The following is a 120,848-nucleotide window of genomic DNA, read 5'->3' as shown; positions in this document are numbered from 1 at the left end:
TTGGGCAGCCTCTGGCCTCAAAGATCGGGCGTTCCAAACCCATGCTAAAGTCCATGCCCCGCTTCCACACCCCCACCAACGGAGCCTTGGGGGCTTTCCAGGCTTGGGCTATATCTCGTTTGGCTATTGTAAGACCCAGAAGGAGCAAGTGTCGTTTATACAGATTACCCCCCACTTTTTCCATAACGTGGAGCAGGCCAAGTTGCGGCGTGCGAGGGAGCTCCCATGCCAACACTTCCTCCAAGCATTCCCATACACCGGTCCAAAACCTCTGCAGCCGTGCACATCCCCATACTGTATGTAAGAAGGAGCCTACCTCACTGCCACACCTCAAACAATCCGGGGAGGCTATCAGCCCCGCCTTCCACAATCGTTCCCTCGTGTAGTATGCCCTGTGCAGGTATTTAAATTGAATAAAGCGCAGGCGCACCGCTATCGCAGCTCCCCTAGGGGCCTCCAGGGCTTCTCTCCAGTCCTCCTCCTCCAAGTCTCCCAGATCGCCCTCCCAGACCGCCCGCAATTTATCAAGAGAGGGGGAACAATGCGTAACTAACGTTTGATAGATGGTTGAGATTTTTTTTGATTCCAATTCCCCCATAAAGACTTTTGCTTCCAGGGGACTAAACTCCGGCAAGGACGATAAGTCCGCTAGTGCGGGGGTCAGGGCGTGGCGGAGCTGTAGGTACCTGAAGAACTGGGACCGGTGCATATCGAATTCATCTTGCAACATCTGGAACGATTTGAGGACTGTGCCCTTCAGGATGTGGCCCAGCGCCGAGATGCCTATGGCATCCCAGCCCTCAAAGCCCCGGAGCGCAGCCAGGCTGGGCAGTCTCCCATTGTGCCATAGAGGGGTTTCGCCCGTGAGCGTGTTCCACCATCCCATGCGGCGGAGCGCATCGCGCCACACTTTGAAGATTACTTGCGTGGCCCTCGGAAGTCTCTTCCGGATAGTCGCCGAGTATAAGATAGTATGGAGCGTGTGTGGGTCCATCATATACCTCTCTAGGGCATAGGTCGGGTCAGTGCGATCCCCGTACCACCATTCGTTAAGAACAAGTAGGTGCGATGCCTGATAGTAGGACTGGACATCAGATGCGGCCAGTCCCCCACAGTAGGTCGACAGGAAGCAGGTGCGGAGCGCCACTCTTATCGCTCCACCGGCCCATAGGAACCGACCCAGAGCCGAGTTCACCTGACGAAACCATTGCTGCGGAATTGGGTACGGGTAGTTCTGCAATTGGTACAAGATTCGGGGTAGGGCCACCATCTTAAAAATGGCCGAACGGCCATAGACATTTAGAGGCATCCTGGACCACATCTGCATGTCTGAGCGGATCCTGTCCCAAACAGGCACTACATTACGGGACCATGACACTCCCTGCACATCGGTTAGAAAGACACCAAGATATTTAAGGCCTCCCGCCGCCTCCTGAAGGGCCGAGGCCCAGGGACCCAAAGTCTCCCTGTCGCCCAGGACCCACAGCTTCGACTTCTGCGGATTGAGCTGGAGGCCCGACACCTCACCGAAAATGCGCATTATTTCAAGGACCCTCGGCCCCGATTTATTGAGGTCTGTAAGGAAGAACAGGACGTCGTCCGCATATAGCGCAATCCTGTCAGACGGGCCCCCAACCCACTCCACACCACGCAATTGGGCATCCATCCTCACCCAGGCCGCAAGCGGTTCCATAGCCAGGGCGAACAGGTAAGGTGAGAGAGGGCATCCCTGTCGGGTGCCACGACCGATGAGGAATGTGTCAGAGGTGGCTCCCGCTATTCTGACCGTCGCCGTCAGGTCCGTATAGAGCAGATGAATGTACGACAGGAAACGTGGGCCCAGATTGAGCCGGAGGAGGAGGGCTCGGAGGTATGACCAACTCAGGGAATCGAAGGCCCGGTCTATGTCCGCCAGCAGGAGGGCCGCGGGGATGCCCGCTGCTCGTGCCGCCTCCACCACCAGGTGAGCGCGACGTATGTTGTGTCTTGTAGCCCTGTGAGGCATGAAGCCTGCCTGGTCGGCATGGATCAAGTCCGTGATGTAAGGGAGAAGACGGTTCACCAACGCCTTAGCCAATATTTTCGCTTCAAAGTTCAGCAAAGAGATCGGCCGATAAGAGTCCGGGCTGTCTTGGGGCCTTCCCGGTTTGCAGAAAACTACGATCTCAGCGTGTCGCCAGTCCGCTGGCAATCTGCCAAGCTCCCGAGCCGCCTCCAGTGCCTTCCTATAGCGCATCCCCAATTGGAGATGAAACAACTTCATAAATTCGCAGGGGAACCCATTGGGCCCAGGGGCCTTGCCCGTGTTCAGGCCACCCAGTGCTTCCCCAAGCTCCTCCGCCGACAGTGGGAGGTCTAGGCGGGCCCTCGCCTCATCCGAGAGCGCCCGGGGAGGAAGGTCTGCGAGAAATTTGTCAATCTCCTCCGCTGGGAGAGATTCTCGGGGGGCATACTGGGTCTCGTAGTATTGAGCAAACATCTGGGCCAGGACCTCAGGGGCCGAGACAGGGCCACCCGCGGCATCTCGGAGACCCGGCAAGGGCTGGGCTTGATAAGTGCTTTGACATAGCCTATATAGCATTGTGCCAGACTTGTCCCCCCATTGATAGATTCTGCTCTGCGTAGCGAGCCAGGCCTGTCGGGCTTCGTCTAACAATAGCGAGGTGTATGACTGCTGGAGGTGCAGGAGCCGGTCCACGGCCACTCCATCCTCCCCCGTGAGACATCTGGTCTCCTGGTTCCGCACCCGGTCGGCCGCCTCCTCCACCTCCCGCCTGCGGGCCCTACGATTCGCAGCGCACCACGCAATGTCCACGCCCCGAAGGACTGGCTTGAGGGCCTCCCACAGGGTCATGGCATCTATACTCGGGTCCTCATTCTCTGACCAGTAGTGCGAGATAGCCTCCCTCATGTGCGATTGATAGTCGCGGCGCTGCAAGTGCCACACAGAGAGGCGCCAGCGAAACGGTTGTCGCCGCACACCGAGGCTCAACGTCAGGGCGACCGGGGAGTGATCCGACAGGCCCCTCGGAAGTATGGAGGTGGAGTCAATTCTGCCCAACCAGGGTTGCGGGACGAATAGGTAGTCCAAGCGCGAAAAGGATTTGTGGACCGCAGAGACAAATGTATATTCACGATCACATGCATGCTGGTGGCGCCAAGCGTCAATCCATCCCATCCCCTGCGCCATCCTACTTAGCCTCGTAGAGGCATCTGACAATTGACCACCCCCAGGCCTACAGCGGTCCAGTCTCCCATCCATCACATCATTCCAATCACCACCCACTACTGTCAACACATGCGGAAGAGTCGTCCATACCTCGAACAGTCGTTCAATCAGGGCATCTTGGAGTGGGGGTGGAGCATACACACTCCCGAAAACCACCGGCTCACTCCCCAGACTCCCCTTAACAAAGACATACCGACCATGCACGTCCAGCCATTGTGTTTCATGGGTGTAGGAGACCCTACGGTGTATGAGAATTGCAACTCCTCTGGACCCTCGTGTAAACCCAGCATGGAACACCTGATCATACCCGTATCTGCGTAGGCTCAGAACCTTGGTGCCCAAGAGGTGAGTCTCCTGAAGGAGCAACACATCCGCTCTTTCAGTCTTCCCCAGACGTAGGACTGCACTCCGTTTAATTTTGTCGAGCATCCCTCGCACATTCCAGCTCAAAATTCGCATGGAGGCCAGCGGGGGGCTCGCCCCCAGTACATCAGCCGCCATCAATCATCCAGATTCCGAAATCGTCAGGCCACTGAGGCCACACACACATGCTCAGTCGTCTCCAGGTTCCCATGTACACCGTGCTAAGGCCCTTCCCAACTTCCCTCCCCACCATCCCCGGAACCCCCAAACTCCCGTCCCTCCCCCTGCAAACTTCCCCCGGAACCCAACCACCCCAACAACCTCCCCTCCAACCCCCCACCCCATACCTCAGCAACATTGAAGTACCTGTCGCGATGCAGGCAATCTCAGCCCTCCAACGGGAGGCCCAAGACCCACTGCACCAATGGATCCCACCCAACTACCCACAAAGTGCCCAACTACTTCCCACTCAACACCTGGGAACGAACTCCGGGAGTAGGCCCGCCCTTGGAGAGGCGTCACCCGACCCACTGTCCACCCATGAGTACGAAATTGTGTAGTCCATCAATGAGTGGCATGTCCGAGAGCAGCGCCTGGCCTATACTATACTGCCAAGCACTTCAATAGTCCTGTAGATCCATCGCCGGAGTCAGTGTGAAGAGAAGGGCGTCAGGATTTCGATGGGGAAGAGTCCGTCTCCTCCGGAGCCTCGGCCGACTCGTCGCGGGGAGGAGGGCGTTTCTGGGAGCGCGCCCTCCAGTTGCTTCTGCTGCGTGACCTTCTGGGTGGTTTCGGAGGTCTCCCGGTGGTCGACGAGTCCGAGTTCCGCCTGGGAGGGGTATGCACCTTGACACGCACAGTCTCGTCCGTCCATTCAAATACTTCCTCCGGAGAGTTGAAGAACTGGGTGCGGGACTGGAAGACCACTCGGAGGCGGGCCGGGAAGAGTAGAGCGTAGGGAATTTTGAGCTCCCGCAAACGTGCTTTTGCCGCGGTGAACGACTGCCTCTGCTGTTGGACCAGCTTTGTGTAGTCCGGGAACACAAGGATTTTGTGGTTCTCAAACATGAGAGGGTCCAGGGCGCGGGCCTGTCGCAGGATAACATCCCTGTCGTGATAGTTGAGCAACTTGGCAATCACCGAGCGGGGGCGAGCTCCAGGAGGTGGTTTTGGAAGGAGTGCTCGGTGCGCCCGCTCTACCACAAAGCAGCGCGATAGGGTGTCTGGGGGGAGCCATCCCTCAAGCCATTGGGTCAGGAAGGCCACCATATTTCCTTTCTCACAGTCCTCCGGGAAGCCAACGAAGCGCAGGTTGTTCCTTCTGGCCCTCCCTTCCGCATCTTCCACCCGCAGCGCAAGTCCCTTCTGAATCCCCTCCATGGCGGCAACCTTCTTCTTGAGGACGGCCACATCATCCTCGACCTCCGTGATCCTGGATTCCGTTTCGGTGATGCGGGCCACCGCATTGCGTAGGTCCTGTCGGAGCAAGGTCACGTCGGCACCGACCGCCCCGATCTTCGCATCCAACATGTCCCTCGACTGCGTGATCGCCGCCATCAGCGCCGCGTTGTCGGGTCCCGCGCCCTGGGGACCCCCAGATGCTCCGGCCGTCCCACTGGGTCCTGCAAACTTGTCCATTGGGCCCTGCTTCGAAGCATTGCTGCTGTTGCTCCCTCTCGTCATGGCGCGGATAGAGTGATGGTTCCGACCACGAGGGACCAGCAGTCCAATGTGCTCCGCACGTCGTGCACGGCCTCTGATTATGGACGTCTCCCTGACCGCCGTGAGCCTGCGGAGATGGAGCGCACCCCCGTGAAGCCCCCGCAAGGTGCTATACGTGCGGTGGCAGGGGATGGTGTCACGCGGTATCGAAACCGTTCACTACGCTGCGGGCCCGCAGCTATCAGCTCAACATCCGTGCCCCACCTCCCAGTTGTAGTAGCAAAACAATTTGGGGGGCCTCTTGTATGCCCAGGATCGTGCCAGTAGACTGCGGGGGTCTGTCCAAGGCACCCTCCCCCCACCGTGGCCCGAGGCGGCCACCGAGCAGGAGTGTAGCAGTATTCCAGCCCCAGGAAGAGCCCGGCAGGGTCGCAGTCCGAATATGGAGGGGGGAGGGGGGGGGGGGGACGAGTAGGGGGTCGGCGGGGCCGCTACCCCCCTAGTGTGCCAGTGTCTCAGAGCCCCGCGGCTCGATCCCGCCGCCGAGTGGGGCCAGGCACAGTCTCAGGGCGTCCCCTCCCCCACTAGGCCTTACACCCAGTCACCTCTCCTTACCCCACCTCCGCTGGAGAACGGGCGTCGATTTCGTCCTCCCCAGCCGGTGCAGCCGCCACCGCAGCAAGTGTCCAGGCGTCAGCGGGGCTCGATCAGTCCCGGTCGCCTCTCCGCCACTGGACTTCCACTGAGGCGGCACCTTCCGGCCGGCGCGCCCCGGCTGCCATACACTTCCGGGCGGATCAGCCCAAAATCAAGGTCCCGGCCGTGCTGTAGAGGCAGGCCCCTTCGCCGTCAGAATTCTCGGCGGCTGTATCTCCCCAGCCGCAGACCGCCGGGACACCGGAGTCACTGCCGAGGCGTCGCCGTCGGATCCGCCGCTTGCCACCAGGTTTTTGGGCGCAGTGCGGTCGGGGCGACGTAGGATGCAGGCAGGATGTGTGGCTGGCGGGACGGAGCTCGGTTAGGCTGCGTCCGCCATGTTCGCCGTCTTGGCCACGCCCCCCGAACTGATCTATTTCTGCTTGACTAACAACATTTTTACCTTCGCAGGACAACTCTATGTACAATAGCAAGGTACCACCATGGGCATGTGCTTCGCCCTCAGCTACGCGAACCTTTTCGTGGGCTGGTGCGAGAAGCACGTGGCCTAGAGGGGTGCCAATGAGAAATGAGTGGAGGGCGTGGCGTTATGGACGTGCTACATCGATGATTTATTCATCATTTGGCGGGGTCCCCAAGAGGAGGCAGAGAACTACATTAGATCACTCAATGAGAATGAGCACAACTTGCGCTTCACTAGCTGCATCAGTGACAAGGAGGTTGTTTATCTTGACCTAAGAGTTTATGTAGAGGAAGACACCATACAAACTGCGTTGTACCGTAAACCCACCGCAGGAAACTCAATCCTACACGCAGGCAGCTATCATCCCAGAAGTGTGATTGATAATATCCCCTTTGGGGAATTTCTGAGGATGAAGCGCAACTGTTCCACCAATTCACAATATGAAGTAGCGAAAGGTAAAGCTAAGCAGAGATTCCTTACGAGAGGATACCGTAGGGGGATCTTAGAGTAGGCAAAGGCTAGAAGTGATGAGATCCAACGCCATCACCTTCTAATGAACAAAGAGGGGATGAACAAGTCAGGGGATAGTGGAACACAGGATGAGAATAAACTGCGACTCATCACTGACTATACGGAGAAATCTCCACAACTCTTCCAAATCCTTAACCACTTGGATGCTATGGCATTTCCACTAATTGACTGTAATTTCCATTGAAATGAATGGCAACTCCATGACGAGCTGACCTTGTCATTAGCATGGAAGTGGTTGGAGAATTGGCCAATACTGAAATCAGATAATATAATGGGCATATTAATCTCAGATGCACCCTCAGTGACATTATAATATTACAGAGTAAGGCTCTGAGAGGCCTGAATAATAAGGAGGAAATGTGGATTCACATTGGCTGGGGGTGTTGCACATACCTTTGTTATTTTTCTGATGAATGACCAGTATAGTTGAATTTTCATAGAGAAATACTACCCCCCTCCTCCACAACCCCCTCCCTTTTTTACTGTAACTTTATCAATAAAAATAATATTGCTAGAACGAATATATTGCTTATGCATGGCATGATAGATTCCTATTGGAGATCTTGAATTGACATCTTGTTATGTATATACTTTGATTTTTTGCAATTTACGTGATAATTTTGAAGTGGAAGCCATGTGCTTCTCTCTAATTATGGAATTATATATGCACGGAATACTATTTGCATAACATTAATTGCACGATCTCTAAGGATGATACAAAACGGATTCATGCACATATTTCAGTTAAGGGTTTTCTGAAACTTAGTGTAAACCAGTGATTATGTATTTGTTCACTTTTGCAAATGGATTGAACATATACATCTACTATTATTTTTTGGTCCGCGCTTCTTGGCCCATTCAGGGCAAGATGGTAATTTATTGTGTGGCATTCTATGGCATATTTATTTACAGAGAATGAGTTGACATTAGGTACGATTGTTGAATAACTCAGTTTCGTGCATGGAATCCCAGCATATAGGCGAATATGAAATTTGTTGAAATTATGTAAATTCCATGGCACATGATGCATGATGAATTGTAGACATCATTTTTCAAATAATACGTACCAGTGATGCGTTATAAGTAACGCATCACTGCGTTAGTTAGTTATTAACTGAAAATCTTTTGGACATGTAGCAATGCAAAGACGGCTATTCCAAAATGTCTGCCACGGTTGTTAATGTTTGTATTTGTTTTGCAATAGGACAGTTTCTATGTCACTGACTTTTTGAGTACGTATAACTTTATTTGAATGCACTCCACTTTTGAACTAATCAACACTGACGAAGGCAAATACGCCGAAACGCGTTTGTCTGATATTCCGCTGTTGAGGAATAAGGAACTTTAATTTATTATGGCTCCAGAATGTGCTTGTTACTTAAAAGCAACTCCGAGGATGGGAGAGTTGCGGTTTGGCAATATATATATATATATAATTACTTAATGGCAGTTGTCAGTAGATATTTTTAGTAAGGACCATGTCTCCTTAGGAAAATGACTTTTTGTCTTGCTTATATCGTTGGCGCCGTTTGTGGACTCTTCATAAAATGTTCCCAAAAATGTATGCCAGTTATTCTTGTTGCGCATGGAAAGTTTCAGGGCGATCCGTCAAGCAGGGTTTGAGAAAAAGGGGGGGGTAAAAAAAAGTGTGTTTTCCATGTTAATTCCTATAAGAGTTTTGAACACGACTATAGCCCGAACCACTGGACGGAATTACATCAAATTTGGCAAAAAGGTAGAATTGGTTACGCAGATCACGCTTTGTTATTTGGTGTAAGTCTGTTCAGTAGCTGTCGAGAAATTAATGGAAATTCAAATGTATCTACACTCGTGAAGCCTTCTCGAATACTGACAAGCTTGTGCAGAGATCTGCAGAGCTCTGATTGGCTGCCAACATTTCAACAGGAAGTGTTGGCAGCCATCTTAGGAGTCGGCTTCAGTCAAGTCCTCCCAAAACAAAATCTGAAAAGGGGCCGGGTAGGAATACCCTGACCCCCAAACCTTGATCTTGGGGTCCCAGAGGGTGCCCAGGAGGGCAAAAAAATTGTTTTTTTTTAATTCATAAATTTGTAGCAAAATCTTTTTTTTAAAACACGCGCAGGCCCCCACGCTTGTTTTGAAAAGGGCCCCCAGGTGAGCCTGGTCCCGGGGGCATTTTATAATAAAAAGGAGGGAGGCGCATGGGGCCCTATCCTGAGGTTCTTTGAGCCCTGGGGACCACCACTTCCCTGAGTTTTATATTAAAGAATGGAGGGGGTCACGCGGATCCTCCTCCTGTGCTTCTAGAAACCCTGGAGCCACCAACTCCTGGGACTTTGTTTTCAATAAAGAAATGGGCCATCTGGACTCCCCCTCTTGGGCTTGTAGAAGCCTAGTGGACCACCTCTCAGGGCAATAATAATTTGCGGGGGCAGCAGAGCCCCCTCGGACCACCACCTCTCCGAGGCCTAAATAAATAATACTGGGTGGGAGGCCATGCTGCCCCCCTCCTGAAGCCAATTATGGCCCTGGGGACCGCCACCCCCCATTGCTGGCTCCTGCTATGTCCCGGGTGCTTTCCTTTACCTTCCCTTCCCAAACCAGGCCTTGGTAAATCTACTCACCCACTCACAACTGGCAGTAAAATGTTATCAGGTGGAGCTATTTTTAGGACCTACTAGTCTCCTCTGGTGAGTAAACTCAGGCTGGAAAGGAGCAGGTGTTTGTTAGTTCAGTAAGTGAATGAGCAATAAAGACGACATTAAATCTTGTTTTTATCTTGACACATTTGCTGTCTGTTCAAGGAAAGAGGTCAAATGTCAGTTTGTCTTTTAACTAATTGCTGCTGGGAAATTAGGTTTATTTTTCTCTCTTTTACTAGAGTTAGAGGTTTTTGTCAAGTGAGCTGTCTGAAGAGCTCGGTTATTTTTCTCTAACACATAACATTTAAATGAATAACCTATAAATTAATATTACAAATATTTCTAAATATATCAGTAATTACAAAAGCACATTTTGTTTGTAATTAAGAAGTGTGATGCAAACAGAGTTAAATAGGAGGAAAACAACCAGAACACTTTGCTTGGTGATGTGCAAGTGACACATATTAGCAGAAACTCTACTTCCAAACATTGTTTGTACACTATATAGTTTTATCAGTGAAGCTGTAGGTCAGTGGGAAAGTTTGAAGGCAATTTCAATGTAAAATCTACTGATTCAAATGACAATGTGCTACTGCTTTATGCTCGAGTTATGTATTTATTAAAAGGGATCGTTTTTAAAAATTATTTAAGAAGCATTCCTGCTCCCACCCTGATTGAACTGCTGCTAATGAACTAAGAGGCAAGTCAGGGGTCATGTGTAACCTATATGTGGCTAGATTTGTATTATATATGGAAAGAAAGTTTAGTCTATTAAATCAAACAAAAGGGGTTTTTGTGCAGCAGACATGCTGAACTCACACATTGAAGGCTCTCATATGTGATAATTAAGAAAATGTCGGCTCAATGAATTAAATTATTTGCCCAAGATCACATAATTTAAAACCAGTTTATAGGTCAAGAGCATTAAAAATAGGTTGCGCAGATTATTAAACTAACTACACCTGCAGGTCTATTAACATTTTCATAATTTTTCGAGGCCTGCAAAACCCTTTATGTCATAAATTTACCTTATGGTTTAGAAAAGGCTAACATTAGAAGGTAGTAAAGATTTATTGAAGTAAAGGAAAGATAGTGTTATAGTGCTGAAAGGGGTAACATGTATTGGAGTGTAGATAAGGGTTTTGACACATAGCCTGCCTAGGGGTCTGCCCATTTGAACCACTCTATTCACATATGGTCGAAGCCCATGAGTTGGGGGAATTAAAACACAAAAATGATAGGGTGTAAAACTGGGTTGGAGGGCAGGTCCTGCAGGCAATCACAGCTGCAAACAGTCGAAAATCTGTGTGGGTTAGTTGTACATGGAGGGTCAGGCATGTATTCAACTTAGAATATGATCAAAAAACTCAGAAATTCTCTAAAAACAAACACGGTGAAATTATAGTTGGGTTTAGAAATAAGATCTTAACATATGTTAATAGCAATTAACTTTACAAACAAAAAGTTGAAGTGATGGTGTTAGGTGTTGAAATGAGAACAAAAAATTCCAGTTATAGTTCAGTGAACTACCTATAACTTGTGTCCCCGTCGTACACTCTTTTAAAATGTATTTTTTTTATTTTAATATACAAAGAACAAGGGCATGCATGCTACCGACCAGGCATGACTTAGCAATGTTCATATCCGTCAGCAGTCCATGTTCCATAAACAATATGATAATAAATCAAGGTATAAATGCAAAGTAGAACAATAACCGAGGGGTTCTTGGACTGAAGAAATAGGACATGATACACAAAACACAAACACACAGCAAGGTGCCTACAAGCTGTATAGTCCGTCTACGATGTAGCCATGATCAGGGGAGGCCTGTAAGCTCATGGAAGCGTTTTGTCTTGCAGGTGATTATGTAACCCTTACTCCCATCTTGTTATACCTGTTATGTGTTCCTCCCTGATATTATAGTAACCATCTCTGTGGCAGGATCTGGTATAAGGACCAGGATCTTGGCCCGCTATCTCCTTTGACTCTCTGTCAGGTTCCCGTTGCCAAACCACTTATGCATAGGGTCCAGGGCGAGAGAAATCGGGCCCAGAGGCGCTCTGGGGAAATAATGGAGTATGGACCTCAATGTATGTAGTTCTATCACATCTCAGTCATGCTGAAAGGATTCCCATTTGGTCTGTCCATGCACTCAGGGTGGTCTGGCCTCGTTCTTGACCTCCACATCCGTCATGCACCGCTTATGATTTTACATAATACATCCACCACTCATAACATGTTGAACATACCACCCAATATTGGACCCGAGTCATTCCATTACCTTCAATGAAGCTATCAACATTCCCATGCTCTAATGAACTATAACATACTTTCTGGCAGATGCATCAACGTAGCCTTTTGCTATTCCTAAATAGTGATTTTAAAGGAATCGCTATTTAGGAATAGCAAAAGCCTATGCATGTAGGAATCGCTATTAAAATAGCGATTCCTAAACATTCCTTAATTGATAGTCGCAATTAAGGAATGCTGTACCATTCCTATTGGCCTAGAGGCCCATAGGAATGAATTGGAGATTGCATGAGCAATTTGCGAGTATCAGTAGGTGCTCACGCAATTTCAAGGGTGCAAGGGTGTCAAAATGACACCCTGTTGCACCCCTGAAATTGATCTTTGCACATATGTTGCACACACATGCACTAAGGGCATGTGTGTGCGCAACATGAAACTTTGAAAAATTCACAAAAGTGCTTTTTTCAAAGTTTTAGCAAATTACTATGAAGTTCAACTTCATGGTAATTTGCTACTCCTATTAGCGAATTCGCTATTTTTTTTACTTTCATGCATTGCATTTAAGGAATCTCAATTTGGAATTCCTTAAATGCAATCGCAATTTAAATAATTTCAATTTAGAGATTCCTTAAATTGCGATTTTGCATTTGGGATGATGCATTCCAAATGCAAAAATACCGTTCGCAAAGGCAGCAGATTCTGAGAATCTGCCCATTTGCGACCGGTATTTACTTTGATGCATATGCCTGTACTTTGTTACAGAACCTGTGAGACCAGATTATGTCAGAGTGGGTGTAAATTGTGCACTGCTAATTTGAGTTAGCACCTCTGTGTCAAATAGAGGGTGTACAATTTGCACCCAATTCTCATAATAGTGCATGTTATGTCTCTTTGCCTCTGGGCTATTTACTCCTACGATTCCCAGCAAGTTTTATCTGTAGCATTTCTTTGGAATCAATTTGCCCCTGACGAGTAATGTTGCTTTAGGCGAAAATGGGATTTACATCCCCAGTATAACTATGCCTCTTTTCTCACTTTAGCTACATTCTTTTTTTATTAATTTAATGTTAGTCCTTTATATTAACATTACTAGCTATTCTAACTGTACTGTCAAATGTGAAAGTAATGTTTTTCAGCACATCAGTCAGTGAAAATAAATGTGGACCAAAAAAAAATTATTTCCGAAACAAGTGTAATACTAAAGATGAATGCATGCATCCAAACTGGGATGATGTGGTGAGCAAAAGAATGATGGAGTAAACCCAGATCGTTGTGACTGGGGGGTGAATGTTTGCATTGTCCAGCATTCCATCCATCAATTGTTTCTTTTGCATATGTCACCCTAAGTGGGAAGGGTATGCCTAGAAGTCGGTCCTGTGCTCACTGGATTCAAGCTAGCCTGGCTGATGAATGGCGATGCCCTGAAACCGGACCCAGGATGCTTGTTTCCGGTCCAGGGAGGACCTGGCTTGGCAGTTCGGCTGGACTGTTCCCACCAGGAACAGGGTTAAGACTGATTTGCCTTTGGCTGGGTCCAAAGTGGGGTGGTGTGGTGAGCAAAAGAATGATGGATTAAATCCAGATCCTTGTGCCTGGGGTGAATGTTTGCATTGTCTAGCATTCTGTCTATCAACTGTTTCTTTTGCATGTGCAGAGGACAAACAGCAAGTTATCACCTTGGTATAGGTGGGAGTGCCCTATTGCTCGTGGATCGCATGCAGGGTCAAGTTAGATTACAATTCATAAAAGAAGAGCAGTGGCACGTGACAAAACAGCACCATAAACAACATACATGCAGATTCTCGGATTATAATGTTTTTGCAGAGGATCACACAAAGTGATTACGTCGGGATTCACATGTAGGTCTCCTGAATCTGAGGCTACAATTTGCAAAAACAAATATATATATATATATATATATATATTATGTATCAGATAAATACACTGCAAGTACAGTAGGTGTGAAAACTTGGATATTTATTTACCTCCTGTTGTGTATATTATGTACCTTACATGTAATTTTAAAAGGAGAATATACACTGCAATAGAAAAAACAAAAAAGACCTCCTTGCATAGGTAAAACTGGGGTCAATATAGTCTGGCTTGACAGTGCAGCTGCCATCAGATAATTATGTGAGCATCACTTGATAGGGGCTTTGAGTTCGCCCACATGTTGGGAGACAGGAGTACATGTTTTGATTGGGCAGAAGTTGTAAGCTTCACAAAAAAAGTGCTTGCCCTAAACACAGCAGCTATCATTTTGTTTCTTTAAGCAGCTAGCTCAGCTTGACCTTTCAGGGGCACAAACATGACACGGTAAACCTGCAAGAGTGTCTTAGATAACTAGTTAATATATGGTGTTTTCTCGGGCAGCAGCACTGTTGGCAGGAGGGTAGTCATTAACCTGCATGGATGTTTAGGTCTGGCTTGACAGTGCAACCGTCACCTGACCTTTTAACTGACACCAATATTATTCTACAGTTATAGCTGCTACACAAATACATATTCATTAACATGCAATTTCTTGTAATGATTACCGTTCAACATTACGTTAAAGCCAGTCCTATTGGCAGTGCCAATTCTTGTTTTAAGTTGTCTGTATGCAAACGAACACAAGGACGTGCTCTCGTGCGATTACCAGCGAGGGTCCGTCTATGGCAGGGATGAGATGTAGGTTATGGACCAAGCCTCTCACGGGCAGCTCTTCCCGTGAATACGGTACGCAGGCACTGGTCTGCTCTTCGCGCTATTACGGTAGTTGCTGATGCCAACGATGAGTCAGAGTGTTTGGTGCTGATGTTGCTGCCATTTCATCAGCTCTGTGATCCCAGCATCCTTCTGCTCGGCATCTCCCTGCCGTGAAAGAAGAAGAACGAGAAAGGCGTTATATCCACTGACATAACACAAGCCAGAAAAGGAAACAGGAGGAGTGCTGTGCTGGGGGCAGCTGTCTTCGAGGCAGTGTGCCTGTCTGCAGGCTGCGAACCCCCTGACGCCCTTGGAAGAGCCTCACCTTGCAATGGAGCCCGGGTGGTGGAAGGGGCGCAGAACACCGACTCCGCTCTCAGAGAAAGGGACGCAAAACACCTCTTATTGCACCAAATGGTAATTTCCAGAAGGAACTGAGCAAAAAAGACGGTAACGTACCCCGCCTTCTTCAATACAAACGAACAGGAACGGGGCGCTGGCCCGGCACCGGGGGCTGACGGGTTGAAATCCGTGACATTTGTTCCATCGCAGATAAAAGCCGGATACGTGTGTCAGGAGAGACGCTGTCATGGGCTTTATAAAATGGAGGCGCCGTGCGTGTGACCTCTGAGCTGCGCAGTGTGGGGCAGGGACGGAAACGGAATATCTCTACAGGCAAGATCCGGTACCCCCAAAATCTCCCCCTCCCGCCCCCACACACAGAACCGGTCTCTAAATATCTCTGAGTTTCTCCTCCACACAGATTCAGTCAACATGGCATCTCTCTAACACCGATGCAAGAAGAGAAACATCTCTCTCCGAGCAGATGCAGGAAAACACATCTCAACGATAAACACTCTCCTGCATTGATTTTTGTAAGCTGGGCATCTCCCTTGCACCTACATTGGAACAGCTGAGAGGGGACTGGATGAATACAAGGATAAACACTCCCCTGCAGTGATTTGTGTCAGCTGGGCATCTCCCTACATTGGAACAGCTGAGAGCGGACTGAATGCATACAAGGATAAACACTCTCCTGCAGTGATTTGTGTAAACTGGGCATCTCCCTACATTGGACCAGCTGAGAGGGGGACTGAATGCACACAAGGATACACACTCCCAAGAGATCAGTGAGCTGGGGCTTGGTGTGCAGTGTGTATTTTATTCATGGCCATGGAGTGAGATGGGAGGTTACAGGCATATAGCTGCAGCTTAAGGTGTGAGGACTGAAGGCTGCCATTGCTGCCACCGTGGGGATACAGACACTTAGCTGCAGCTGCTCCACGGTCAAACCTTCTGTTTGCAGGTTTATTTTTTCACTGCTGGCATTAGCTGTCAGGGTGGGGATACAGGCAAACGGCTGCGGGGTCAGTGTGGTGATACACACGCACGGCCGGGCGCGTAGGCCCTTCCCCTGGTGCCTTCAGCCATAAGGAGGAGCGGGCGCCCCCTGCCGGCCGCGGACGGACACCGACCGACGCTCCAGGGCCGCAGCCGCCGCGGACAGGGACCGGAGAGCAGCCGGGCCCCGAGCCTCCCTCCCTCCCTCCCGCCCGGGATGCGGAGCTAGCCTCGGCGCGGAGGACCAGCGTGGATTCCATTTGATTTTTTGTTTGTGAATCAAAGATGGAGGCCATCTGGCTCTACCAGTTCCGGCTGATCGTGATCGGGGACTCGACGGTGGGGAAGTCGTGCCTGATCCGCCGCTTCACCGAGGGCCGCTTCGCGCAGGTGTCCGACCCCACGGTGGGCGTGGACTTCTTCTCCCGGCTGGTGGAGATCGAGCCGGGCAAGCGCATCAAGCTGCAGATCTGGGACACCGCCGGCCAGGAGCGCTTCAGGTGAGGCCGCGGGGGGGGGCGGGGCAGGGTCGTTGGGGGTTGGGGGCAGGGTCGTTGGGTGATGGAGGGCAGAGTAGGCCTGGATGAACGGCGAGCCCGGCTGCACCTTACCTCAGAACGCTCCTTCTCCACACGAGGCCAGGTGTCCAATTGTGAGGAGGCGGGAGACGTCAGTTTAGCAAACCAGTGCATTTTGGGAGTTGTAGTTTTCTTTCGCTCCACTTGTGCCAAGTGGGACAGGTTTGTAACAAAAAGATTTTTTTTAATTAATTCGGAAACCCTGACCACTGGGTAGGCAGATCTTAAGACTCCTTTAAATTCAGGGTTGAGGCAGTGGTATACAGGCATACAAGAAAAGAAATGGAGGGCCATGGGCATGGGTGGGACCGGACCGGACACAATTTGAGATTCTCTTCTGTGGAGCCTGGTGGAATGCATAGGAGTTAGGATTGAATATAAAGCGAGAATGTGTGTTGCGAGGGGCATGGACTTAAGAAGTACCAGGACAAGCGATGATGGACCTTAAGGGAAGTACAGTGCTTCACGGTGTGAGACAGATGACATATAGGCAGCCTTGGCAAGTTTCTCCTCTCTAAGCATTATGTGCTGCTCCAGCCAGTTTTCCCCCTGAATTAAGGGGCATCTAGCCTTGTTTATTCCATTGTAAAACAGGACTACAAGCCCCAGAATTCATAGGAAAAAAACTGGACTGATGTAGCACATCACGTATGGACCTAAGAAACCTGGCAGTAAAGTATAGTGTTGGTAGCTCCATAAATCTGGGCCACAGGGGTGCTAGGACATCAGATTAAGGAGGGATTCTGCATGCAGAAGTTGAGGATCACAGCAGCATTGGGGTTTTAAATCAAAGACTTTTGAGGAGGCGGGACCTGAGATCAGAGAGATCACATGCTATTAGCATCTACCAAAAAGAAAAAGAAAGGCAGACATTCAGATTTCTAGATGACTCCATTTCACAGAAGACAGTGCTTCTATTCCTGCTTTTTATTCAACAACCTAATGGATACTAGAAGTGGCAGTACTGACATAATTAACATGAACTACCACACTTAAGAGAAATTATTTGTAAAATAATAATAATAATAATAGGGTCAAGTATCAGCACAATGGCGTGGAGGTATCTGGTAACCTTTAGACAGGAGATGAAGAGAGGAGCAGGTACCAACAAGAGCTGGACAGAAAAGCAAGCAAGCTGGGAAGATCAGAAGTGAGGAATATGTAGCGGAAGAGGAGCCAGTCGCAAGAGAGGTCAGTCACGAGAAGCAGGCGGTGGAAGAGGAGCCAGAATGGAGATCAAAAGAACAAGGCAGGTCACAGATGAGCAGCATGTGCCAGGAGGAGGCCTGCACAGTTGATGGCAAAAGACCCTCTGGTAAGGCGCATCAGGCCAATGAAGGTAGCCAGGCGGAATAACAGCTTACCGGGTGGGAAGCATGAGAATAATGATGGAGTCAGGCCTGGCCAACAAGTGGGATTCCTAGATGCGGAGCAGGGGGACAAGGGAGGCAAAACTGGACATCAAGAAAGTCTGCAGGTTGCCGAGCATAGGCTGCAGGGGCCCCTAACCAAGCAAGAAGTGAGGCCCCAGGATGAGAACGAATTTATGTAGGGAAACATGGATCAGATATCAAGGGAGAAGCCTGGAGATAAAGGAAGAGACTAAAGAAACCTGAGGGGCCGGGACAGATAATACAAGGACACTCGAGGTGAAAACCGAGATAAGGAAGTTTGATACAACCTGAGTCTCGGGGTGCCCAGGTAGAGAAGTTGGGCTAAAGGTAAGCCAACAGTAGGAATGAGCGGGGTCCCTGAGCGTGAAGGACCAGAACCGGGTCAAGCAATATCCAGACATGGGTAGGTGAAACTTAGGGGAACCTATATGTGAAATCAAAGGACTGCAATGGTAGATAAATGAGCATAGGTGCCCGTGCCTAACCATCAAGGGAGGCCTTGGGGATGAGGAGCCGATTAGAGTACGGGAGATTGAGTGAGACCCTAGAGCAACATGAATGGATCACAGGAAGCCAGTGCAAGAGGTCAAAAGTTTGGTCTGAGATGAAGAGTATGGGCCATGGGGGAGTCAGGACCAGAAATGAAAGGAGAGAATGGGTGATGACCGTGGGCAAAGGAGTGTTGATTGAAGCCAAAGGGAGCCATGAGGTGATCAGCAGGGACTATAAGTGGTAAGGAGATGAGGTTAAGTGAGACACTGGATTATGGAACATAGTGGAGCAATGGCTTGAGATTAAGAAGGATCCTAGTATAAGAAATAGGTACAGTTTGGAACACAGTACAAGAGATCAGAAGAGACTGCATGGTGACGTATATTGACTAGGGGTAGGGGGGGCTGTCAGATGATCAGTGGAGTCTCCAGGAGATACAATTAATGATAGCAGAGGAGATAGGACAGGATATCGAGTGAGAATGTTAGGGATCAAATGAAGGGTATTGGGTGATGAGCAGGGGGCTGGCACGGTAGGCCCGGAGAAAAGATGATAATGTAGAGAGAAGAGATGGGACTATACGAATGCTAGACACTACAGGAGGAGAACATACAATAAGGCAGCCATGAAGATACTAAATTAAACAAGACACTGGGTGAGGAGTAGCGAAAACCGAGGAACCAGGACCTGGGGGGGTGGTGTGGGAGTGGAGGGGGGATGACAAGTGATAATTTTGAGCAAGAGGCAAGGGCCAGAGGGGAACCGATCACCAGAAGTGATCATTGAGGGAGGAGTATTTCACTGTAAGCAAGTCCAGACAGGTGAAACATTGGGTCTCTGGAAAGATGAGCATAAACAGTCGGAGAGATGAAGAGACACAGGGCGGCGAGCTTGGACCATGGGGTAACCAGGGTGAGGAGGTCAACCACAACCCTACGCAAAGAGGAGGGGCAGTAAAGTCTTCAGGGTGGGCGATGAAGGGAGACCCTGAGCAAGAATCGTAGACCATAGAAAAGGCAAGTCTGAGATCAAGCGAGATATTGAGAGTTTAGGAGCATGGATTATTGAGTTGTCAGACCATTCAAGCGTGATCCTGGAGTGAGAACCTTGGAGAATATGGGCATCAAGAGAAGAGATCATATGTCATTGGGTGACTAACATAGGCATAGAGAGCAGGGTTATAGGTCAAGTGGGACAATGTGGTGGGATATAGAATCGTAGAGGAGCCTCTACCAGAGAATCAGAAGGCAGGGAGATCCTGACAGTCCTTGGGTGAGGACTACTGGAGTCAGGCTGGAGTTGCCTAGGGTTCCTGATTTACCTGAGAGGCAGAATTGTGAGCATGGTATTTATCTGGCTGAGGAGCATGGGCTAGAGAATGGAGTAAGGCATAACAACAACAGTGAATATGGAGTAAAACATAGCCTCAACAGTGAAGCCAGGACGAAATATCAAATGTAAATCTGGTGGAACTTGAACATCTGGGAACCATGGCAAGAGAACAACTTGGGGTGAGACGCGTGGGCCCTAGAGAATTCATAACCAGAGATCAAAGAAGATTCTATTATGGGGAGCATGCACCACAATGTAAAACAGAATTAAAAAATAAAAGGTATATAGGGACCAGGGCTCTAAGTTGAGGATGAGCCACTCTTCAAAGCAGAGCCACGGCCAGGAAGCAGGTGAAACAATGTGGGGGGAAGCATCGCCCACAGGACAGTTCAACTCCGACGGAGAACTGAAAGAATAATGTGCAGTACATGGTTAGGTGCAGCGATCAGAGAAGTCCTAAGTCTAGGGAGACATTAACAGTGGGAAATAAGGAAACACAAATTCAAGTTAGACGAGGAGTCTGAATCGGGAATGGAGATAAAAGGAAAATCTCTGGTGAAGAGCAGTAAGCCTAAACAAGCCAGGAACGACCTCTGGAGAGATCAAGTGTTAAAGACTGTGGCCAAGGAGAGGATGCAACAGAGCATCTGCTTATGAACAGTGTCTGTTTAGTAGGAGTGAGGTTAGGACAAGAATGATGAGGTAGGGGTCTGACCATACATTGGATTACAAAGTGAGGGACAATAACCATAAATAACAAGTTGGTCACAATGACTGGGCATCAGGCCAGGTCTAAGAGATTAACATGGAGAACCAGAGTAGCAGATTTAGTGTTAGCCTGTGAGGTGCACAGCTGACCACAAAGAATCCCCTACAGGTGAACTGCATTGGCTCCTGGAAGGCTCCCTGATGCAACCATTTGAGTGCATGTGGGTGTATGATTCTATGTAGTCCTGAAGACTGGGGTGTGGGATGATTCATGGTCATGTACAAAGTGAGGGGGAGGAGAGCATCTTTGCTTACAACCCATGGATAGTAAGTTGGAAGATTCCTTACTGTTGCCTGATGAGATGAGACCCCCTCCAATCAGTGCCTTGAGACCCTCACAAGTGAGTAGTCATGCTTTATTAGATCACTGATTGACTGATTTCCCTCTAAAGAGATGCATTTTCAGTTCCTTGTAGAAATGGAGGCAAGATGACGCAATCTCATACACAATGGATTGTTGTTCAAGATTCAAAGTATAGACCTTGAGAAGACTGGCTCTTCTGACTTTTTCACCTATTGATTTACAGTCTGTCAATGTGTTGGCTGCCATTTTTATGTTGCACTGGCCTCCTGAAAGTAATTTTTTTTGATCCAACCAGGGTTGTGTGTTGATAGTTACAGCCTTGCAGACTGCACCGCATGTAATGTAGATGGTGTGAGCCTCTAGGAAGAGACAGTGTGTTACTGTATGCCAAAAGTAAGAATCTCCAAGAACACACTCTAGTCTTGTTTTGAAAGGAGTGATTGAATAATAACGATCAGAAATTAGTGCTTAGACAGGTTGCAGTGGGAGGAGTGGGGTTCTCTGAGGTTCATCACCAGATGTTAGGCAAATCACTTGCTGAGTTGGGTTTTAGAGGGTACATGCAAACAAAAGGGGCAGGCAAAGCAAATAGGGCTCATTTAAAGAGGGCATATTGTGTTTGTGCTGTTCATGATCTGAACTTGGGAGTTTTGAAAGCAGTTTTGAGACTTCTTAGACCCTTTTGACCACCAAAAGTATTGAGAACATCAGCAAGATATGGCGTAGCATTTTAATGATTGACCTTATTACAAAGTGGCATATTTTTTAATTTTGAGTGCAGCCGATATGGGGAACCAGTGCAGCTCGTGAAGTTAAAGGGCAATACGGTCAAATATACCTCCAGATAGTTTCTACCACTAGTATTAGTTGCTGCCACTTTCTACTACTTGCAAGTAATATACCTGTAAATGTCAATCCTTAGTACACAGGATACATCTACACAGGCAAGCTGAGTTCTGATGAATGCCCTTTCTCATGAAATTCTCTCTCAAAGGTTTATGATCAATTACTATTACAAATGTTGTTCCACAAATAAAATTCCACATTTTTTGATGGCTCTCCAGTGACTTAAAAGACTCCCTATCAATCGTCAAGTAACAGATTCCATTAACACCGAATACTCTCGAAGGAAAAGCTTAGGATAGCACCTAATTCCTAAATACTAACATCAGTAATAAAGCTACAATCAAACCGTGGATTAAAACCATGGGTCATACCCTTCAATCAAAGTACCTTTTCAGTGTTTTATTTTGTTCTAATAAATTCATTCTTCCATTCATAGGACTGTTAAAATTGCATTTGTTTCCAGCCTCATTTCCTCATACAAGCTGTCTTACTTGTGAAGTTTTAAAATATTCTGCCATTTTTAGAATGACATCTGTTCTCTGGAAGATGGTGAAGGAGCTTTTCTTGTAATGGACACCAAATCCTTTTTTGGACATGAGCTTGATCTATCAGACACTCCATTATGTCCTTCCCTAGTTTACATCTATAAGCTCTTCGTGTGAGAATTTGGCACATGCATAAATTGCACACTTTTAAAATCTTCTAAATAATCAGCACAGTATTTTGGGAAAAAAATCTACTCTCTAAAGATGGCCTGGCATTATTTTTTTATCACACATTGAGACACTGATAGCATCCTCAGGAATCCGAAATCTCTTCAGAATACAATAGACACTGTTGCCTTAATCCAGGTGCACAATGATGCCAGGTCCTAAATGTAGAACACTTAAGGCACCAATGTTATTTACATTGATGACTGCAAACCAGTTCACCGCTTACACGCCTATTACGATTACTAAGATCAATGCACAATCTATGTGTAATCTTTGTGATTTTACAATGGCCACAGTAGGTAACCATCCTTCCAGTTGTCTCTACTGGATCTATTAGACGGTCGCTACATTATATTTTAAGTTCTTCTAAAACCACAGTTCTCACTCCCAACTTACATTCCTTGCGTATCTGACACTGCTCTCCCCTGAATTCCAACTCTGTCTTGTACACTAGCCTTTTTCACATCCTACTGTTTATCAGTATGCAAATCCTCAAAACAGAGGAAACCAGCTGAATCTTTACAGATTTGAGCTTGAGGTATAGCATAGGGATCAAATTTAATTCTGAGATTTAGTTGTAGTCCACCTAAAATACTGTCACCAGTCACAGAAATATCAGTTTTAAATAGAATAAATCTATCTTGCTTTGTAGTAATTATTCATACTTTAAAAAATATCTTCATTGGTTTACCTAATCAATTGCTGGGCACAAGTCATGATTCCCAACATCATTTTGTTCAACATTTTATTGGAAATGATTGTAAGTTTTGACCCGAGTCCACCAATATTGTTATTGTAGACCATTATCTCTCATACTACCTTACTGACCCTTTACATGATTAATCTTTCACCTCCTGCACTATTTTACACACTTTCTCCATTTCACGTACATCTCTATCATCCCATTCATATTGAATTTTGAAGCACTTTTCAATATTCCCTTTCTTCTCATGATTTTACACCACACTTTCTATCCAGGGCACTGCTTGTTTTTTGTTATGTGGGACAGACTCCTACACGTAAAGCATAACTTGATTTGTAACTGTTTTGCCTCTTTTTAATTTTAGACATATTTTGGCTTTCCCCATTACACCTTGACCACTATAACTCTTACTTTTTTCTTTAGACATCATTCACTTTATACTTCAGTAAGCCAATGGTCATCTTTCAACCACAGTTCTTATCATGCCATCTTGTTGCTATATTGTTGCATACATTGGTTTCTAATTTCTTCTTTCACACTCTCACCATACTTGCAGGTAGATGCTAATCTGTGTAAATCTGACTGTTAATACTTTACACTTTCTACTGACCTCTACTGGTCGTGCCAAATTGGTGTCTAAAGTAACAACTCACTCATGGATTGTGAAGCAAGGCCAATTTCGTTAGGCAGACCAAAAAAGTATTTAAATCATCTGCATCCTAATTAGATACTTGGAACTAAACAGTGCATTATCAAAGCTGCTTTTTTCAAACAGTACATTACCAATGGTGTTTTTCGAGGATCCGGCGTATGCGATGGAGGGATGGCACATGGGTCGTATTAATCTCCCCCATCTGCTTTATGGGGGCAAAGCAGTGACACCTCGGTCCACTGTCACTAGTTGTTCTGTCAATTTGGGTAGATGCGACGAAGCCGATGGGTTGGCCGGGTAGACTCACCCTGGAGACTCCGTTGTGGCGTAGGCTAGAATCCCATAGGTTGTTGAACAATGTGGCTTCCAGGCTTGCTCTCCTATTGGCGTATCTTTGTTGGGTGACGTGTTACATAATGGTATTGTATATAAAGGGGGTAACCCATATATACTACCTGACCTGGGTCAATAAATACAGTATCAAACAGTGTGGTCACGGCAGTAAACCCCTCGGGTCAGGACAGGTTGTAGTGCTTGGGGTGGGGTCTTCATCAGGACTGGGGGAGCACTTGTGGTGAAAACAGGGGAAGGTATCCACCGTGTTCAAATGCGAACGATGGGCTGGTGTAAGCTCTCCTGGTGGCTGGTTGAAGTCTACAGCTGTTCAAGCTTGTAACCGGTCGGGAACAATCAAGCGTTTCCCAGTTGGACCCCACCCCAAGGACTACAACCTGTCCTGACCCGATGGGTCGAAACGTCAACTACATTGGAACACAAACTCTAGCGACACTGTATAAAATTAACTTCGGGTCCGTTTGCGTTATGTACAACGCTGGAAACATTTGATCATTCACGGAAACGTATACAACAAACTATGTTGATGTATATACGTCACAACTATCTTTCCTTGTCCCCTACCCACACATGAACACTCTACCCCATTCCTTCCTCCCTTCCCTACCGCACCTAGAGCACCGTAAAATATTGCACATTTGTCGTGATGAGTAATTTCCTTGCTCTTATCTGTTATTGCTTTGATTTCAATCGCATCAGATAATCTCTATCATTATAAAGCAATTGGAGTGGACATATGCCACATTGAATTTGTATTGTGTTTTTGCTACTTTAATTTAACACAAAAGATTGGTTTACTGCCGTGACCACACTGTTTGATACTGGTGTTACATAATGGGTCATTGAAATCCTTCCAAGACTTACAGACGGAGTATAATTTGCACCCCAAACAGTTCTTCTGCTATCTTCAGCTCCGGCATGCATCTCCATTCAGTGAGTAGAGGACATTCCTGAACAGCAGTGCTCCTCCACTGTTGTGGAGGAGCATTGCCTCCCTGCCAGCTGCCTCAAAACGGCAGGAAAGGGAAAAAAAAGGTAATAAACCTGTTTCAGCATAGTTTTATTTTTCCTTTCCTGCTGAGTCTTTGGGGGCGGGGCCAGGGAAATGACAGGCTGCAGGAGGAGTGGTAAGTACACTGTATTTAGTGTACATAACGGATTGGCCGGTCATCTCAGGGCAGCCAAACCATCATGCGCACCTAAGCTGTCTCCAATCGAGCTGCGTTGCCGGGCTGGAGACAGCAGTCACAGGCTCCCAGTCTCACTGGGAGTGCAAATAGAGGCTCAGGCCAATCCTGACACTGATTTCAGCAGTATGAGAGCAGTGTCAGGATTGGCTGCAGTGGAGTCTGGGGGCCTGTGCCTGCAGAGGAGAGGAGCAGAAGAGCATGACACGGCCGGCTGCAGGTAAGTTATTTAAAAAAAAAATGTTATTTGTCATCCATCTTCCCCCCCCGCCCGCCACTCTTCGACAACACCAGCCGCTACTGTTTCCAAATACTTGCCCCTGGAATTAAAGATCCTTCTCACTAACATCAATAACCTCAAATTGTCCGCCATATACTAAATGCTACTCTGCAACTTGCCAGATTCTATGACGAGGGTGCATGGCCTGGGACTGCTGGAGAACGAGGACTTGCACGAGGCTGCGGTTGCTCCCAGGGAGGCTGTGATAGCTTCCCAGTTTTACTTAATTCAGCTTAAGCTGCTATACCTCACTAGTTCCAGGCTGCTTAGGATGGGGTTGATAGCCACAGGAAGCTGCCTACATTGTGACGAATCAGACTGTGACCTGCTTCATACATTTTGGCACTGCTATGTCCTTTTACACTTTTGGAGCAGGGCCAAGGGACAATTAAAGAGCATACTGGGCTGAAGGATATCCAGGGAACCAAAACTCATTATCGCACATATCACAGAAGATATAGAGGGGATTAGTTATTGGAGGGCGCTGTTCTGTTTTGGCCTGATGTTTGCAAAGCGAAACATAGCACAAGCCTGGAAGGGTGTGGAGGCCCCTTGCGTTGCCAGGTCGGCCACGGATATGGACCATAGTATGGGCTTGAAACACCTGGTCTATGTGCTGAAGGGGTGCGTGAAGAAACACCACAAGATTTGGAAAGCCTGGACTGGCCATAGGGCAATAGTGCTGGAGCCCTACCTGGCCGCACCGTGGTCCACGAATGGGGAGGTGCGTTTGAGCGACGAGGTCTGCACTGTACATGCAACTCCACACCACCACATACATGTTAGCCCTGCAATGCAAAGCTCTATTTGTGTGAAACGTAGAGCCCTAGTAACAAGATATAAAACTGGTCTAAAAGACTCGGACCATTGGAGAACCAAATTAAAACTTCATGAACCAGGACACAAGTGACTCGAGGATGAAGGTTGGCTGAAAGCATCCAAAGTTCTCAGAACAATGCTGTGCTTGGCAAGAATGATGCAGGCCAGTAGGGCAAAATGGTTGAACGAGTTACCTTAGCCCTATTGTTTCCAGTTCTTTCAAATATACATAGAGTAGGTTTTGTATTTGATGTTCCACACATAGCATGTCAGTAATGCGTAGTTTATATAAGCTGAAGCGTAAAAGTAATGACCCCATGTTATACAGGTCCCAACTCTTTCCCATCCTCCTTCCAGAATCCTGCCTACTTCATCATGGAATTTCTAGCAAGGAGCATTCCACAATGAAACAAGCAGGAGCCAGTCCCAATATAGCACATCTCCTAAAACATATAGCAAAAGAGAAAAAGAGTCCCACAAGAAAATGCTGGCGCTCAACACAATGTAACATGTCACCGTCTCGAAATCTTTGGTCCCTCTTTGATGACAAAGCATTTATCAATACCTGCAAACCTTGGTCATCCAACACAGCTGCCCTCCATTCGTCTTCAGATATACCCCCACCACAGGACACCTCCAGTTCCGCTACCAACCAACCATTATCCTCATCACACTTGTCATTATCCAATGGTAACCATGAGAGACAGTCAGTATTGACATTCTTAACTTCCGGCACGTATTTAACAGAAAATGTAAAGACTTATATTTGGTACGACCACTTGGCAATGTGAGGTGCTGTCCTACCTGCCCCTTTTGTGATACAAAAGACCAATGAGTGGTTTGTGATCTGTGTGAATCTTAAATTGTGCTCCCCACACAGAATTTCTGAAATGTTAGATACTCGCCAACATTCCACTACCTCCTTTTTCGATCTTGGAGTATGTGCATTCAGCACCTTTCAACATGTGTGAAGAAAAGGCTAGCACCTTATTGCAACCCTCTTTTAATTGCATCAGTGCTGCGCCCAACCCATGATCATTGACATCAGTGCCAAATATAACTTTTGTCTTTTGGATCAAATAGCTTCAGTACAGCAGCATTACCAATGGACTTTTTCACTTCTTCAAATGCTCATTGACAGTCCTCAGTCCAACAATATACCACCTCTTTTTCATCAATGCACATAATACATGCACTTTTAATCAGCGAAACATTCCACAAATGTTGAATAATACTCTTCAAGTCCTAGAACGTTGTCTTTATTCACAGGAGAAGGTGCCCTCTCTATGGCTTCCACCAGTTGGAGTTTAGGTTAAACTCCCTCCCCCTTCCTCCTCCCCCCAAATGACAAAGTATGTCCCAAATACTCCACTTCTTGCATTTCTAATTTGAACTTTTCCACTTCAATGGTCAGACTGGCACCCACTAACCTGCCTAATTTTTTTTCCAACACAACATCATGTTCCTCCTTGTTGACACCCCATACCAACAAATTGTTTTGAAAGAAAAATACATCCAACAATCTACTTAAAACACCTTGCATGATCCTTTGGAAGACAGCTAACAAAAAGCTAAACCAAAAGGCATACAAATGAACTAATATAATACGCTTCATCCAGAGTTACAAATGATGTCAAATGCCTGGATTCAGGGTGTAAGTGAACCTAATGACAAATCTAGGGTACTAAAGAACCTGGTCCCCCTGACACTCGTAAGCATTTCATTAATGCGCAGAAGTGGATGTTTGTCCACCAATGTTGTCATTAAGATCCCTCAGATCCACACAAATGCGCAACTTGCCATTGGGTTTCCGGGCCAACACTATGAGACTAAGCCACTTATAAGATTCAATAGGCTCAATTACTTTCAGGTCACACAGTTGTTTCAGTTCATCCCTCAATTGCTCATGTAGCACTATAGGCATGTTGCGTACCTTGTGCACCGCACTCTTCTTTAGAACAATGAAAAGTGCAAATTTGCGCAAGCAACCCAGCTCAAAAATTAGTTTGGAAATTTGAACTTCACCCACCAATTACTTTTTCAGACATAAGAAACATTGGGTCAGGATGGTTGGGATCAAGAACTATCCCCAAACTTTCTGTTCTCTCCAGCACCGCAAAACTCGTCCTCTCTCAACTACATAGATCTTACCAACAGCTTTCGTATCAAGATATTCCACTCTACAGTAAATTATCCTTTGACAGGCAGTTTATCTCCACAATAACCCACAGGTTCCACATCAGTAGGAATCAACGTTCTACCATCCAAATGTTCCCATGTTGCAGGATCAATTGGAGTAAATGGTGAACTGGAATCAGCCCACATGCACACTTCTCCATTTATCTTTAACTTGCATTTGGGTGGGCGATAAACATTCTCACATATGATTTTGTCACACTCTTTCAAAGCCACTCCACACACCACTAACACTGCCTCATCGTTCTCATCACTATCTGGATCGTTTTGGTATATATTTTGTACTTCGGCTACATTTACACACTTTTTACCCCCTGTTGTATCCATCATTCTGCACACTCATGACCTTTTGTTTGCATTTAAGAGTGGGGCATGCACTAAATTCCGTTGTGTGTCTTATTCTTCCACACCTGTAACAATGTCTCTTCTTGTCTTCGACCTGCAATTCCAAAGTCAAATTTTTCTTGCCTGACGTATATTTGGTTTTCACTACACATGTCTCACAGTGCTCCTCTTTTGTTCCTTCTTTACTCTTTTTCAGTTCCTTACCATATCGAAATTTGTCCTCCATGTGTCATGCTATACATATGGATTTTTCTAATGAAGGATCTTTTAACCCAAGCAATTTTTCCTGTATTTTTACATCTGATTTCTGATGATTTCCCCCTGTATTTCTTTAAAGTCACAAGTGGCAGCCAATGTTCTTAACACCACCCCATATTGTTCAATGGTCTCACTAGTCTATTTGAGCATGAGAAAAAAGGTGTGTCTTCCACTACGACCCTTTTTACTTTTTTATGAAATTCTCTTCTAAAGCTTTCAAGGCATTCACATACTCGAACAGCACGCTTTCATCCCACATACACCCTTACAAAACGATACAAATGGCACTGACCTCGTTCCAGAGGACAATCCTCAAATTACACTCTAAGAGAACACGGTGTGGCGGTAGCCCATACAGTCTGATGTGCGGGACGTCACAATAGCGCAACGGCTGCTCATCAAAAACACCATGCAGGGGTCATCTCACTCAGCCTTCACCATTTTGCGAATCCCATCCTCCTCGCCACTTTTGTAATTGAAGTTCCACACATAGAAAGTTGATAAAGCCTAGTTTATGTGAGATGAAGTGTATGAGTAATGACCCCGGCCACACAGCTCCCAAATACTTCCAGAAGCCTGCCTACCTAATCTTGGAAATCCTAGCAAGGAATATTCCACGATCAGACAAGCAAGAACTAGTCACAATATAACAGTAGGAGTATTACCCTCTCACCTCATGCTATTGGTTGTTTGCTGCAACATTCCGTCTTCTAGGAAGTGCTTCCATTGGAATGAATGAGGGACTATTTTACATCTCAAAAGTATACACAATCATCACACTTTTTTCTCATTTGTTCTGTAGCGCATGTGTGCATTCTGTATAGGTTTGCCTTTAAAGCAGTACATTTCTCCACAAAGTGCATGCAAACCGCATTTGTGATTATCTCTGCTTGCATTAGCACATTAACGCGAGGCCTATTGTATTTGTAAGTGTTTGTTGAGTGATGCTATCAGTCTATGCACGTTTAAGCTCAGTCTTACCACTTTGTTTTTTTATGAGCATGAGAAACAGGGCGGTGCTTTCCCTGTGCCCGGGCCAGTACCTGGGAATCTTTGGGTGATGGTGTCCTACGGATTGTTTTGACTTGATGAGGAGACATGTCCTACAGTAATAACGATAGAGACGCTCTCACAATGGATGCTCTTGAACGTAGTTTATTGTAGCAGAGACAGCTAGCAACTGAACTGCATAATTCAAATCTTAGAACCTAGGTGTGTCACATATAATGTAAGTATGTCCTAAAGCAATCCACAACTGCACCCTGGCTGAAGCTGCCTAAGTATATGCTAGTAGTATCGGTCTGCTCCCATACACCAAAACATAAACTTAACACCCCCTGGTTAGTACACATAAGGTCTGCCACCTGCAATTGTAAAATTCGAGACAACACTGAGCCCCACTTATTAATCATAAGGCCACATATATGCCTTATGTTCTTGGCCCAGGATCAAACAACTTGTACCAGTGGGCAAGCCAAGAATGAATTCAGAAGTAAACAAATAAACAACAATGTCCACCTGCCCACCTTCTTTCCTTCCTTCATTCTTTCCTTCTTTTCCAGTCTTCACTCCCTGACTCTTCCTTCCCTCCCTCTCATTTTTCTTTCACAGCTGTAGCTCGTCTTTCATTTGCACTTCATCTTTTTCTTTTTTGCTTCCTCTGTCTTTCGCTAACTCTTGATTTTTTTCTCTCGGGTTCACCCCATAGCTGTTCCCCTCTTTTTCTCTCTGACTCTTTCCCTGTTTCTATCTCTTCATCCTCCCCTTTCTCACATTCTCTCATTTACTGTGTCCATTTTCTTTCCTGCACTGCCATGTTTTCTTTCCCTCTTGCCATCTTTTTCTCGCACATTCTCTTATTAACTATCTCCCTTCTGGTACTGTGTACCTTCACTTTGTTTTCCTTGTAGCTTTCTCTCTTACCATCACATTCTCACTGGTTCACTCTTTCTCTCCGAGTCACATTTTCATACCTTCACTCTTTTTTTCTTCCCCTTCTCAAGCTATCTATTCTTTCTCTGGCCTCACTTTCTCTTTCTTTTTTTTCGCTCTGTCTCATCCTCTCTCTTTTCCCTTCTCATTGTCTCCCTTCTCCCCTTTCTTTAATGTTCTCGCTGTCTTAACCATTTTCTTTCCCCGTGTTTTACTTTTCCCTCTCTCTCACCCTCTTTCCATCCCCTCTATTTGTTGTTCTGCTTTACATTCATTATAGGTTTCCTCTCCGCTACATACTGTCTCGAAGAGCTTCAGTTCTTCATGTCGTGTATTATTATTATTTCTGCTTGGTTGCCTGTTAACCTCAACAGCAGGAAAAGTCAGTGGGGAAAGAACAGCACTGCACACAAAGACCTTCATGGTAACCACCCTTGCGTCTGAGTGGGTCAAGGTCTCTTTCCACCTCAAACCTCCATCAAGGTAGATGGGTTGCATGGGTGGGAGCAGTTAAGAAGTGGTGCACAGCAGAGGAGGAAGTGCTCCGAACAGAGGAGGTTAAGGGAACCCGTAAGCATCCAATATCTATGCCATGGGCCATGCTACTCCATTCCTTTGTACAGGAAACACGGACGACGACGGGGCCTCAGACTACCAGTTCTCCAATGGCACACACGCCCATGCGGCAACTCAGGGTGACTCTTGGAGGAGCCAGGTGCCCGACGGGTCACTACTGACAGCCACGAGCGGGCCATAGATACATTACCGCACGCATGACCCCCCCCCACACACACTCTTTTTCCCCCCTTCACCTGCGCATGCCTAACTAGCATCCATGACATACTATAACACTCAGGCGGCTACCACCAAATGGAACAATATATGATACAGTGTATCCCAGTTCTACCTCCTGGGTTCGTTCAAGTTCTTATCATTACTGGCACAAAACTACCCTTACGAAAAACTGGTCGTAAGGCAGCATTGGAGTAAATTACGGTTGGAGGATCTGCACCGTGTCCTCGCTGCAGAGCCATTAGATCCGTTCGTAACTGTTGATTCAGGTTACGATGGGTTCTGCGCCTGGATCACCAAGGCGCTAGACGCGCTTATTCCTCTTACCGCCTGTAAGACCAGCTCTAGAGATTCTAGCCCGTGGTACGATGGCGCCCTACGTGCACTCAAGGGCAATTGTAGGCGTGCAGAGAGGGCTTGGCGGAAGGCGTACGACATGGGGAAAAAAGCTATTTATCTCGCCTCCGTCAAATCTTACCATCGGGCTGTGTGCCGTGCTCGGGCAACTTACTACACTGCCGAAGTTGGCAACAGCTCTAATCCCTCGAAAACTATTTTTAAACTGATGAAGGATCTTCTAGCTAAACGCCCCGGTGCCCCGACGATTGGCTCTACCGCGCATTGTGAGGCCCTCGCGGTGTTCTTTCAGGATAAGGTCCAAAACATCTACAAGGCCTTTCCGTCTACAGGGCCCCCAGTGGAGTCTCCGACTAACATCTATGGAGATACTGCCTTGCACGCGCTGCCCCTGTTGACATCTGAAGGGTTCGACATCTTGGCAAAGCAGGTGAAATCTGGGTCCCCCGCTGACCCCCTTAGTTCGGCTCTTTTCAGGGATCAGTCGTTCCTGGGTCGAACCGCGGTACACTCCTTGATCAACATCTCGTTGGAGTCTGGCACGGTTCCCCTTAGTTGGAAGCGGGCGGTGGTTTCTCCCATTTTAAAGAAACCCTCTTTAGACCCAGATAAGCCCGAAAACTATCGGCCTATCTCTTTGCTCCCCTGGCCTACCAAAGTAATGGAGGCCCATGTCAACAAAGTTCTTTCGGCCCACCTCACTCAGGTCAACATCTTGGACCCCACCCAGAACGGCTTCCGTGCTGGCCACAGCACGGAGACCGCCCTTCTCTCCATGGCTGAACACCTTCGCACAGTGATGGATGCGGGTCAGACAGCGGCGCTCGTTTTATTAGACCTGAGCGCCGCGTTCGATACTGTATCCCATCCTATCCTGTTGCATCGCCTGGAGGAGATCGGGCTGGGTGGTTCTGCCCTCCAGTGGTTTCGCTCCTTCCTGAACGATCGTTTCTTTAGCGTTGCCCTGCCACCGTTCCAGTCCCAATTCCATCCTCTGAGACAGGGGGTCCCGCAAGGCTCCTCGCTGAGTCGCACGTTGTTCAATCTCTACGTGAGACCGCTGGCTGAGATCGTCAAGCAATGGGACATGACCATGGTCTTGTATGCTGACGATACTCAGCTAGCGGTTACGATCAGCGGGGATGCGGACCGGGACGCCCCCAGATTTCAGAGTGGTCTTAGGGCGGTGGCAAGCTGGATGAAGAACAACTGTCTCCAGCTCAACGCAAAGAAAACAGAGATCATGATCGTCGGCAGGAGGGCGGAACTGTGGGGGGACAAGTGGTGGCCCGTTGAACTGGGGCCGGTCCCCCGCCCGGTCACTGAACTAAAGAACTTGGGAGTTTGGATGGACCCTGCTCTTATTTTTGTGGGCCATTCGAAGAAAATCACGGCCTGCTGTTTTGGTATCTTGCGGTCGCTGCGTCCCATTTTGAAGTTCTTTGACCGTGGCACCAGGCAGCTGATAGTCCAGGCTACTGTGTTATCTCGCCCGGACTATGCAAGCTTTCTCCTGGCAGGGACCAATGTGGCTGAGATTACCCGCCTCCAACGCGTGCAGAACGCTGCGGCGAGAGCCATTGTTGGCCTACCCCGATCCTGAGATCATTGCATTGGCTCCCCATCAAATCACGCATCCAGTTTAAGGTGCTGTGTTTGGCGTTTAAGATCTTGAGGGGAGCAGGTCCGCCAATTCTTGCAGATCTTCTGTCGTGGTATGTTCCTTCCCGCTCTTTGAGATCTGGAGGTCAAGCCCTCGCCGTGGTCCCTCGATACAGGCTGTGTCGGGTTGGTGGCCGTTCTTTCCGGGTCAGGGCGGCTGAGCTTTGGAACTCCCTTCCAGTGGACCTGCGGCTTTTAGATGATCTTCTGGCTTTCCGTAAAGCTTTGAAAACTTTCCTTTTTTAAATGCCCTTCCTGTTTCTGTGTTGTGTTTCCGGTAACTGTTGCACATTTCCTGCCATGCGCCAGGACGCCCCTTAGCTGGGGCAGCTGTGCGCAATATAAATGTGCATAACATAACATAACATATAGGGCTAATAGCGAGAGTGCGCCTCGCATCCCAACACACAACACAGACCCCCTTACATGAATGTCAATACTGACTCAGCATTCGCCCCTTAGAAACCCACCAACTTTGGGACTGTACGGGAGGCTATAGATCACAATGTTATTGAGCCTTATGTCAAGGTGTAAAATGTATGTGATATATCTTCTTACATCATTGTCACCGAGACTGATGTGATGTACTTAATTAGAGAAAATGCCAATAAAAATGATTTTATAAAAAAAAAATTAAGGCAGATGGGTTTCGGGCGACCCATTTCAGTGGATACTTAAAGCAAACAATAGACTTCATGTGCCTCAAGGCAACAGAGTATGACATGACTCATTCTTCTTATAACCATAGCTTTCACAATGCAAGGTGTGTCTGAATTAGCTTCCAGAGTATGTTCTGCCCCCTTCATCCATTCCCTCATGTAATACTTTCCTGAAAAGGATTTCTGTGGAAATATCTACTTCCCACTGTCTGTGGTGTAGGTTTATCAGAAGCCATGTCTAGATGTGCCCAGTCGACAGAGATCATAGTATTTCACTATAGCAAATGAGCTTTTTTTCAGTTGAACTCTGCAGGAGTGCTTTAATCTCATGGATTCTGTTTGAGTTGTTTCACGCTATGGCTTTTCATTTTTTAGCATGAATGCTCTGCATTTGTGCAGCTGTCACGTTCCCAAGGCAAGCCAAACTATGCCTAAGCAAGCCCTTCTGGGCCTGTCCCAGTTAGGAATAGGCCGAAAAACTAGAAATGCTATTTCAATCTTCTATCTATTTATTTGCCTTGGATATTTTTTCTGGAACTTCTTGACCGAGTCATGAGAGGGAGAATGATAGCACATCATATTTAAATACAAATGCAACAGTGCCTATGTTGGTCAAGCCTTTCCAATTGATCCCCTCAGTCCTCACTTCACTTGCTATGTGGCGTTACTGCTGAGATTAAAGAACAAAGTTTTCCAGGTTGAGGCATCTCCTGCACGCAGGGGTATTTTCCATGTATTCCCTTGCCTCCTTCTGAACTGATGTACTCTGTGTGCTGACAATTCTCACTGACTGACTGCTTGTACTGCGTAGGACACAGTGTGGCAACTGTTGTTAAGCGGGCCATGCTTGGTCTGACTACCAGACTGCTCTTCAATTTATTCCTGGGCAACAGAGTCTGATGGTGCTGCTACCATCCATGTATACTGCTAGCCAGGAAACCTCCCTGGAAGGCTAGCCTGGGAAAGCTTGAATGCTGTGGGGGTTCCCAGCTGATCCTCATTTTAGTATTTGTCCTCCTTGGGAGTCCTACCACTAGCACCGGAACATCATTGGGACAGATCAGTCGTTTCCTTCCAATGTCCAAAACAAAATGGACAGATATATCTCACCGCCCTTGGAGACTCCAGCGCAGGTGAGCGTCCTGGCCAATCTGTTTCAGCAACATCTTCCTCTGAAACAATTCTACAAGCCATATTGGGAATCCTGAGTGGTGCTGGAAAAGAAAAATTGCGAGGGGAGAGTGGCTGTCATTGGCAAGACCTGCGTAACGTGGTTGACTGGAATATGTGGTCTCCAAGCTTAAGTCAACTGTTGGTCGCCTAATTGAAGCAAACCAGACATTGGGGGAGCCGCCCCAGATGCAGAGGGCAGGGCCAGGAGAAACAACTTGCTGCCAATAGACAAACTGCCACCCTGGTTAGTCCTGGAGAGGGAGCGCAGATCTCTGCTGCAGAAGCCATGGCCGGGGCCCCTTCTCACCCAAGGATAGCCATGGTCCTCTTCTACAGAGACAGAAACGCTATCCTTAGAGGAGCAAGAGCTGTGCATGAGCTTTCTCATTTGTTTCTATTCGTGTGCTCCCTGATTATTTATGTGACTATTTGTAGCCTTATGTTCCCTCATTATACAGAGCAGTCTAGATACAACAGAAATCCTTTTATGCAGTTAAACAGAAGCTGCAAGCCTTGAATCTTAAGTGTATGCTTATGTTCCCAGCCAAGCTCAGTTATTTTTATCTCCTGCTTCATCTTCAAGTCTTTGAAAGCTGCGTGGGATTGGGTTACAGTGAAAAAAATGTTGCCTCAGCATTCTGACAAGTTGAATGAGTATGGCATCCAAGCTGGATACCCGGCGAACGGGGGGGGGGGGCTTGAGTGGTGGGAGACGAGCTCTCTTCGAAACGGCAGATGAACTTAGGCATCCCGGAGTGTTATGCAGAAGAAATTTGTTCTACGAGAACTATGACACCCAGAACTGACCCTTAGTCCTTGCTGTGGGTTGTCCTGGAGGACCTGGACGAGGACCTGGACCTGGACCTGTGTCCAGAGGGGCAATTTCCCATTGAGCCAAATTGACTGCATCCTACTTTTTAAGCGCCCAAGCTACAACCTGTGATACTTGTTGTGAAAACCTGTCTTAAGCTTCTCCACTTCTCTACATTTCCAGTAGCCAGCAACACTCAATTATCCACAATATTGGGGAGGTCCTATGCCTACTGCTTTAACTGTAACTCAGTTAATGGGACCTCTTAGGACAACTGATGCTTCTGGGGTGAGAGTATGGGATGCAAGGTGGTTGGGGGGGTGGGGGTATGTGGGATTTACAGTTTGAATGTTCTGTTCTTAACAATTGCTTTCCAGTTTATGTTACAGTGTAGTTGTAGTCTTAGTCACATGTCTCCGTCTACATTGCACATCAACTCTGGTCCCATGTTGATGGGGCACACCTACTTGCCCAGCTTAGGCAAACCCTATGGCCTCCTTTAAGGTCATGTCATGGAATTTAAACCGGATCAAGAGAGGAGCTGTACTTAGATTTGCTGAATAGCACAACCCAGCAGTGCTTTTTGTGCAAGAAATCCATCTTCTGGGCACACACTGCTCCTTTCTTGGAAGATCTGGATATGATCGAGTGTTTCATACAGGCTAATGGCCAATTCAAATTTGTGTCCCTGGAGGGAAGGCTAGATGGGAGGCGCTATAATTTAAGCAGTGCCCATGTCCCACACAAACTCTGACTGTTCTTGGGAAGATGTTAATGGCTTTGCAACATGGTACTACTGTTGTAGGAGGTGATTTTAACACTAATATGTGCCCAGAAATAGATCAATTGGAGCTCAGGTTGCAAACCCCCAGGGAACTATTGCACTAAAAAATTGGGCAGACTCCTTCGGCTCTGTTCCGTGTTGAGTCCTCAGGTCAAAGAATATACCCATATACCAACTAAACACAACACAATAGCCAGCGGGTGCCGCTCACGGTGTGTTGCTGCCCGGGGAAGACGACGTGGGATTTCATGCGCTTTGTTAGCGCTGGTGACTCTGTGTGGGGCATCCTGAGGGGAAAGGATTTGAACTGCACCTGACGCCGAGGGACTGCGAGGACCAGCAGGCTCTCTGCTCCCCAGCTGCTGCCTCTTCCCTCGGCGTTCCCGCCCCATCGCCTGCAGTGTTTAAATCTCGCTCCTAATCCCGCGCCGCGGGACGCGCGCGGTACATAGCCCGGTGCGAAGCCCGGGCAAAGGGCGGGCCCTCTACGGCCCTCAAAGGCCGGATAAGGACGGGACGGGCCACCCTCTTTGGTTGCCACACTGAAGGCCTATTACATAGAAGGTAAAGACCCCCTCTAATCGATCTGTCTCCATATTTGTGGACTTTTTCACATATCATCGCCCCATATCCCCTTACCACTATGACCTCCAAGGGGGATCTTTCAACCAGCGTGGCAGGTTCTGGGTAAACGTTCTCCCTGTTAGACGAGTTAAACCTCCTATGTAAAACCAAATATGCTACTTTGGAAACTCCCCCTCCGCCCAAAAGTGCTAGTACACCTCCGGACAAGGCTACTCTTTTAGACTCCCTCATATCATTAAGCAAATCCTGTAGCCCGATTACACAAAGTATTGCACTCCTTCAGGTTCCATCTGCGAAAAGGAATCATAACGATGTCAATCAAGGTGGAAATAACCCCCAAGCCCAAAAATTGTGTCTAAGTCCATCCACTGCTAATTCTCCAATGATCCCACCGACTGCTGACCTCCTAGAGGTCATAACACCCCCTCCCCACTCGCACATACTACCCCTTATCGAACAATTGGTCAGCTCCATGATAGCTCCGTTGTTAGAAAAAATTAATATGTTAGGGGATAGGCTCTCTGGAATAGAGAAAGCCATCAAGTCAAACTCGCTGGCTGACAAATGTAGTGACTCATCCAATCGCCCTAAGTTACCTTCTACCCACCTTGGCCCTAAATCACTTGTGCAGGATAAAAGGCGTCAAGCGCAACCTGCTGGCCCTAGTGCTTTGGGGCAAAAAACAGCTAACTACCCCGCTAAAGTCTCCCTTCCCCAGCCGACCGCATCTAGAGTAGGTCACAATAAAGTTAATTCTATCCATTTACCACCGGAAGCGGCCCCATACGTGTGCATCCTTGCGGGTGTACCTGCTCTCCCACCTGGAAAAACTGAGAGTCAATATGACTTAGTTAATAAAACCAAATTCTGGCTGTCAAAAAATAGGCCACTGCCTCGTAATCTATACGGGGCGATAAGGAGCGTCAGAAGGGTGGGTTGGTTGGGCTCTCTTCCCAAAGTTGTTGCGGGGGACCTGGTACTAGTGAGATTTAGAGACCGAAATATTGTCCCTTACTTGAAAACTTGGCCGCCTCAAGTAAGAGACGGCCCAATATCTATATGGGACTTACATGACTTTTACCCCATAATCCCGTGTCTTCCTCCCCTCCCGAAACCATACCCCATGTGGCAGGTTCAACTAAACGCATCATGATTTTCTTGGGAAACATCTGGACATGTAATAATGACCAACCATGAACTCCTATGACTACCATGAACTTCTCTGATACTGACTTAACATTGGAGTGGAAATGAATTTTTCACGATTGGGACCCTACCTCACTGTATCTTGGTCTCTTAAAATGTTTTTTTATTATTATCTGGATTGTAAATTGTATTTATTATGAACTTTTATGGTTTTGTATTACAAAAACCGAATAAAGTATATTTGATTTGATTTGAACTAAACACAACACAATAGCCAGAATCAATATTGTATTTCTCCCAGCCAATGATTTACCAAGTAGCCCGATGGCTAATAGCCTCCCATGAGGAATATCAGATTGCACCCCAGTAATAATCCGTTTTAAGACTCCCAAGGCAGTAAGTGTCAAATCAAGAGGCTAAATGCTTCACATCTGATGGATGCTCAGGTCTCAGTATATCCAGCCTGAAATGATGTCATATTTTGATTTCATCATAACCTCTTTGATTTTACCTGGAACGTTATGGGATACAGGGAAGCCTACCTTGCGAGGCAAGGTCAAGGCCTACTTGAGTGGAAAAGAAAAGCAACAAGGTAATCTCTGAATTAGAATCCAGAGTACTTAAACTTGAAAAAGAATCGCTCACGAATCATGGTGAGTAATTGCAATGGCCATTAAGCACTACCAGAGCCTGTTTGAGATAATACTACCTTAATGAAGCTAAGCAGAGCTGGATAACCTCTAGCAGGTTCAGACCCCCTGCACAGCACCCGAAACAGCTCTCTTAGCGGTTACGGACTATATCAGATGCTCTCAGGATGTAAACCAGCCATCAGTTAGTGCTGCTTGATTTGTCAGCAGCTTTTGACACTGAGTCTCATCTCAGATTGATCCAGAGATTAGATGAGATAGGAATCAGGGGCCTAGCTCCGCAATGGTTTACCAGTTTTCTATCACATCAAACTCAGACCATCAACCTAGGTCAGTTTGGATCCTGCATTATAGAGCTCAACAAGGGGGTGCCTCAGGGCTCATGTCTTAGGTCCATACACTTTAACATTTATGAAGCCCTCCACCCACCCACCCCCCATTCCCCTTGCCAACACCATCAGAGCTTATAGATTTATACCACTGTCATATGCGGACGGCACACAACTTCTCATCTCCTTCAATAAAGACCTCCACACTAAAAATACATGTTTCGCTGATGGGATGAAAGCCATCTCAGGGTGGATGACTGAGAACTTTCTTCAGTTAAATGCTAGTAAAACGGAGAACTTGCTCTGGTCCCCAGATTGGTGGCCACCAGACTTGGGCCCAGCACTTACCCCCCAAAATCAACAATTAAAAAATCTGGGCGTTCTTCTGGACCATACTCTTACTATGAAAGATCAGGTAATGGCTATCGTTGGCTCATGCTTTCATATGAGAAGTCTGTTATGCAGAGTTTTTCCTCTACTGCCACTCTTGGTGGGGGAAACCCTAGTTCAGCTGCCTGGACTATTGTAATGCCTTGCTAGGCGCCACTCATGAGTCGCAATTTGACAAACTCCAAGTGGTCCAAAGCACAGCTGCCAGCCTCATCCATAATATGCTGGCCAGAACAGCTTCTATTCCCCTTCAACGCTCACTTCATAGGCTTCCTGTGTGTACGAGAATCATTTCCAAGATCTGCTGCATGAGTCACAAATCATTGAATGGCAAAGCACCCAGATACCTGGCACAGAAACTTACTCCCTACCAGCCGGTCGGACCTTTAAAATACAGGGTCAAATGACTTCTCATTTTGCCCCGAATTAGGAAATCACGCTCCGGTGGCAGAGCTTTTTAATACTTGGCCCCCTGCCGTTGGAATCAACTATCCATTTGCATTCAGAGGTGCATGGACTACCTATATTTCAGAAAGCTTCTCAAGACCGAGCTATTTCGATATTAGGGCTGCGTTGCCTATGGTTCACTGCGGCGCTGAGATACCGCTCACAGGGTGATTCATGCACGTTATAAGTTAAATTAACGTAGTATTACAGGTCGGTTTTTGAAACTGGGGAAAAGTCTGGCATATTACTTTACTGACTGGCTCACCAAGAATATGATCTCCAGGATGATCCCTCGTATTACAGAGACTAGCGGTAATATGATTGAAATCACTGCAGAGATTGTGATTACATTCACTGCATACTACTGCTCACTTTATGCGTGCCAAGACCAGTCTATCCCGGAGCGCTCCACACAGCTTATCACTGCCACCTGGAATATATCTAGCAATAGTGCCTAAGCCTGGGCGCCCACCGGAATTATGCTGCTCTTATCAGCTAATATCCCTCATAAATACTCCTAAAGATCTCCTCACACCGCAGTTGGTACACCCCAGAACTCAGGACGTTAAGCGCAACTGCCATCAACTGGAGAAATGATGATGCACCACCAAGAACCCCGCTGACAGAGCAGCTCCCAAAACAGTACTCCGCAACTATCACTGGCACACCAAAGAATCTAGGAAAGCAGCCATCACCACCCGCATCAACTCCGCAGCCAACCATACAAAGGAATTCTTCAAAATAGTCAAATAATTATTCTCCAACCTGACAGCCATCCACCCCTTCCAAGAACACCCTTTCAGACTACTTCCACAGTAGGTTCACCTACATCTCCCACAATTTCAACATCTATCCCACCACCCTCAACCCTGACAACCTCAACCAACCAGTCTACACCAGCGAAACCATCACCACTTGGTCACCACTCACTGCCCTGACCACCTCAGTCATCTTATCTTCCATCCACTCCGGGGCACCCACCCACCCTTACCCCCACCACCTCTCCAACCTTGCAACTAACCCAATCAGCACGCAACTCACCAGCATCCTTAACACCTCCATCACCACAGCAGCCTTTCCGGACAGATGGAAACACCCAGACGTCAGAAACATCCTAAAGAAAGCCTCTGCTGACCCCAACAATCTCAAAAATTATCCTCTGATCTCCCTGCTCCTCTACCCGCCCAAAGTTCTCGAAAAAGCCATCAACTAACACCTCACCGAATTCCTGGAAAAAACACCTACTGGATGCCTCTCAATCAGGATTCATGCCAACCACAGCTCTGCAACTGTGCTGATTGCCCCCACAGACCACATCAGAATACTGCTCAACCAAGGGGAAACTGTGGCCCTGTATCTCATCGACCACTCCATTGGCATTCAACACAGCCTTCCACAACACCCTCATCAACACTCTACAACATAGGCTTACAGCAAGACGCCGTCAAGTGGATCGCCTCCTCCCTTACAGGATGCACACAGAGCATCCGACTGCCTCCCTTCACCTCCCCACACAAAGACATCATATGCGGCATGTTACAAGGAACATCCTTAAACCCCACCCTAAACAACATCTACTTGACCTCCCTTGCAGACGTCGGCAGATGCCAAGGACTCAACATAATCTCCTATGAAGAAGACACCTAAGTGACCCTCTCGCTCACTGTGAGCCCCTCCAACAGCAAAACCAACTTCTGCAATCCCATGACCAACATAGCCAAATGGATAGAAGACAACTTCCTCCAACTCAACTCTGACAAATTGTTGTATTTAGCCTGTCTTCTTTCTACCTCTGGGGATTTCATAGTCACTCACATGATGTCACCACTGGAACCTTGGGTGACATCATGGAGTGTTTGGGGCTTGACCTGATGACAACTGGCAGTTGGAACCAGGCAGGCTGAGTGGCAAGCGAGTCACTCCTGGTGGGTCTTCTTTGTAACTTGACTTAACATCCTGAAGACTTGAATAAAGTAACCTACATGATACCAGGCTCCAGCATCAACACCACGTTAACTGCGCAATGAATAACTGTCATTTTTAAAAGAGAAGAGCACGAGGGACGCGTGAAGCCTACCTTCTCTCTTCAGCTTCTTATGACGTAATTCCTTTGTCCTGCACTTGCACGTTTGGCAGCAGAGGCGTGCCCAGAGCCACCCAGCACTACGTGGAATGCGTGCCACCATTTCATTAGAACAATACACCGAGTGTCACCATGGAAACGACCCATGGGAATAGAGAAGAGAGAATATTGCCGTTTTACATTCAGGTTAACATGGCAGTGCGTGTCACATCACAGAACAATTTTTACTTTTGGAATGAAAAGTGTAACTTGTGTGCAACTATTTTCCAGAGGAATAAAAGAACCCTTGATGGTCGATTTTTATTAAAGGCTGGCACAAACATTCTGGATGGGACTTGGAAGTTAAACCCTGACGATGAAGGGAGTATTATCGGAATGCTGTTTATTTTTATGGAAGACGTCGCGAATCTTGCCATATTTACAGCGTTTCCTATTACTGAAGAGAACTTTGAGAAGAACTCGGGTGAGAGACCGCTCACCGGAGCATGGGACTTTATTTAACATTATTTTTGCTGGTCATTTGTAGTGTTTGTCTTGTGCTTTCTGGGAGTGGTGGTTGGTGAGTGTGTGTGGTGGTTCATTTGTCTCATTACTGTTCATTTTGGGGCGGAGTGTGCCTTATACAATATGTTTCAGGGAAAAGTGTGTTTTCTTTTTGGTGTAGTTGGTTACAAGTTAATGGCGTATACAGTGAGTACCTGCGTAGTGTTGCGTTTGGACTGCTGTGAGCCACATGGAGTATTTTCAGGTGTCGTGAGTGGCATGTGAGTGGTAAGTGTCGTATTATTGTGCACCTACAGGGTGGTGTGCATTTATGGCTTGTTGTTTTTGGGGTCAGAAGGGCCCTGTACAGTTTATTATAGGAGTTGTTTTTCAAATTTGTATACATAGCTTGCATGTGTAGTTGTGTGTTGGGAGTTATAAACTTCTTTCTCATATTTTTAAAGAAGTGTACCCTGTCTCTTTTATGGTTTTTGGGATTATGAATGTATCCCAATTATGGTTCATGGGGAGAGTTATACCCCGTTACGGTATAGAGTCTATTTTAAAATTCAAGGGTGGTGAGTACCCCATTAAGGAAATTGGGGGCGGAGCAATGGTTGCTCCAGGGTGCAGTTCATGGGGGAGTTGTACCTCGTTGAGTGCCTCATTTAGGAAATTGGGGACGGGGTAATGGCTACTCCGAGATGTTGTTCACGGGGAGGGTTGTAGCCCGTTACGGAGCAAAGTGGACTCCATTATTTTTCGTCTAATTTAGTTTGTGTTTGTGTTTCCCAAGGAAAGGGGATGGGACTTGGGACTAGTTGTGTTTGGGATGTGTTGTCGTTGACTTGTATTTGTAACTGTTTGGGATGTGTTTGTTCTCCATCTGTGGAATGGATGCTATGTGTACTTTCATATGGATGTGTACACACATGCTAATTTTATCTTTTGTATTTCCATCTTGTTGATTTCCCTAAAGAAAGGAGATGTGTTGTATTTAGCCTGTCTTCTTTCTACCTCTGGGGATTTCATAGTCACTCACATGATGTCACCACTGGAACCTTGGGTAACATCATGGAGTGTTTGGGGCTTGACCTGATGACAACTGGCAGTTAGAACCAGGCAGGCTGAGTGGCAAGCGAGTCACTCCTCGTGGGTCTTCTTTGTAACTTGACTTAACATCCTGAAGACTTGAATAAAGTAACCTACATGATACCAGGCTCCAGCATCTATTTACAACACAAATCTTTAAGAAGAACACCTCCGCATGGAAAAACAGCTGGTGGCCTGCGGAACTCGGACCCACGCCTACACCAACCGACCATGCATGCAACCTCTGCATAATCCTCGACAGCCAACTGACCATGAAATGACAAGTCAATGCAGTCACTTTCTCCCGCTTCCACACACTTTGCATGCTCTGCAGAATCTTCAGATGGATCCCACCCAGCCCCCTCGACTACGGCCACATACTCTATGCCGGCATCTCCACCAGCTCCGCTCAAGACTCCAAACCATACAGAACGCTGCTGCCAGACTCATCTTGGGCCTCCCCAAACAAACTCACATTGCCCCCCACCTGAGAGACCTTCACCGGCTCCCCATCTGGAAAAGATGCCAGCTCAAGATCCTCATGCACGCGTAAAAATCCCTCCATGACCTAACACCTGCCTACCTCAACCATCGACTGAACTTCCGCCACCCCGCTAGACACCTGCACTCTTCCCTTGCCCTCACACACTCCCCGCATCTGTCGCAGCCGGGGTCGTTCCTTCTCCTACATCGCTGCCAAGACCTGGAACGGCCTCCTTCCCCACCCCATCTACGTACCAACCCCTTACTGGTAGACTTCAGAAAGAGAGTCAAGACCTGGCTCTTCGACAGAGACGCAGCGCCCAGATACGTCTTGGGTTGACAGTGTTGCACTGTATAAATGATGTTTGATTGATTGTTTGAAATACTGAAACTAAAGTGTAGCCAACGCTTTTAGCTAAAGGGCTTGTGCAGGCCATTACATACTTTATTCACCTGGATCAATGTGTTCTCATTCACCAGCTTGGCACCCAGCATTGTATCCAAAGAGTACATATTGCACAGGCCTTTGCCTCCATTGAGCCTTGAGCCTTTATGCTCATAGACTTTAAAAAAGCATTTAGTGCCCTTAATTGGTCTGGGTGCTGTGTGCCAAGTTTTATATCCTATGTGAAAGTATTGCATGCCCAAGTGCAAGTGGCATACAATGGCATCCTTTCGCCTCCATTTCCAATACATATAAGGACAAGGCAGGGCTGACCCTCTATTCCTGCTTCTCTTCACCCTGGTGATAGAGCGTTTGGAAACTTGGGTCTGAGGACGTCAGACTGGGGGGCACAGAGGATTGGATAATCCTTTATGCTGATACCATATTCTTAAATGTTGGCCCACTCTCAAGCCTCCATCACAAGTCTTGTCTCTATGTTCGACCTATTTGGTGACGTCTCTGGCCTGCAAGCCAATTGGACTAAGTCAGCCATGTCCCAGTTCGAGGAGACGCTGAGGCAACCAACTGGCAGTCACAAACTTACAGTTAAATACCTTGGCGTATATTTTACCCTGCTCCCTGACTTCACCTGGAATCTTAATTTATCCTCCTTGATGGACAAGACTTTAAGGGATCTCAAAAGGTGGCCAAAACTACCATTGAATATTCTGGGGAGGATTACCCCCTTTATGATGGTGTTACTACCAAGATTCCTAAACTCCTTGCAAAATTTCCTGTTGCTGATTTCTCCGGATTGGTTTGTCGCATTAATTACCAAAATGCAACCATCTTGTGGCCATTATGGGCCTCATGGATTCCCCACGAGAAATATATACAATCTATTAATGATGGGGGTCGGCATGGTGAATCTTTAGCTTTATTTTCTGTGTCTCCCAAATACTGGCCCTAAAGGACTGCCTCTGTGAATGATCACAACCCTCCTTTTTGAGCCAAAATATCCCTCACTGACCGTAATATTATCATTTCGCTGCTGAATGGTGGGCGAATCCCTGGCCATTTCCCAGAGGTTTCTAAAGCAACGTCCTCTGTTGGCAAGCAGCTCTGCGATGGACCCAGTAAGATAAGTAGCTTTTATCTGAGATCTCATTGTGGTATGATACCTGGCCCACCTGTTGGGCTTTGACAAGTATAACCTCATTGGGATAGTTAGATTATGATATGTCTGGCAAGGTTTGCAAATTAAGTCTTTTCGAAATCTTCAGGAAGAGTATGACTTACACAAAACTCAATTTTACAAATACCTACAGATTCGACATGCACTAGCCTTTCACCAGGTCTCCTTGACCGATCAACCAGAATTTAACCCTTTAGAAGCTACGCTAAGCTGACCTTTGACCCAGTGGGAGAGGATGGGTCTCCTGACTAAACAGATTGTTCATTATCAATATTCCTGACTGTTTCACAGCCCTCAAGGAGCAGTAATAGAGATGGGTGGGTATCAAGCACAGAAAAGATGATGGAAGGACGCTTGAAATAAGTCTAACCAATGGTGAACGCTCGGGCTAACATTCAAGCCCATCATTCTTTTGCCCACCATGCCACCTCAGATTAGATCCAGCTATATGCAAATCCGTCTTAACCAACTCCAATATAAACAGTTCAGTCCAAACTGCTAATCTAGGTCCTCTCTGAGCTAGAACACAAACAAACCATACCAGGTTTGGCCTTATTGGGGCTCCTTGGTCACGTGTAGGTTGGTTCCAGTGGCACAGTTGCTGGCCCCCACTTTAGTTTTAATTTTCCCCTACCTGTTTTTGCGCCATGCAATGCAATAGCCCTGTGCTTTGGCACATCCCCAACCATGCCCCTCTCTATGACTGGGTACTTAGGGCCATCACAGAGCGCATCCGCACAGCCTTTGACAAGGTTAGTTGCTGCCCAGGTTGCTTTCCTTGTAGGTGCCTCGGCGCTGGTTTGGGAGTTGCCTGGCTTGTGTCCCCCCCCATGGTTACCATCTTAGTAGAGGGCTAGCTCTGTTTTAATTGTTTTATGGTTTTTCCTTTACTCCAAATTTCTGTTGCCGTATCTTTTAATTTCCAGTATTTCACATATTGCAGGGCAGCCTGTGATCTGTGATAGGGTTTTGATGGACCCCAGTTTAGTTTAAATTTTCGCCTACCTGTTTTTGCATCGTGGTTGCAATAGCACTGTGCTCTAGCATGCCCCTGACAACGCCCTTCTCTATGACGGGCTACTTAGGACATCACAGAGCATGTCAGCCCAGCGGAGGCATGCAGCGGGCACTCCACTGGCACATCTAAGGCAAGCCTGTCTGCGTTCGTACGCGCCTGGACTGGGCCATGGGCCCGCCCCCTTGGTTGGCTGAACCCAGGACTGGCTTTAGGGCAGTACGACCGGTGTATCCGCACTGGACGCTGACCTGTAGAGGGAGCGCCGACATCAGGGGGGCGCTGAGTTTAGCAATATCTTATGATTGGAGAGAGGAGGGGCTTTTTTGCCCAGTGACAGTGAGAGAATCTGAGGAGGCGGTTATGAGGTGTGGGGGACACCAAAAATGAATTCTCCAACCCAACATCCATCCCTGGCTGAACCCCTGTAGCGCAGTGAAGCCAAGTTATTCAGAAGACGCTCTCAAACCCTCAGGTAAGGCCCTCAATTGCCCCAAACGGAGCCGCACAACCCAGAAGAGCTATAGGACACTGTTCAAGTATGTAACACTAAACGTATTTACTCTAACACTGATAAAGAGTTTCTTTCAACCACTTCCTTGACCTTCGATTTGGTAAATACCTCCTTGGTCCCTAACTCAAAGGTTAAATGTGTGCCACTTGATGCTAGGTTACTGGTTAAGCACCATTATGAACTTGCTGAATTTCTGGACACACACGAGCCAGACCTAGCTTTTGTAACTGAAACTTTGGCAATTCAGTCCTCAGGCCCCCAGATTACAGCAGTGGCTGCATCCAGCTATGCTATATATAGATTGGATAGAGCCCTTAAGAAGGGTGGCGGGGTAGCGGTTAGTTACTGTGACTCCTTTACTGTCATGTGTACTTCAGCCCCATCTTTTGACTATGAAGGCCTTTTGTTTAACTTTGAGCTAACCAAAAGACAATCCTTCAATTAATGGTCTCCTTCTTTACCATCCACTATGACCAAGAGCCTCTTTTATTCAAGGTATAGGTTCTCTCTTGGAGTCCTCATTGTTTAAATCCGAGTTCATGGTACACCTACATTTTCACCTGGAGAATCCGACGGATCCTGACACAGAAGTTTTAGTTGATACCCTGTTGGGGCTGAGACTCAAACAGCTGGCGGGTGGTCCCAGTGCACTTAGCTGGACATACACTGGATGGCATGTTTTCAAATAATTCAGCCATGTATAACCTAGCATTACTTCCTTTAACCTGGTCAGACCACAGTGCAGTCCTGTGGGAAAATTATGCTCTCAGGAAAAAGTCCTTCCACCAAGGTTTCAGGAAAACCAGTTGTGTCACATGCTTGGGAATTTGGTATTCGGCCCGTCTAAACACCGCTGTCAATAAATTGGCCCCTGCAAAACTCAAAATATCTAAGAGAAGTAAGCCGTAATCACCCTGGTTGGGCGACTCACTTCGAGCCGCTAAACAGGGATGCCACAGGCACAAACGTATTTGTAGAAGAACCTATGACCCAATAGAAAGAAAAAAAAAAGTCTTGATTATGCAATACAAAAAAGGCATTCTCACAGAAAAAATCTGCCTTTTACTTCAAATCTATTTAATCAGCTTGGTGCTCTAAAAAAGCTTTGTTTCAAACAATTACCAAAGTTTCTTCACCCGCCACTAGAAACTCGGCAGGGTACAGTCAGGATTTCTGTGACTCGTTAGCACAGTTCTTTCCAAATAAAGTCAAAATCATCTTCTTGCTTCTACCGAGCAGACCAAGTGCTGCCTTAAACGGACCAGACGTGGGGTTTCAAGATGCGGTAAATGCAGCTTTAAAATTGCAATTCACTGATATCCGGTTACTGGCAACTACCATGCCGGAAACACTAAACCTAGTGTGACTCAACTTAACATTGGAGCGCCAGCTACACTTTTATCTGGTCTCCCTTTTCGCTCAACCACGAGCTAATAGGACATGTATCGGCTTTATCTGAAATCGTCCTTCTTGGAGACACGCGCAATTTGATACGCCTATCCTTATATACTATATTGCACTGAAGAAGCCCATGTTTGGGTGAAACGCGTTGGCTGTTCATACTTTGTGAAGCACAACAGAGAATAAAGACATCACAACATGTATTCATCTATAATTGTCTGTGTCTACATATTTGTATGTGCTTAAATGTTTGTTCTCTATATATTGCCTCTCATCCAACCAAATTTAGTAAAATCATCTTTAGTAGATTCTTTTGGAACTCAGTTAAAAACATGACTAGCAAGGACCCCTGTCTCAGGGACAAAGATAGGCTCCCCTTCACGGAATTTGTACACCTCTCCGAGGAACAAGTTAAACAGGCCATCCTAAGCACTAAATCAGGATCTCCCTTGAAGCCGTGTCCCCTCACCCCCAGATTTTGCAGTTAGCGCCATACCTAGAGCCCACTCATTTAGTGAGTATTTCTAATGCCATGTTTCGGACAGGTATTTACCCTAAACCGTGGAAGTCGGCGCCGATCCTCCCGCTGTTAAAGAAATCTAATTTGAGTGTGTGCTATCAAAACAGCTATCAACCTATATTGAGGCTGCCCTTTCCTGCCTAGCTTGTTGAAAAGGCCATGAACTCGCACCTGGCTGTTTTTCTGGACAACAACTATCTGTTAGACGACACGCAATTTGGTTTTCATAAATGCCACAGTGAAGAATCAGCACTAATAGTGGCTACGGAGGTAATCGAGGCATTTGTGGATAAGGGCGGCGTTTAGGTCTTTCGGTGCAGACGTCTATAAGACCATCATCAGGACTAATATATTTGCAAAGGTTGCCCCTTAACACAGGGCCAGGAGTAGTCAGGCCGAAAGAACACTGAAGTAAGTAAATCACCTTGGTGGTTTTTTCTGGAACAAGGATTCTTATATTCCAGATTTTGAACTGTAAGTGGTTTGTGCTTCATTCGTCAGAACACCACTTCTAAGAGCACGATTTATTTCTATTTCACATGCAGCGGCGGTCTCAAAATATCACTCGACGGCATCCCGATGTGAACCGATGCCGTCGAGTGATGATATAATAAACTGTGTTGTTATCCTATGGATACAGTTGGGTCAGGTTTGCCACAACTAACCCTTTAGACTTGTCCTTTCACTACTGCGCTCATTTCTTACAGACCATGTTCAATCTGTTTCCCTGGACGAATTTACATCTGAACCCTTCTCTTTAGCTTGCAAGGTCCCAGAAGGCTCGTCACTAAGCCCAACTCTTTTTAATCTTTGAGTCACATCTTTAGTAAAATCCTTTGGGATGTTGTTAGTGTCCTGTGCAGATGACACCTAGAGTGTGGTTTCTCTTTCTAGAAAGGGTCCAGACATCAGTTGCATCTTTCGGACCTGTATGAGCGTATTGAGCCAATGTAAATGTAAATGTGGGTGTACTTGTAAAGCGCACTGCGACTCCATGGAGTATCCTGGCGCTGAAGACCGCTGAGGAACCCGTCCTAGTTTTCCCTGTGAGATGGTCCCTTTCTGGGTATCTCCAAGGTGAAACCAGGCATCCCCGGCGTCTGTGGGGGGCCGTTGTAGAGATGAGGCAAGCTTAATGCCCAGAGTTGCCGAGTGTGTTCCCTGGTTAGAGTAGGCACCGAGGCGAGAATTATCGAGTCCGTTTTTTTTTACCCTGGTCCACGACCCTGCCGCGTCGGGAATTGAACCCTGGTCCCGGGCCGTTCTCTGCTTACGGGTCTGCCGCCTCTAACCAGTGAGCCACACCACTCCACAGGATGGACAAAGGTCTTAATTTAAACTCCTCGAAGACAGAAGTCATTCCATTTGGCAATAACACCTCTTTCTGGTCCCTTCTTGGTGGCCAGCTGTATTAGGCTCTCTCCCAATTAAAAAAGTAAAACACCTTGGTGTCCTGATCGATCACAGACTTGCCTCAGGGAACAAGTCAATAAGGTGATTTCTTCTTCTTTTTACACCATACTCATCATCCGGAAAATCGAGCAATTGCTACCTTTTGAATTGATGAAAATAGTTGTCATAGCCCCCTCTGTTATCCAGAGTGGATTAATGTAATGGTTTGTACCAACATCTTCCAAACACTTCACTGTATAAATTCCCGATCCTTCAAAACTCTGCTTCTCGGATGTTGTTGAGGGTCCCCAGATTTCATTCTGCCTCACGGGCGATTAACAGCTTACATTGGTTGCCTGTGAGAAGCACATTGTCTTCAGGGCTCTGTGCATCGCATACAAAGCTCTCCATGGCTCAGATCCAGCTTATTTGAGGGAAAAATGTAGATGGAATGTGCCAGGCAGGACTCCCTGCTCAAGCGCAGCCAGTAATGTGGTAGTCCCCTCCTACAAACTTTCCTCCTTCGGGGATGGGAGCTTTGTTGTCTAAACTACGCGGTACTGGAATCTGTTCCCTCTTGAATTGAAAACAATTCCATCTCTACTCCTGTTTGTTTCGAAAGTCTCTAAAAGCATGGCTTTTCAGTCAATAGCTGGCTACTAACTTCTATCACTCAGCGCCATGACTTCTCCCGGCATTTGTTTGCGCTTTACAAAAACTCAAATCAAATCACAGTGAGCAAGGGATCCGCATATGGGCATACCCAAGGCTACTTAGGGTGTTACAACAAACACAGAAAAGGTAATGGGAGGATGCTTGCAATAAATGTAACCACTGGCAATCGCTCAGCCACATATGTGATGTTGCAACAGTTTGTTAAGACTAATAAACATTGGTTTATAAAAATATTTTTTTCTGGTGTTTTTCCTAAATACTCCTCTACACTTTTCCTTACAAAAACCTCACTACTGTAGGTGACTTTAATCGCTGGGTGGATGTTGGTCAATATATAAAATCCTAATTAATCTGAGAAAAGATGACGGAGACTAAAATGTGTCATCATGTTCAAGTTAAAATGTATAATGCTTGCTAGTCTCTGGATTTACTTTTTACCCCTCAAGAAAATACCTTGCACATTTCCTCACTTCACCCTGTGGCTCAATCAAAAATCCACCTTTGGTATTACAAAAGATATCATTTGAATTATGAAACTGATTTTATTTATTCAGGTCTTGATGGCCACATTCCCAAGACCAGTCATAAAATCAATCCCCATAACCTGAAAAGGGGTGGTTTCCTGAGAGAGTGGCTGTGTTTAAATAGATGAAGAGGAAGGAAACTTGAGCATTCGTGGAGACGTGACTCTGATCCCATTAGGAAAGGTCTAATAGCTAGGCATTGTAGAAACCATTACATGCCTTATAATTGGGAAAGAGGACCTTCTTCGTTGTTTAGCTTCTGCCTTATACCTCCAGAAGGGAGACAAAAAAATATTATATGAACTTGGTAGTTATGATCCTAACAGTGCGCCTCTTCTTACATCAGCAGTTAATCTTTGCACAATTGGAGCAATTTTCCCAGATTCCCTTCGATCCAAAGTGAGTTGGAAGTCCCACCATTTTGTTGAATGTTCTAGCAGACTGAGCATACTTGCTGAGCTACAGACCTATCTCTGATCTGCTGTACCCATCCAAACATCTGGAACATATGGACTGATAGTGAGTCCGATAAAATTCTACCTACTCACTTACCTGTGCAGCGTCCGCCTCCTGCTGCACTCACTGCAGATGCATGATGCTCAAGTCCGCCACCAGTGAGCTACAACAAATCCATACAGATGAGACTGAGCATGGCACTCTTGGTCCACAGAGGACCTTTTGCCCATTACAGCATTGCAGCACCCTTGACTCATAAGCTGCTACTAGATTGTGAGCTCTCTGTAGTGATGGTACCTTCTTATTGGCAACTCAGGGCCTCATTTACGAGCCCGTTGTATCGCGGGTGCGTCACTGTTTTTTGACGCTCTGGCGGCGCAATGGCTTGTCCATATTTACAAGTTCACGTAAAGTCACCCTGTGTGACTTTTTGTAACCTTGGAAATATGCTCCCCTTTCACGCATTTCTCTGCATGAAAGGGGCGTTCTATGAGTGTTGCTGTGGATGTTCCCGTGCAACATCCATGGAACCTTTTACATTTTCAGATTTACAACGTTTTGTAAAGCTGGGAATGCGTCGGAATCCTACGCCTACCCAGGGAAGGCATAGGGGTGGTGCGGAAAAAACCCATGTGTGCTGCATTCTGCACTCTTACCCCACAGGTAAGCTTAGTTACTATCGCATTGCATTGCATTAAAAAAAAGAAAATTGACATTGTTTCACCTAACAAATAAAATGTTAATTTTCAGATTTCTTCATGTTGGATTTGTCAGTCTGCTATCCCTATATTATACGCGGTACAAAAGGGGGTGGTGATGGACGGAGCATCTGAACCAATCAAACACTCACACCCAGTCAAAAGATCTGGGTTTAATCCATCACCGTTCTTTAGCCCAGTCTGCCACCCCAGTTCAGACATGGCTATATGCAAATCAGTCTGACCCTATGCCTCATGGGAACAGTCCAGCCCGAACTGCCAAGCCATGCCTTCCCTGGGCCGGAAACAAGCTTCCGAGGACCGGTTTCTGGCATTACAGCTGTCTTCAGCCCGGCTTGCTTGAATCCAGTGGCAAAGTGAGCAAGGGACTCACGTCTGAGCATACCCTGCCACACATATGGCGGCCAAAAGCGGTACAAAAGGGGGTGGAGATGGACGGAGCATCTGAACCAATCAAACACTCACACCCAGTCAAAAGATCTGGGTTTAATCCATCACCGTTCTTTAGCCCACTCTGCCACCCCAGGTCAGATATGGCTATATGCAAATCAGTCTGACCCTGTGCCTCATGGGAACAGGCCATCCCTATATTATAGTTCGTTTATTGCCAATGAATGCAGTCCTTTTCATGTCGACTCTGTAGTTCATAGCTGTAGTGGCATGGTTTAGCTGATCTCTCGCCGGACCTTCTGACAAGAGACATATACAGGACTTTGTGTGGACTATCCAGTCTGTGGGCCAATTATCAGATTCCGGTTCATCCATTGTAGCAGATTTTACAAGCACGAAAGAAACCCCTACACTCTTCGGACACCATTTCATCAAAATTATAGGGGAGCCGAACTCTCTTTGCATGCGGTTTGAACCCCTCAGTGATGTCACAGGAAGTGTTAACACACAACTTTTGGCCTGAGGAACTCCTACAAAGGGGATAAAAAAAACAACACATATAAATCCAACAATGTGATAATCATATAGAAGCAAATAAAAGGTATTCATAGTATTTACAAATGGGGGTCCCAGTTGCAACCTCTAGTCATCCGTAAGCGACACTTCTGCTAACCGCTACCATGCCACAGGATTCTTAGTCATCCGTTTCTCGATGGTTCCTCAGTGACCTGCAGGTGTCAATGGACTAAAATGCTTTGGACTCATTTGATTTCTTAATTGATAATTGAGAGCCCCAGGTGTTGCCGTATGAACCATAGGGACTAAACTGCGCCCCCTAGGATTACTTATGGGAAGTTCATTGTTACCTCTACAAGGTGGCCTTTAGGATTGGTGTGAAAGATATCGCAGGATTGTCTCTGGAAGGGAAAGGACCTGTTCTCTCTCTGTGTTAGAAGTAAAGGGCCCATCACAATGCTGTTGCCCTGAATCAGAGAGCTTGGGGTAAGGATGGGTACGGATGAGCAAAGATACCTCTTGCATGTGTTTATGGCAAGCGTGCCCCACTTCCAAGGTTAGAATCTCTGCGGAGCAAGTAGATCACAACCTGATGTGGTACAATATACACAATAGCAAATAAAGTCTTATTACCCAAGGAATCGAGAATTTAAAGAAACATTGTTTTATCCCCTGCAGTTAGGGAAACAAAAGGTTAGCAAGCAAGCGGTAAGTTAACTAATATACCAGGGCACAGCGGAGCACGCCAGCCCACGGTCTGGGCCTGTTGGCGAGCACACTGTGCATCTTAGAGAAGGCAGTGGTGTGCTGTATGGCCATTTAGATGGAGTGTAGGGGATAGGGCTTGAGGCCCTAGAGTGCCAGATGAAGGGATGCACCGCGGTTTAAGATGAGATGGCAGCAACTGGGACCAAGGCCCAAGGCAGCATGGCGAGATTTAGCGCCACAAGGGGGAACAATGGTGCTGCATTCAGGTAAGTTTTGTGAGGTGCCCTAGAAATACTACTCTGTGTCAAATATATATCTCTGTGTCTTGGGGCTGCCACCAAGGATGGATGGACTGTTTCTCTTTGGAAAAGAAGGAAAGAGGTTTACCCCCGAGTCCTTCTTAGTGGCACTGAAAGAAAACTGGAATGTTCTTACAGTCTGTGGATGGTCTTCAGCCGGGGCAGGCTAGTATACACAGCAGCACAGGCTGATCAGGGAAGCTGGCAGTAGTAGTGGTGCCACTGTATCCCAGGCCCGTTCTTTGGTATACTGCCTCCTGACTACCAGCACAAAGTTGGACTCAAGGCCCACAGAGGAACAAAGTAGAAATGTATCCATTTGACCTCATGCCACTAGGCTTAGGTGTCTATATGCTTGCATATCACTGGGAGAGAGCCAGTCCCTATGGAAGGCAGGTTAGTCATGTCACTATCCCCAAAATCACCTAAGGAAAAATGCGCCTTCAGGTAGAGTGTCCTTGAACCTTCTGATGATGTCAAATGACATCGACAACCAATGAGTGCTGGGAGCCTGTTAATTTTCCATGTCCACGTCCTGTGAAGTGATGTCTTCCCTTCTTTTCTCAGATATGAGCTTCAAGTAGATGTCCTTTCAGCCTGACAGTTGCCTACTGGGCAACTGGGTCCCTTCTTCCTGGAAAGTGATTAAAGCTGCACAAAAGCAATGGTGGCCCCATGCATGTGTGTGGGTTGGCTCCCCCGCCTAATGACATTGCTGCTGACAAGCGGAGTAATGATCGGGTTTCCTATTGATTGCTCTGGAGGTGGCATCGTTCCCTGCCATCTCACATGCCTAAGCCAGGGGGCAAAACTATGTTACCCCCAGGTGGCAATGGAGTTTTCCATAATAGCAGAGAACTACTGGAAGAAATTCAGGTAAATTCCACAGAACCCCCTAAGAAATCCCTTTGAGGTTTCTAAGGGCCACCTCTTATAGGTAAAATAGTTACACTTTCTAGCTATGGCTAAATGCATTAAGGAACTAGAAAATAGATTAAATTGCAATTGGAATGTAGTCTCATAATTGTATTCAGGTATTGTTGTGGCTTTTACACCTACTAATCTGGTTTAGGTACATTGGGCATGACCATCACTTTAAGCAGTTACTTAATTTTTTTAATACAATTATTAAGCGCTGCACTGAAAGGCTGGTAGCCACAAATGTACCCTGCACTAACATTATGTTGCTGAAGCGGTCTCGCTCAGCCTTGAGGACGCCTAGACACCCATGACCTCTTCTCCAGTTCCCACTGCCACAGGTTGCCTTAAGAAACATAGGGGCTTATTTACAAGCTCCTTACGCTGCTGGTACGTCACTTTTTTCCATATTTAAAGTGATGCACTGGTGGCGCAAGGGGCTTGTAAATGAGCTCCTAGGTTTGAGAATACCTCCACTACCTATCTTGACAAACTTCTTCCACGAGGACAAAAAAACATCTGAAAGAGGAGAGGTGAAAGGATAAGAGTGTCCATTGCCTTCGATCTGGCTTGCACTGTCAGCTCTGAGATAACCTATTCATCGCTCAAACACACAACTGCCCACTTCTCCATCAATTTCAACTGCTCTTTAATTCGTATTCAGCAGCCCCCAAGCCACAACCCCAAATTTAATTCAGGAATTCCTAAAACTGACACTCTATCTTCAGAGAAAGACCAACATGATATTGGGTGACTTTATGGGTTGCTAGGCCTAGATGAAAACCTCGATCTGCGTTTGTCAAGAACATGTAGGGGAGAGGAGTTGGCATAATGGCTAGGGCGATCGACCTCCAACCTGGGGATCTGGGTTCGAGTCTCGGCAATGACGCTGAACATCCTGTGATTCTGGGCAAATCACTTAATCTCCCCGTGCCTAACAAAAACATGAATGTGTCCTCATGTAACGCAACTGGTGCCATGTAAAGCTCTCTGATACCGGGTCAAGTTCGTGCTATACAAAAATGGTAAAAAAATCAAAAAAATAAACATGTAAACTTGGCTACTAGCAAAAAGACGCCTGACACACAGCGAGGAAAAATGTTCACTGTCATCATTGGACCTCACATTTAGTGGTACAGCTGCAGACGTGGTCAGACTACTACTTCACTTATTAGTTTTACCTTATCCAAACACGCCAGATTCAATTCTAACATCTCCTCAAGCCTTTACAGACATTTCAAAAACATTCCTGCAGGCTTGTTTGAGACTATGTACAGCAATGTTACAATGTTGCATCCTATCTCAACTGACCACCATCCCTGTTGAAGAACTCTACCTCAACACGTCTGCTGCCTTAGATATTCATGAACCTGGTAAATCTCACAAACATAGGCATTAAAGCACTCAGCCAGTGATTGAACAGATACATTTATGAACTGAAATACTACAACCTTAGTTTACAACACTTATGGTGCAAACATAAGTCCAACGATGACAACATTTACTACAAGATGCATAGAAAAGTGTACCACATGGCCTTCAGAGGAGCCAAAAAGACCTACCTCGAAAATGTATTAATAAGGCACCAATCAAAAGAAAGGAGAGCTTTAGGGCCAGATGTAGGTAGGCATTTACCGACCGGTAACGGCCGAATTCGGCCGTTACCGACCGGTAAATGCCTTTTCCAATGTAGGGGGCATGTATTTACAGAATCAGTATTCTTACCGAATCGATAAAATTACCGAATTGGTAAATACAGACTCGGTAAAAATACCGAATCTGTAAATGCAGATGTAGGTGGCGCTTTCATCAGTGCCACAGGCCCCTAAGAATTCGTTATTTACCATGTAATACTATTGCATGATAAATAACGAATTCAGGTGTACATGCACATCTGTACATGTACACCTATGCCATGCGACACACAGACATGCCCTTAGGGCATGTATGTGTGCCACATGGCACACAAGCCTGACATTGGGGTGCTACAGGGTGTCAAAGTGACACCCCGTTCCCCCTGCCAGGATTCAGTATTTATCGAATCGGTAAATACCGATTCGGTATTTCCCCTTGATTCCTATGGGCTTCAAGGCCCATAGGAATCAATGGGAAATACCGATTCGGTATTTACCGATTCGGTCAATACCAAATCGTACAGATTCGGTAATTTTAAAATAAAAATGACCTACATCTGCCTACTTCCAATATACCGACTCTTAAATACCGAATCGGTATGATTCGGTATTTAAGAGTCGGTAAATCGGAATTACCTACATCGGGCCCTCAATGTCTGCCAATCTGGTTATCTCTGATCTTCAGAAAAGCAGTCCATGTGCACTCCAAAAACACTGGGAACACCTATTGAGTTAATCAACTCCAAATTTTCCAGCACATTAGATCCATCTCCACCCCTACCCACCCACATGTCACCAAGATGCTTACCCTGGCTGCCATGATAAGTATTCAGTTCACATATTGGACCTGTGTTCAGCCACATGCCTTAAGCATCCCCCCCTTTTCTTCCATCAGACCTACAAATAAGCTAAATGCCACCCTCCGGTTAGGAGTTGTGCCCGACCATTAAAAGTATGGTATCATCCCACTTTTGAAAATAGAAATGCAGACCCCAAGTTCCCGGCTAATTACAGGCCCAACAATAACTTTATTTCCTCATCAAGCTCTTCGAAAAGGAGGTGACGAGGCAGCTCCTACACTATGTGGAACTAAAGCATTGTCCGCAACAACCACCATTCTGGGTTTAACCCTGAGGGCTGCACCACAGCCAATATTAGGGAGATTCTGGTCCTCTCAATGGAAAGAGTTCTCAGACTCCTCAACCTATGTTCAGCTAATGACACTGTTGAACATTAAATTTTACTGGACAGGCTAGAAAAATAGACGGAAGTAGCGGGCGCTGCTCTATGCTGGGTCAAATATTTATCTCCAGCTGTAGTGAAAAGCAAGGATGAGCGCAGTGGAATCTTCTGTAATCCTGCAGAGTGCACCAAGGATTGTCTCTATCCTGAGTCTTGTTCAGCATTTAAGCATGCTCCTAGAACAGGTTTCCAGACAGTAGCAAGTACACTTTCAAATGTACGCAGATGACCATCAAACCCATCTCTGGCTAGGCGACAAGCCGAATGACACCACTAACACCACCTTCCGTGAGCTCCCCATGCTCTGCTGCAGGAAGATGAACTTCCTCAACACGAACAGATGTAAGACTTAGATAACTGGAATGAGCGAAAGCGACTCCATCTGAGTACCCTTTGATTTGTCATAAGGTCTTAGATCCCACAAGCTGGGAATGCTGTTTGATTCAGAACTGTTGCTCGCGCCACAAGTCTATGTAGCAGTCAAAGGGGCAACCTCTAGCTTTCCCTACTCTATAAAATGTTCCCATTTCTTCAAACCTACCCTCAGGTGAAACTGACCAAAGCCGTTGTTACATCCCTGCTGGACTATTGGAACCTCCTTTAAACTGGCCTCTGCAAACTCATTACCAGGTAACAAAAACAGGTAGCCGGAATGTGCCTCAGTCTACATAAGCAGGAGCACATCAAACCTGCTCTTAACCTATTTCCACTGGTTGCTGGTCAAAGCCAGGATGAAATTCAAAGTTCTCTGCTCTGTCCACAGAGTGTTTTGTTGCAAAGCACAGAGGTAGTCGGTCCCTGGGAGTTCACAGTTCTAGACCGCGAATACCGTAAACTCCTCCACCCATTGTCGGTCTAAACTCATTCCCATGATTTAAAAACAAAAAAGCTGTGTGTTTCCAACTGTACCCTGCCTTCCAACAGACCATCGTGGCTGTCAAGGACTGTAATCGCAGAACATCAACCGTGGGAACCTACTTTACCTGATAGGATGCGTCCCCCTTCCCCCCTTCCCCCCTTTCTTCTTTTTTTCTTCAGATTGGATAGTATTTCATTCAATTTTTGGCTCTGAAGTAACTTAAAAGTTATATGAAGCACATTATAAAATTCCCAAACAAATCCACAAGCCACAATTGGCTTTCATGCAGTAGTCTGTGAATGTCATCCTTGGCGGCTGTGCTTTACTTGGCTCACCCGCCTCCTGTTCTTCATCCGGGATTGTAATTACGGTCCATGCTGGCAAATTAACTTAGGAGGCTTTACAATCTCTCAAGGTCGCTTCAAGGACTCAGGTATTTTGATGTTAGCAGCGAGCTGTCTTCTTGTGACTGTCTGCTTTTGATTAATAACCCATCTTCTGCTCCGAGGCAGAAGGATGAGCAGTGAACTCCAGGGGAATAATTAACCCTTAAAAGGCTGGAGTTTGTCATGACTAGCAAGCATCACCATTAATCAAAACATGTTAAACCATTAGAAAGCACGACCAATCTAAATCTGTAGCAGGTTTCATGGCACTACACCCCCTCTAAACTGCGTGTGTATTGTATCTAAACAAGAGTAGATGGTGGTGTGAATTTGAAACAAGAGCTGGGGAGGGTTCTTACTTTTTACGAACTCTCAGGGTAAGGGACCTGAGCTTCATAAACTATGTTATGTTATATTGATTTGTGTAGCGCACTAATCTCCGAGAGGGTATCCATGTGCTTGGGCAGGTGTGAGGAAGCCAGGCTGCTTATACGAAGAGCCAGGTCTTCAGCTTCTTGAGGAACTCAAGAAGTGGGGAGGAGGTTCAGATGTTTTGAGGGGGGTCGTTCAATGTCTTGGGCGCTATGTGGGAGAATGAGCGACTTATATAACTATAACTGTGTCCCAAAGGGAACGCTTAGCAGATGTGTGTCCAAACATATCGCCTAAGATGTTCGGTCGCTCGCCGTATTGTTTCTTACCATTATACTGCCGCTGCAGATTGTACTGAAAATGAAGAATGCAGAGACACATTCCATAATCTGAATGGGTATGTAGCGATTGAGTAAAGGCGAATGGTCCACACAGTCCAAAATTAGACATCTAATTTTCTATTTCTGAACTACAGCTGTGTGGGACCAACCTGAATGGTTATCAGTGGTGGGACCTTGCCTGTGTGTGGTCTAACTCCCCCACCTCATGACGTTGCAGAAGACAAGAGGAGTAGTGACCTGATCTCCCACCCATGGCTATGGAGGGCTTGCTGGCATCATGGGGGCGGCATTGTCCCCGTGACGTGCGCTATGTAGAATAACCCTTACTGGTTATCTGTGGTGGACCCTTGCCTTTGTGGGCAGTGGCTCAACATAAGCCCCCACAGTGCGGGGGCCACCAAGCTCCAGGGTGCTCCATCAGCAAAAGTGGTAGGTGGTGGCCCTGGGAGGGGAGGCCCTCTTCAAGTTTCATAACATCACTCTTTGCCAGTTGACTCCTTCACTTACAACGTTGCAGAAGCCACGAGGAGTAGTGGTCTGATCTACCAACTGTTGTTATGGAGGGAGTTCCTGACATCACTAGGATGGCGTAGCCCACTGTGATGAACAAGAACTACCCTGACTGACAGATTATTACCAACAGTGAAGTCTGTTTTTGAATGATTGAACCACTTTATAATATCCCACTTCACTTGTGACTTACCTCTGATGGAATCATTCCATGCCACGACCCCTACATAAACCCTGTGAGGAATCGTTTCAACATATCCACATCTCAAGTCAAAAGTACTTTATTCGTTAGCCAAGAGTCATAAAAGCATACAATGTAATAAGAAATACACATTCCATCCAAATACATAACAATATAGCGGTCCCGCATAACAGTCAAAATATTCATATTAAAAAGCATTTAAAAAACCATATCATATAAAGTGCACTGTGCTAGAATAGTAGATCAGGTCCATAGTTAAAAAGCGAGACATAGTTAAACCAGCAATCAACACAAGATTGCTATTGCAGCAGTGATCTGGTCCTATGTCTAATGGCCCCGACTAAGAAGCTTGCGACCCCAAAGCAAACCATATGTGAGGCCAGCATTTGTAAGTAGAGCAGAGCTGGCCTCACTTGGACAAACTGACATTCTCTGAGTAAAGGAAGGATGTGCTGCCTGCGCAAAGACTCATAGTGGGCACAGAAAAACATTAGGTGCAAGGTGTCCTGTTCCGAGAAGTTATCACAAGGGCAAGGTTTTAATGATTCAGGTTTTAGATATCCTCTCGGAAATGCCAGCAGCCAGGGGACCATATTTAAGCGAAATCTTGTTAAGACAAAACAATGGTATGGTTTATTGACATAAGATAAATATGGTTGTAGCTGCGGACCTAGGCTCAATGTAACATACCTTGTCACTGAGGGCTTAACTAACTCGGCCTCCTCCCTAAGGCATTTCCGCCTGTCCACAAACTGCTGTTTAAAATCTATAATCGGTGTCTTACCCAGGGGCCTCGGGGTCATAAACAATTCTGGGCAACCAAGACCTCTTGTCTCCTCCTTTATGTATTTGAGCCAGGGGATGTGTAGGGCTCTCTCTAACGCCATGCAATCCGAAATTATAAGTTGATTTAGGTTCGGGGGTGGTTACGCCCAGATTCTGAGCCATCGTAACAGTGGGGCAACTGCGATCTGGTCTGAAATATACCCCGTCCCCAATTCTTCATGCAGACAGTAAACGGGAGTAGCTACAGGGACCCCCAAAAGTTTGTGCATAAAGTTATTCTCTGCCAATACAGAAAGTATATCCTTTTATTCATATTAGTAACCTTTTTATTGATATTCAATTTCTAAGAACTCCAATATATCAATGTAGATTGATCCACACAGTAGCCCCTTCCTGCTCAGCAGCATCTCAAAACCAACACCTTTTTTTGTGGTAACCGAGATTGCTATCAACCCTCGTATCCAGTGGAGTGGTTAGCTGCCATGTAGGTCCCCCCACTCATACCCTAAGCAGTCTTATCACATTCGACCAGTATCCCTATAGATAGATAAGAGTCTGTTCTATGGTGTTCTATTTACTGAATGAATGGATCACTCATATGCAGTAAACCTGTGAAGCTGTATTGAGCATTATCTACCACTCTCTGTGGGACTGTTGCTCTTCAGCACAATTAAATAAACCAGACACTCGCATATCCTGCATTGAACCCTAACATACCTCTATATAAGAATAAACCCTGTTCCCTAGAGTTAATTCTATTTTCTAAATGGTTTTTGTGTCACCCGCAATTTTGTGCAGCTGTGCTTTAAAAAACCTAAATTGAAAATACTCAATGGCAAGTGTTCTTTTTGCTCACCTATTCTCAGATCTCATTCCCATCTTCCTTCCATTTTCTACCTCTTCTTATGTGTCTCCATATGTCACCTGTTATTTTCAAGGGGACGCAAGCACCTAAAAATGTCAACCGTGCTTTCTCTGCTTGAACACTCATCTTCGCTTTGCTATAATCACTGACTCTTTATAGCTATCACAACATGTAATATAATTTAGGATATGAAGTTAGGAAGTGTGCATACTTCGTATTTTATTTCATCTAGCAGCACAGAAATCGGGGACAACAATCGAAAATATTATGGAAGAACCTGTGAGCTTTTGAAAAATTGGTTTGCAAGCACCGGGTCCTTCATATCTAGCCTATTCATGGTGCTCGTTTGTGGCTTACTTTAATCATCTTGAGACAAGTTCGATAGGAGCACAGTTTTGTGCTGTCAGTCACCGCTCACCATTTTTAGTGAGTGGCTAATAATCCCACTTTGATGCTGATGTGGGGAGGCAGACTACTGAAGCCGCTGCAGTTTCAGACACTACAAACCTTGGCTCACACATGGTCCTGCACACTGTCTGTTTCCAAGGACACACAAGCAACACTTCGAGGGGGAGTCCACTTTGTAGAGTTTTTTATTCTATCCTCATTCCCAAGTTGGATCACTTACCCCTTTCAAGAGGATTTGCTGATAGATTCTGCTCTCATGCAAGCACCAGGGACACATAAAGATACAGGGCTTGTGTATACTTTTGGAATAGAGTTTCCAGGATTGCCATTCACCACCCCCACACTTGTTAGTCTTTTCAGATTGTTACCCTGACAGTGGAACACTTTCCTGTGAAGAGATGTATAATTTTTACAAAGCGACTGCTATTCCTTGTGAGACACTACCAGTGCTTAATTTGGTTGCCGGTGGCGGGCTCGGGCCCTCATTTTCATGGGCCAGCACCTATTTGTAGTCATCGGACATTTACCAAGAGCATGAGAGGGAAATCACATAAAGGGGGAGGGAGAGAAAGTCGGGAAAAATCAGCACAAAGGGAGAAAGCAGGAACTTGAAAGAGTGAGATTCAGGGGCAGGGGGTCTCTGATGGTGGATTAAAGAGGCCTGAGGAGAATTCAAGACTATCAGCCGTGGTATTCAGGCTTCCAACATTTAATAGTGCCAGCCATGGGTTTCTACCACAGTCCTCTTTCACCTTGCAACAGCTAATTTCTGGAGATAAGATTTTTGGCTCACCTGTAACCCCGTGCATTCCACACTTCTATTGCAATTGTACGGCTGTGCATGGCCACCTTAAACAACACTTTGGCTGTCACTCCTTCAAAGCCTTCCAGAATGGACTCCTGCTAGCTTCACATTGGTTGCCTACAACATTTCACTGGCTAAGGTCCCTGGAAAGATGACCTCCCAATTACTGTAACATTTGGAAGCCCATTATATCCCTCTTTCTGTTCTCCAGACAATCGAACAAAGAGAGAACGTGTGTCTCTTGTGTGTAGAGTGTGTAGTGTGTTGTGTGCATTTAAGAACACTCAAACAAACAGCAAGAAAGCTAGAGAAGCGGTGGAGAACGACCCACTGTGATACAGACAAGAATCACTATTGGGCGTCTCTCACGATCTACCACAAAGAAATCCGATGCGCCCGAAAAACACATATTGAATCTCTACTCTCAGCCGCAGGTAATGCCCCCAGGATTCTATATCAAACCCTTAAATCATTTGTGAAACCTGCTGCTTGTGAAACCCCTGAAGTTGTGTCACAACAATTGTGTAATGAAGTTGCACAGTTTTTCACCAATAAGATAAATAGGATACATGAGGACATTACCAGAGTAAATGTATCCTCCGCAGGAGCAACGGTCTCACTCCTGGATGAAGGAAAAGAACCAGGACAAATGACCCTGGATACTTTCCCCCCCATCTCTCTGGTAGAGGTAGAATGCTATCTAGGCCAGATTAAGAGCGGAAGTCCTTTAGATATTATCCCGGCCAGGATTATGCCAGTAGTAGGGAACACTCTGAGCCCACGGATTCAATGCCTGGTGAATCTCTCATTGAAGGAAAGTCAGGTCCCTGGGGAATGGAAGAAAGCACTGGTGAGGCCCATCAGGAAAAACTCTTCCACTCCCTGGACTGATATGTCTAACCTTAGACCTATATCCCTACTTCCTTTCATGGGGAAACTTATAGAGAAACATGTTAACAAACGTGTATCCAGCTACATTGAACAGACTGATAGGCTAGACTGCTCTCAATTTGGCTTTAGACCAAAACATAGCACCGAGTCTGCCTAATTGTCGGTGACTGATGACCTCCTTATGTACCAGGATAAGGGATATTCCGTTATCCTGGTACTATTAGACTTGTCAGCAGCGTTCGACATGATATCCCATAAAATCTTAATCGAGCGCCTGACCATGATCGGCATTGAGAGCACAGCTTTAGCCTGGTTGAAAAGTTTTATATCTGACCGTTCCCAAGCTCTTAGCATGGGCCCATATCGGTCGGTTGAGACTAAGATCACTAAGGGGGTGCCACAGGGCTCTTGTTTGAGCCCTACTCTTTTTAACATCTATGTGGCACCCCTGGCCAGAATTCTGAGAGAGTTTGGGTTCATCCCCGTCTCCTACGCGGATGATACCCAGCTCTTGTTTCCTTTTAAAAATCTCACCGACGACGTGAGGACGGCCTTTTCCGAAGGCATGAAAGCTGTGGCAAAATGGATGGCACTGAACTACCTCCAATGCAATGTAAATAAGACCGAAATCATGCTCTTTGGGGAGGCTAGAACCCTGTGGACACCGGACTGGTGGCCTTGTGAGCTTGGCCTAGTGCCTGAGCCTAAGCAGGTTGTAAAAAACCTAGGTGTACGCCTCGACCGAGAGCTTTCCTTTAAACAACATGGAAACTGGGTGGTTGGCCAATGTTTCCATGTTATCGGACTTTTGCAGGAAGTTTTCCCAATACTACCGGATTCTACTAGGAAAACTTTGGTGCAGGCATTGATATTGGGCCGCCTTGATTATTGCAATGGAGTCCTGTTGTCAGCTAATGAAGGTATACCTGCAAGACTCCAGGTGGTACAAAACACTGCAGCTAGGCTGTTATTGAATGCCCCACCAAGAACCCCTTCAAAACCCCTTTTAAATAAATTACATTGGCTCTCGGTCCGTAAAAGGATCAATTTTAAGACATGTTGCCTGATCCATAAGAGCCTACATGGATGTGGGCCTTCCTATTGGAATAATAAATTCATCCCATATAATCCAAATGGTCTCTGAGGTCAAGCAGCCAACTTTTATTGAGAGTGCCAATTGCAAAGAAGGTCAGACAAGGTGGCAATGCTCTGTCGGTTGTCGGACCCACTTGGTGGAACAAACTCCCTCTCGATCTCAGGCAATGTCCAGAACATTTAAAGTTTAGAAAAAAACTTAAAACATTCCTATTCCAGATATAGTTTGTGCACCCTTGGATGACCAATGAACCAAATGCCAACTTGTTGCTACTGGCTCCTTTCTGTTTTCTTTTTCTTTCTGTGCGCAGAGATACTCTGTATAGAGTCGATTCTAGCGCGTTATAAATCTATAAATAAATAAATAAAATAGAGTGCTTAATTTGCATGAAAAAATAAAAAAGTAATTGCCTTGTCCCTGCTCAGACGACCACTGCAGATTGCACCACCCATTGCTCCTGCCAGCATTGCCAATGACAGTGCCAACCCAATTACTAACCAATGCACCCATGCAAGTGCGACAGACTATTTCAGGCCACCCAAAGCTATGAGAAAGGCATGGGCAACAGGTATTTGTTTTTATTATATATTGAATTATTAAACACGGTTGTTCTTATCTTAACATTAGACAGACAGCGTCACCATGTGGTGGCATGTCATGAGTGCCGGTGTTGAGAATTAAGTGCCGGTGCTCATGCATCAGAAACCACAGGCTCAAATTAAGCACTGCATCTAAGCAGCTTCTAGAATGCCAAAAACGAAACTAACGTAGGTGACCAAAAAATGATGGACTGAAATATAGTGCAGAATAATTGCCAATGGCCAAGCTTAAATTAAGCAGTTCAGCATCCACTCTTTGTTTTCTCAGATTTCACAAGTGCGATGGGTATGCCAAGAACTGCATCCCCTGCGTGTTCCCCCATAGGACTCAAACTGCACCTTCCTCGATGATGCCGGATAAGCATAAAGCATGCCTTGGATAGTTCATGTCCTTTTGCAGATGGATGTGGCCCGGTGGTTGGGTCTGGACAGTCCCTGTTGAAGCAGAATCCAACAGAGTTGAATGCGGTTGGTCCAAGTCTCAAGTGGAAAAGTGACCCAAAAAATTCCTATTGACTTATAACTAAATATACGCATTTCATCCAGCACTCTTTTTTTTTTCTATCTGTCATACTCGTTCATACATTCCTGCTTCCTTGGGCTGTGTCTGTGAAAGAGTAGTTGCCAGATTCTCTTCCCTGGGTTACCTTCAACTCTGGAAAATTTGCCAAATTTGCTGATAATTAAGAACAGCAGTTGACATGTGAGGTTCCCCATTGGTCTGTTCTTTTTTCCCCTTTGCTGTTCAATATTTATTTTTTACTCTTTCGTCTTCTCTGGGCTTCAGTTCGTACACTGACAGCGACTAGCTTTATATCTGTCCTCACGCGCCCTCTGTGAATCTTTTCATTCCTATTGATACATTCACAGATGGAGGAATGAAAAAGGTTTCTTCATCCTCAGATGATGCTTTTCACCACTAACTTTAAAAAAAACCTGGGGTAGCCTGCAGTCGAATGCTCTCGTTTCTAGTCGTGTCTGTATTATCTGTAATATCTTGGTGTCAGTGGAGGGTAAAAATGCCCTCTGGCTGATGGGAAACCTAATACAGCCTAATCGATTCTAAGAAAGAGAGTATCCAATCGAAGCCATACTGATCCTCACAAGGGGAGGGGAGGGCAGCCAAGGCTCTTTATTCCAGGCCCCTGCTCAGGGTGCAACATGCATTTATATATTAAAAACAGGCCGGACCTGTGCCTTCATGATGCAGTTAACGCTGCAACAACATTGGCTGCCATCAAAATCTGTGTTTTCCCTTTCCCAAGTACACTTGTTTCCTTAATTACGACCTGTAACTTGGAAGAGAAATTTCTATGTAAAGCGCTCTGATATCTGTAAGGATCTTGTTCGCGCTATATAAAACCTTGAAAATAAAAAATAAATTAATTAATTAATTAATAAGGGCCTTGCAAAAATGTTTGGCCGCAAAAAAAACTTCTTGCGTATGAGGAAATGATGGTGGAGTAGGTGTTTTAAATAGCTACTTTTGGGGCCATCGGCTGACACCTTGGACAAGATGCATTCTACCACATAAATAACTAAAACACACCACAACACCACTCCCACTTTCCATTCTTTCATAATTTTATCCAGCTGTATAAGCTGCATCAAACAAGAGCGGTAGAGCAGATGGCCACAGTATCGTTCGAAAGCTGAGGGTACAATGAGTTATTTAACCGCTACCGCGCTAGCGGGTTTTCCCGCTGTGCGCTGAAATTTAAAAATCGCGCGGTTTGTGACAAAGCCAGCTCGTCATCCGCGTAGCGCAGGTAACGCCCATGACGAGCTGGCTTTGTCATCCGCATCGAAGGGGTTAACCTTTCTCTTGAGGCACATTGCTCAGCAGGGAAGCCTGTGTTTTTAGAATGCGGTAACCTCAAGGTCTCATTCGCCTCAATGACCGAACCCATCACTGGCATGGTCAAACAGGAGATTGGTTTTCTGTAGCCAGCGACATCTTAAGGATTTTGGAGGCCCTAGTTCAAACATATTTTTGGGGCCCTTATTCAGAACAGCATTGAATATGTGATTCAATTACAGCTCGTTCGTGCCCTCTTCAAGGTCATTAGGACTGGACTGTCTGCAGAACAGAGACACCTCTTGGGGGCCCCCTAAAAAGGCTGGAGCCCTCAGCCAGCGCCCCATTGGTCCATACCTTAAAACGTCTCTGCCCGTAGCCAGAGATTCCAGTTCATTAAACCTTAGATCTGCTTGTTGTACCGCCTATGTGGCCTGTATCCCTGTCATCGAACCTATAGAACCCAAAGTTATCACCCCTCCTCTTCCGTGGTATACAATGCCTTTATTGAATTCACCCAATCACAGCATGTTCTCCCTCTCTCGGTTTCACTGCTTTCAGCGCAAAGGTCAACATGCGCGTGCGTCACCACATGAGTTGGTAATAGTCACACCATCTGTTAGTATTCATCATTTAAATGAACCAATTAATTTTAAATCATTAAGTGTTGGTAACCTTCACTGGGTGTTGTTTCACTTTCTAATTTACTGTATGCGTCTCTAACAATGGTTTGTATTTTTTATTCACAACGCAAATAGGTCAAGAAAAAAATGAAAGAATATATTTACAAATTTCATTCTAGGTGCAATCCAAATGTAGCTCATTCTTGGGTATATTTTGTTTGTATCATAGGTAATTAAAGCATAATATTTAAAGAATATGGTTGAAAGGAAATGGATGGAGTTCTGTTAATTACACCTTGCATTCCCACATAAATAAATGCAAATCAACTGTTGGTTTAACTAACATCATTTTGAAGCCCAAAGTAGGTTTTAATCCAATTTATTCTGTGAGCAGACTGTTTTCTCTGCTGTGCTGCCACATTGTATTGTGGGCATGAGTGACTCTGCGGAATTTGGGATAGGAATGAGCTATCACTTGGAGTTTGCGAAAGTGGACTGGCTTAAGATAAGAGACTTCAGTACTGTTGATAGCATTGGCATGTTCTTATGTGTCTGCCTTTACTGCATGTGCCATACAAAAGCTCAATAAAACAATTTGAAAGTAGTATAACTATAAAATAAAAATAGCAGAACTCTGTTCCCATGCATTCCTACTCACTTTGAGCTCTATTTTTATCATGATTCTCTTTGTCAATGAATTGACACATTTTTTAGCTGGTGAGGCAAGATAAAAGCAAAGTGTCCTGCTATTTATACTGGGTGGGAGGGTTTAAGGGTACCCCCTCCTGGAAACGTGTGCAATATCTCTGGAGCCTATGCCATGTTATAGGGCAAACCCATAATGTGCCTGGCCTTTGTTTGCTTCGGGAAACAATTTCCAGAGTGTAATTATGTGGCCACCTTTCCTCTGCTGATTACAACCTTCTCTTTGGAGTGGGAGAGGCAGGAGCATCTTTAGAATGAATCCAAGATGCGTGAGTTTGTATCTTCTGCCACATATTTTACCTGCTAGTGATGACTAAACCGAAGACCTTATATCTGAGAAGCCAGATACCAAATGTGATTAGGAATCAAGTTAGGGGTACAACCTTGGAACTGTTTGTGCCCAGACATCAGCACTCGTCCAAGGCCATTTATGAAAGCAGTGAAAACGTGCTTGGATCAAAAAGGCTACCCAGGTCTCAACACTCCAGGGGCTAATGTTTTACCTGTAGGAAGGGGCATAATGAGTTTCAAGACCTTCTTTTCAGTCTCAACAGTGCTACTAAGTGGCTTCCTACACATGCCAGTTCTTTAGAAAAAAAATGTCCATAAATGGGCAAATGTAGATCCCAGTCCCAAGGGCTAAATACCATCCCTGTGTATTGTCAAAAAAAGTGGAAACTGCTTTCTACTTGCCTTCTGTATATCTTTATTTGTTGGTTGTTATAGCTATACCCAGGGCTCTTACAAGTCCTGCATTGATTGTATACAACAAAGCTCCTTCCTTGTAGGGGCCACAGCCTAAAATACACACACACAGAACGTAACAGCTCAAACTTGTGTTTTGAGCTTTATATACTACAATACTAGCCAAGAAGCAATTGAGACGTGTAGATGATGGGGTTGAAGAGAACAGTTTAAATGTTGTACATAATGGGAGGTTGGAGGGTTTTCTTTGAGTTAGGGTCATGATACCAGAAGTCGCCATGTTTTCAAAGAATGGTGAATGATGGCCCAGATTTACTATGATTTTGCATTGTTTGTCTCACTTTAGTGGTGCACCCCGAAGAAAAATCCTTTTTGGCATTTACTAAGCGATACAAAGACACTTTATGTGGTTCAGTAAATACAAAGTAATGCAAGGCATTGCACAGTGCTGTTTTGTGTTACTTTGCAAGGGTGGAGCATGCATGTTCCCATACATCCACCCATATATGTTGAGACAAACCCAGATTTACAAAGAGTTATAAATGTAGGTTTGCGCCAAAATGGTTCACCTACCCGACAGAGGCATAACAAGGAAAATATGTTTATTTCTCTTAGTTACTTACTCTTTTGATGTGTGCTGCATCTGTAGGACAGATTGAAAGAGGAATATGCCTCTAAGGATTGTTTATGTGCAGGAAGTGTTGCGCGGTTTGTACCTCCATCGATAAAACTGCGTTTGTTGGACAACATAAATATCAGGATTGTGCCAGACTGATTCTGTGCACACTCTAAGAATATGTTGTCCTAAGTCCCTGCTAGCCCCAGTACACCTCTGTACCCTGATTCTTACAGGGCAACAAATGTGTGTGTAACTGTAGAACATGACAACCCTGATCCCCAAAGGAAATCGTGGCAACAGATCTAGAATCTTTTTGTTTGGACTTCCATGCATACCTAAAGAAGTACACAAGAAATACTCTGCAAAGCTTTCAATATTTATTAAAACTTTGTGTTTCTTGCATAAAATACGTGTGCTGCGATTGAGTAGAATGAAACAGATTAGCATAATTAGCCTTAAAAGAACCATGCAAAGAATGAACATTTCCACCATTGTGCTAAGAGAGTGAATATATGATGGAATGTAAGTACTGTGTATAGTTGTACTCTTACCTGCCGTTGCTAACCTAGTCTTGCCTAGGGTAGGTCATCTGCCAAATCCCTGCCAGGTGGACTAACTCTATGAGAGTAAGTTTCATCAGGCTTTCTTTCTTGGTGTGGAGCTGGACATCTCACGTGTTGGTACACAGGAATTAGCTGAGCTGGAATTCCGACATGTGGTAACCCCGCAGTGTCAGCTGAGTGCTCCTCTGCCTAAACAAGGAAGTGGTTTTGTATTTATAATAATAGAACCCATGTGGCCATGTCGCAACCCTATCAGGCCGTAATTGTGTTTTCTAGTTAGATAGTGTTGTCGCCTTTCGCACAATAACATATGTAATATTTACTCAATTAACTTTATTCCTTATACTGTATGTTCAAGGTATTGTGATAATATACCTACTAAGTGGAAATGTAAGCAGTGCAGATTCGGAGAGTTTTAGCCTGCATAGTCCAGCAAGCAAATGTATGTCAAAAGTTACTGTGTGTAAAAGAGAAGGCAACTTAAGAAACAGGAGCATGTAAAAAATAGCAGCGTTTCTAACCGGGCCTATCTGGATCACATAACAAAAAGTTACCCTTCTTGCACAAAAAGAATCCTGCCTGTAACGCAGGCACCTTTGCACTACAGTGCAAGGGGGCCTGCATTGGTGCTAGGCAGCACATAGTGTGTCAGCGCAATGAGAGAGCTGAAATGCTCCATACCTTTGTAAATATGCAGCATTTCTGTTCTCTTTCTTTCACGCAGTTGGTACAGCAAGTTGCGTTGTCGTGTTGTGTGAAATAATAGTAAAAATGCCGCGAAATGTTTCTTGAAGCTGTGCATTTTCAGATCCTTTCTGAAGTCAAGGAGAGAAGGGGAAACTCAAGAAAAGCGGTGTAAAAATTCCTTTTTTTTTTTACAACTCTTGCGTTCCATTCAGGTGACATCCGTGATTTTACTAATGTTACTTGTATGACCTTATTAATCGCACATCATATCTTGAATATGATACAGCCACTGTAGCTGGGTAGAGGTAACCGGGTGCAACCATGCCTCTTTAGGGAAGAGGGGATGCTGGCTAGTAGGTTTTCAGGTGGTAGAAGTTCGACAAGTCCAAGGTCTGGCAGAAGAAACCACTGTTCAGCCTTCCGTTGCTCTTTCTGTCTTGTTAGCATTAGATCCAATTGGTTCCAAGCTTCTAATACTTTCAGCTCTTCAACAGTGTTCCTCCCAATGTAGACTATTCTGGGAATAGTTTGTGATTACTTTAGAATATGTATTCTAATTGACCATAAATGAAAGGTCTTGAGACTTTTGCTTTGAAATAATAGAATGTAGTAGTGTATCAGCAAGTAAATATTGATCATGGTATGCTTAGCTCTTTCTCTTTTAATATTAGTTTTTTTTGTTTGTTTTTTGCAGGTCCATAACCCGGGCCTACTACAGAAACTCAGTAGGCGGACTTCTGCTCTTTGACATCACTAATCGCAGATCTTTCCAGAACGTCCATGAGTGGCTGGAAGAAGCCAAAGTTCATGTCCAACCCTATCAGATTGTTTTTGTTTTGGTGGGCCATAAGTGTGATCTTGACACACAACGACAAGTTACCAGACATGAGGCTGAGAAACTAGCTGCGGCCTATGGGATGAAGTACATCGAGACATCGGCTCGCGATGCCATCAATGTGGAGAAGGCTTTCACTGAGCTGACCCGAGACATATACGAGCTTGTTAGGAAGGGAGACATTAGCATCCAGGAAGGTTGGGAAGGGGTAAAGAGTGGATTTGTACCAAATGTAGTGCATTCCTCAGAAGAGGTTGTCAAATCGGATAGGAGATGCTTATGCTAATGAATGTTAAGGAAATGCTAATCTGAACATCCCTAACAAAATATACTCTCATTGGACTCCGGGTGATGGCACGTTGCGTAGTACTGGTAGGATGCGTTTTACTTTTCCAACTCAACAGGCAAGAACTAATAGAGCAGATGTCAAATCCAGATGAAGAACGAAGGTGTAATAGGAACTTTTGAGGACAAACGCTGGGGGGGAAAAACACAATGGCGCATGTTTCTGTTTGTATAAGGTGGGAGTGAGATATGAATGGAACAAAGGTTTGGGGATGTCTGGATTTTCTCATAAAGTTCAGTAGGGTGTGTTGAAGCCACTCTACAATGGTTTTTCTGCAGTACATGTCAATAGAAACTTGAGCCACAGACTTCTTGAGTGTATTACTTGGTGAGCTAGATTCTGGCCTTGATAACCATTACTTATATTACTATACCTGTAATAATCGTGACACATATATTCATTCCCAGATCAGATTTTGACTCTCTCACAACTTTTTGGTGTTTCCTCTCAAAAGTTGCTGAATGGTAGAACAAATACTACACAACTGAACTCACAAACACTTTTTATTGTTAAGTAATGCAGTTAATAAAATACCTATTAGCAAACTATTTTCTTTTAAAAATAGGATTTTCTTTTTCCCCATTGTTCATTGAAGAGAGTCAAATTAGGTTTTTGTCCACATACAGAATGGCCCATTGTCATAAAGGTTACCCAGTGTTTTGCAAAGAATTTTCTTTAACAGGAGAGGGACTAGCAAGGTTATTTGGGGCCAGAAGTGGCACATAATAGAATATTTCAATTTATCAAGAAAATATGTTTCCTACATTATAAGAATCATAAACATACACACTCATTATTAGAGAGCGCAAGTCAGCGCCTGTCAACCAAGTATGACTAGCCAAATTAAATTGGCTGGCAGAACATAATCAACGTAAAATGCATTGATTTATCCATTATTTCTTATTGGATTTGTTGGGATTAATTATGAGTTGTTCTGAGTCAGGCTGTTTTAAAGCTTCTTGTTTCAGAAACTCCCATAAAAGTTCAAACACTACATAAGTCCTCCATATGAGGAAAGGTGGACCCAGCAGTAGTGAAACACAGGAGTACCTTGCCTTTGAGAGACCTGCTTTTATAAAGTAGCTTTGGTACGCATGAATAGAGGATGTGCTGAAGAGGTGAGTTGGGCATGAGAATTGCACAACAGTGCAATACATACTTACATAGCAGATTGTAAACTGGGTTGCTGGTCTCTTAATATTGCAAAATGAGTAATGAAGTTATAAAGTAGCCAATGATACTTTATTCAGCCTTGCAGTATTCCATTTGTCCACACATCACAAGCTAAAGCATACGCTCCACCACAAAATATTAAATGGATTTTGAGATTGGAACAAGCAATAACACATACCTTTCTCTGCCTGCATGATTCCATTTGTAAAGAAGAGTATCTTTGGAATTCTAAATCTCCTTTTGCGTATGCCACTGTGTTATTATTCAGGTACGGCTCCGGCTTCTTTGCAGTGGTTAATACTGATAATGTAGGAGTATCTTGTGAAGGACATTTCCATGCCTTTTCTGTCAGTAACTTAGCATCACCACCAGCTGGCACTTCATGGTTCCTTACCTCACCTTAAAGTAGCACTGGCCAGTCCTGTGTGGAGGAGACCCTTAAAACACTGGATGCGTGTTCGTAAATAGAGCTTCTCCTCCTATTGAAGAATTAACACATTTAGATGATTGGTGCAGCTCTGCTTCATAATGAAAAGCAAGCCCAGATTAAAACTAGAAAAAGATTACCAGAGACAAGAACTAAGTCCATTATCTCATGAACACTTGACTGCTCTTCAAGGAGGTTTTAAAAAAAACGCAATTGCCCGATATACAGAGCATATTGTGTTCCTAAATTGGAATTTTGAAAAAGTAAAATGCGGGTTAGGATTCATTGTATCGGGATTGGTGGAATCACGTATTCTGGGTGTTCTTGGCTGGGGAAGCCTGCAATGCTGGTGAAGATCCACAAAAATGTAACTTGGAGGTTTTCACATGCTTCTTAGAGGTGCCTTGCTAGAGTGTGAAGAGGGAGGGAACAAACACTCCTCTATTTAAGGGGGTGTACATAGAAGAGTTTCTCCGCGAGTACTCCTCCAAGCCTGCAATAGGGCTTGTTAGTGAATCCCAGAAAAGTTGCAAATTCTAACTTTTTTTTATGACCTTTGTGAAGCTTGCCTGCCGTTCTTCTTTACACCTTTCTGCAGAGGTTTGCAGAATCCAGGCCCATAAATAGAAAGTGGTGCATGTTGCTTAGACCAATTTGGCAGCGAAATTTACATAACAACTGCTGCATCACTGACTGTTGTACGCGGGCTGAAAATTTAGTTGGGATTAGACAAATGTTTGTAACATGGTGCACCGCTGGTTAGTCCTGTAGATTAAATCTAGCCATGTTATTACGTTGCAGCTCTTCTCCCTCTTTGCCTCCTTCTGCAACTTTCACCTCCTTTTGCGTGCTCCTCAAAGATATCATCTTTTGCCATGGACTTGACAGAAAGGAGTTGTCGAATAATTGAATGTTAGTGGAATATTCATCTAAGCTTTTGACAAACAAAAAAGCTTAACAGTGTCGTGTGAGATGAATAGACTAATTCTGTATTGGTAAATTCCTACCTGCAGAAACAGATTTTGCCTTTGTCCTTATTCAAAGTATCAATTGTATTGCTTTTGTACACATGACAATCCTAGTGAATAGGGCTTAGTTCACACTTGTGACTTAAAGCGTAATGGAAATCGCTACAGTAGACACTGTGCCAAGAGCATAATCTTTAAAATTATAAATGTAGTCCACATTTTTTCTGAGGTGGTGGTGTGAGCCAGGAAGCCCAGGTACAGTTTCACCACTGCTTGAAATTTCCTACTACCTATCATCCACCGACCTGTTGGCTATACACACAGCTTGATTAACTGTGGAGCAAGACTACTTCTTTCAGTTCTGTTTTGGTGTGAAAATGGAAGAAGGGCTGCCAATGCGCTGAATGTTAAAAGGACAGCCAATGCATTGATCCTTCATTTCCATTGGCTTGTGGTAGAAATTGACGGAATTTGCGGTCTACACCTCCTGTGTGCATTAAAGCAGTGGAACAATGCATGAGGTAGCAAAGAGTCACAGCGCCCTCATATAAGGGCCTGTGGTGCCCAACACCAACACAAAGTAGGCACTCCGTTTACCCGTGAAGCATCTCTGCCTTCTGCAAACGGACATTTTTATGCAGAAAGGATTCACTTCTAAACAGAGAATTATACAGAGCTCTGTCTGCTCATCATCCCGTTCTGTCATCTGATCTAATTGCAGTGCCAGTCCTACCCACTCAACATATTAATACGCTAGGTCAATTTCTCCAGTCCCCTTTAACTGTCCCTCCTTAAGCTTTCCTCCTCAACAAAGTTGCCATTGACAGTAGAATAAAGTTCCCATATAGTACGCTTTCATTTGGATTGTCTATTTTTACGGTACAAGTCTCTTTCCAGTACATAAATACATACACGTTCTCAAAAGCAAGCGTGCAGATCTATGAAAACAAAGTATTTTTAAATTGTACACCGCATTTATGACCATCTGCATAGAGCAAATTGTGCTTCTTTTGCAAAATAAAATAAAATTATAATGCAGCCACATTTTAAAATGCAGTGGTCAGTTTGTAAGAAATAACATTGTAAATCTAGCTCAAGTTCTTGGGTTATTTAAATTAATTTAAAAAATAAAGGGGAGTTAGGACTGCTATTGTACATCAGATTTTATGTTTCCCACCAATGGGACCGCTTTAATCAGTTACTAGAAATGTTTACTAATAAGTAAAGCTATTGTGTTCGTATAATGCTTAAACAGGAAAAGTTCAAAGAGCTGTTTAAATGTAGGTAAATTAAGGAACAATGCTGACCTTTATGGTACAGACCACATTAAAAATCTGCATGTTGGATCTGAATTTCTCTAACTCTCCAGAAATAAACTATACTGTACTCGTTTCCTCAGTTTTGTTATGCGCTGTAATAACATGAACAATATGATGTTATTTAGCTGTATGTGAATGAAGAACATGCTTGTATATTAGCAACAACTGGTTAATAAGTACTTTGTGAATCACAAAACTTCAATATGCTTGTGAGCTATTTTTCTGTTTTTCCGACAATGAGCTTTTAGCTAACGGATTCTACGAACGCTGTAAATTTTTGAAGATTTTATATATTGCGTTCTATTGGGCACAAAGAGGGGACTGAGAGTTTGGAATTGTAGTGGTAAATGATTTCTTTGTTGTCATAACTGGAAAGAATAAAGACCATGACGGTGTAGGAGAAGGTGTAACCCCCACACTTTTTCTGCCAGCATACTATGTGGTGTATGTGAATAATTCTGTCATCTATGCGTGGTCGCGCTCCAGTGCTGCAGGCTGTATCCTGGTTCATCATTCAGTGGTAGATCACAAAAAAGGTCAAATACCATAGTGAATATTATATTTTATTTTAATAGCAAAGACCTAGCACAGAAGTGTGATAACCACCGATAAATCTAAATCGTTGTGTTCTTCGCAAATGAGCCTCTGGATCCATATGTCCTGAAGGTGGTGCAGTTTTGTGTCCCAGTAAGCACTGCAAAGATCCTATTGTGACATTGAATGCTCTACTAATGGTTGTGGGTTCAAATCTAAGGGTTTCCTCATTAGCAAAGTGATGTGGATTCATAGATATGAGGACATCCCTTTTCATGCTGTACTAATAGGTTGTGTGTGCATGGGGAAAGAGATCCCAGAAGACTCAGAAGAACATTTGTAGCTTTCAGGAGGACACAGACTTTTGAATGAGCCTCAGGGGGGTCTGTGTGACCACCTTCCAAAGTGAAGGCAAGGGATGCCTACATGGAAAGTAGGGCAGAACATTGTGCCACTGTGTAGGGGCGTCTTGGGATCTAATCACGAGGGGTCCACCACGTTCTAATCTGGCCTGGCAATAATACATCCTCAACATGACCGCCAGGGCATCCTTGTAGGAGGCGCCAGATATGTCTTCAAAAGTTAATACTTAGTTGAAGAGGCAATTGAGGACAGAATTGATGACAACGTGGATTTGAATACAATGCAGTGAGACGGAGTGATAACTTTTGGATATATCAATTGCAAACAGAATATTTGAGCGAGTGTAACGTTGTAATAATCTGTTATGGATTATATGGAATCTCTCTTAGACCCATATAGTTAAAGTAGCCAAAGTGCATGAAAGGTGAAGAATAACAGGACAGACTGCAGTTCTGTTAAGTTAACATTCCTTAACAATCAAAACAAGTTGCCCATCATTTATAGCTGGAACGTACCAGGAAATTAGGATGCGGCACATTCTGCAGTAGTGTAGATTCACATTCTAGCCTCTGGTTGTCACCTTGATTTTGGGGTCCTTATGATGGCCTAGAGTGAGAATTCTGCGCGTTTTCCATAAGCCTCTCCAAGAATCGCAGGCCCCAAGAAGAACCTTGGTTGGTCCAATACAATACCAACCACTGTGTATGAGAGATAGAATGTAAGAGGACAGATGCACCAAGTGAACTTGTTGCGTGAGGCACTGTCTTTGCATAGGTCTCTAATAGAGCCAATCTCTGCCTTGCGCTCATATGATAATTTGGTTCAGGCCAAACGTGAGCAGTAAAGTCTACAAGACCCATCTCATGAATATTAATGAGGTGCAATTTGGCTCTGCCACTAATTGGGCATAACCATCAGTTAGTACGGAACGTTGCAAGGATCTTCAGACCTCTGTGCCTGCTTTGCACCACATGCACCTCTGTGGCATCCTTTGTTCCTTAAAGTGACAGGGGTCGCAATGCCACAAACGGTAACAAAATTCAGATTGGGGGGGAAATGGGCAGGGAAGGGAGAGCAGGTAGCATAGGCCACAACTGCTGCCCGCTACGCTCAATGTCAGTCTTGTCATAGGAAGGTACCCACACTGGTCACTTTCACTTTATACGCTGTGTGAAGGATTATCATTGAGGTTTTTGGGGGCAGTGACCGTACCAATTTCAGAAGACAAAGGATACAATTCGGGTCAAGTTTGCAAAGAAATATTTTAGACTTTAGGTGAAGCATGACCAAGGAAAATACGTTTGATGCTTAGCACAATGCTCTCAAAACAAGAATTAGAAATACACTTTTCTTTCTTCTTTGCGTGTCAGGTTTCTTCCTTGTTCACCTACTATCTCCTTTTGGATGTGTGAATTAAATATTTATCGAGCTTCGGGGATTCTAATAGACTTCATATGTTTGTGTTAGTTATATAGTGCAAATGGAGTCGAAAGGCAGCAACTAGCTGTACAGGGGAAAAGGTACCTTAAATGTGTAATTGGAGGAGTAACGGGTTTCATAGGAGTGAAAGTGGACTGTTACGGATTCATCATGCACTGATCCTTGCAGAGGGGTATCTGCAGCGTTCTCTGATGTTGCAGCAGGCTTGGAGCAGTTCTGGTGGATGCAGGGTCTCCTTTCCAGATCCTGGGTGCATAGATGGAGAAGGCCTGTTGCCTTGTTTTTCCTTTGCATTTCCTTATTTTATTTACTTATAAAGTATATTTACAATCTGATGGTGTGCTGAGAACCACCAGAGGTGTGAGCTAGATACGAGGGGCTGCCAGTCACCATGGCTTTGCAGATGATACAGATGTTTTTGAAGATGGTGCAGGCTGGCAAAGGGAACCAGTGGACTTCCATCAGGTTGCGGTTAAGGCTATGGTGCAGCAGAAACACATAAAAGGGGCCAACAATTTATGAATAACTTATCAGATAAATGTTCGGTATTGTGCATGATGAAAAAACGTGATTAATACTAAGAACACCATTAGTTACAAAAACAATTGCAAATTCAAATGGAATTTATGTCTGTTATCTTCCCCATTTCTAGATGGGTTGCTCATTCTTAAGTAAATAAACAAATACATTGTTCACCTACTGCTATCTGTAAGGAAAGCCTCTTTTTGCATGGTCATGCTTACGTTTTTGGACTGATGTTGCAGACGTTTCGACTCACGAGTGTACGGAGGACTGATAACCAGACTTCAGTGCCAGTGCCCTAACCCTAAAACATGTATGCCAAATTGGCTTATTATACCAGACTACCATGAGCTAGCTTACCTACAAGACCCTAGTATATGCATGTAAGTTAGAAGGTCACCCCAGAGATTGCAGCACTAGTTGTGCCACCCTTAGTGTGTTAAAGGTAAAAATGAGTCTCCCCGTTCACCACTGCAGACTGGAAGATCAGTTTGGAACTGCTAGCGAGACTTTCACATTTACAGCCATAGCATATTCAAATCATTCCCTGAAACGTGTAAAGTAATCTCATGATGGGCCTACTGAGCCCTAAGGCAGGGTGCATCATATTTCACGGGCAGAACATGTATTTTACATGCTCTGAGAGTAAACATAAACAGATGTTTTTAGTGTATAAAGACATGGTCGCCCCATTGGCAAGCATATGGTTAAATGTTGAAACCTGAGCTGTGCTAACTCTTGCATGGTGCAACCAAAGTGGACACTCCAAGGGACCAAAAACTTTTCACATTGAGCCCGACTGGACTCTCTAGTTGAACTTAATGCAACAAGTTGTGGCGTACAAGTTTTACAAAGTTTCCACTTTGTTGCCTTCAATCTCCTGTGCCCTTAATGGTTACACAAGTAGCATGAAACAGAGAAAGCTTTCTGCCCTCCTAGGGAGACATGCTAATGACTGCCAGGAAAGGAGGCAATATGGGGCTTGCTCAGGAGAGAGGTGTTAACACCCTCCTACAGGAAGCCACACAGGTGTTGGCCCAAAAGCCAAGCTTTAAAGCTGAAGCTGCTGTAGAAGAACAAATAAGGACCATTGTTTAGGTAGACTAGCTGGCACCTGGGAAGGAGAGGGCAATCCTGTTGTCAAAGTGGTTTTCCAAGGGCATCTAATCCCCTTGATAGCCTTACCTCTGGGTTGGACTAGGGAGCTCTGGATGCTGAGAGAGTGGTTCTGCTTTCTTGAGTGGGCAGAAAGTTGCATCTCGGGATAGTCAGATGCCACACTTCCCATAAAGTGGTCATCAGGAGGGAACCAATCAAGTCTAACCTGACAGCACTTTCTGAGCATAAAATGACCACCCAGATCTCATCTGGACTGGAAGAAAGACTCCCCTGATGCACCATGGAACTGGCAAAGAGAGGCTGCACTGGCATGAACTGCTTCCCAGTTACAGACAGGCTTATGCCCAATGACCGGGCACTGACAACAATAGTCACTCAGAGAAATCTGAATCCGCAGTTTTGGTGCAATTTATAGAAAATGGGACTGTAATGCGGAGTTGGTGCAAACCAGGCAAAAAAACAGAATTGGAGTTTAAGAAACTCGAAGGCCCAGTAAAAAGGCAGAGAAATTCTATGTACCAATGACTTCCACTACCCAAAGAGAATGGAACAGCCATTCTGTACTTTATGCGAGGGAACATCTCTCAATCAATCAGGATTTATAAAGCACAGCTAATAACCTGATAGGGTATCCATGCGCTTGCAGGTCCCAGAGGCTTATTCGAACAACCAGGTCATGAGGCCATTCGGAATTCTGGAAGTGAAGTGATGGTCCAGAGGCTGTTCCAGGTCTTTGCTGAGATGTGGAAGAAGAAGCGTCCTTCACTCCTGCTTCAGTAGATGCGAGGAGTAGGACCAAGTGAAAGGGAGGCGGAGCATGGTTGTTAAGATCCTCCAGGCAGTCAAAAGTGAAGTAAAGGTTCTTTATTTAGGTAATAGGTAACATCTCAGCCTGCTAGTTCCACCTTCAGCGTAGACAACAGAATAACTGCGTAACAGGATCAAAGGTATACACTCCAAGCTGAAGCTTGGTAATCAGAGTTCCAGATCTCTGAAATTAGAAAGCTAGAAAAGACTTACAATGGCTGACAATGTAACATATAATACAGAATATCACACATCTTCCTCTCAATAACTAAACAAACAGTAGAAATATCATTACAAATTGAAACCTAATATTAAAAAAAATAAACTGGATATCATGGCAAGGTACCATTATAATTTAATTCTTAATATTGTACAAAATAATCCAAATGTGTTGGCTTGACAAGTTTTCTCACATTTCTCTCACATACCACATCTTTGGTGAATTGTGAACCAAAATTGAGTGACATCAGACGGAACATTAGGAAGTTTTGCAACTCTATTTAAGTTCCATACACTATGATCTTCTGTTCTAATGGCATTCTTGAACACTTTGATGACTCTCATAGGAAGTAAGAACTTACAACCCTCAGAGACAGATGTCTTACGAGGGCTGCGAATTTGAACACAATCTCCAACCTTCACAATAGTTTTTTTTAAACCGCTTTTCTCTTGTCAAAAATCCCTTAATTCATGTACATATTCTTAATCTCTTTCTTAATACGCTCTTTGTCTTCATTTATGCACAAAGAACTGGACAAGCATCTGGGTATCCAAGAAGGACACTACAAGGTGGAAGGTTTGGGCTTACGAAAAAGCTCAAAGGGTGTTTTACCAGTTGAAGAATGAGGAGTTAGTCTGTAATTCTTAACTTTATTATGAATTTCACCTTCCCAAGAGGTATGATTAGAAAGGCTCACTGAATAGTCTCTTGAAAACTTTGTTGAACCTCTCAACGATTCCGTTAGTTTGCTGACTTTTTGCGCACGATCCCTTTATCATCTAAGAAGCTAACCATATCCTTGGAGGTGAATTGGACACCATTATCTGAAAGTAGAGCCGAAGGAAAACCCTTTCGAATATGTTCTCAAGAAACCGTATAACATCCTTAGTTTCTATTGAATTAGTCATTCTTATCTCAGGCCACCTGGAATAAACATCAAGGAGAACTATTACAAATGTATCTACACTTGTGTGTTTGATAGGCCCTAGGATGTCATAACTACTTCCTCCCAGACATTTTTAGAAAGAGTTCTCAAAGACATAGGTTGTACACGTGGTTTTAAAATCTTGTGACATCTATTACATTCATTAAAATCTCTAACAACCCTCTCCACAAAAGTGTCCATCCCAGGCCACCAATAGGTTTGCCTAAGAATCGCCTTTGTTTTTGAGATTCCAAGATGACTCTTGTGAGCAAAGTGTACAAGTTGCAACCTTAAAGAGGTTGGTGGAATGAGTCTTGTGCCTCTCATCAAAATTCCATCCTGACATGCCAGTTCATCCTTCACACGAAAGAAACCACTAAGAACTTTGTCTACCTTCCCATTCTTAACCCAATTTCCGGCAATGCCCTTGCATACAGATTGAAGAGACACATCATTCGAAAGCTTATTTTCCTACACTTCCTTCTTGATGATACTCTCATTGACAAGACAGACAGCTAAGTCCTCAAAATCATCACTTTCATCCTCAAACACACCGTCCTTGGTATTTTCAGTTTTTACCAAACGTGAACAACAATCTGCTAAATTGTTCTTAGCACCAGGGACATAAACAGTAAAATTGACGAGCTACAACCCATTTTCTTATAGTGGAGGAGATGTTTTCAAGACCCTTTTTGTGAAGATTTCCTTCAATGGTTTGTGATCTTTTTATAGTGAAATAAGTTCCCCAAAGAAACTTGCACAATTTCCTTTTTGCCCAGAATATACCCAGGGCCGCCTTCTCAACCGCCGAATAGTTGTGTTCAGCTCCCCTTAGACCTCTGGATAAGAACAAAATGGTTTTCTCTATACCTCCATGATTTTGTAACATCACCGCACCTAAACCTGCAGAGCTGGCATCTGTCATGATAACAATGTTGTGACTATGCTCAGACAGGAAGCTTTAGATAACAATTGTTTGATCAACACAAATTCCTTTTCACACTCATTATTCAACGGGAAAGTTGTGTAGTGTAGCTCCTATTTTCCCAATAGGCTCTGCGCATTGGAATAATACCTACAGCAGTAAAGGCCTAGACCAGACGTTAACTAGGTCTACTACTGTCGATACTAGACTTAATTTTTGGGTTTGCCAGCGTAGCTCAGAGTTCGCTAGAAACTTTCTCGAATGTTCAGGAAAGAATTAACTCTCCTGATTAGACAAGAAGGGATTTAGTTTCTGACAACCATAGAACATGACAACTTTGCTCTCCCCTAATCAAGAGTCAATCTCGAGAGTCGTGTGAGCACAAGGCAATTATTTTACTCAGTCAGTACGTGCATTCTTAGTCTCATCAGATTGTAGAGAAAAGGAAGAGACGGGCGTGTTCAATAAAAAGATGTTATTTATTGATCAGTCTCTTTTCTCGTACAAGAGAAATGGATCGATATTATTGCAATACTTATAGTTAAGTAAAGTGCATACATTAAAAGCAATAGTATAAAATAATACTGTAAAAACATTGATATGGTTTCTGAGCCATATGATGTTTAAAATATATTTACATACACATATACATTTGACTAAACGTACTCAACTGGTGTTTCTAAATACGCCTACCCCGTGTACCTGACCTAAGTCTAATGCGTGGGCGGGAATAGAAAGTTACAGTTTAAGTTAAGTTTGTTTTTGCCAAGTGAATAACTAAAGAATTCTCTGTGAGGGGTTATTCAGTTCTGTACCTGGAAGTTAGGATGAATGAGGAATGGTATCTCTTTCTCTGCTCTCGATATTCCAGGCTGCCTGCGAGGGCTGCCCAGAAACGCCGGTGCTGGGTCTCTCGGCTTGAGATAGCAGCGCGTCTCTCAGCGCGTCAGGAAGGCGGGGCTGCGCCAGCGGGGTCTGCTTCTGCTCTCGGCTTCGGCAAGTATGGCTGCTCCGTCTTGTCACCACGCGTGTGTTTGCATAGGGCAAGATCGGCAATATTTATACCTTAAAGGTGCCGAGATTGACGTAAGGATGGACATAGATACGTCAATAAGGATGTCATACGACTTGCTCGTTAGCACATTCTTTTACTGAAGTTCTCTGTGAAATCAAAACAATGGCCGCACGGATTTTCCAGGTTGTCATAGGTTTGATTTGTTATGAGAACGTCGTATGCCTTATCAGGGGCTGGAGGAATGTCGCTTGTCTAATTAGATCTCAAGCGTTATGACCTAATCAGATAACACGTTCCTGTGCCGTAGTGTGACTGCGTCAGATAACGGTATCTGCATCATGGGGGCTGTTCTTGCCTCATGGGCTGACTGTTAGTTAACTTGATAGTTAGTTTAACCAGAATAGGGTCAGGAATAGGGGGATCGATTCAGAACCTATAGGAATACATGACACCCACTCCACGCTAACTATGGTCATATTTACTAATCTATGCATAGTATAACATAGTACAACATACTATAGAGTATAGTGTATACCTTACCACCCCAAAATACATAAATGCATTTTGAAATTTTCAAATATACTGAAAAATTGCAGTCATATATATTGTATGCACTTAAGCTATGAATTAAATGCAAAAGTAAACACGCATTTGTATGCATTATTGCTTATTTGGTATATGAGAAATACACATGAAATGGCTCTTAATATGGCTATACAGAAAGGAAGTTCGAGACCATTTCATCACATAATAAAATATTTGTGAACATCCCAGCGGGCAACTAAAGTTTATAAGTATCTAAAAATAGAAATCTTAGTTCTCTAGGAATAGTTTCTTACTTTAAGCAGAAGATAAGTGTCCCGAAAAATTTGTGAAAAATAATTTGGGGCTGCTAAAAAATTGTTGTCCGTGAACTGGTGGGAAGAATTGTTCATGTGACTTTATTTTTAAAGTTGAAGGCCGAATTCAGGGAACGCCGTGTGCGAGCTTGCTCAAAAGTCTCTATTTCTGTTCCGGAGAGAACATCATATCATTAAGGCTTTCGAAAAAACTGTCAACAGCTTCATGGGAAAGTTCCACTAAGTCGGAAATAGGGGTAACCATGCATTCGTGCGCATGATTGTCTGCATTGACATTCTGATTCGCATTGCTGACAGAAGGTCGTACCTGTTCAATGCTGCTTTCATCTTGAACTTCACTACTCTTCAATCGCAGTGGTGAAGATTCCAGGAATGCCGTCATCAGGATTGGCAGCCTTTGAGGGCAGCACAAAGCGTGAACCTTGGTAGGAACCAACAGTGTATCTGCATCCACTGGCGCATCCGATTGTAGCGTCAGACAGGTGTCTAACACGCATTCTTCTCCGCATAGCAGACATCTCAATACAGGTAAAACACATCTTTGCCACATTGGTCGAAATGATAGAAACCAAGTCATGTTCAGGTCTCTACGCCGGGATAGTCCCAGGATTTTTGATATCCGGTCCCGGTATCCAATGGCTAGGATCGTTTCTTCCATTGTCGCGAGAGTTTGATCTGTGACATGGGTTGCCATAACGAAAAATAAGGACTAAGAATAGGATTCCTGCAATTAGTCCCAGGATCAGGGGAAGTCCGCCAAAAATCGAATGGACGAAATCTGGAAAAATACCCAGTATGGCTTTGAATGGTGTTAATGCCATCGAAAATACTGTCTTAAATACCCCTGAGATCCCATTGGTATCAGAAATATTTAAGATTTCGCTCAGGATTTCCGCGAAATGTACGGGGGAATTAGTTGATAATAATGTATGTATCTCTGCAGTCGTCCTTGCGACTTGTAGATCATACGTTTCTTTTGATGACGTGAGCCTTGTAGGCGTCTGAAGAAGCACTGTTTTCATTCTGCTTAAAGTATCTATTCGAATAGAAGTAATTTTCAAACTGGGCCATGCCCTTGCCTCCCTGTCTGGAAAGGAGCTGGGGAATAAAGAGCGTCCACAGCACTTGACCTTCGCCGTCGTAGTGACTAGATAAGGAGTCCCGGGCATAAGACTACAACATCTGCGGTCTACAATAAGAATGTAACTCCCATTATAGAGTCTTTGAAAGAATGGTTCTATTTCAGTTGCAGGTGCGCCTTGCTGGTGACATGAAAGGTTGTATGAATTCCCTTCACAGGCTCCGTGCAAACTAATACCGTTACACAGAAGCGTGCCGCTTAGTGACATAGCACAATTGTTGCCACTAAGAAACACTTTCTGTCCTTTATTACTGACACATGCATGTGAATAGGGCAGGTTCCAAGTTGTTTTAAGGTACCCCTTTCCCAATTTCTCGTACATGCCAGCCTGTATATATTTTTGGCAGTATTGAAACCTGAAGGTTGAGATTGGAATATTTATGATTCAGTGTATTATCCATTCACTGACAGGTCGTTCTGACATTGTCATTGGTAATCTTTCTAGTTTTTCAATGCTCAAGATTGTATAATCAGCACCCTTTTGCGCCATACCGATTTGTCTATCAGTAAGGTTAAAGATTTGGAATAGTGACGTTGTGTTGATTAAACGCCAAGGCACATAGCCTGAACGCAGATTTTGTAACGTCCAGCCAAGCTGTACAATAGAACGCAATTGTGACTGACCATGTTGTAATAACAGTAAGTCTTGCGATAATATATCGATTGCTGAAGACACAATGCTGTCCAATGAAAAAATTCTGGAGGACAGAGTCATTAACCCATTGTCCACTACAGAAAGTGATTTTTCCAAATTAATACGGTCAATTTCCCGTATTCTTTCTGCTGTCTCAATTTGAGTAACCTTCCAGGCCTCATTGTATGCTGCATATACAGAGGCTGCTATGAAACGCTTTTGACGCTGTTTGCGTGGTCCCATTATGAAATCACGCAAGTCAGCACCATCAGTAAGTAAAGTTAGGTGTTGCTTAATTTCAGGCAGTGTGGAAGTTTGTAGCCACTGAAGGCATAATTTGCCCACACTGTAGGTTGTTATTATCCCTGGGTGATGTCTTTGGGGATATCTAGGGTCTGGCCTGGTCATTTTGAAACCCTGTGTTTTATTCAGGAATCTATCTTGACAGTTATTTGTATCTGTGGGCCAGATCAACCATTGTTTCCAATCAGGATGTGTTCTGTTTTGGTTTAATATATGGTTTACGTCTATTTCTTCATCTGTATCAGAGTTATTGCTAAACATTGTTGGCTTTGGAATAGACGGTTTATTTAAATCTTTGATTTTGGCTAAGCCAAGACAGGTGGTTTGTTGAACAGTGTCATTTAAAAATATCATTTGTTCTGGGATCATGCAGGCTCTAAACAAAGCTTCTATACCCTGTACTTGCCAATCTTTTGTACCCCAAACACTTTTCAAATCAACATTTTTGTCCCAATAATCAAATCCAAAAGTATTCATTTTTTCAAAGAATGAATCTGAATATATCAATTTTGTGTTGGTTATCATGGTTTTCATCCCTGTCTTGTTTGACAATTTAAAATAAAATGTTTCAGCATTACTTATGTTAAAACCTGAAAAATATGAATATTTGTCATATACGGTTCTAGAGCTTCCTTTTGGAGGTGTAGCACAATGTTCCCATTGATTATAATTTAAAACATTTCTGGGTTGTGCAGATTTATGTAAAAAATGGTTACCATAATGGTTATAGCAATACATACTATCATAATTTGTAGAACCTTGCAAATAATCATGTTTTGTAAATTTAGCAGACATTACTAAGTCAGACATCATGTTGTTAATGCTTTCGAAGTCCCAATCATCAGCAAATGAGTTTGGTTTTGCAAAGTCACTCAAGGAGATCTTGATTTGGTGTGGATATTTCAGAATCTCGACCGGACCATAAATTTCATAGTCAGTGTTGCCCCAGGCTACCCCACCAGGTATCGGATTGGCTGTGAAGTTGGCTGAAGAAAGTTCTGAAGAAAGTTCTCTTTTCTCGACGTGTGAAGATGTGTGTGGTTTGAGGATCAAGTTGATGTTCTGACTTGCTGTGTCCATTTTAGCATATTTTCCCTCAATGAAGCGTCCCAAAGTAAATACCATGATGAGCCAAAGTATGAGGATAAATGCACCAAAACCCACCCAAAATTCAATCCATGGAGAAACCAGATATGTTTCTTTCAGTTGTTTCAAAAGTTCCTTCGCTTTGTCTTTAAAGGATTTTGATGATGGCTGTGTCTTTGATTCACTGAAGCCGTCAGAGGAATCATCGAAGTTGATGAAGTAACCGGATGCAGTTCTGTCAATTGTTCCAATTGGTTCAGGATTTTTGTTTTTTGCATTTTCACTTGGTACTTCATTGTAGATTGGTGTGTCTCTGCTAAATGTCTTTATTTGGGTTTTCAGAGGTCTGAGTTCTATTGCATTGTTGCATAGTCCTTCTTGTTCTTCTGCAGGCGTTTCGAATGTGATGAGCCTTTTTGATAGGACCTCTGTGCTGGTAGCAAACCTTGGTGTTCTGCTACTTATTGGGAGTCCACTTGGCCTACTGTTTGTTATCGGCCACATGTTGTGGTTTTACCAGGTCGATGGATACAACTCGGTTCTCCTTTTTACCAGCAAGTGGCGGTAGTACAACTGATCTTGTCCCGTTGACAGACAAGACAGGAACTGCTTTTCTGTAAGAAGGCCCAAATTCCTTCTTTACCGCGATCTTCTCCCTGACTAGATCCCCGACTTTTGGAATCCAGACAGGTCTTGCTGGGACAGGTGGTGATTCTTCAGTGGTCGTTGGCTGTTGTTTCAACTGTATGTTGCTCAGGTCTTTTCTTGTTTTGTTTAAGTCCTGTAAAATAGCCAAACGGTCTTTGACATCAAAGGTTTTTTCTTTCACCACTGAAGTCTGACTATCAAGGTCAGAGATAATCATCCTAGTTCCAAATAATAATTCGTACGGACTGAATCCCTTCAGAGAATTTCTTGGCAAGTTATTTAGACTACGTTGGACACTTATTAGATGTTTGACCCACCCAGCTCCCGAACCTAATATCCTTTCCATTATAGATTGCTTTCTGCCTTGGTTTTTTCTTTACACCATCCCGTACCCTCAGGAAGGAAGTGAGAAGATTCCCGCTGGACTGTGCTCATTTGGCCATGTTTCCCCCCAGGCTGATATGCCTGAATGAAAACAATGGTCAAACGTAACATGCTCTTAGCGTATATGCCATTTAGACTCGCAAATCTTGTATAATAGTCCGGACGTCAGCAGAGTGCTGGTGATCTACATTATAAGTGGAAACTAGCCTGTATATGTTAATCGCGAGCCATTCTTTTTGCTGGTAATATTATCTGCCTTGATACGACGAGGTATTAAACTGTTTCTCTCCCCACTGCGATCTCTGTTGCAGTTTGGGCAGTTTTTTACAAACATGGTGTAGTGCAGGCTCATGCCTGGCCACCAGTACCGTGATTGTAATTCTTCCAGAGAATCTTTTAATTTAAGGTGTCTGAGACCCTCGCCCATGTGTGCGTCTGCGATTAACAAGCTTCTCCTGTCCATGTTTGGAATCACTCTATCCCCCACTCCAGGGATTCGAGCAAAAGGGACGGAGTTCGCATCGATTATGTATGTATAATTGAGTGGATAGTTGATCGGTAACGCTGAGCAGTCGCCTTTTGATGACGTTTTCACCGCCAGCATTGTTTCACCGTCAATGTATTTTAATGTACGCTTTTTTCGATCTACGGGAGCCGGTTTAGTGGCTGCCGCTGCGGCTGCTTCAGCCAATGAATTCCCCACAACGTGAACGCCATCACGCTGATGACTCAGTGAGTGTGTCACGTGAGTCTTTGGTAGTTCTTTTCGTAAAAGAGCTATTTGTTCCCAGAGCAGTTTCTGCTTTATCGGTGCATCTGTGTCATCTTTGTAACCGTTCTGAATCCATGTCTGCAAATCCTTGTTATATGCTTTGACGCAGTAATATGAATCTGACACTATAAGTGTCGGGAATTCGCGATCCGCATTATCTAGCGCCATTTTCAAAGCTATTATTTCAGTTTGTAGTTCTGAATTAGTTTCTACTGAGTGTGATTTTGTTAATAGAGGTCTTAGTTTACCTCCGCGCCACACTTCTTTTGTAATCTCACATGTGGGGTTGTATGCATGTTCTCCCCAAACGGAGGGTTGAGCATGTCCGTCTGTATAGATTACACAGGCGTAATGTCGTAGAGGCAGAATGTCGATTGGCAGAGGATACGTATTTTCATATTTTAGATTTTTTAATTCTTCTAGTTCTGGATCAAAGTAGTAGTATACTTTGTCCGTTGTGATTGAATTCACCCATTGTATCCATTCCGGATTCAATGTTGTTGTTGGTAAATTACAAGGTGTTGTTAGTGCCTCAAAGGCTGATTCTGCTGTTCTGACTGTGATATGTCTACCATCAGCTATGTCTTTTTCTCTAGCTATTGCGGTTTGAACTGCACGAATGATTTTTTCTGTATTACTGAATTTCTGTTCAGCTTCTGTGTACAAGTGTGATTTGAATGCAATTGGTACCTTTTCTCCTTCATTAGAAGTCAGGTATGTGAATCCGCATCTCCCTGGGATGACTCGAATCACAAGATTGCGTGTGTTATCACGTGTTTCTAATTTTGTTTTAATTAGCATGTCTGTTTGTAAGGATCTCAAAATTTCTGTGTGTGTTTGAGTCCAATTGGATCTTTTAAAGTCTGGTTTAATTAGATCATAAAGGGGTTTGACCCTTTCTGCGTAATTTGCAATGTATGTTCTTCCGAAATTTAGGAAACCTAGAATTGACTGTAGGTTTTTTAGTGTTTTAGGAGCTTGGATTACGGCACATTTCTCTAGGAAATTGTCTGCCAGGCTTTTGCCTTCACTTGATAACTCATATCCTAAGAATAGGACCGTCAGATGGGCAATTCTGGACTTTTTAAAGTTGAATTTGTAACCCTCTGCAGCGAACCCAAGTATTATGGTGTTCACCCTTTTCAAGTGAGTCTCCAAGTCATCATCTGTTAAGTAAATGTCATCGATATAAGATAATGCTTCATCATCATATAGTTGTAGTAATTCTGTTACTCTTGCTGAGAATACCCCCGGGCTGTTCTTGTACCCCTGGGCTAACCGACAGAATTGTTTTTGAGTGCCATTTACTGAGAATGCAGTTAAATATCTGCTCTCTGGTGCTATGTTTTGACAAAAGAATCCATTGGAGATGTCCAAGGTTGTTTTGTATTTTTTGCGCACTATGTTATTCATTAGTGCAGCACTGTGTGAGTTTTGCACTGCAAAAGTTTTGCAACATGTGTTAAGGTGTCAGTAATCCAAAACTAGACTATATGAATTGTCTGGTTTGGAGACCGGAAACAAAGGGTTGTTCATTTGTGAGGTGCAAGTTTCAATCACCCCCTGGTATTCTAGCTGATCTAGTATTTCATTTACTTGTTTTTTAGCTTCTTGCTTAATTAGGTACTGCCTTTGTGCAGTAGGTTGTGATTTTAACTGGATTTTGTGAGGAGGAGAATCCTCATCCCATCCTACATGATTTTTATATAAAGCAGGTGCTAGAGCCACTGCCCACTTTCTAGCAAGTGTATATTTTTTATGAATCGGGATATGATTCGAGAAGGCAGGCATAATTACTTCTTCGCCATGAGGGCACTCCCTGACAAACTCTGGTGGCCAGTCTTTTTCAGCTAGAAGGATATCATAGCCCTTGGAGAGATTATCCCAAAATAGTCCCCTTATTTTCCTAGTCTTATCTCCCTCTATACGTAATGTTATCTCGTATATCTTGTGGGGCTTGCTAACTCTGGTGTCTGCAGTTTCCACTTGAAGGTATTCATTCGTGTCCACTGTCTCCAGATGATTCATAAGGACTTTGCGAGCTATGCTCACCTCTGCTGCGCTGTCTAGCATTGTCTGAGCCCATTCTCCGTTTTTCAGTTGTGTCCTCAGTATTCTCGGCATTTTTAACTACCTTGATACTGGCTACCTTCTTTTTTGGAAATTGTAATTTCTTTTTTAGCTGAGCAGGTTCCTTGTCTTTGGACTTGGCGTGCTCTTCTGATCGTCCTCTTCTTTCCGATTTCTGCGAGGAAGTCTGAAAAGATTGAGAGGGACGTGTATCAATGTCTTGATATCTATCAGGTTTTTTAATATTATCCCTATTTCTAAGGTTATATCTATTCCCAGAGGGGTCACTCTGCGGTGACCTCTGTCTTTGGTTTGGAGATTTCTCTCTTCGCCTGGGAGACCTCCCTCGGGACTGGAATTTCTTTTCTTTAGGATTGGATTGTTTGTTTCCATCCCAGTTCTTTTTTGGTGAATTATTATTAAAAAATATTTTTTCTGGACTTGTAGTCAGTTGCGGTTTTACTGGTATTCCACCTAGACTATCTCTGCCTAGTTCTTCATAGGATTTTTCTATGATTCTGGCAATTTCAGCTGGTTGGTCTGCTATATCTGTCTCTTTTAACCTCTGGCGGATCGCCACGTTTGCTGCCTCACCTTTTATGTTGGCTAATAATATAGCCGAGACCTGCTTGAAGTCTTTTAGTAATTTCATACCAAGAGTTAAAGCAGGTTCTGGACCGTATTCATCTTGAATTTGTTTTAGCACATCTGGTATTACCGAAATGGATGGAACACCGTGCGTTTTTGTGTAGATTGAAGCAAAGACTGTACCCCAAGTGTCACAGTCCTCAATGTGTGGTGCGATTCCCATTGGGAGACATATAGTCAGAATCCTGTGTTTTTCCAGCGGGGTGGTGTCAGGAAACACCGCCTCTATTTGGGTGATTTTCTGTGCCAACCAGAATGGTATCTGTTCCCGTTTAACTGGAACTTTACCTAGGCAGGATTGGATGTTCTGTGGTGTAATTTTATTTGTGTTCCCCTGGTGAGGGGTCAGCTGTGGAAGTTTAATCGCTGGCTGAATTGTTGAAGTCCGCATTACATACTGGACTAATTGTCTATGAATTTTTAGTAATTGTTTTAGCTGTATTAACAGCTCAGCTGCAGGCATCCTATCGATGTCTGGATGTGGTGCAGATCAGGTTTCTTTATGGAAACAGAGATTAGATGCACAATATTTTGGGACTGTTTTTATCCTTCAACGTTGACTATACCAAGAACCATACATAGGAGTTCCCTCCTGCGAGGTTTTGGAGGATATTACCTTTCACCCACTCCAGACGTCTTTGGAGTATAATGGAAAAAGGGGTCTGAGTGAGAAAGCACGACTGAGTTACTCTAAATGTCTTACGTTAGTTTTATCGCCCTTTCCAAACACGTTGGGCGCCATGTAGTGTAGCTCCTATTTTCCCAATAGGCTCTGCCCATTGGAATAATACCTACAGCAGTAAAGGCCTAGACCAGACGTTAACTAGGTCTACTACTGTCGATACTAGACTTAATTTTTGGGTTTGCCAGCGTAGCTCAGAGTTCGCTAGAAACTTTCTCGAATGTTCAGGAAAGAATTAACTCTCCTGATTAGACAAGAAGAGATTTAGTTTCTGACAACCATAGAACATGACAACTTTGCTCTCCCCTAATCAAGAGTCAATCTCGAGAGTCGTGTGAGCACAAGGCAATTATTTTACTCAGTCAGTACGTGCATTCTTAGTCTCATCAGATTGTAGAGAAAAGGAAGAGACGGGCGTGTTCAATAAAAAGATGTTATTTATTGATCAGTCTCTTTTCTCGTACAAGAGAAATGGATCGATATTATTGCAATACTTATAGTTAAGTAAAGTGCATACATTAAAAGCAATAGTATAAAATAATACTGTAAAAACATTGATATGGTTTCTGAGCCATATGATGTTTAAAATGATTAAAATATATTTACATACACATATACATTTGACTAAACGTACTCAACTGGTGTTTCTAAATACGCCTACCCCGTGTACCTGACCTAAGTCTAATGCGTGGGCGGGAATAGAAAGTTACAGTTTAAGTTAAGTTTGTTTTTGCCAAGTGAATAACTAAAGAATTCTCTGTGAGGGGTTATTCAGTTCTGTACCTGGAAGTTAGGATGAATGAGGAATGGTATCTCTTTCTCTGCTCTCGATATTCCAGGCTGCCTGCGAGGGCTGCCCAGAAACGCCGGTGCTGGGTCTCTCGGCTTGAGATAGCAGCGCGTCTCTCAGCGCGTCAGGAAGGCGGGGCTGCGCCAGCGGGGTCTGCTTCTGCTCTCGGCTTCGGCAAGTATGGCTGCTCCGTCTTGTCACCACGCGTGTGTTTGCATAGGGCAAGATCGGCAATATTTATACCTTAAAGGTGCCGAGATTGACGTAAGGATGGACATAGATACGTCAATAAGGATGTCATACGACTTGCTCGTTAGCACATTCTTTTACTGAAGTTCTCTGTGAAATCAAAACAATGGCCGCACGGATTTTCCAGGTTGTCATAGGTTTGATTTGTTATGAGAACGTCGTATGCCTTATCAGGGGCTGGAGGAATGTCGCTTGTCTAATTAGATCTCAAGCGTTATGACCTAATCAGATAACACGTTCCTGTGCCGTAGTGTGACTGCGTCAGATAACGGTATCTGCATCATGGGGGCTGTTCTTGCCTCATGGGCTGACTGTTAGTTAACTTGATAGTTAGTTTAACCAGAATAGGGTCAGGAATAGGGGGATCGATTCAGAACCTATAGGAATACATGACAGTTGCTTCTTTCTTTAGAAGCAGTCTCATATTCGGAGTCTTGTGTGCAAAGTTAGGAATGAATTTTGCATAGTATTCAGTCATCCCTAAGAACTTAACAACTTGTCCTTTATCACTAGGACTGGCCAAGTTACCTAGAGTATCCAAAAGCTCTTTCTTGGGCTCTATACCTGAACCAGAAATGTTGTGACCAAGATAATCTATTCAAGTGAGATTGAACTTACATTTCTTGCTTTAAGAGTGACAATAACTGCTTAACAGGATCAAAGGTATACATTCCAAGCTGAAGCTTGGTAATCAAAGTTCCAGAACTCTGAAATCAGAAAGCTAGAAAAGACTTACAATGGCCGACAATCAGTGACTTCACTAGGGTTGGTGTCACCCGGTGCGGGTAACTCATGGTGTCACCCCCTCACGACTTACCGCATGGACCTCCTCCGCTCCGAGTCAGCCAGTGGACACAGTTGGCAAATAACGGGACCAAACAGAAGCCTTAGTAACGTTTGTAAATTTAGTCCTATATTTACAAAGGCCATAGAAGAAAAATTTAACTCAACACGGTCGGAGGGAAAAGATTGTAAGAAGTTAAGAACTAAGAACTACATAGAAAATATGTTACTTTTTTATTTTAACATTAAGCTTTAAATTTTACTGTTACGGGAGATAAGGTTGTAACCGTTCTGTATTGAGTATGCACTATCAGCAACTGCCAGAATAGTATGCAACAGTACAAATTACAATGTCACATTAAATCTCGACTAATCAGAACTTTCCTTTCCTGGCCTAAAGCTGCAAACTTGTTAATTACTTCATCAAAATCAACTCCTTTCGCCAAATCACTTTCAATTGATAATATTGCAAGATCAGAAAGCCTTGACTGTCACATGGTAGATCGCGAATAGTTCTTTATAAACTTCAGCTTTGAAAAACTCCTCTCACATGAAGCCACAGACCCACAGATCGTAAAAGATAATTGTAGGCTTATTGACAGATATGGGAGAGATTCTAGGAAGTCCCATTCAGCTATGAATTTCAAAATGTCAAATACTGACTAGTCTTTGGCTTCTTCGAGATCAATCTCTGCTGCCTTCAGGTGCCTTCTCAGCCTTGGAATTTCTAATAAATGCTCTCCCTCGGATAACTCATCATACAAAGTGGCCTATTTTGGAATGGACACCAGTAACTCTTCTTCCGTGGCAGATCTCAAACTCTTGGCTTGAACAGCCTCAAACACGGCTGCTACTTCCTTGATGGCTCTTGATCTGATCTGGAGATCAGAATGGAAACGATCACTACACTCAAGCATCGCCCTCTAGTTTTATTCTTGCAGGGTTAGTCCAGCATCTCTTGTCTTCTCACCTGTCATCCTCTTCTTGAACCTGGGTCTGCTCTCTACTGAAATTCCATATTGATCTGATTTTAAAAGCGCCAGTTCAATTGCCTGCTCCACTAGATGATTGCCCTGCTCGTCGTACAGAAAAAGTCTTAGCGTCTCTAGCTTTGTCACAACCTTTTCAAGAGTCAAGCCCTTAGTCTGAAGGTACAGCTGTGTAAGATTAACTTCTTCAGGTACATCACACCAAAAGTAGAGGTAGCACAGAAATGTGAACTTGCAGACAGCAGGCAAAAGACCTCAGGCTGTACCTCTTGTGTCTAAATTTTCATCTGGATCACACAGAGCTTCAATTGCCACCACACATTAATCACATTTTTCTTTCACTGCCTTTACTGCAGCATGATGAGCACTCCAGCATGTTGTTGATAGTCTATTCACTGAGACTCCAGTGTGGTCCATTAAAACATCCCATCGGTGAGTGGAAGCAGCAAAGAAGGAAAACATTGTCTCAAGAGTTCCAAAAAAAGTCACACACAAAGCATTTTCAGCAAATGAGTGTTGGCCGCACAAGTTAAGCGAATGGTCCACACATCCATTAAAAATAGCTTTCCTGTTCTTTCTTTTCAAAATGGCTTGGACACCCCATGGATTCCAATCATAGTGGCAGCATTATCGTAACCTTGAGCGTGGCACATCATAAAGTCGAGTCCATCACTCCAGATTTTTAAGAATATCAGAACTGAGGTCAACAGCTTTTTTCCCCTTTAAAGAGAAAAATCCCAGAAACACTTCTCTTACTTCAACTTTCCTATTTTGTATTTTCACATATCTGATCACTTCTGACATTTGGTCAGTGTGTGATGTGTCAGGAGTGCTATCGAACATGATCCCAAAATACCTGCCAGATTTTATATCCATGACAAGCTTCTCCTTCACATGATTTGCTAGGACATGTATTTATTTATTTTATACAGCTTGTAAAGCGCATGGTTACACTAACAAGTGTGTCCCCGCGCTATTGAACTGTTGCCGCTTCAGCTATAGCTTACATTCAGCCTAAGTAGAGTCTTTCTAAGGTATGAGTCTTAGGCTTTGGAGAAGAGAATTGTTTTGAGCTCTCTTCGGAATGCGGGCTCTGACGTCTCCAATCTCAATCTCATTGGCAGTTTGTTCCACTGGATGGCGGTCTGGACTCTAAAGGACCGTCCACCCATTCACACTCTTTTGAACTTAGGGACCTGAACCTGCCCCGTACCACCAGATCTCAACTGGCGAGTAGGCTCGTAACGCTTGAGGAGACTGTGTAGGTACTTAGGGCCTTTTCCATGGAGGATGCGATGCCCTACACAGAGGGCCTTAAACGTCACCCGTTCTCTGACCGGCAGCCAGTGTAGGGTTCTCAATGCTTTTTTGCTGATGCTTTTCTAGGTAGTTGTAGGATCAGGCGGGCCTGAGTTTTTGGTGCAAGATAAGATACTAATGCTTTGAGTTTACATGTGCTTCGCTTTAATCTCATTAGGTGCTCAGCACTGGGTCATATTTAGAAAGCATCTCAACCATTTCAAGAAAGTTTCTTTTATTAAATGAAGATTCATCTTTATTGTGGCCCTGGAATGCCAGATTCTGCTTGGCAAGAAACAATGTGATATCGAGCAACCTGTGCAAGATGTCTCTCCACTTTTTCTTCTCTATGTCCATCAAAGCAATACTTTCGGCGTCGTGTTTTGTACAGTCTAGCCGCCTGATTCATCAAGCTAAATTGCACTCGCAAAGGGCAAGATTCTCAGAATCTTGCCTTTTGCGAGTGCAATTTTTGCATTTGGGATTCATCATCCCAAATGCAAAAGTCGCTATTTAAGAATTCGCACATTTGCGAAGAATTGAATTTAAGGAATCTCTATTTGAGATTCCTTAAATGCAATTCATGAAGCATTTTAAAATTGCGAAAATGCAATTTTGGGCCGCTATTTACCGAGAGGTCAGACCTCTCGGTAAATAGCAAAAACTTAGAAAAATGCTTTTAAAAGCATTTTTCTAAGTTGCATGTTGCACACACACATGTCCTTTGGACATGTGTGTGCGCAACACCTGTTTCAATTTACATTTAAGGGGTGCTACAGGGTGTCCTTTGGACACCCCTGGCACCCTTTCAATCGCTATCTTATTTGCGAGTAGCAAATTGCTAATCGCAAATAAGGAATACTCCCCATTCATTCCTATGGGCCTATTGGCCCATAGGAATGAATGGGGAGTTATTCCTTATTTGCAATTAGCAATTTGCTACTCGCAAATAAGGAATGTGTAGGAATCGCTATTTATTTAGCAATTCCTACATGAATACCGTTTTGCGAGTCCTTAATAGCGATTCGCTATTAGTGGCTCGCAAAACGGCCCGTTGATGAATAAGGCTGTAAGTCCTGCTGCCAATGTTTTCCACTTTTCAAGGCAATGTAAGTGCTCTTTGGAAGACTCATGATTGTGCACTTTCGGGCTCAGTTTCCACCACATCTGAAACCCAGTCACAAATTTGGATGTTGGGTCTGTAGCATGATTAGCAGCAAAGAGTCGGCAGCAAAAACAATATAAGTTCTCACTGATGAGTGGGTAACCCATCCATGATCGCAACACACTCTCGCCATTTGGCATCACCTTGTAAAACCGCTCTTTTGATAGCTGGTGAACATCTCCTTTTGCTTCTGGATCTTGCCTTGTCACAATTCTGAAAGGGCCATCTTTGTTCTGGATAGAAGCATTTCCTCTTTTGATGATTACAACCCGCAAATAATCTGGAACTGGTATATTCCAAAAAGAAGCATCATCTGAAATATCCCAATTTTCCCCCTTAACCTCATTCATCATCTCATTTACAGTATCATGGTTTGTCACTTTCAGTACTCTCTTCTGCTTCAAATTCATCCATTTGAATTACCATTTCCTTTCCTTGGGCCCGATTCACAGAATTAACTTAAGACAAAATCCTAAACTTACTACCATTTTGGTATTCACAGAAGGCACTTACTCATTTTGGTATTCACAGAATGCACTTACTCATTTCGGTATTCACAGAAGTTAGGAGTCCTAACTTTAGGACTCTTAAATGCCTTCTGTGAATACCGAAAGTCTTAAAGTTAGGATTTTTCTCAATTTAGTAGTAGTAAAGTTAGGACTCCTAACTTTAGGACTCCTAAATGCCTTCTGTGAATACTGAAAGTCTTAAAATTAGGATTTTTCTCAATTTAGTAGTAGTAAAGTTAGGACTCCTAACTTTTGGACTCCTAAATGCCTTCTGTGAATACCGAAAGTCTTAAAATTGTTTTTTTTCTCAGTTTAGTAGTAGTAAAGTTAGGACTACTTATTTCGGAACACCTAAATGCCTGCTGTGAATACCGAAAGTCTTAAAATTAGGAGTTTTCTCAATTTAGTAGTAGTAAAGTTAGGACTCCTAACTTTAGGACTCCTAAATGCCTTCTGTGAATACCGAAAGTATTTAAATTAGGATTTTTTTCAGTTTAGTAGTAGTAAAGTTGAGAAAAATCCAAATTTTGAGACTTTTGGTATTCACAGAAGGCATTTAGGAGTCCGAAAGTTAGGAGTCCTAACTTTACTACTACTAAATTGAGAAAAATCCTAATTTTAAGACTTTCGGTATTCACAGAAGGCATTTAGGAGTCCAAAAGTTAGGAGTCCTAACTTTACTACTACTAAATTGAGAAAAATCCCAATTTTAAGACTTTCAGTATTCACAGCAGGCATTTAGGAGTTCTAAAGTAAGGAGTCCTAACTTTACTACTACTAAACTGAGAAAAAACTCCATTTTAAGACTTTCGGTATTCACAGAAGGCATTTAGGAGTCCTAAAGTTAGGAGTCCTAACTTTACTACTACTAAATTGAGAAAAATGCTAATTTTATGACTTTCGGTATTCACAGAAGGCATTTAGGAGTCCTAAAGTTAGGAGTCCTAACTTTACTACTACTAAATTGAGAAAAATGCTAACTTTAAGACTTTCGGTATTCACAGAAGGCATTTAAGAGTCCTAAAGTTAGGACTCCTAACTTCTGTGAATACCGAAATGAGTAAGTGCATTCTGTGAATACCAAAATGAGTAAGTGCCTTCTGTGAATACCAAAATGGTAGTAAGTTTAGGATTTTGTCTTAAGTTAGTTCTGTGAATCGGGCCCCTTGTTTTTCTGCTTCATTATCTTCTATTTCAACTCATTCCTCTTCTACAGAATGCACACTATCATCAGAATCAGCATTATCAATTGCTGGCCGAGGAACATTATCTTTTGATGAACCCTTATCCTGAGCATCATCTGCTCTCTGGACATATTGAAGCATGGATCCACGTAGTGTTGAGAGTGATTCCTTTTTTTTTTTTTTTCTTTTTTTAAACCTTTATTGACATCAAAAGGAAAGACAAGTCGAGGCCTACAACCAAGCCGGCCGGCCGCAATGTGCAAGATAATCAGGAGTCACCAGGCAAATATTACATAATCAATCAATACAAAGCAGAGGCCGTACAATCGCAGAAGGGGAGAAGAAATACAAAAACCAAAGGGCTAAAACACAGGAATAAATAAGGCTTAATTTTATAATATGGGGAGAAGACATATGACAGGCTCACTTTCAATACGGAGGCATCCGATATCCCAAACCAACCTCAACATTAATAAGGGGGCATGGGGGTAAAATATCGGGGGGACAATACAATGCATTCAAGAAAATCAGGATACGTGAGACACAATCAGCCCCTGAGCATTATCCTCGTAACATGCCCGCCACCCAAGACACTACCAAGCCAGAACAGAGGGATCGGAAAAACAATGCATCAAAACCAGCCCGTCATAGTAACCTCTGGGCCACAGGAAGGAAAAAAAGGGGGAGGGGACGAAGTGGGGAAGGGGAAGAGGAAGGGAAAGGAAAATGGAGGGAAGACAAAATAACACAATAAAAAGAAAATAAGAAAATATGAAGAACGAAAGGAGGAAGACACGCCGACACAGGCCCCCCGTGGCGGGAAGACAGGAGACAAAAGGAGTAGCGGCCCAAGTGGGGGTATGGCGATCGGGGAGAAAGACAGCCGAAACATAGCAGGAGGATTAACGACGCCACACCCCCCCACCCGAAATACACCATAGGAGGTCGGGACAGACGCGGCCTCACGAAAAAGAGATACAAAAGGGCCATAGAACCAGAAGACAAACAAAAAATAGAGCCCAACCCACCCGTCCCACCCTGCACCCCTGTAGAAGGCTATGGCCCACCCTTCAAACAGCGTGCCTGTCGCCCTAAACCAGAACCCGAAATATAGCGAGAAGTAAGAAAGAAGAAAGAGACAAAAAGGCAACAAAAGCGGAGAAAAGAAGACAGGAGGGAGGAGCAGAATAAACATAATCCGAACGGGCGGCCGCAGCCCTCCGCCCAACCAGACAAGCACAGTCAAAAACAGACCAGGACGACACCCCATCACGCGCCACAAAACATTAGGAGAAGGGGACCTCCCACCTTTCTACGATTAAAAACAATTATGCTACTAAATCGTATACCGGGAATCAAACGGAAGTCGTACATTTCACCCCCAACCCTTTCGAGCGACAAACCCCACCCACCACATGGCAATGTAAAACCACATATTAAATACTAAATCAGCATATAATCGAGTGGAATGGTGACTAGCATAGTTACGTGGGGGGTAGATAGATCCACAAGGGAGCAATAGTCCAAACAGAAAGTATTGATGCATCAAATATCGCAGCACGAGCAATGAAAAACAGGAGTTCAGTTGCGCCACTGGAGCGGGCGAGGTGGCCCCAATTATAGACACAGGCAAAGTCATCGAAGCAGGGACAGGAGGCAGTCCACCAATAGTTTCAGGCAACAATGTCGAACAGGGTCGCAGTACAGCATCCAAGTCCCCGGGGTCCGAACCTTGAAAAGCAGGGCGCCCCAAAGTCACCGACACACTACACGATCTTCGATCAGTGGCGGAGACACTCAAGTCAATCGAGGGGGGCGAGGCAATGAAGTCTTCGAAACCAGAGGGCGACAAGAAGAAATGGCCACCCAAAATGGCGGCAGATCGTGGCGTACCCACCGAGACGCCCAGGGCCAGGGAAGCGTGTAGGGATCTCAGGGCTTCCAGGATATCTCTGACCGTCGGCTCACGTCCACCAGATCCGCTCCCCACACCAATAGGCAACACGGGCCCGCCGCCACAGGATGATTCTCGTTTCAGAGGGTCGGCCGCCATTTCGTGAATCAGCCCAATCGCCGCTCACCAAGACCCCCCTAAAGAACAGTTCTCAAATGTAGGACTTTACAAGTTCCGGGGGTCCCGGCAAGGGCGGCCTCGATGCCAAAAGGATGTCCGCCCAAGACGGGTCTCCGCCAGCACCAGCACCGGTGCCCCAATCAAGCGGAGTCCGGGCCCCGAGGACCAGGGCCGCCGGACAAAGCAGCGGCGGGTAGAGACCCCTTCACAGACTCAGGTCCCCGGGCCTCTCACCCACGTCGGCCGCACGGCCACCAGGGCAGGCCCGGGTCAGGATCGCCGGGATCTTCGCACATCTGCTCCCAACACTGGTTCTCGCTCTCGGCCGGGGCCGAGAGCCGTCGGATCCCACCGGCCAGGTCCCGGTCCAAGTCTCGCCGAGGCCCCAATCTCTCAGAGGCCACAACTCCGGAGCCACTGCACACCGAGACCCCGGGGTCGGATGGTAAGTACAAACAAGCCGTTATGTTTCCAATGCCCCAAAAATGTGTCGTCCCCGGACAGGATAGAAGACAGGATAGGCAATCAGGACGGAGGGCTGCGGGAGCCGAGCTAAAGGGCGACCATTACGGCCGCGAGCTAGGCTCCTCCTCCCTTTTTTTCCTTTTTTGCTTTTCTTTGCTGGCATCCACTTGGCCTCTGATGTTTGTATTCCATGTGGCATGATTGATATAATATATCATTGAACTATTATAATAATAAAAAAAAAACAGCAACTTTAAAAACAGCAACGACAAAAACAAAGCGCGTTTTTAAACACGTGTAGTGGGCGTGGGCTGATGAACCGGTGGATCCAGTCAAATGTAGGATGTCAGTGTCACCTCTAGTACAAATGATTTGATCTTGGTCATTTTGTGAGTCGCCCTGTGCCGCTGTTCATTTTTTTTTTTTCTTTCATAGTTGTCGCCTATTTTATCGATGGTAATAAGTCTGTAAAAGCCGGAAGCCGGGATTGACTATCACCCGCTGAGCAAACATGCTCATTATTGCATTTTCTTTATACGCATCATTAACAAACATGTTAAATTATACAGTACAAAGGTTTAATAATAAAGACAGGCACTGCAAATGAAAATATAGAATTCAGTAGTATGATTATTTCTGCTTTATTAACCACAGTTGGGAATCATGGCATTGTTGCAAGCCTCTTGTAATGTGGCCCTGCTGCATATCCCGTAGATTTTAGCAAAAATAAAATTCGGTCTTTAGGTGAAGCAAATCAAAAGTCAATAAAAACGTGTGAAAAGTGCTTTAATGCAGTGGAAGGCCCTCCGTAGAGGTGGACTCATTATCATTCAGTTGTTAATTACCGTCTATGGTTGTTAAAGTGTTTCTAATGAAGTAACAGTTTTACCATGTGTACACTCTAACAGACAGTTCTACTGTGTGTAAAAATACACAGAATAGAACCACCCTATCAAAAATGGTGCCACATTACGCCAGGTGATTTCCCTTTTCTTTCTGCATAGTTTAGTCAACCCTCCCACCTCTGCTGCATAATTTCAGTGGCCCTAGCTACAAGTGGCATTAGGATACTAAATGGCCAGGGTAAAGGGCAGTCAAGGTACGGGAGGAGTTGCTTGGTAATGACTTACAGCCGCATAGTGTCTACTCAAGATAGTAGAGCGAGACAGAGACCATGTATGCCTATGCAAGATGCCTATGACTTGCCCACCTGCATGGACATATAACCGGCACATGCACACTCGGAGAGAAGTCATTGTATCCCTTGGGCAAAGGTTTGCCAACACCAGCTTAGCACAGAAAGAGCAAGACAGACGTTAGAAGGCCTATTCACAAATGCATTTAGAGTGCATAAAGTAGTGCTCCTGTTGAATTTCTTTAGGCACTATGACACGAGTTTGTGAATTGTCCTCAAAACATCTAAAAGTGGAATAAATGGAAACACTGTGGGAGTATTCAACACAATTAGCACATACAGAAAGGACGATGTGTTTAATATTTGGGAGTTGGACATTTCTGGACTGGCTAACAAAGGCATGTAAGAGTATGTTAAAGAGTACTACTCCTGTAGAACTACCACTGAGGTCTCTCCTGATATGGCTCACCTCTGCTGCACTGTACTACCAACCAACCAACCAACCAACCAACCAGCCTGGCCAAAGACAACAAATATTATTGACACAGGTATCTTTGCCCCATTGAGGGTCCCATTACCAGTGGTTTGGAAAACAGCCCGGTGCCTCCCAATGTCACTGATAAGGTAATTCTTGGAATGGGGGATTTATTTACACCATTGCACACTGCAGAAAATTCAGCGCTCGTTTTCCCCTAGAGTTTTACTGGAATCTATGCTATTTTCAGCAGCTGCTGGGTGTGCACAAGACGCGTCCGGCCCACAGTGTTTTCAGCGGCTGCTGGATGTGCACGAGACCTGCCAGGCCCACAGTGATATCGCGGGTCATTTATTTCAATTGGAGCTGGTAACTCCTGCTATTGCCCTATCTTAGTAGCGCAGTATTTGGAATGGGAGCCAGAAAAGTAACTTTCAGTCAGAGTTTTAGTAAGACAAACAAAAAAGAAAATCATCTCTAGGTACACTCAATACATATAAACTGTCACTACGGTGGAACAGAGACAGAAAGATAGACGCATGCACTGGCGCCCTATCTCACAGACCGAAAACAACCTGTTCAAATGATGCTGCAAATGGCTTCCCATCATTCGCGTGAGGTAAGGTTCACATGTGAGCAGCACACAGCCCCGTGACGTGTATATTTCTCACCGTAGGGGTTCTGCAAATCCCCCAGCAGCACTCCCCTGCCGAGACTGTCTCCACTCAGTCTAAACGCGCGTTGGTGCGCGTCAGAGGAGCACAGCACGGGAGCTGGCCCAGGGCTGTCATTGGTAGCGCTATAAGATTGACAGCCCAGGGACCCACAAACTGGGTACACTGCCGCCGAGCATCGCACCATCATCACTATGCTAGTAGGTGGTGCGTGCGTGGCGTGCACTGCAGTATTTGTTGTAAGCAGGTGCGCTTGCACAGTGCACTAATATCTGCACGTAATGTGTGCACTGTGCCGCCGCCGTCCCCAAAATAGTGCCACACTGCCGCCGGGGGCAGACCGCCCCGGCCCCACCACCCCCTAGCTACGCCGCTGGTTGGGTTCCTCCTGATTATAAAGCAGAGGCGAGGCTGCAGAGCTGTGTTACACAGCGTAACCAGATTGGTGTCACCCGGTGCGGTCCGCACACGCCTAGTGACGCCGCTGCTGACAATGTAACATATAATACAAATATCACAATAGTCTTTTCAGCAGTTCATGGACGTTCAGGCCGTGAGGACGACGTACTCTCCCTCCTTAATAGATCCCTGGAAACAGGACAGGTTCCCTCCAATTTTAAAGAGGCCCACCTGATCCTGCTTCTAACTAAACCTGGCGCCGACACCAAGATCTTGAAAAATTTCAGGCCTATATCACAGTTGCCTTTCCTAGCTAAGGTAATTGAACGGCACATTCTTCCACACCTCCATACCTCGCCCGTCATCTTGAAAATAATCATCTGTTAGAACCGAACCAGGCTGGCTTCTGGGCCCATCACAGCACGGAATTGGTCATGCTCTCCGTGCTGGATGATCTGACACTCAGGGCAGACAAAAAAAAAAAACGTGTGCCCTGGTGCTGTTAGACCTCTCCGCGGCATTTGATATGGTCAATCATGACCTACTATTGTCGCGGCTGGGGGATCTCGGCATTCAGGGCACTGCTCATGCCTGACTAACTTCATTTCTCAAACATCGTTCACAGAGAGTCCAACTGGCAAACTTGGTCTCCAACCCCACAGATCTCTCATGCGGCGTTCCCCAAGGCTCAGCACTTTCACCTCTCCTCTTTAACGCCTATCTGCAGCCTTTGATGTCTGCTCTAAATCAGACGGCGTGCCGGCTTTACAATTATGCCGATGACACTCAAATTATTATACAAATTGACAACTCACCTATGGCATACGCAAGATTGCAAAATATACTAAAATTTACGGTTAATTGGATGTCATCCAATTCGCTAAAGATAAAACCGAGGTGCTGGCGATCACCACAGTGTCCAGCCCCTGGAACGAACTACTCTGGCCAAAAGAACTAGGGCCCTCTCCAGAACCGGCAGCGGCTGTTAAAAGCCTAGGCATGCCAAACTCTCCATGGCACAACAAGTCTCGTCAGTTGTCGGCACCTGCGTGGGCCTTCTACGACAACTGCGGAAACTATACCCACTTTTGACCTCGGCCACACTCAACGGGCAGTTTCAGCCATGATCTTGTCACGCCTGGATTATGGCAACTCTTTGTACGCAGGCCTTCCTCAGCAACTATTGGCCAGACTACAAATAGTCATGAACGACGCGGCAAGATTAATCTTTAAGAAACCAAGACGGACACACTCTACACCACAGCTACGTGAGCTTCATTGGCTACCAATCAGGCAAAGGATCAAGTTCAAGGGCCTTTACACCACACATAAAGCCCTGTACGGTCAAGCTCCAAGGTAAATCAAGGAGCGCATAGTCCCCTATGCTCCCAGTAGGACCCTCCGATCAGCAGATGCCTCCCTTCTGGTCTGTCCCCGTTTTAAACTGTCCTCGATGGTAGGGCGAGCATTCTCCAATGCAATCCCCGTGGCCTGGAACACCCTGCCAATGAGCCTATGTAAGGAAAGGAGCCTCCAGCCTTTCAGGAAGAAGCTGAAAACCGTGCTCTTCCTGGAGGCATGGGGTACGTCCTAGCAGCGCCCCATGTAGTCTGTGTGCACACTGTCAATCGCTTAGAGACCCCTGGGTGATAAGGCACATTACAAATCTAAATAAATAAACTCTGGTTGAGGAAGGGAGAGGGATCTCCCACAATCCTGGTTTGTAAGCCACCACTGCAATTGGTGTGGAGTGCCCTCCGATACCTGGACGCAATCGGACGGTTGCCCCGATGTTGGGCCCACAGGAACTCCAGGTCCCACTGCAGAGCCCGCATATGCCATCTGGCATGGCTCACCAGCAGGATGCAGGAGTCCATCAGACCCAGTAGTCTGAGGGTCACCCTGACCGAAACCTGGGATAGAGGCTGAAAGATCATAATCATAGCCCAAATATCCCAGACTTGCTGTTCGGGAGGATAGACCCAAAACTGCATTGTGTCCAGAACCGCTCCGATGAAGAGGAGCTTCTGAATGGGAATCATGTGTCACCTCGGCACGTTGAAGGAAAACCCTAGCAAATGCAGGAGGTTGTCTGTTGTCTGGAGGTGAGAGACGACAGCCTGGGGCGAGCCGCCTTCAACAGCCAGTCGTCGAGATAGGGGAAGACTGGAACCCCTGATCTGCACAGATGAGCTACGACCACTGCCATCACGTTCGAGAACACTCGAGGGTTGCTGGTAAGGTCAACTGGGAGCACGGTAAACTGAAAATGCTTGCGGTCCACCGTGAACCGCAGGTAGCGCCGGCGGGATGTGAAAGTAAGCATCCTGTAAGTCCAACGCTACCATCCAGTCTCTAGGGTCGAGGGCAGACAGGACCTGAGCAAGCATCAAAATTTTGAACTTCTCCTTCCAGAGGAAGCGGTTGAGATCCAAGATAGGACGCAGGCTGTTTTTAAAAAATCTTTTTTATTATTTTCAAACACAAACAGCACCCCCAAGAATGACTGAACATGTACACAATCAGCAATTCCAGGATAGATATCAGGGTAACCAAGACAGTAATTCCTACGGCACAACAGCTCAATGAAGGTACCATCTCAAAATTCCAGAAGATATCTCCTCAAGACATAACCTCTACAAATATAGGATTTCGATAGGATGCAGGCTGTTGTCCTTCATGGGCACCAGAAAGTAGTGGGAATAGCAACTACAACCTACTTCTGGGACACGAAAGCGCTCTATGGCTCCCTTGGCCAAGAGTGCCAAAACTTCCTGTTGGAGAAGGGCCAGATCTACTGACATGTGCTGGTACTGAGATGGCATGGATGGAGGGGCAGTCTTGAAGGGGAGGGAGTAGCTTCTTCGGACTATCTGCAAAACCCACCTGCCCAACGTGATGGTGCGCCAGTGGGGGAGGTGTGGGCGAATCCTGCTGCCCACTGGCGTTTGGTGGGCCTGAAAAGTCGGACTAGGAGGGTTTGGAGGCTAGGGGGCTGTGGTGGACTGGCCCGCCCACTGGCCCCCAGAACCACGTTGGTGGTTCCCACATCCCCAGCCGCGCTGGGGCTGAACAGCTTGTGCAGGCCTGTGGCACTGGAGTGAACGTGGTGAGGCACCCCTTCTGTAGCCATGAAAGGAGCAAAAAGCAAAATGCGCAGGGTGGGTGGTGGCGAGGCCCAAGGACCTGGCCGTAGCTCGAGAGCTTAAAGCGCTCTAGCAGGTTGTCTGCCTTGTTGCCAAAAAGGTGACTGCCATCATAGGGGATGTCCAGAAGAGTGGATTGGACATCCCCCCCTAAAAACCAGTCGACCTCAACTAGGCGTAGCATTGAAGGGCTACAGACGTGGTAATCGTCCTGCCTTGTGAGTGAGCGGTATTGAGTCCACAGCAGATGGTAAACTTCGCTGCGTCTCTCCCCTCGGGGACTGCACACTGGGCCTCCTCCGGGCCCTGGGGCAGCACCTGCGCTACCATATCCCACACAGAGTGGGTGTAAAGGCCGAACAGACATGCAGTGTTTACCGACCCCAGTCCAAAGCTGGAGGAAGAAAACAATTTCTTCCCAAGGTGGTCCAGCTTTTTGGATTCCCTATCGGGTGGTGCGTTAGGGAATGCCCCTTTGGACATGGAGGCTCTCAGGGGTGGGGTGTTGGGAGAGGAAAGTGGGGGTCCCCCGGGGCTAGGCAGTGGCGTCGGGCAATCATCCTGTCCACAGGAGCCAGTGTTGGGCATGGACCAGGTGCCCAAAAGGACGTCAGTGAGGCTTCATAAAACAGCAGCAGGGGCTCAGAAGAGCTTGCTGCCGGTTAAAGCACCTCTGTCAGGAGTTTAGTCCTGACTGCCACCGTAGGTAGCTCGAGGTGGAGAGCCTTGGCCGCCCTACGCAACACCACAGCGCATGATGCTCCCTCCTCAGTAGCCACAGTAACATGTCAAAAATCTGGGGAGGTGTCCAGACCACTGGCTTCCCCCAGTTCCTCTCTCCAGTCCGGGTCATAGCCTAACTGGTCAGTTAAAGAGTCCCCAGAAGCCTCCCAGTCCTCCTCAACCTCCTCTGGCTGCCAATCTGGTCTCAAAGAGCCTGGGTAGAACAGAGGCACAAGAGTACCCATCGGAGCCGGAGCCGGCGTCGGTCAATGCCGGTCCAGCTCAGTGTATACCTCGGGGTGGAGGCTGGGGTCGACGTCGGCTGGGGACACCGCTGATGCCGGCTGCTGATGTGGTGCCGGAGGAATCTGCGCTGGGGAGGCATAACCAGGTTGACCGGTGTGAAAATTAAAAAAGATGGTGAATCAGTTAATGAGGATGAATTATTTTCTCAAAATTAGACCGAATAGGGATTATAGGCAGAAAAGTGATGCAAAGATGTACTCGTATTATACAGAGATGTAGATTTGAAAAATTGAGAATTTCTGCAAAGCTGTGAACAACAAGGAGTACCTATATAAATCCCTGCAGGAACTCGGAGTAGAAAGTGTCCTACTTAGATTTAGAGACGCTACTTTTTTTTTAGAGAACTCTATAACAGAAGAAAAGACTGCAGAACCTTCCAGCAGGCAAAATCTGAGGACCTGGTGGGATCTCCTAGTCATTAAATAATGTGATGAACCAGGACCTTACTAAGCTATTAACTGAGGAATTTAATTTTTTTAACAATATTGCAACAAGCAGCATTGGCTAAACCAATACGTCTAGCGTTGAGAACAAGCCTGGTTCTAGAGGGGTGGGACATGCCCACCCAAACATGATCTTTGGCCCAACCAGTCACGTCAGAAGAGGCCACGGGAAAGGCACCTGTTAAGTGCTTCCTCCATTTCAATGTTGGAATGTCAACATGTTTTTTCCCAACTGTCTTTAAAACTGAAAATGGGTGGTGTATTTTGAGGGCAGAGTTGGGTGAGCAAACAAATTAGCAGGGCGAGCCGAGCTAAAGACCTGCCTTGGCTCTCAGGCCATGCACAAGTCAAGCCCTGAAAAGGTTTGCTAGGTAAAACATACAACAAACATCATGTAAAATATGATCACATCTCTTCAAATTAAAAAATAAAAAGTGTATTTCTTTAACACATGGTAGCTTTGACATTAATATGCCACAATGTAGTGGTCCAGTGAAGTACTTATTAAAAGTGATCGTTTTTAAAGATAAGCTTAGTCATTCCTGCCATGTCCTCACACTGGTGACAGTACCATTAGTGAACTAACAGACCAGACAGTTGTCCCGTGGACCAGGTATGTGACCCAGATCATTACAGAGCAACATTAGTCTATTAAATCAAACACAATAGGTTTTTGTATAGCTGGTTTTCTGATACGTGTGTTTGAATGTGCCTTCATGTGCAAATATGAAGAAAAATACGTTTTGGTGAAATAAAATACTAGGCCAATCTCAAACAATTTAAATTGGAAAGCAGCAGTTTTTTATGTTTTCACTATGTACAAATCAGCCACTAAATGGCTATCTATTTGTCTCTCTTTGTGCAGAAGTTTGCTGTTTTTATATAGTGTGAACTCGATCTGGAGCAATTTATATGCACATCAGTTACATTATTAGAGGTAACATTCATTTATTTTAGGCACTGGAGATTGGCCCAGAATCACAGGATGTTGAGTCAACGCCGAGACTCAAACCTAGCTTGCTCAGTTCCAGATTTGGAAGCTCTGGTCGTAACGATACATCCTGGATAGATTGAGGGTGGCAGGCAGAAGGTACCTGAACGCGCGGCTCATTATGGACTAGAAGATCCAACAGGACCCCAAGTTGAGACAGAACTAGGCTTAGCCCATATCAAGCTTTCAGTGCCAGTCTTCGTAGTGCAAAATGTAAAGGCTTAGGTATGGTAACTGGGACCACCTTTACCTTGTACTACTATTACAATCTGCTTGGAATCCTGGTGCTAAAGGCTAACCTGCTGGAAATTATAAGAGTTGGGCTGTTGAGCATTTACAGCAACTCTTACTCTCAAATAATGCTCTAGACACTGTATGCCTGTTTGAAAGAAGATACAATGAAAAGCTTGGGCTTGTAGGCTACCGACCATTGACAAAAATTGGGCCGACCCGAACGAACCCATGGCCCATCCAGATGAAAATTCCTAGAACCGGGCCTGGTTGGGAAGAATCTACGTGTCACTTATTTTACTGCACTCTTGTGCTATAGTCGGTGTGCACCCAAGCAAGGATTTGAACTCAAGCAGTGAAGTTATGAGACTGGCGGCTTAAATGCTACTCCAAAGCTGCGAAGGTACAGTGGAAGAACCTAAATAAAAGAACAGCAGGTAAGAGACAATATGCCACATACATAACAGAGCCTCACACCCCCAGCACAGGTGAAACACAGAAAGTCTCTCCACGCGTTACAAAGCGTTTCAGCGCCTAGTATAGATCGCTAGCGCTTAGCTAGCCTTAGCACTATATAAATGCCAATACAGCACATTGCCACGGACGCTTCATGAAAGCAGGAGATACAACATAAATCACCCCCCAAGCAAGTGTATGGCTTGCATACACCCAGGAGATGCAGAGAGCGTGCACAGCAGGTTGAGTGCCTGCTGCGGAGGTATGTGAGTGGGTCACAGGACAGCAGTCAATCAAGATCACTGGCTCCGCTCACCCTTCCAATGATCAATAGAACAGAAAAGGAAGTGTGCTGTTCTCTCCATTTCACTGCCGTAGTAAGCAAACATGTGATAATGTGCAAGTGTTAGTACTGTTTTTCAAACATAACAAGCCTTTCAGGCATGAAAGAGTCATTCTACTTTACAGTAGTGTTATTTACACCCAATTGCCTTCATTTGTTAGATCCTAGTTATACAGGTCAACAGACCGTAAATAAACGAAGATTTGTAACCTTTGGTACAAGCTGCCAAACAAGCCCAGTGTGAGTCAAACACCTAATGGCAGCAATTTTAAGAAAAGTAGGCATAAGGAATCTGCAGGCAACGGCACACAAGAAGGGCGAAGAACTCCTTGAAAACCTCCATCTAGCATTGAAAGGGCAAGAGAAGCATGCTGTGTGCTATAGACACAGCTAATATTTCGCAGCAGCCAACGAGAAACTATCCACCGTTGTGGCTGCTTTAGTGGTGCCATTATTGTTGACTAAATAACAGCTGTACCATGCATTTTATCATAATCATCATTATTATTATTAGGGAAGGCGACAAATTCTCCTCCCAACCGAGCACTTCATGCCAATGAGAATTTTCATATCAGCAACTTTGAAAAGGAGGTGAAATAAAGCGCCATCTACACGGGCCCCGCAGGTGCAAGCAACATAAATAGCCAGTATTTAAAGTTATTAAAATAAAAAAAGAGCACACTGAAGAGAAGGGAACTGTTTTAGGCGGAGGTGAACAGTGTGCACAGATACTTTGTGCAGTGACGTAATGCAAAACGGAAGATCTCCCATATCTGACAAATATTCATCTCTTTAAGCTGAACGGGGAGTCCCTAGCACCACATGGGCTGGAGAGACAAGCGTTACGCCCCTGACTTTGTGGAGTCCCTCACATAGAAGGTAGCCAATGGCTAAACTGGGGTGACACACTGCCCCTTGTTGTAGTGGGTGGAATCTTCCAATTCTGAGATTTTATGAAAAATCAATATATATATATATATATATATATATATACATACACACACACACACACACACACACCCCCCCCTACTGGCGGGGTCGCCGGTAGGAAGTTATAGTTAGGATCTATTTTCCATAGGAAATCCGCAACATTCTATTTGGAATAACTTTGGCGCCGGTTGACGAATCTTCGCGAAATATTCAAAACTGGTGGGGCACTCAGGTCCACTCCCATCCTGAAAGTCTTCGGGTGATTCGGGAAGCGGGGGCCAAGAAAAAAGGGGGTCCCAAAACATGTTTTCCCCATGCAATTTTCCATAGGAACCGTTCATCGCAGCTACAGTTCAAACTCCAAATTTGGCAAAGAGGTAGTCCTTGGTTCAGACTCGCGCCTTTTGCTTAAATGGTGTAAATCCGTTCAGTAGTTCCTGAGAAAATTACAATTAAAAGTACATATATATCTATGGCTTCGGTGGATCCACGCATCTTGAGCGCACTTTAAGCGCACCGTCCCGATCACGCGCTGATTGCTAATTGGCTGTCAAGTGGCTGTCAACATTCGAAACTAGGAAGTGTTGGCAGCCATTTTGTGCCTCGGTAGAAGCGAGTATCTAGGAATTAGCGGAACAAGTGTTCAAAATGTATAAAGGGGGCAGTTAAGAAATATTTTGACCCTCTAGACCTGCTTAGGGGGTGTTCCCCCCCCCCAATTTTTTTTTTTTTAATAAACTGAGAAATGTGCACTAGGTGCATGGATCCACCGTAAAAAAAAATAAAAAAAGAAGCGCGGGCTCCAGTGCTTGTTTAAAAATTAGCTACCTGGGAGGGCCAAATCTCAGGGTCTAAAATATTACATTTGATGGGGGTTCAGAGGGGCCCTGTAGCCCGGGGACCGCCATTCCTCGGTACTGCAAAATAAATGGGTGAGGGAGCTCAAAGGTTCGTGTAAGCCGCGGGGATTACCACCCTCCGGGGCTTCTTATATTTTGAAAGGGGGGCCGCATGGTCTCCATTCTGGAGCAGTCGAAAGCCTTGGGAAACACCACCCCTCCAGGAGCGGCTCCTGCTGTGTCTTGGGGTGCCTACCCCCGGGACACTGCTGTTTGCTATGGCAGGGCGGCAGTCGAGGTTCCCGCTCTGTCAAAGCAAACTTGAGGGCATATTAACAAGTGCCATTTCGCCGCAATTTAAAAAAAAAAAAAAGCAAAAAATGCGGTGAAAATTATATCGCCCTATTTACTAGGCGACGCTAAGATGCATTAATGCATGTTAGCAGCCGGTTTGCTAACGGCTCGCTTTGTATCTCCAATGAGTTGCAATGTAGGCGTTCCCAGTAGCAAGGTAAGTGTTCCTATGACAATATAACATGGAAGAGGGAGGTATGACAACAGCGTTGTATTTACAAGGCGGCCCTGGATTTGAGGATCGATAGCAAAACTCTTGGTAATTGCGGTTTATGTCCGATCCTAACATCTGTTCTGAAGTAGATTTAAGCATGTTTAATATGAGAGGTTGATTGATATGTTAAGTCCACAGTCTTATATTAACAAGCATTTCACTTGCGAACATGAATTATCGCCGTATTTCTCGTGATATTATGGGCATATTTACAAGGACAGCGCTAAAATTATCATCACTTTAGGGTTAGAAAAGTGCGTGTTAAAGCGACAATGGGCTTAATAGGCTTTTGAGAATTCGTGAGAATTCCAATAGAAGCCCAGGTTTACACCAGAAAAGTTTAACGCGGTCCTTGTAAATATGCCCATTACAGACACCTAATTTTACCGTAAAATAAAATATCACCTTCTACTAATTTTTATTCTTCCTCAGGATCCCATCCCATGGGCGTATATTCAATGTTGGGGACTGTGGGTGGAAGCCCAATGTCCCTACCGTGCCAGTCAGCTCCCTGCGTCCTTCGGAAGCCACCATTACTTTTCCACACAGGACCTGCTAATATGCAGCTCCAAGTGAGGAAAAGCATTCTGCTTTGCATTTTAAAAGAGAGAATCGGTTTTTGTGTTCTCTCTTTCAAAATACAAACCAAGTTTGCTATGGCAGGGCAGGAACCTCGGCTCTCACCCTGCCATAGCAAACAGCAGTGTTCCAGTAAGACAACAAAGGATTTTGAAGTCCATTATCACCGTTTTAGCTGTAGTTTGCTGCCGTTAAAGCGGCGATAATTTTGGAATGTTGACAATCCAGTCTCCCATTTAAATAGACACAAAATATTTAGTGAAGTGCACACTCTGAATCGTGAAGCAACACTGTCTAATTGTGATCGATAAAGAATTGCCCATTGTAGAGTACAGAGTTGATAAATTGTACATGGGGTTTTGTAACGTTCGTGGCTATTCCTCGAGCCATCTCGAGGTTAATTCGAAGAGTTGTGTACTTCTTTTGCTCGTAATGTACATAGGGGCAGATTTACAAGTCCCTTGCGCCACTATTGCGTCACTTTTAACTTGGGAAAAGCGACGTGAAAGAGGCGCAAGGGGCTTGTAAATCTGCCCCACAATGTTCTGTCGTCTGTTTGCTTTCCCCTCTGTCATGTAACTGATCCTGGGAACATATAACGGCTTCTGGACAGCCAGTACCTTTCAACCCTACCCCCAAACTGCTTACTGCCTGTTACCATAGTAACAGTTCATGGAACACTTAACTGAACACACGGGTCACAAGTTCACCACACTATGTTGCTAATCCAAAAGTAATTGTGCTAGACTTTTTAAAATTTTCCATAGGAACCATTAATCGCAGCTACAGACTCTGGTAAAGAGTTAGCCTCAGTATTATACTTCTAGTTATAAACATCATTTCTACTTTTGATTGTTAAATCTTCTCTAAGCATATGATTATCACACTAAATAATAGAGAAATGTTGTCAGAAAAAGAAGACTTATACACTCATTTTTTTTTAAACCAACTTTTATTGAAACAAAAATAAATAAATAGAAACGTAACTTTAACATAACAGTATAATGAACAAAATGTGAGGTGGACTCCAATGGTAGGAGGGTAGGTAACCTGCAAAACAAAAATGATAATAAGTCTTTAAAATTAGATTGATGTTTCTGAATGAGGTCAAAGTTCACAAATTAATATAACACTTGGCAATATTGCTTATTTGCACGTGTGCAGTGTACCCGATACATCCCACCCCTCTCATAGGCCCGCGTTGAAGAGGTGTCTGTAGGGAAGTGCCTGCTGGGTCACATCTACAGTATGGTCCAGCAGGTCTTTAAAATGATTCAGAGATGAGACAGAATTAGATAAGAGATCACGTCATTATGCAGGACAATATCGTTTATTTGCAACGCATTTAATTGGAGGCATTGTGGATCTAGGCCGCTCTGCTTACCTCTTGTAAACACAGTTTTAAACTGAGCTAACAACTGGAGTTCTGCTTTAGTTCTATCCAGCAGACTGTATTAAATTCAGCCTTGATTTATTTATCTGCAGAGTGGACAGCAGCGTCCATAACTTAAAAAGAGAAACAATGTGAGAGAGTGAGAGAGAGAGAGAAAATCGACATTGAAAGTGTGAGAAAGTAATAGATGGAGCAGGAGAGGTAGTGTTGATACTGGAGAAAATATTCGTAGCTCACCTTTTTGCCTCCGGTGTGTGTCCAAGCACCTGCTGGTTCATAGTGCACCCTCAAGTTTAGTGATCTAAAAGATAGTATAGAGTTAGTAATAGCAGAGTACATACAACTGCACAAGTATATTTCTGGGATATGCCTTTGGACACTTAGAATACTGTATTACATCAACTTCCACTGCAAGGAGGTGTCTGTGCGCTCTATACCCCATGCACTCACACTGCATAGCGGTGAGTTCTCATTACTGCGTACCCAGACTATTGCACCCCATTGACTCCCAGTGTCCGGAGGTGAGTGCCCTTTCTTGCGCACCCAGACTGTTCCAATCTATCCACTCCCACTGCCCGGAGGCAATTGTACATTCGTACGCAGTCAAGCTGCTGCACACGATCCACTCTCTCCGCCCACAGGTGACTTCTCGTTGCTTTGGAAACCAGCTTCTTTGCTCACCTTGTGCCATTGGCGTGATTCAAAGAGGGTCTACCACGTGTCGAAGCAGCCTTCTTTCGCACTGTTACAATGGCCATGCATCATTGCAGAATCCTCAAACGTTGAGCTTTGGAGTTGTTGGGGGTTGGGGTGACGCCAATTTGTGAAACACAGCCTGTTAGATAAAAAGGAAGATAAGATTGTGCAACATTTGTTTATCAAAGAAGAGAGGAAGTGAGAGAGGGACTAAACAGAATATTCGCAGCTCACCTTTCTGTCACCGGTGTGTCTTCGGGACATAGTGCACCCTGAAGCTCTACATCTAAAAGATAGTGACAATTACCAATCATAACATCTTTCTTTTACTATCTTAATGTGAAGTAGAATAACATCGCCCTTTCACACACCTTCTCTCCCGCATTAAAAATCAAACTATTCATACAGTTCCAACTTGTTTAATGGACTTTGATTTATGAAGAATTCGTAGAGTAGTAATGTTTTCCATCCGGTTATAGAAAACAAATGGTGCGCAGTGATACACGTGGTTTCAATCATCACCAGCAACAGACTTTTGACAAACTATAAAAACTTTCTTGCTATAGGAAAAATATATACAAATGCAATAAGATAGGGTATATAGGACTGCATACGCCTAAATCGGTGCGTCGCCTTTTTGTATCCAGTCTGCTGCATCCCATCTACTCCCTCCGCTGCGCACCCAGACCTCACTGCTCACCTTTTCGTGGACAGGGTACGTTCTACATCATGCAGTCCAGCTCTGTCACCAAGAAGTCTCACATTTGGTGTGGAGTCTTGAAATCGCTATGGCAAAGGACATACTCTAGCACCCATCATCGCAGGTTCCTCACCTGCTTAGTCCTTGCGGTACCACTAACTCAGTGACCAAAGAGGCCACGCACATGGTGGTGGGTCCCCGGTTCGGTAGTTCGGGCCAACATGCGGCGTCCGAACCACCAGGACAGGCCATCACAGCTCTTGCGAAGGGAGCAACTCTAAAATGGCGTAGAGCACGTGTGCTCCGTCTTTTTTATTGGTAGGGTCACGTGTGTTGGGACTCATGTGCTGGATGGGTGTGGTGTGGGTGTATACCAGCCTGCCGTTCTGACAACTAGACCTGGAACTAAGAAATCACTACAATGGAAATCTGGGCCATGTAGCGTTGCTGTGTTTTCCTGGAAGCTTAAGCGGAGTCGGCTGGACTGACGTATGGCAGTGCTGCGCGAGGCTGTGAACAATGACTCCGGAGCTATGGGCGAGGTTCCGTCGTGAGCTGTATGACACATCAACTGATTCGGGCGTCCGTGTTGTAGTGCTGACATCACCTGGGTCTTAAACACAAATGTGCCATTATGTCTGTAAATTCCCACAACATGGCCAACATGGAAGGTACGGGGTATCACTGACCCTATATTCATCCATAATTGCACACATAAAAGATGGTGGACGTGACGCATTTCTGCGAATATGAATGTTTGTTGTACATTCAGTGGAGTGTTGTAGCTGTAGTAATACCGGGCTATGAAAGCGTTGCAGTTTTTGTCACATGAAGGGCAGCTAATATATATATGGTCATTCGAGTATAATGTCGAACTTGGTGCTGGAAATCAGAGTTCGAGGCTCGGAGTCGCGTCCACATCCTGTTATTGTAGAGAAATT

General features: G+C 44.9%; 1 protein-coding gene across 1 annotated transcript; it reads left to right on the top strand.

Moving 5' to 3' along the window:
- The first annotated feature begins 14,624 nt into the window (after positions 1–14,624).
- RAB39B (RAB39B, member RAS oncogene family) lies at positions 14,625–78,710 on the top strand. Its single transcript, XM_078688776.1, has 2 exons — positions 14,625–16,305; positions 73,902–78,710. The coding sequence occupies exons 1-2, from the start codon at positions 16,091–16,093 to the stop codon at positions 74,326–74,328; spliced, it is 642 nt and encodes a 213-aa protein (XP_078544902.1). The 5' UTR covers positions 14,625–16,090; the 3' UTR covers positions 74,329–78,710.
- The last annotated feature ends 42,138 nt before the right edge of the window (positions 78,711–120,848 follow it).

Source organism: Lissotriton helveticus, chromosome 4_1, assembly GCF_964261635.1.
Source record: "Lissotriton helveticus chromosome 4_1, aLisHel1.1, whole genome shotgun sequence".
In the NCBI taxonomy this organism is placed as follows: Eukaryota; Metazoa; Chordata; class Amphibia; order Caudata; family Salamandridae; genus Lissotriton; species Lissotriton helveticus.
The sequence above is the reverse complement of the archived record's forward strand: the minus strand, read 5'-3'. Positions and strand labels throughout refer to the sequence as shown.

Excerpts from the sequence above, each read along its gene's own strand:
- RAB39B (XM_078688776.1), top strand. The coding sequence starts at position 16,091 with ATGGAGGCCATCTGGCTCTACCAGTTCCGGCTGATCGTGATCGGGGAC. Across the intron at positions 16,306-73,901 it reads GCCGGCCAGGAGCGCTTCAG|GTCCATAACCCGGGCCTACT; the intron begins GTGAGGCCGCGG and ends TGTTTTTTGCAG.